A 144,179-nucleotide genomic window follows, 5' to 3' on the forward strand; every position below is an offset into this window, starting at 1 on the left:
GAAATCATTCTGTAACTTCAATCTTCCTTGCTCCTCTTTCTGCTATCAACTTCTGGGATCAGAAAACATATGATATTTGGTTTGTTCTCTATATTTGTCATTCCTAAGAGCTATCTTTTTTTTTTTTTTTGTGATTATCACAGAGCACTGCACTTACATTTTCATTAAAATACTCATAACTGCACTATCTCTTTCCTGCCTGGTACTAGCTAGTTCAGAACTCTTCATCACATGTATAGAGCTAAGAATCTTTTTTTCATCTGTGTCGCTGTACCTTTCTCTACAGCGAATTTAATCTGCCATTTTATCACTCCATGTTGCAAGACCTTTCTTCTTTGCAGAAAGTTTTCTCTTTTTTCTCTGCACAACTTATTGCCATCAGCAAATGTTGCCACCTCCCTCTCTACGCTCTTTCCTAGACTGATGGCACTGAATAACATGTGTCCTCATGCAGATCTCAGTGGAATTTGCCAGGTGAAAATTCTACACTGAGAAAACTGAACATTTGTTCCTACCTTCTTTTTCCTGTCTTTTCAACTGTTACTAATATATGTGAAGACCTTTCCTTTTATCCTGTGGCAGTTTGGCTTCTCTAAGTATTTTGGAGGGATTTTGAACACCTTCTAAAGTCAATCTCAATTAGATCACCTTTGTCAAACATACAACCGTGATTCCTTCAGGGAACTACAGCAGAATCATGAGACATGACTGTTTTCTGCAGAAGCTACACTAGCTCTTCCCAAACACATTTTATTTATCTATGGCTTCCTTCTCCCTGTAGAGACATCAGACTCACCAGTCAGGAGTTTTCCACATCTTGTACAAAGTCCTTTTAAAACTAGTAATGCATTTGCCACCTTCTCTGATACAGAGGCATTTCTCGGTGATAGTTTATATTACACAAGTTCAGCACTACCAAAACCAGAGTTCTCTCACTCTTATCTGTATCACTCTTATATCAACTTTTCCAGAATGTCGAAGCAACCTCTGCTTTGATCCCCCAAGGAATGCCTAGAATCTACATTAGCAACAATTTCTCATTAGGAGCTTTTAATTTTGCTTGTTAGTTTCATTCTTTCAGATCTTAAATGAAGAAGCCCTTCTATACCAAGAGGGCCAGCTGAACAAAATTTTATCCTGTACACAGCAGGTGCATGACAAAGAAAACCATCAACCTTTTCATTGTTCATTGAAATCTTGACCACAGATAAATTGGATTACTTGAATTGGGTTATATTTTGGTTAAATTGGCAGTTAAAGTCAATTTTAGAAGCATATCTAAGGTAATGTCTTCCATTCACAGAGCAAAATACCCACAGAAGAACATTGATATACATAATATATAAGTTAGGAACTGGATTAAATTAAACTAATTTGACTGAGAGTATAAAAACTGCATGAACATACTTTAAGTTACAGCATTGTTCTCATAGATTCAAATAGCAGTTGTACTAGCCCAGTCTATTTACATAATATTATAATTTGAAGGAATTTCCTGTAGGGATTTTAATGAATAATTGTATAAAGTACTATGGAAAATTGTATCTTAGTTATTAAAAACCATATAAAGTCTGTTCCTATAAATGGTATAGGAACTAGAATTAACTGTGCTGTGACATTGCTTTCATCTTTTTTCAAATTAATTGGCTTTTTGTATAGCCCAAATATTCAATATTCAATACTTTTTATGATTCATGGATTATAATGAAGATAAGTCATAACAGGGGACTACACAAGCCAGACTAATCACACTTTAATATCTAACTTAGAGGTTTAACATTTGACAGGTACCTTCCTAACTAACCATGCCTTCAAAATTCAAGACCCAATGAAGAAAAAGTAAACTGACTTTTCACAGGGCAGAGGTGCTAAACTACCTTCCTTTAAAAGAGTAAATTGGTTCTGACAGCATCCTATTTAATTAGGAGTTTTGTGAAATGGACCAAAACAAAACTTGGATATAAACATATTTACTTTGCTAGAATCAAAAGAGAAACATTTTTTATCTCTTCTGCTAATTTGCATAAAATTTATTTCATTCTTTAAAAACGCAAGAAATTCATTACTTGGGGAAAAAGAAGAAAGAAAATTGCTCACCCCTTTCAAGTTGCCATTTGTTGTCAGTTTCCTAAACTCTAAATCCAAGGCCTTTTCCATTGAACACAATCTTCTCAGGAAGCAAAAAGGAAGACAGATGTCAAAACAAATCTTGCAGAATGGTTCACAACGCTATCCAAGTGCAAACATCAATGCTATGTAGAAGACCTTCACAATGATCTCAGTGTTCCCTGTATTTCCACAAACTACTGCATCAGAGGTGCTCATTCTTCTATCCATTCCCCCAAGCATCATGGTTCTCTAGGAGAGGCTTTCCTGAGCTGTCAGTTCACATCCTTGGGATAGTCCCTCACTTTGCAGTTTTGCAATAATTTAGTGCCCCTGCACCACATCTTACATAATCCTAGCACTGATGACAAATTTAAAATTTTAATATATAATATTGATCACACTTCCCCTCTCATCACCCAGTCCTGACTTGGCTTACCTTAGCACTGGCTGATACAATGTTAATGTGTGATCTGCTCCATTTGAAAACTAAATGGAACAACATAAACAAACCAAGATCTTCCAGTCAGTCCTTACACTTTGCCTACAGAAGAAGAAATACGTAATTCCTGCTTCCTTGATCATGGCACTATGGATGAAATCTACTATGAACTACCAGAGGCAAATTCAACAGGTTTCTGTTGATAGAGGCTGAGCAATGGGCACCTGATGATAAACATCTCCTCTGTAAATTCAGTAGAAGTCAGCCCACAACTCCCGTTAATTTTGTTAGGATCAGCTAGGGACAAGTTTTTCCCAGCTCCAATGGTTAGCACAATAATGACAGTTCATCCAAAAGAAAATTAGTTCTCCCTATAGGCAGGACGTCTTGGTCTGAAGAGCTTCTATTAAACCCCAGGTGGAGTGTAAACAGCTCTCCTAAGTTATAAAACACAAGGAAGGATTGCAGTAGATTCTTAACCTTTTGTTTTCACCTGGGAGGAGCACTTGTGGGAGAGGAGGTATCCATCTGCTCTGGTAACACCCTCCACATTCCAGCAGCATAAAATATTAAAGCTACTCAGTATCAGGCAGCATAGAGCTCGCCTAATTTAACACCTGGTATAAAAAGCATCAAGCTGTCATTAGAAATGGGAAATACACTGGAAAAGAATTCAAGGACAAAAGAATACAGACCCATGTCTAATAGACCAGCAACATCCCAATTAGAGAGTCAATTGCTACTATCTTTCTATTTCATTGGAGTTTTAACACAAACCAGAGTCATTAGTAACCCCCATTTACACTGTCCAGAGTAACCCCTACTCAGAGTGCTAAACATTTGGACTCACATTTACCTGTCTAACAATTGTCATTTCTGAAATTTCTAATTTAAGTTTGACAAAAATGAAATGGAACCTTTTGTGAAAAGTCCTTTTCAAGCAGGGATGTTATCAGCTGTACAGAAAAAAATCTGGAAAAGAATACAAGGAAGAGGAAGCAACCAGGGACTAATCATGAATCTAAGACTAAAGGAAATTGGGTAATGCAGGTAACAGAATACAAATATACTGAGTGTTTTACTGCAGCAAAGAGAAGGGCAGCCAAAATGCAGAATGAATTAGAGCAGTCAAATCAGTTAAGAGAAAATTGGATGGGTTATAACAAATCATGAAAAGAATAAAACTGGAGACAACGAAGGACTTTTAATAAATGAGGAGGCTGCAGAAATTAATGAGGCACATCAAATCGTTGAGATATTGCACTGCTTTATAAAAACGTGCCTTCCGTGAGGCAAGTAGAGAACAGAACTGACAAGTCATCAAGTGGTAGAGGTATGCAATACATTGTGCTGACTGGAGGTAAGAGGGGACTTTTAAACATGACCATATGTACCTAAAGATTTCTGGACTTCAGAGAGAGGTATTCCTTTTTCAAGACATGCGTGCCATAAGAGGTATGAAGCAATGGGAGAAAAGAAAGGCAAATTTGGTACCACTTTAACAAATACAAAAAAATTTCTTGTGATTATTGTCAGTAAATTCAGCTCCAATTATGGGCCAAATAATGGAATAAAATCATTTCTTCTGCAGCAGGTAAGTGGCCATGTTCTAGAAACATCATAGCTTACAAATTGTACCAAATCATCATTTTAAAACATACCTTAAAAAAAAAAAAATCAGCAGAGGGCAGGGGACAATAGGAAACTGAATTTTTGAAAATTATTTAATGGAATCTTTTGGGGATCCAATTCATGTATGCATGATAGTATTGTGTTACATCACCAGAAAACCACAATCCAAACAAGGGAAACAAAACAACTAATGGCCACACTCATTAGGGATTTGCCTGAACTGTTTCACCTTTTGAAAGTCAATCAATGAAAACAAATAAAGAGTATTTATAAAGCTTGTGTTTATGGAAGTGAGGAGGTGTATCAGTAAATGCAAGCATTATAGCTATACTTACATATTTTCCTAATTATAGGAAGAATAACCTGACTTATTCCCAACAAATGTGACATATTTTACATGTCTTGCCATTAATGACTTGGCAGGGAAGTAAAACAGCATAGCAATTAAAATTGCCAGAAGAAAATAAATTGGGAAATATTGCAAATACCAGAAAGAACAAAATAAAAAGGCAGAAGACAAAGAGCTCAGAGGCTGGAGAAAAAAACTGAAAAATGATAAAATAAAATTTAAACTATCTTTCAGAACTCAAATTTTTCACAGCCAGATCATGGCAGAAGTGTTGCTGAGAAAAATAAAGAGGTGGGTAGCAGTTATTAAAGATGTTTCTTCATCAATCCTTCTGTCATCCCTTGCCCTAACTCCGCTGTTCAGAATCCCTCCCATCTGGCAGAATCCCTGTATTTCGTACCTAGCCCCCATATTCTGTGTCAGTTGACATGCCTGCCCTGGCCTTGCTCTGCCAATCTACACTAGAAGGCTGAAATTCAAGTTAGAAGGCAGAGGGTATAACAATATCCCCTCTTCTTGTCATTGACTGACACGATCTCAGTCAAATTGCATCCTGTGGACTTTGTCACCTTTGCAACAGGACTGAGGGCTAGTAAAAGAAGAAGGCTTTCAGAGAGGGTTTTGAGAATTAATTGCTGCATGTAGGAGACTTAAACCCAGTGTTGCCAGTACAAAAGCCAGAGAAGTGTAACCTTTTGCCCAGTCAGTACATGCAACCGTGCTTTCAGCGTGGTGATTCTTGTTTGGATTTAGCTGCCTGCTCAGCCATTGTCTCTAACATGCACTATTTGAGTCTCCTTATTTATTCATCAATGTTCAGGGAGAAGACTAAAGCCAGCACAGTTAGAATATGACCTTTTTGTTTCAGTTCATATAAATAATGTCATGGGATCGTATTTCTATTCTCCCTGATGTGAATAGTTGCATGAACTACACAAAAATAGAAGCTTTCAAAACTTTTGTGGTCACAAATACAGCATCTCCCCTAAGTGGCTGAACAGCAAAATGGGCAATTCAAACTCTAAATAGCAAGAAAATATGAATATGACCTATTTACTCAATGGAAAGGATATTAGTAGTACTTGTAATCCTCATTGATACTGACAGGAAATGCAACATTTCTTTTATACTTCCTCCACATCTTCAAGAAAAGGAGAAAAAAATCATTTTACCCTAGTACTGAAGGGAACCGCTCCTGTCTCGAGCTCTTATTTTACCCAGACTGATCAAAATACTTTGGGGGTATTTATGCAAGAATTATCTCTGCTTCACAGATGGAGTATGTGAAACAGATTCTGGTTGCTTGTTTAACAGCTTTACATCAAAGAAATGTCGGAACTCTAATTCTGTCTGTATAATTCTCTGCTGCATGATCTTGACAAAGTCGGATCTAACTTTGAAGCTGGTCCTGCTTTGAATGGGAGGCTGGACAAAATGACCTCCAGACATCTCCTCCAATCTAGTGGTTGCTCTATGATTCTTGTTTCCTTTGCATCTTTCAATTTTCCAGCCTGGACATACAAATCACTATGCAGACTTCAAACCCCACATATTGGTAGGCTCTGCACAGAGCCTGTGCTTAATCAGGAACATAGTAGGACACAGAGTTTTAAATAGCAAAATCCACTCCTTAGCATTCAAGCATCATAGTATCTGTGGAATGACGATTGAGTATCATTAGAAGTTTTAATTAAGTGCTAGCACATAGCCCATCATCTTTCTCCACAGCACAGAACACCCAGCTGTTCTCCATTAGAATTAAGCACCCAAATGTAAATAAGGGTAGTTTATTTGTAAAGAACAAGGTATGTGCAGCAATAAAGGTCACAAATCTAGTTTTAAAATACCAGTTTCATTAAAGAACTCTAAGTTTCTCCACTAGTACTGAAAGGGTGAGATCTCTCTCGTGCCGCAGGTTTTTTTGCATGTCTGTCAGCATTCTGTCAAAATGGTTTGGTTTCTCTACTCTGGGAAAACGATGTGAGAGCATAGAAAATATTAGCTGAGAAGCAGCATAGAATGGATATATTTTAAAGCAAAGAGGCAGATGACATTGTAGTAGAGCTCTTAACCAAAAGAGCTGAAAAAAGAGATTAATACCTTGTTAGGTGACCAGAAGCATTATATAAATTCAAAAATAAAATAACTTTTAATTCAGCTAATACTTTGCAAGTCAGTATACCAGGTGGCTGATACCAGTATCTTTTTTTGATACCACATTGCTCTGAGTAAGTGGGCTTTACTCCAGCTCTGCAAAATTATGACTTTTTTTCTTCAATTACTCTGAGCAGTTACTTTACAAGTCTTCTGGTTTTTGTCGATGTAGCTGTGTTTTTGTAACTATCTCATTTGCCTTTTAACAAGGACAACTCATCTTCTGATTTGTCTGATGCCAGGGGTTTTGCTGACCGTGTTCAAGCTTCAACATTCTTGTTGTGTTCCTGCTTTCTCTGTAATGTTTGTAAGAGTTTCTTAAAACCTTGCAACTACAAGCTCTTAAAGAGTTATTCCAATTATTTTAACTTTCTTCCAAAATCCTTTTCAGAAAATTTAATGTAAATTGTCATTTTTGCATGTCAACTTGTACATGCTGAACCACAACACAACTACAGTACTGTTACCTAAGCAGCGGAGTGATTTCTTCAATTGTTTTAGTTCTTTGCTTATTTTTAACCTTCTATTTCAGTACTGCTTGTTTCTTCCAGATTTGTTTTCTCTTAGAAGTCCAACAAACTATTTATCCACAACAGCAAACCACAAAACCCACTTTTGTTGAGATGAATAAGTAGTCTGGGATCTGTGAAGTATTTCCTCATTTACAGCTAAAAATTAATTACATGTCTTTTAATTTACAACCTTTTTGACTTGGGTGCACTTGATTAAACAGTTACCATCACCTACAACCTTCCCTTCTACAAAAAATCTTTTCCCCCATAAAAATCAAGAAAAGAAAACCTATAAAACTACTCCAATGACACAGCTCAGAGTCTGCCGTAGTTGATTAATTCACCAGCAAACACAATACCACAGATAGTAGTTCAGGTAGGGAACGGAGGGAGCTAAAGAGCTGACAGGAAAATTAACTTCTTTCAGAGACAAAGACACATGGAGAAGGGTCAGCTTTAAGCAGCAGAGGTAAAACTGACAGAACCTGTCAGAACCTCTGTATTTTTTAATAATAAAGAACCAAACACAAGCTCTGTTTCCTTTGGCACACAGAGATGTTTCTCCAGCAAATACCTCTTGCTCCTTAGCAGAAACAGCTACCTTGTATCACAGCCTCTAGGGCCTCATTCAAAAGAGGTGAGGTATTTTTTTTTCAATACTTATTTTCCCTTTCTTTTCCATCAGTGAAAAAGCATCCTAAGGCGCAGTAGCCTGTAAGGGTGAGTCTGCATTTTTGCTAGCTTCAGAGAAAGGTAGAAAGATTTTGTATTTTTTCTTTAAACTGGACTTTAGAACTGCTTTTTTACCCTTCATTTGTATTATTTTCCTGTTGATCCGCTGCCATTGTAAATAATTCACAATACATAAAAGTGTAAAGATGAAAGTGGTCTGGGGAAAAGGGAAATACAAGTTCAAGGTCTAAGAGCCTCACCATAGCATTTCTGTACTAATTCCCTGTTTTAAAGCGAAGATAAGATGCCCTTTCTCCCTTCCTTCTTCTTTCTGGCCTGCTTTAAAGGTAAACTCTTTGGGTAATAGACATTTATATATATATATATATATATATATACACACATTCAATCTAGTAGAAGATGTTCCTGCTCATTGCAGAGGGGGTTGGTTGGGTGACTGGATGACCTTTAAAGGCCTCTTCCAACCCAAACTGTTCTATGATTTTATGATATGTTTGGATATCAATTCTTACAGCTCAGCTAGAGCCAGCACACTTGTGCAATAGCAATAAGGCAACAAGAAGTCACCCAAGGCCTTCCAAATGTTATTTTTCTGAATTGCACAAAGAGATAGATCTAGATTAAACAAGTTTAATGTGTAGTGTTGATGTCTCCATCATCAAATAGCCTTTCCCTTTTTTTTTTTACCATCAGAGATGTAGACAACACTAAAAACCTATTTATTTTCAGTACATAACAGCACATAGACAGAGATATGGCTAGCTAGACCCAATTTGTGAGTTACAAAATTCTTTAGTCATGCATGAGCTCTTCTAGCTCTTCTTCCTAGCCCTCAGTCAAGAAATGTCCAATAATTTGCTGGGAAGCAGCTTAATCCACTGTAGGACTGAAGAAAAGCAGGACAGCAATAGGTCACACAGCACTCCTCAGCAACAGAGACACAAAGATACAGCAGTCAAGCAATCTGTTCTAAAAGGAATCTTTCAGGCAAAAGTGCGGGGTTGTTTGCTTGTTCTGTTTTACTGGGGGCGGGGGGGTGTTGTTTGTTGGGTTTTTTTCCTAATAGACAAAGAACTGTAGTCCAGAAAATATTATTTAAATTTCCCTTTTCATCGCTGTTAAATGTCATAGGTAGAAAACATATTCCTTAACTTAAGAAAAGAGATGAAAAACGGAGAAAAAACTAAGCTGCATAATAGGATACAAACACAATTAGCTAAAAAAAAACTGATGCATTTGGAAATTATGTTCTTTTCACATTTACTCCTTTCTTATAATAATATCAAAATTTTCCTTCTACAAATATTAACATGCAAAGATATAAAACTCTTATTTCTAAAATAAAGAAGCAAAAATTCTCCACATCCTCGAATTACCCACAAGATGGCAGAATAATCTGACCAAACCCTCTATCGGTACAGCCAGTCTTCCCCTGACTACAAACACAGCTCTCAGACGATGTTTTTTCCTCATATGCAGACAAAACCATCACTATTCAGCAAATAGCTGAGCAGTATTTAACCCATGTATCTTTTACAAAGATAGATGTTGCAAAGTTGGTGCCAACTTTTTTCCCCACATTTAAAAATCTTCCAGAGGGGAGAAAGGATAAAATAAAAGCAATATCAAACCAAGTAAAAAAAAAAAAAAAAAAAAAAAAAAAAATCAAGATTATCACCTTTTATCTGCTACGGTTTTCACATAACAAATACTTCACAAACCAAATATGAATCCTCCCTCTATTCTCCCTTTTTAATCCACAGCATTTCCATGTAATAGATGTTCCCAGGACAAAGAATACTGGCCTATGATTTCAGAGGTCACTAAGTCTCAGAGAATTACCTGCTCTCCAGTAAATGAGCAGCAGGGTGGCGAAAGTTCCTCCATGTGCACAGCAAAGTTGTTTTGTTGCCATTCAAAACAAAAGTGTCAGTGGGACACAAAACTGTCCAATTAAAATAGAACTAAAATTTTAAAAATCAAACTAGAAATATTTCCACAGTATGATAACAGCAGACTCTCAAGACTAATTTGCCAGGAGAGGATCAGACAACAGAACAGATGGAATATCTGCTGAAATATGTAGCTTTGCACATCAATCAAGTCTATACCATCCCAGCTGGTGTAAACCCCGCTCATATTGGACCACAAGCCTGTCTATTAATGGCTGAAACACTGAAATAGGACAGTTACTGCACTTGCATTTGGACTTTGAATGAACTATAGTCTTAAATGCTTTTTTACGCCTGCATGTCTTGCTATATTTGAATGCTTCTTACATAAGAATAGAACTGCAAACTAGCACAATTTAAACTACTTTGGCATATGTCCTCGTTAAGCAGCTTATTAGCCTAATTCCCTGTTATCTGCTAACTACTCGTTTCCAGGTGTTACAGTTTGCTGTTCTATAAAGTAGGACACACACAGACACTACATGTGTGTGTGTAGATATAAGATATAGATAAATAAAATTTTGATTTTTTTATAAAGACCTGTAATCACATTTCCTAAGAGGTCTCTACAAGAAAAGAGTAGAAGTTCCTAGAAGGACTTTTTCCATAGATTTTTCTCACCATAAGAATTCACCACTGGCTCCTTCACTCAATAACCTAGATGTAGTGACTTACATCACTGAGGGAAAAAGACATAGAACATAGAATGGTTTTTGTTTTCCCTGTACTTCAGTCATTTAGGTTTTTGTCTGTACATGGCAGGAGAACAATACAGGAGTGACTAAAGAACTTTCTAATTCTGGAAAAAAATCAAAATAAAACCCCAAATATTTAATGGTAAGGAAAAAGCCCTTCCCAGGACACTTCATTTCAACTCTTGTGTTTGTCAGTACTATTAATGTTCCTGTTCTGCAAATGCATGGGTCAGGCTTTTCAGCTGATGAATTACCATTTGCAGGCACACCCCTTCCAGACAAATTCTTGGGATTGTAACCTCTCTGAGTTTAGCACAAAGTCCTTTCAGTGTACTTGCAGCACTTAATCCATTGTCATTATGGAAAGAAACAAGGAAGAGCTAAAACTGAGTACTGTGGGAATGGTTTGCTTCTCCTTACTGCTGCAGAACCAAAGGGGTTTATTGCATTTAAAATCTCCCATCTCTGAGATTTGAGGAAGTTCATAATGAAAACACCTTAAATTCTCCAAGAAGGCTTCATTTCCAATTAAACCCTAGCATCTAACTTTCCTTCAAGGGAATAAAAAGTTTCAAAATTATTACTTTTGTCAAATTCAGGCTCAGCAAATACTTTGAGAACTCTGGAACAGCCCAAGGTTACTTTGTGCCTATAGCCATAGCTGTTCTTTTGTCAGCAGTCAGCTTCTGCGCCCCTTCATCTGTGCCCCCCCTCTCCTGTGCCTCTCAGCTAGAAGTATAAATAAGAATTTTTCCTAATTGAGTCACAACTGACCTCGAAATTATTTTGCTTAAGGTTCTGCCTTCTCAAGAATAAGAGTTGGCTGCACTTGACAATCTCTATGCAAATGCTTTAATTCTATATTATTTCCAGCTCTTTACAAAGCAGCACAGACTACTACCCTGTCTGGAAGAAACATGACTGGTTTTGCAGCAAATTGTTCACTTTCTGTCACATGACTGGTTTTGCAGAAAATTGTTCCGTTTAAATCCCACACATGCGACCAGGACCTAAGACACTCACCAGATTTCCTCCACTTACCTCTCATGGTTTCCTTATTTATTGACAAATCAGATTCTTTTCTTTTTTCCAGACCGGTAAGGATCAGTGATCCTAAAGGAAACATTAAAATAAGAAGTCATAAGGCAGCAATAGTCTCAATCTAAGTCATCTGGAGAAAATTAACGTGATATTCACAACATTACCCCCAAAAATTAAGCCCCAAAGCAGCACTTCATTATTTTATTAAGACCAAAAGTTCAATCTGGCAAATTTCCCACACGACTTCGACCACGCTGGCTGTAGTAGTTGAGAGACATCATCCTGCTCCTAATGCAAATGGTTTTGCTGGCAGCAAGAAGTCAAATGTATAGATTTCTTGTCAGAAATACAAGGAGTAATAAAACATGCCAACTAAAGTATGAGTGATAGAACAGGAGAAGATTAAGGATTTTCACAAAACTGCATCTGATTTCCTCTCAAAAACTAAAGCAATGCTCTCATCAAATGAAAGCCAAGTGGCTGCTTTCTCTTTCCTGTACAGGAGCTGACCTTATTGACTGAACTTCATTTTGTACTGTGCTGATGAACAGACAGAAAAATTTTGCTGAAGTTAACTAAAACCTTTTCTGGTAATTAGGAACAAAACAGCAGCATGCCGTTCTCCAGTAAATCTGACAACACACACGCAAATATTCACACCATAATTACTAAAGAAGTCACACAAGCCTGCAAGGCCAGGATTGGGTTTGATCTCTCACCTCCAGAACAACATTTATCTTTAGATGCAAGAATTCTCTAAAGCACTGAGCTGAAATCGCGCTCTAGTGATGTGCACGGAGCATATATTAGCACAAAAAGAGTGAAAACATTCTAAGGGGCTACAACTCAGTCTCCCTCAGTAGCTGGCTAGGTGACAGAGAGATCTTTAAATAATGCTATAAAATTCTCATCAGCAATTTCTACAACCCTTTCTGATCATCTCCATCTCTGTATTTGTACAGAGGAGGCTTTGATGCTTTATAAAGTCTATCACTGGGAATATCACCATGGCCCAGGACTTCCACAGCCAAGCAGAAACAAGGGTAAGGCTAATATAAAGGCTTTGAAAGCAAGATATGCATCCACAGACATCACCATGTTCACCCTAAACATATCAACAGACCAGCAGTAATAGCTTGCTTACTTTTAAATAAATAAAATTTGATTATTCTGTAAAAGAATCGAAGTTACATCCAGCAATTGCTTATTCTGAAGGTCTCCCTGCACCATTTTTTAATTAAATATTGCACCTGATTGGTCTTCAGATGAAGAAGAAAGGCTACATTTACTGTTCTTGCAGCTTAGACAAAACTTCTGATCAACAGTTTATTACCCCCTTTCTTTTCTTCTGTTTCCCAGCGATGAGTTTCTACTCCATCTTGGAGTAGGAACTAATCTTTATATACATATATATATATATATGACTTTACACCTTTACTTCTACATGTCATTCCACTTCTCCTGTCTTCAAGGTATTTCTGTAAAGCATCACTGTTCTATACTGCATTAATTATGACTTTCAAAATCCTCAAGGGAGTTACAAGGTCCAGACGGAAAGTAAACCTAAGGAGTAAAATTCCTATATTCTTCTAGGTATTGAAATTCACAGATCCAGTGTAAAGTCAGGAGGCCTTTTTTACACCTAATGTTTTTCTTCGAGGCAGTTCCTCATTCTGCCTCTACCTCCCACAAGCAACCATCACCTATTTTACTCTCTGTATCACAAGGCTTCTAAATCTCCTGCTTTTCTCTTGCTAATACGCCACTCTGATCTTAACTTTGATTAACATAATTAACTGCTTAAGTAATTTTTCTTAGAGCAAAATTGCTTTTAAATGGTGCTAATACATTGCTGATTTTTGGATGTGAAAGAGGTTTGTGGGCTTGAAAGCCTGTCTTTTTGCTGACAGCTGTGCTAACTGCTTTGATGTAAAATGGCACCTCAACTTTTCTTGCATCTTGGTCATATTATCAAAAGATGTCATTTGTACACTGTCCTCCTGTTTTACGAAAAGTCATTCCTTGGATGAAAAGGGCCCTGAAGCCAGTGAAGTCAACTGTGACACAGAAGAAAGCAAAGGGCAAAATTATTATTCATTTCATTCTCTGCAGTTGTTCTATTGCCTGCTGATGCTCTTGGTATATAGCTACACTGTACTATGGGTTTGCTCTCAAAGCAACCTAAATATGCTATCTTAACTTCCTGCTCTATGACATTTTTGGAGATGAGGCTTATTATTCTACCCAGAACATTTCCCGGATTCAGATTTCAAATATCAGATTCAAATAAGGGCAGCAGTCCCAGGTGGGTGAGAAAAAACCATACAGGAATAGGAGTGTAGATGAGAGAACTGTATGTAGTTGGCTTTGCTTCAGTAACCATCATATTGTAAAACTACATTTTTTAGAAATCCCTTTAGCAATTCATTTGTTTCAGAATAGGTACTGTTTCATTGTTGTTTTCATCTCTAGTTTATATCAGGTTTGGGGCATCAGTTTACTTCAGATACCTTTGCTGAAGTAGCTGTCTCAGAAAGCCCATTAATTTTTCATTTTTAATTATATTGGTAATTCTCTATAACAAATACCTGTTGGCAGTGATCTTTGAAAGATTTATTGGAATCTTCTCCTCATAAGTTATTTAACATCTGAAATAACATAATGCTTCAGTGGTTTTTTTAAGATCCTACATTTTTCCTATTTTTAACACTGGATGACTAATCATAATTTTAAGTAAGGTTTTGATACATTTGAGTCTTCCTTGGTACAGCAAATTGAAATAGAACATAATGTGAGGATCTTTCCTTCCCTCCATTTCTGTGTTTCAGGTTCAACATTGGTTTTATACAGCTTTCATTCATATGGTTTTTTATTACTTTCAGAACTCTTAAATAGATGTTCAGAAGTACTCTTTAAAGACAAATTTAAGGACGAAGGTATCCTTCGAGAAGTGTAAAAAGTCATTTAGCAAGTAACTGAATTCTGCATGGCATTTTCATCTAATCTATCAAAACAGGTGAATCATTCTGAAGCCTTCTGAAGACACACACAGACTTATCACAGATGCTGGACTCAGACATTTCCCTATGATACATTAAGTTGTAGAGAGATAATTCAATATTCAACAACCTTCAGACTCACATTCCCATTCATCAAGAAGTGTTAATGTAAGAATAACAGCTTCATAATAAGATTATGAAATCGTAGAATTATTTAAATTGGAAAAGACCCTTAAGATCATCCTGTCCAACTGCTAACCCAGCACTGCCCAGTCCATCACTAAACCATGTCCCCAAGCGCCACATCTGCACACCTTTTAAATACCTCCAGGGATGGTGATTGCACCATTTCCCTGGGCAGCCTCTTCAAAAGATTTACTACCCTTTCAGCGAATAACTTTTTCCTAATATCCAATCTAAACCTTTCCTGGTGCAACTTGAGGCCATTTCCTGTTGTCCTATCCATGGTTACTTGAGAGGAGGGACTGACCTTCACTTGGCTATAACTGAGAGGTCTCCTCTGAGCCTCCTTTTCTCCAGGCTAAACACCCCCAGCTCTCTCAGCTGCTCCTCACAGGACTCGTGCTCCCTCAGACCCTTCCCAGCTCCATTGCCCTTCTCTGGACACGCTCCAGCACCTCAATGTCTTTCTTGTAGTGAGGGGCCCAGAACTGGACACAGGATTTGGAGTGTGGCCTCACCAGTGCTGAGTACAGAGGGATGATCCCTGCCCTGGTCCTGCTGGCCACACTATTGCTGATCCAGGCCAGCTGCCATTGGCCTTCTTGGCCACCTGGGCACAGCTGGGTCACTAAGGACTGAGGATCTTTCTTATTGCACCTATGCTGATATATTTCTCTGCTACTTGATGAAGTTGGTTAAGCTTTTGGTTTCCCATTTTATGCGTTTATGAAGTAGGGCACAGAATCTCACAGGGATGCTGAGAGATTTTATTGTATGAATATTTTAAAAACATTTTAACATTCTTGGGTTGAAAAAAAAATCATTGCAAATAATAATTTAATTGCTTAAATACACAAATTTGGTATCCTTCGTGCTATAACCAAACATTTTCTTTGAATTATTCAAATAATATTTTCCAGATAATAAACTCCAAGTTTATGGTGGTTTTTTTTCTTTCTTTAGCAACATTATGTATTATTATTTTCAAGGTGGAATCAATGAGCTAAATGTAAAGCTCAGATACATAATTTTTTTCTAAAACCACCCGCTGAAAACTCTGATTCTGAACTGAATCTCACCTCTCAATCCTATTAAATGTTCTAAGTGTCTTGAATGTCACTGATTACAAACAGGAAGGTAAAGAGTTCAAGTAACAGAAGAAGAAAAGACATTCCATGGTAAAGTTTTTTTGGTTTCCTTTTAGGAATTTCTCACAGGGCTTGCTTGTTTTAAAACAACCAAACAAGCAACTAACTGAGCAACAAAACCACACAGGAACTCTTCTAGATGCAGTGAGAGATTTGAACCAAGAATTCATTATGCCTACCACAATAAAAGAGAAAGAAAAAAAGCAAAGCAAAGTCAGGTGAGTGAACTGATTAATTAGGTGGACATGAAAACTGGAAGCTCTTTTCTTTTCAAACAGGAAATGTATATTTATAGAATAAGAATATCACAAGAATGAATAATAATCACATTTTAATGGTGTCTGGAGATTTAGGTTAATAAGCAAGGTATAATTTATACCTGTAACCTTGCTTGCTGTTAAGTGAACTGCTAATTTGTCAACCCTATTTTGGAAGAAGACAATGGGAATGCGTAGCTCAGTTCCCTACAGGACTGCATATTAATCACATTAATTTTCTAAAGTGTAACAACAAATGTCCTTCAGCTGCATATGGGGTTGTTTTGGCATTATAGTCCTCATCTTGGAACGTCTTTCAAAACATCTGTTTGACAACAGAGAACTCTGTAGGGGAAACAAGGTGGCAAGGAAAAGGCAAAGCATAAACACCAATGGATGCACTGTGAACCCTTCTCAACAGGGGCTTACGGAGCTTATTAAAAATACACACAACATCTGAGGAGAAGCAAAAAAAAAAAGAGACCACAAGTTGAAGGACTATGTTTGAGGTTCCTTAGCAGTTACACATGCAGATCTAATCCCAGCCTCTCTGTAAATAGCCTCTTAGTACAGAAGTAGTTTTACAGACCAGAAGTCAGTTTCATGTTTATATGCTGTACAAAACACAGTTGCTCTACAGGCTTCAAAAAATCTCTGTAGCAGGAATTCCCTTTGAGGAGGAGAGAGAATCCCCTTTTAGCTTTACTTTACCAGAAGTTGTATAAAATTCCTTTCCCTCCATCCCTTCTCTAGCTAGAAAGTTCAGAAGTCAGAGCAAGCCCTGCACACGACCTATGCTACCACCCAGCCACAAAACTTCAAACTGGCAAAATGATAACCCTGGCACTGGATTCTCCAACCTATATTCAGTCACAGACACAGCCAATACATTAAATTCATATATATATTTGCATACTAGTCTGCATGAGCCCTCTACACACAGCTGAGCACTGTACTGTGGCAATATTTAACAGCTCGGAGAGACAAAAGGTGTGTATGAGGCAGGGGGATTAAATTTCCCATGGCTTTTGTGACCTGCTTCTGAGTAAACTCAAAAAGGTTAGTCCAAATAACCTTCAGCTGAGGTTTGAACTAAGAAATGTGACTTGTTCTGCATAGGCCAGACACACCCATGCAGAGTGGTACCATTTGGAAAAAATACAGCTTTGCAGCTGAGACCCATCCACTTTGGAGCAAAGTTACACACGTGAGTTTGAATTTCATCTGTGTAACTTTGCCTGTAATCAGAACTAGAAACTACATATCAAAGACAGTCTAAAAAGTTAGTCCATGCGGTTTTGTTGCTTTTAGGTCCTGGTTTCTAGGCAAGACCTGCGTGTCTAATCTTAGCAAGTGTATTTGCCCTGACTGTAACAAAATTCCCTCTCATTCAGTTCCCTTTGTTGATTTTACCACCAGAGGAGATAATACAGCTCCATAGTTTATCACTTCTTTTTGCCTGGGGAGGTTTTCAGGCATCACAGAAGTTGGCACTTCAATAAAGAGTTTCACTGATGTTTTCCATGTATCATCTTTAGAATACTGTAGCTAGATGTTTAATCTACTTTGTAAGACACCCAGTAATAATGGTGAGAAAGTGCTCAATTTTATTGGCATTTCAAAACATGAAAAGAGAAAAATAATAAATCCATCAAAAGTGTGGCAAAGGATATTGGACAGAAGAGCACAAAAAGTGGTCATCGGTAACAACGTAACACAACTGGCACTTCCCAATGCAAGAGACCTAAAAAAAGGGAAAACATGTACATAATTGTAAAAGCCTGTACAATTTTTTACATTCTCATCACACCAAGAAAAGAAAATTCGTCCTGTAATGGTTGAAAGTAAGTTGGCAGAAAGTTGAAATTGCATCCATTTCAGTGCATTTTTTGGCCATTTCTATGAAAAGTGAATTTGATTTGAGCAACCTCAGGAGCACTGAGAAGATCCCTGGGGAAGCCATGGAACGTGAGCTGCAGCATATTTAGGAGGTTTAGGCTGTGTGAATGGGGTTATTTGAGTCCCCAGAGAGAGATGGTGGCAAATACAAAAGGAAAATCATAGAATCACAGAATGATTTGGATTGGAAGGGACCTCAAAGACAATCTAGTTCCAACCCCCCTGCCTTTCACAGGACCAGGTTGCTCAAAGCCCTGTTCAACCTGGCCTAGAATACTTCCAGGGATGGGGCACCAGCAGCTTCTCTGGGCAACCTGTGCCACACCACCCTCACAGGGAAGAATTTCGTCCCAGTATCCAATCTACGCCTACTCTCAGTTTGAATCCATCACCCCATGTCCTATCACTACGTGCCCTTTAAAGCAGTTCTTCCAACAAACGACAGGGATGCTTACTCTTCTGCCCCACGGGATGTATTTTAGGCTGAGGGCCGTACATTTTTAGCGTTTTAACGCTGTGACTGAGCCCACGTAGTGCCCGGAGAGGGCTGGCGGGCAGCCTGAAGGACGCAGGGCCCTTGGACGGCCGCAAGAAGGGCAGCGCTACCCCTATGGGAAAACTGCTCCTCCAAACTGCCTTTTCCTAGAAGAACCCCTTCCCCTTCCCCTTCCCGCTCCCCGCCCGGGGCCGCCGCTCCCACCCTTCCCACGGCCGCTCCCACCCCCGCGCCGGACGCGATCCGAGCTGGCACCGCCCCCGCGCCCGCCCGGCCCGGCAGCAGCCCCGCCCGCTCCCGCTCCGCTGCGCTCCACGGCCGGGGCCGCCAGCGCCGCTCCCGCCGGATCCGCTGAGGCTGCTTCCCTGCCGAGCCGGGGGCAGCGGCGCCTGGCCCGCCGGGGAGCCGGGAGGCTGCGCCGCTCCCCGCGCAGAGTGGCGGTGCTGGTGCCTCCGGTGCGGGAGCAGACCGGAGCTGGCGGAATAGGCGCTCCGGCCCCGCCGCTGCTGCCCAGCGGAGCCAGAAGGGAAGAGGCTGAGCAGGGCACCCGCGCATTGTGCGAGCCCGCATGGGCACAGCGCGGGGGCGCGGCCGCGGGGCTCCTCCGAGCCTCTCGCTTGGCCCCTGGCATCGTCCGTAGTCGGGGGGAGCCGCGCTCGGGCATGGGGGATGCTTTTGTGCGCGGCCGCGGGCGCAGCAGCGGGTAGCGGCGGCTCCGGCGGGGCCGGGGCTGCGCTGGCGGGCCAGGTCGGGCTCCGCGCTCAGCCGCAGCCCTCCCGGCGAGAGCTGCCGGGCGCGATGCTCAATTAGGCGGCCCGAGCCATTGCGAGCGCGGCGGGCAGGCGTAGCAGCCCGTAGCGGAGCTGGGAGGGCGGGCAGGGGGCTCCCCATGGCGAGCAGCCGGAGCATCGAGCTGGAGCACTTCGAGGAGCGGGACAAGCGGCAGCAGCGCTCCGGGCCGCGGCGTGGAGGCTCCGGGTCCGGCGGCGGAGCGGGGCCGCGGGGCAATGGGCTGGTGCCCAGCCCGGCGCACAGCGCCCACTGCAGCCTCTACCGCACCCGCACCCTGCAGGCGCTCAGCTCCGAGAAGAAGGCGCGCAAAGCCCGCTTCTACCGCAACGGGGACAGGTACTTCAAGGGCTTGGTGTACGCCATCTCCCCCGACCGCTTCCGTTCCTTCGACGCCCTCCTGGTGGAGCTCACCCGGTCCCTGTCGGACAACGTGAACCTGCCCCAGGGGGTCCGCACCATCTACACCATCGATGGCAGCAAGAAGCTCACCAGCCTGGACGAGCTGGTGGAAGGTGAGGGGGGGATGTCAAAGTCCGGCTGGAGGTGGTCATGGGACCTGGCGGGTTGCGCTGGGGTGAGCTTCCCAGTCGCTACCCGGATCAAAGCGGAGGGGTCGCCTTGCTGAAAACTGGCGGCCACAGAGCCCATGAGGGCAAGTGGCCGGGGTTGCCCGCTGCTGTGAGGGGCGGTAGGGCCTCGTTTCCCCAGTGGGGACCATCCACTTCTCCCGTCACCCCGTCTGCTGCCGTCTGCATGCGCTGGGCTTGATTCCAATGGTAGTTAAGCAGCAGGTGCTCTTTTCATCTGCAAGAACTGTAAAGTTCTTGGTTACCTTCCCTTCCTAAGAGAGGGAAATGCTGTAATTAAGTTCTCGAAGTATCATTGTGGCCTCACAGTGGCTTCACCCTTCAGAGAGGAAGCCCCTGTGCTGTGAAAAAAGGGTATCTATGTCCTACCACTTATTAAAACTAATAGGTGTAAAGTCTTGATTTCAGCTGTGATCAGAGTCCATGTTAAAAGAGGGACTTATCTACCTTGTCTGACTTTCTAAAGCATGTTATAGAATCAGATGTATTTCAGAGTTGTTCCTAAGTAGCTTTTCATGATGGGACTTAGCTGTTAAGGTTATGTAGACCTTGCAAATCTGAACAGAGCAGCACTTGACTGTCTCAAAATGGGGCCAGAAGTACTGTTTTGTGAATGAAACGTATCCCTGTTGTTTGTGGGGAGTGATAATTATCGGAATGAGGAGCAGAAGCAGAATTCCCCATTCTTTTCATGTGATTTCTTAAAATACAGTTTAAGCTCATCATTGCCTGCTTTCCAAGTGCACAGGTTGTGTTGTGCACACTGCGAGGTTTGTAATGAATTTGCACTTGATGGTTGTCCTCAGGTATTTAATACATCAGCCACTGCAGTCTTCAACCCTGTGGCTCTGTGTGCCAGGTGTAGCTGGTTTGCATTCATGAAGAAAGATTTGTAGGCCTTCCAATGCCTCCTGCTTCCTCAGCTTTTAGCTGCCTATCCTTTGGTTTGGAAGCTTTCCTTTTCAAAGCAGTGCTGAATTGCATCTGGAGAATTTGATGAGAAAGGGAACCTGAAGATGTTTATCTAATCCACCAGTAAGGGTACTGGGAGTTAGGGACCAGTTGCTCCACAACATGGAAGAGAAATGGGAGGGGTACAGCATTTGCTGTGCCAGGTGGGTCTCCCTCAAAAAAGGTATGCATGGAAGGGCACCTTCCTGATAGTAACGTAGTGCTGAGGACTTTCGTGATCTACTGTAAGGCTGTTCTACAGTGAAAACAGAGGAGATATAAAATCGTTGTGGAGTGAAATGCTGACCCTGTGGTGATAAATGATGTAAAAAAACTTCTTCATTATTTGGTGATTAATTTAGAGACACCTTAAAAAAATACGGTATGCTGAAGCGGTGACAGAAGGGAAAGGAGGTGAAAGTAGCAATAACGTGGGGTGACTTTCAAAATGTTGCAGCAGGAATGATATTAAGCTTTTATGACTTAAAACAAAGACAGAATTACCTGCTGAACAGCAGTTTATACTCTTACAACTATAAATTTATAACTGAAAGCAAAATTTACTCTTTGTCTCTTCAATACTCATTGAAAGTGTAACCTTTGTTGTGGCTCTTCACTGGAGGAATAAAGCAAAATAAATGTCACAATCGAAATGCCACTTCCGTGCTTCTTCAATTAAATGAAAGGGGGGAAAAAAGAGTTCCAATTATGTAGTTGTCTATCCATGACCAATACAACTCTCAGGAATCTTAAGAAAATCCTATAACATCATAATTGGATTAGTATGTTCTCCAGTTAGCATGCTAAAAACTTCACCAGTGTAAGACTAATCACCACACAGAGAAAAGAAAGTATATATAGGAAGGAAAGGACAGCAAACAAGTAGTGAGTCTATCATTCCTTGAAATTATTTCAGTTTTTTGCCAGCTGCTTTGTTCTTGAGGTGCTGGAAGAAATTTGGTTTGGGTTCATTGTCTTTATTTCTTGTGGTTACAGCACAGCAAGCTTGCATTTCTGGTCTCGAGTAAATAGACCAACATAGGTGTTGACCTAAAGCTTGAACTGCAGAAGCACCAGAAGTAGTTTTGCATGGCGTTTTGCTGTATTGGTTTTTAATATTTTCAGAAAAGAAAATAAAACTAAAGAGCTGTAGTGCACGCCAGCCACAGGCTGAGCACCAGACAGGCCATGGCTGCGTGATGCAATACCGAGCTCACTGGTCTCTTGGCATGTTCCCAGTGTTTCTGAACTGGGACATGGAGTCACAGCAGTTCAGGTTCAGTAGTGGCAGATCTCTGCAGTGAGCAGAAGGGGAGTGCTCAGCAAACCTTGCCAAACCAAGATCTGCATTAAATCTCCCTCAGCTTCAGCCTGTGTGTGTAGCTCTTGGACAGTGACGTGTCCCAGTGCAGGAAAGCTCTTTAAGGCTTATTTCCCATTTATCAGGTTAGTATCTGTCTGGGATATAAAAGCTGGCAACATCTGTATTGTTACAAGCTGAATTGAGTCACTGATAAATGGTTTTTTGAGTTTGGCTGTGTTTGGCTATCTGTTTTACTGTTTGCCATTTTAAGAGAAAAAGCGCTAATGCATAGACATACTGAGGATATCAAATACTGCTGTTATGGGTTGAGCCAGTTAAAAATTGGACCAGAGCATGTTTATTAGTCAAAAATAGAAGCTCCCTTTTAAGCATATTGCTTTTCTTAACTGGATATGACAATCAAAAAAGCATGCTCTGCTGGACCAGCCTGAGGCAAATATAATTTATATTCTCAGCCCCTGTAGATTAGGAAACAATATGGCTCGTGAATTTGACAGTTTTCACTGTTTTCTTAGAATGGGAGGAGGGAAGAATTTCATTGTCTGCTCCTGATCTGTTTGAGCAGGCAGATCCAGAGAGGAGGTGGGGGCTGGGATTATTATGACTTTCTTATAGTTTTCTTTCTTTCAGCTTTACTGTCAGACATAACACTACTTTTTACTTTAGAATAGGAGATGCCATGTGTAATTTTATATTTGCCATTCAATATCAAAAAGGGAATAGTAGATTAATTTTTATTTTCTCCGGAGTTAGCTATTTAAGTGTTTGTCTATTTCCTTCAGTGTCCCTTACAAATGCAGGTTTCCTAAAATATGACACCATGGTAGCAGAACTGTGCAGATCTTTAGTCCTGAGCTATGTGTTTTATGTGGATGTTGGTCATGCTCTGTCTCAGTATCCTTTGCTTTCATTGTCTTGTTAATGAAGGACATGGAGAATCCCGATTGTAAAAGTCTGCTGCAAAGTTGGGAGTTATTGTTGGATTTTGGGAGAGGAAACCAAGTGTAGACTTTATTCCTGAAACGAGAAATTACATTGATTTTGCATCTAATGGGAATCCTTCTAGTTCCCTAGAAAAATGGCTGAGAGTCTTTGTTCTTTCAACAACAATGCTTAATTAATACAGTCCTTTATAAAATATCAGTAGTTTTGTCTGCATGGTTGTGCACACGATCAACAGGCATCTGTAGGGAAGTCACTGGGCAGGAGGTGGGAAGGGTCGGGGCAGGGCAGTCCTTGTGCATGGCCAGGACACATAGCACAGGGCAATATCTCATTTACAGAAATGAGCTTTGCCTCATTAATACAGAATAAGAGAATGTGTTTTGTAATGAGATGTTCAAAAATCCAAGTTTTTTCTGCCTTAGACCATTGTTGTTACTGCATATTACATTTTAATCCTGCCTAAAGTACCTGTGATTTTAGTTGATGTGCACTGTTGTATTAGGTCAAGAATATCTTTTCTCTTGTCAGGGCAAGCAGATGGTAACACCAAGTAGGCAGTTTGTATTTTTGCTTGTTTCAAAAGGTATGATTACTCTCCTGTGCTAAAGCCAGAAGCTGTAATGCTTTAAAAAAAAGAGGCAAACATAGCAAGCTGAACAAAAAACAGTAAAAAAGAAGGATGAAAGAAGGATTAAAAAACACTGAAAGCATATTCTTCCAAATATGTGTTCAAATCACTGTAGTGACACAGTTCTGGAGCAATGGGGTGTGGACATGAAATGTGGATGTAATTCTTAGTTAATTTCTTATCCAAGTGAAATAAAATAGTTCTACCACCATCCATCTCCTAGTTTCAGGGATGGGGGAATTGTAATTTACCTGAAAAGGGTTATTTACTTCCTGTGGAGAAGGCACGTGGTGTTAGGTGTGTTTGATACCAGGTGGCATTGATTGTCTTCTTAGAGCTTTTACCCTGCCAGAGCAGGAGGTTGAATTTCCAGAGGTCTCTTCCAACCCCAGCTGTTCTGTGTTTCTGTGAAAGCCTGTAGGAAGCTGTTATCTGCACCTCTTCTTGTCTAAATAAAGTCAAAATAGAACTAGTAGCAGTTAGTCATCTGCTAAAATCCTGGTTGTCATCCCGGGTTTTAAAAAGTGCATGGGGAACTCTAAGTGCTGTAGATGAGGAAAGATCGTGACGTATACAGGGTTATTAAAGGTGATATGAAAGTGAATTGTAAGAAACTAATGAGGAGGGAAGTTGCTCAAAGTAAGGAAGGAAAGAGAATATGAAATAACCCAATCCTTCATAAAAGGGGTAGTTTTATTTTTAGATCAGTCATATATGCTGTAAATATGCTGTTCTGGAAATCTCCTTGGCTTTGTGTGTGCAGAACATGGAAAGGGCACTCTGCTGTGTTTCCTAAAGTTAGAAAGAAGGTCAGTAGCCCTAATGACTACCTTGCTGTACTAAGTAATCAGCTTTTGGTACCTTCAAAGCTAAAGAGTTGCACCCAAAGACGCTGAGGAACATAAGGTGAATAGGTGAAATCTATCTAGATACCTGCCCTGTCCTATGGGATTCACAGGGGAACACATGCTTAAAAAGTATGTAAACAGTTTTCCTTCTCTAGGGATGTTTTTGCCTGTCAGCTGTATCATTCTCTGTTCTGCAGAGTGCCATTTAAAAAGTGATGCTTTATGTGACTTTCAGGAGATAGTGGTTATTAACCTTGCAAAATACCAAGCCAGAAAACCTTATTCAGATACTTTTGTTTCAAATATCACTACTGAGGGTTTTTGAGTGTTGCACACTTAATTCCTTTTTTTGCTCACTATGTGGCATATCCACAGTTGGTTTCTAACCTAAAGCTAGGTAAAACTAAATATCTGTAAGTATTTCATTAGTAGTCTCTATTTTTAAGGACAAAAAGTCTGAATGCTTTTAGGCTATTTTTTAATGCTTAGCAGTGAGGTTTGGCTCACAAAACTTGTGCTGTAAAGAACTCCAAAAGGTCAGGCCGCTGTGTTCTCTCAAAACTGCACGTATCACACTTATGATACAAAAGGGCAGGGTGCATCCTACATTTTATTAGTGGCTAATATTGCATGGCTGAATTTAGAATAGTTCATGTAGAGGTAAAAAAAATAATCGGGGTTGAAAGAGACCTTTGAGATCATCCAGTCCAGCCACCTACCCAGTACTGCCACTGTAACCTCTAAACCATTTCACCATATCACCAGATCCAGATACTTCTTAAACACCTGCAGGATGGTGACTCCCCCACCTCCCTGAGGAACCTTTTCCAGTGCCTGACCACCCTAGCAGTGAAAAGTTTTTTTCTCATACCTCATCTGAATGTCCCCTGTCTCACCTTAAGGCCATTTCTTCTTACTGCAGGCATGGCAGAAGAGACCGACCCCACCTCCTTCCAACCTCCGTTCAGGGAGTTGCAGAGAGCCACGAGGTCCCCCCTGAGGCTACTCTTCTCCAGACTAAACAAACCCAGCTCCCTCAGCCATTCCTCATAAGACATGTTTCCTAGACCCTTCATGAGCCTTGTTTCCCTTCTCTGGACATGCTGGAGCTCCTCACTGTCCTTTTTAAATTGAGGGGCCTGGAACTGGACACAGCACTCGAGGCGTGGCCTCACCAGTGCTGCGTACAGGGGAACAACCATTGCCCTGGTCCTGCTGGCTGATACAGGCCAGGATACCATTGGCCTTCTTGGCCACATGGGCACACTTTGGCTCCTGCTCAGCTGCTGTCAGCCAGCACCCCCAGGTGTCCCTTTCTGTCCCAGGCCACTCCTCACCCAGCCTGTATCGTTGCGCGGCTCAGGTGCAGAACCCCACACTTCACCTTATGGAGCCTCCTACAGTTGTGTCCTCAGCCCAGATCGAGTCTGTCCAAGTCTCCAGCAGAGCCTTCCATCCCTAGAGCACATCAACACTTCCACCCAACTCGGTGTCTTCTGCACAGTTACTGAGGGTGCACTCGATCCCCATATCCAGATCATCCATAAGATGTTAAACAGGACCGGCCCAGAGCTGAGCCCTGGGGAACACCATTAGCGACCAGCTGCCAACTGGGTGTATCTCCATTCACCACAGCTCTCTGGGCCCAGCCATCCAGCCCGATTTTTACCCATTGAAGGGTCCCCCACCCAAGCTGCAAGCCGCCAGTTTTTCGAGGAGGATGCTGTGGCAGATGGTGTCAAACACTTTACTGAAGTCTAGACAGACCCTAGATAGACACATCCACAGCCTTCCCCTCATCTACTAAGTGTACACCCTACTCTCCTTATCCAGGCATTTTTATCTGGAAGGGCACATTTCCTGAGGGCTGGTGTTGAAGAAATAGATGGCAAAAGAAAAACTTTGTGGATGAGTTTGTAAGTAAGCAAACCAGTATTTAGGCAGCTGATGACCTATGGCTATTTGTCGGTCAGATTGACCAGTGTAGTCTTGTTTTCTCTTTTATCCATTCTCTGTGTTCATTATCTGTATTTTCCTCTTCTGAGGGAATGGCAAGCGTTGTGTTTAAACTGTTGGCTGTCTTGAACTGGAATCCTTTTACATTGCACTTAAGCCATATACACACCACACATGCAGTTCTTGCTTCGTGGATAGTGCATCTGGTTATTAATTCAGTGCAGCTAAATTATTTAGAGGTAGGCAATGGTTCCTTGTCAACAGGCAGTGTTTCATGTCTTCTGGCTGACTTTCTACTGTTAATAAGACTTGGAAAATCAGAAGTAGACTTACACCATTTGCTGGTTATATTGTGACCCAAAATATCAGCAGAGGTTTCTCCTTTAAAGCAAGCATATGCCCCATTTGAGGAGTTTTTGGTGGCAGCAGGATTTCTTCATGGAAGAGCTGGCACTTTTAGTTTGTTCTGGGTACTGTAATGAATCATGGGATGGATGACACATATGCTCTGTTGAAATTATGCTGTGAACTTATAAGGAGGTTTCAGACTTCTGCCAAAACTGCTCTGCAGCCTGGTTGAGCTTTCTGCTGTAGAATAGTTTGGCTGGGCTCAAGAGTCCCAGATGTCACCTACACCTGGGATTGTTGCATTTTTTTCTGCATTTAAATAAAAATAAGAAAGCATTAATAGATCTTTCTACTTCAGTAGCCTATAGTGTGCTTCTTTACCTGCAAATCTCAGTGTAATATTAGTGACTAAATTCAGGCTCTGGTCTGAAACCTGGGGAGATGATTCGTGTTAATGTTGATGCTGTCAGCTGAAGATACGGTATTTACTTTCCATAGTGTAACTGCTATGACTGTGCTAGTTAAAGCTAGTATGCATTAACTTGAAAATCTTTCAAGATTATAAATGGAAAGTGAGCCTTCAAACCATAAAATTGACCATATTGAAGTCAGCTGTGTAAATATTTGAAGTATTGTTTATGCCTCTTTTTGGAGTTGTGTCAACTTTCTAGGGCTGGTAGATGTACAAATGCAAAAAGAAAAAAAAAGCTACAGTCTGATCAAAATGCCACTAAAGTCTCAGAAAAGATTTCCTTTGTATTTGGGATGATATGTTTTTAGGTTAAACAAATGAAAAATCTCATTCAAGGCAGTCAGTGAAACAGTCAAATTTATTTACGTTCGTGATTTTTAACTATAAAGGTATCTGTTACTTTGTGAACAACGTTTGAAATCAATTTGATCGGTTCAACCCCTCTAGACGCCCTCAAAAATCAAGTATTGTGTGTTATATTTTACAAATATTCATTTTCTGGAAGATTGTGGAGATTATCAGAAGTGTGTACTTATACATGAATTAATCCCAAGCAGATTTAAAATCAGGTCATACATGAAAGCTGTGAGCAAATATGGTATATGATATTACATTTTCAGGTTCTTACCTACAAAAAATCAATGTAAAAAAGAGATAATACTTCTACAAATGACTTGATGTTTCTTCCAAATAGACATACATAAGTGCGTTTTCTACTTTGGAGGATGGCTAAAATAATTTAAACAATAGCACACCTTTATTAATGCTTGCTTATCAAGGGATGGTGTTTTCTCAGGCATGCTTTTAAAATACACTATTCTATAACTTTATAAGTGTGATTTAAGTTACCCCTGCCATTTTTTTCTTTACATATTTTCATCTGTTAAGTAGTCAATTGTATACCCCATTAAACAAATAATAACTCGTTCCTAGAAAACCATTCTTTATCCAGAGAGCAGCAATTGGCTTCCTCATTATGTTGTTTATTGGGCTTTTTCGTATTTTGCAAGTTTTTAAAGAGAACTTAGGAACTGTGGGTGAAGTCCTGTCTGTGGTAAAATGATTAGAAATTTAAGTAATAATTTCAAAACTTCATCCTTTGTCTTTAAGTCATGAAACAAGCAAATCTCTCAGTGAATGTGTTTTCTCACTTACAGCCCTTGCTCTAGTCTTGCCATATGTGCCTGCCTTGCAGGTGCAGTAGTAAAATCTGTTTTCCATGTGAAACTTGTGTTACTTACTTAACTTTATTTATATGTCTGGTATATGAAAGCAGGCATGGACTTTAAAACACTTACTAAACAATCTGTAATATACTAAATTCTCAAGTAATTAGACTTTCCTGTATCTGCCAACTGTAGGAAAATTTCCATTCATTTTGGCAGGTTTTATCTTTTTTTTTTTTTAGCTGAAATAGTTTGTGCTTCAGTTTAAATCTTGGCTAAATGCAGCTGAAACAAATAATTTGAAATTCTTTCTTATAAGTTATTACATTGTTTTAACTTGAAAGCACTTCCTGGGTTTTGTTGCTGTGGCCTCTGCTTAAAGGAAAAGAAGTAACAAGAAGAAATATGCATTGCAACCCTTTGAGATAATCAAGAAATTATTTTATTTATGCATCAAGCAAGGGAACCAGTAGGAGACAGAAAGTTTTACACTGCTATTTTAAAGAAATATAGATCCTTTTGGATTCATATTGACTGAAAATTTTATAGAAGTACAGTTTCTGCTGTCCTATAGGGTACTGTAGTACAGCAGGGACAGATAATGGGTCACACTCCATGACAGTACAAAAAAGATGCTCTCTTTATGAATATGAGTCTGTAAAAGACAAAGCCAGCATGCCTGTTGAAACTCTTCTGTGATAAATCCTTGAGCAAAGGGACCTTTTGTCCTCTACCTTTACTTTATGTAAAGCAATTAACTTACTTCAAATTTGAGACTCTGTTTCTGAGTAGCTTTAATTTTTATTTATTTTTTTAAACTTTTTAAATTTAAATTTCAGCCCTGAGATTTAATTTTGAATTACCTTGTGTGCATTTGTTGGGGTTTTTTAAATGGTCTAGAAAGTGCATGGGTTTTGAGTTGAAAAGGGTAATTCTGAACATGCTCTATGATGGTGAATTTTGAAGTATTTTGCAGAATTTATTTAAAACTCTTTTGCACACAGCTAACTCCTAAGTGTTTGTGCTGGTTTTGGCTCGGATAGAGTTAATTTTCTTCATGGTAGCTGGTATGGGCTATGTTTTGTGTTTATTTTTGAAACAGTGTTGATAACAGGGGGATGTTTCTGTTACTGCTGAGCAGGGCTCACACAGAGCCAAGGCCTTTTTGGCTTCTCACACCATCCCACCAGTGAGTGGGCTGGGGGAAAATAAAGTTGGGAGGGGACACAGCTGGGACAGCTGACCTCAACTGGCCCAAGTGATATTTCAGAGCATATGACATCATGATCAGCTTATAAATCTGGGGGAAGAAAAAGGAAGAGACGGAATGTTCAGAGTTACAGTGTGTGGCTTCCCAAGTCACCATGACCATGATGGAGCCTGGCTTTCCTGGAGGTGGCTGAACACCTGCCTTGGGAAATGGTGAATGAATTCCTTGTTTGGCTTTGCACCTGTGGCTTTTGCTTTCCCTATTAAACTGTCTCTATCTCAGTCCATGAGTTGTATTTTACCCTTCTGATTTTGGCTCTTCTGTCCCACCGAGTGGAGGGTGCAGATGGCTCTGGGGTGCTTAGTCTGGAGTTACACCCTGCTAGGTTCTACGTCATGCAGGAAGGTAATTGGAGAGGGGAGAATAACAAAATTATCAGCAGGTGTAATTAGTAAGCCTACTGGAATGAATTAGAGCTACCAGCTTCTTGAGGCACTTCTCATTTGGCAGCACTGGGTTTAGAGACAGGCTTACTGGCAATTGTTCAGAAAACAAGCATAGTCCTTTGAATCTAGTGCTAGAGGATGTAGAGGGTGAAGCCTTTGCTTTCTATTGTAGCTGAGCTGCTGCAACAAAACTTGAATATCTCATGCCATTTTGCAATAACAAGATAGAAGAGGAAAACAGCTGTTGAAAGAGATGTGCACATCTTTAGAATCATAGGATATCTTAGTTTGAAAGGGACTTTCTGAAGTCATCTCCTTCAACATCTTGCTCAGGTTTGATAAAATCAGATTGCTTGGAGATTTGCTACAATTTAGCATGTAGTTCTGGGGCAGCACAAGCTTCTAGACTGCCACACTCCTTACAAAGCTGTGTGGAATTTGGGGTTCTTTTTCTCCTGCCTGTAAATTAGTGCTAGTGTGCAGCATGCAGCTCTTTTTCAAGGAGTTTATGGGCTGAAAACACCTCCTTTCTCTTAGCTAATTTTTTTGGAGAAACACAATAGTTTTGTCTATAGCAGTTTTTGTGCACCACTTGATCTGCGAATATGAGGAGTAGTGAGGGGGATGAGTGAAGAGGAAGAGAACAGGCAAGGCAGTGGCATCCACAGAATCTCACCCCAGTTTCCTAGTATCTGAGTGGAATACAGTCTCAGTGATGATTGTGGAGGCAGAACTGGCTGCCAGAATTTCGCAAACAAAATTGTTGTTAACTTGGCTTAATTATAATCTGTGTTCTTTCAAATACAGCAAGTAGAGTTTCAAGAAGGTCTAAATACAAGATAAATTACAAAGCAGTGTAATTGGTATTGGAAAAGAAACAAGAAAGTCTTTCAGCTCACAGTAATTCTTCAGGGCTTTGAAAGTAGTTTAGTATCTTGCTTTTAGAACAAGCTCTGCAACTTCTAAGATAAATCAGCTCTCCAATCTAGAGCTTGGAAAGTAAAAGTGTTGTTTAAAAGTTTTCTAGAATGTACCTAAATGTAGGCATACATTTTGTAACTCTTACAATTCTGTCCCCTAGATGAATGTTTACTCTTTATTCATCTTGCTGTGCGTGTAAGAGGTGACTTTGGTTTGTTTCACCAGTGACTTCGCGTAGCTTTAATCTTAGAACAGGTTAAGCTTTTTAAGATATAGATAGCTCTTCTGTCTGGAGCAATGGTGTATTCTGTCAGTTTGGAATGCTTACCTTTCATCCTTCTGGCAATACTTTGCCCTTCCAAGAATGTCTTGGGATGTCATCTTGTGACACCCCAAGGATGTGGGTTACACAAATAACCCAGAGTTAAAGATGTCCTTGGTTATGATTTACGTCTTGAGTATTACTGTCAAGTGTCAAAAGAGTTGTCATAAGCAGCAAGCAGTCGTCCTTTTTTTTTTTCTTTAAAAAAACAAAACCAAACACCCCCCCCCAAAACAAACAAACAAACAACCAGCTTTGAATTAGGAAAGAATAGTGTAGATGTCCTATTATACTCCCACATGAATGCATTTCAAATGTGTGTCATTGGTAGAAAGTCAGTAACTCCTGTTAGATTAATGTGCCTTTCAGGGTAAGGGTCTTGAGGTGCTTAAATTTAATTCTGTTAAAACTTGCTGTTGTAAAATAATTAAGCATAGACCTGGGTGTATGTATCTTGAAGTATATGATTGAGGGATAAATAGGGAAGGACCTGGATATTTGCTGTAGGAGAATGCTCTTGTCGTGTTGTGAGCTCAAGTAATTTAAGCACTTGCAAAATGACTCAAAATCCAAAAGACGTCTGAAATGTCTTGAACCTCCTCATTAGTCCCTACTGCTTTTTATTTTGTTTCTAAACCAGAGGTCTTTTGAAACCTGTTGAAAGCACTGTATGAGAGTATTGTTTGGGCGGAAAGCTCTGATAATTTACAGTCCTCCTTGTTGAGCTACAGGTAAATCACTCCCAAAATATTTGTCTTTCTTGTTTTGTTTAATTTATAAATTGATGAAGTAGCTGCAAACCCCCTCAAACTGTGAACGTGTCCTCTTCTTTTCAGGTGAAAGCTATGTGTGTGCATCCAATGAACCATATCGCAAAGTTGATTACACCAAGAACGTGAACCCGAACTGGTGTGTGAACATAAGGACTGGGTCCAGTCGGTCCTTGACGTCTTTGACATCCACAAGGAGCGAAGTGAAGGAGAGTAAAGATTTCATTAAACCCAAGTTAGTGACTGTTATTAGGAGTGGAGTAAAGCCACGGAAAGCTGTGAGAATTCTGCTGAACAAGAAGACTGCTCATTCCTTCGAACAGGTCTTGAATGACATCACCGAAGCCATTAAATTAGACTCGGGTGTAGTCAAGAGACTTTGTACACTGGATGGGAAGCAGGTAGGAGAATAAACTGCTGTGGCCATCTAATAATCTAAGATGCTCTGTTTTCATTAATTGAATTCTTGTTACTGTATATGCTTTAATCTGCTTCCAAATAATGACAGTTAAAACCCACCAACTTTAAAAAAGCTTCGTTAAAATATTAATACACACCACAAAATTAGAATTGTATATCATGTAAAATAAGTGGATCTTTACATTCAAGTAAAAAAAAATATTTTTATGCCAGCTTTTTTGCATTGCCCAAAAATGTGCCTGTTGATTAAGTAATACAGTTTATTTGAAACATTTGAACTTATTAAGATATCTATGTGTTTTCAGAAGCAGGGTCCTGTTTTCAGACTACCACATAGTGGCTTAGTGGTATAGGAAAAATATTGATGTCTTCTTCCATTGCACTTCAACAGATTGCTATTTCCAGTGGTAGTAACTGACATGAGCTGAGGTCAAGAATTTTATCTGAAATGAATAATTCTGGGAGGGTGGTCACATCTCCGCAACTAGTTTTTTTTTGCTTTTAGTTTTCATCTCTGCAAGAACACAGCCAGGGTTAATGATGTGGTATGTGTGTGTTCTTGGACAGAAATACAAAGGAGTGGCCCGCAGGACTGGACCAGTTTAAAGTGCCAGGAATACACTTGCTGTTGATCAGTCACATTAATGACTCAGCCCTTCATAGAACAGGACTTTGATACCTGATACTTTTATTTGACACTGCTGTGGAAGTCTGACAGCATTGTGACTTTGGTAATAGAGCAGCACAGGCTGCAGATTAGATCACATTGGTATCAGGTACCTGGACTCTTGTACTGTTGACTCAACATTGGTATCCTTGCTCATTCAACAGGTACTTCTGTACACCTGCATACCTATACATCTGCATGAACTAATTGTAGAAGTTTCAGTTGTGTTCAGAGATGTGGGCATTTTTATTGTCAAGCTTTTTATAATGTTTAGTGCCTGAAAAACACTTTTTCATGGTGCAAGCTGCTAACAAATGTATTGCAGAAAAAAATGCACTGAGATTGCCTTGATATGAGATCCATCTCTGGTTATGTTCGGTGTGCTTGGATACACTTCTTAGAGGGAAATATGTGAAAAGAACAACTTCTGTGTTTTGATGAAAATATAGCAAGGCAAAGGCATCGCTGAAACTCTTGATTTTCAGTGTTTGGTGGCAGCACGACGATGTGCTCTTTAGTTCTTCTAATAGGTTTGATTTTTAAAGGAGATTTGTTAATGCTACTTCTTAACAGAGAATCCTTCCTAGGAACATCCAAAATGTGTTTGTTATGTTTAATTTAAATCATAATAAAAGAGCTTTGAGGATATTTATTATGCAGTAATTAGTCTCTTCTGCCCATGAAGTGTTCTGTCACTGTCTCAGATGATTTTAGTCTTCTCAAGCAAATAGAGAGTCAGTAAGGGAAACTGCAAAAGCTGGGATTGTCATTTCACATTCACCTCTTCTTGCGTTGTTAAAATAGCAGAAGCCCACTGATCTGCATTGATATGGAAGATGCAGTAGTGCACCAGGGATCAATAAAAGTAGTTACTATTAAATATCACATATGTTGCTTGTGTGTTACTGTCACCCACGGTGGATGATGACTGTCTTCAGCCCATGGTGAGGATGACCAATCATTGGTAATGCTCCAAAATACAAGTTTTATTTGATGCAGTACCTCCTCCTCCCCTTCTGTGGTAAAGGCAGTCATTGAACTTGGACTGCAGCTGTAGGAGTGTTCTCAGGCAGGATTGAGAAATCCCTCATTCTGACTGTGAACAGTCTGCAGAGAGCTGCTCCATGCAGCTGCCTCTCTGTGTAAACTGTTCCAGCAGTAGTAGTGCATAAATGTGGAGGCCTCCCTTCCACTGGGAAGAAAAGGCCTTGTGCTTTTCCACAGACTTTGGGAAGGAGCCTTTGTTGCACAACCACAGTGTGACTGTGTTTTAGGAGGTTGTGAGATGGAGTGCCCCAAAGAGAAGACCTATGACTTTAAACACCCTGACAAAAAGAAAAGCCTTCTATTGCTTATCTAGGAGGATGGAGAGTTCTTGTTGTGTTTTGGTTTTTGTTTATTTCTCTTTCCCCGAAGTGAAGGGCTGACCCCAGTTTGAGGCAGTAGGGTCTTTTTAAATTTGTTTGTTCATTGCCAGTATACGTAGAGGTTGGTGCTGAAGGGCTTTTTGGGGTTTGGCACATAAAGAGTTGCTTTGCTGCCAGCTACCAATTGGTGGAAATTTCTGAGCCTATTTTCTCTAATGTAGTAATTGCTTATTCTTCTAAATCTGCAAGGGAGGCAGATCTTTTATGTTCGTTGTAGTGTTGGCACAGCTTGAAAGGCAACTATTAAAAAAAGGCATTTTGTAAATGGGTATGTTCCTATAAATGTAGCTCTTGTGTTTCTCATGGTTCTAATTTTTTTCCTTGCTCCTTCGTATTTTTATCTCTGTGGAAATACATATTTTTTGATTTTTTTTTTTTTTTTCCTGAGTGAACAGGCTTAGGTTGTATTTTCTGTTTAATATGAAATTGGGGCTGAAATTCAGATGTTTAAAACATGCATGTATAAAATTTGTATCCTTTGATTAGGGAATGCATTGTTCTGTTAACTTGTGGTGTGATTTTTTTTATTCCAGTAGAACCATTTAATGTGTAGGAAGAAATTATGATAATTTCATAAGTGAAATTATGATCTTTCTGATTAGTGATCTTTCTGATTAGTAGAACAGAAAGGATGTCCTCAAAAGAGTTTTTATTTACTCTCCTGACTTAATTAATCTTGTCTGTAGCAACGTCTTGATGATAATACAGAGAACACCACCTGAGTTGGGTATTTTCCTTGATTATTGTGTGTGAAGAAAGATAAGTATCAGGGATTTAATTGTAAAATTTTATAATGTTTGCAAGGTTTCCTTTTATCTTCAGTTTCAATAGGAATGCTGTAACGTAACATGTTCATGCTTTGTAGCCTGAAGTACAGATTTATTTTTAACTATATTGATACTGGGCTTAATTCTAATTTTTAAGCTATTGAGCAGCCAACTTTTTTTTACTTCCCGAGACTGTTGAGATGATTTTTAAGTGAGGAAAAATATTTCTGTAAAAGTAACTAGGCCATAACTTTGCAGTGCAAGCTTCTGCTTTTTCAGTCTTTGTGCTTCTGACATTGAGGTTTGCCTAATATATTTGCTTGACCAAAGTGTTTTCCTTACTTGGCTGCATTTTCCTGGAATCTGTCACTGTCCTACTGTGAAGCAAGGACAGTCAGACTGAAACTTCTCCAGTTGGGAAGTTAACCCTTTGTTATCTCTGAAGAGAATGGAGGGTTTCTTTCTTGCTAAACAAGCTTCAAGCTTCAGTCACTGTGAAGTGTGGGGTAGCAACTGCATGGTGAGTTGCGGGGAGAAATTTCCTGTGAGGAGCTCACAAAAAGCCATGTGGAACTCTGACACTTGTGTTATTTGACACACAAAAGAAAATTAAATCTTCACACTTGCTAAGCTTGCAGTTTGTGGCAGTTTCATGGATTAATATCCATAACAGGATTGAAAAGGTGGGTGAGCTACCTTTTCTATACTCTGTTCCCAAAATAGTGATAATGCAGCAAAAATTAGCCTTTTTTGAAGGTCCTTTTTGATGGGCCACAGGTGGCTACCTCTGAAACCAAAAGTTTCCCCAATTTTCTGTTAATGAAGTTTATTAATTAAGTGCTTGTTAAAAGTAAATAGGTAACTGAAGAAAACAGTTACTACATGTGGATGTATTTACACTCATCGTGCTCTCTTCTCAGTGATTTTTTTATTCTCTAGTGACAGATTCAAAAACCTTTGTAAAGAAGACAGCTCTTGGAAACTGAATCTTGTATTTGCTTTCCTGTTAACATGCCTATCACAGAGGGCAGTAACCAAAACAAGGGATGAGCAGGAGAGATTTTGTTTATCACAGTGACAGATTTTCCCATATTCTTGATTCTTTTGGCACATAGGCTTTTGTCATTCAGATCTCAAAAGTTTCCATTAATATAATATTTTTGCTACAATCTTAATCTCAGTAGAGATCTGGCTTCAGTACTGAGAGAAGTTTTAGAATGTATGAATTTCATTTTTCTTGGTTTTTCTGTTTTGTTGGCAAAGCCGTACTTGTATGAGATGATTTTTTAAAAAATAATTTTATTGCAGTTAAGTACTTTTTGGGAAATATTTCCCTTTAGATCAATTCTCTCCTACTTTAGGAGGAGGTTCCTTAAGTCTAGTGCCTGGGCTCTAGAAGTGTACTTTTTTGTGTCTGACATTTAATTGTACTGTTACATCGCTGATATCTCATTACATGGTGAGAAACAACTGTGATAGAAACTTGTTTCAGTGTTAGCAGGCATGATTTGTAGTTGAAAGCTACCAAAGTAAATCACGTTTTTATCTTGCATCTCAGGCTTTAACGTAGTACGGGTGCTGTACAAATGTATTGGAAATGGCACAGGTTTGAATTTCTGCTACAAGCAATTTTTGCAGGAACAGAAATCTCCAGCTTTGGTGGTTTTTTTTTTTTTTTTTTTGCAGTTCTAGTTCTGCTGAAATTTAAGATAACATTCTAAGCTGAAATGTTGCATTAATCTGCAAGTATGAGGGGAAGAAATCCTTAAGCCCTGGCATAGCTCACAACTCTTTTAAAGGCTTATATATTGTTACAGAGGAATGTCAGTGGCAGCAGCAGAGAGCAATTCTCTGCATTGCAGATCCCAAAGAAAGAATTTATGGGCAAGGAGTCTTTCCTCAGCTAGCTTCGGGATTTTGGATAGTAATGATAGTCCCTGAATTCATCTTAAAGGCTGAGGGTCACAAGGGGTAGAGTCAACTCTTAGAACACAGTTTACAATTTGCCAAAGTGCAGCAGAGTGGTTGGGGATTTGACACTGGGGATATGATTGCCAGTAGAGCTATGGAAAGAGTAGATATGTTGGATAGAAAGGCTTTTCAGAATTCATGGCTCATATCCACAAGAAAAAGCATACAAATCTGCCTATTTTGTGGGGAATTACGCAAGTGGTAGTTATGTGTATTCTGGGATGGGGGGGATATACAGTTTTTACACTGGCTTATGAAAGCTCAGTAGAGTGTGTGCAGCATCATATGAGGGAATGGGAGCAGGACCAGCAGAGACCTCTTGATGCAGCAGTGGGATATCACTGCAATGTAAGAGTGACATATCAGCTGGAAAGAGGCATTGATACTGTTGGCTTGGAGATTTTTCTTTTGTTTGGAGTTTTTGTAGTTGACATGAGTCTGCAAATTATTACTGTGTGAGAAACAGTGAACGGTGTTGTGGAGATGAACCCAGAAGCTGTATTTAGATTTTCTTTAAAGAGAAAGAATAGAACTTCCAAAAGAGAGATCTTCCAAGAGAGTAGGAAGTTAAATCAGGAAATATACACACACTACAGAGGAGGAAAGCTCGTACTAGATGTCAAGAACAATTCTTCTCATTCAGTGGATCAACTTGAGACAAAATCTCTGTGGCAGAGCTAAAGATTACTTTCCAGGGCATAGGAAAACCCTGAAAAACAGTATAGATGAGTCCTGGATGAGTCTAATGATCTTACATTACAGCTGATGCTCATTAGATGAGATGTGGGTCCCTAAGGTTGAGATAAATAAACTTAACTCTCAGACTTACAGGGCAAAAAAATTATGGAGTTGTGAATAACTTTCTGATGGTTGGCTGGATTATATCCCTTTGTTTGAGTAAATATGTAGCAGTGGAATACCTGTATCACCTGGAAGTTGGAAAATTTCATGTTTGGTACAGTCACTTTTATGTGTGTTACAGACCAGAAGGGCACTGGCACAGCACCTGTCTGTTCGGGGAGCCTGCTGGTTTGGGTTGAGCTCTGAACACAGAATGCTTTAACTGAGTGCATGAAGTGGGATTTTGGGATGGTTTGGGGGCTGTTTTGTTGTTTTTTGGGGTTGTTTTTAACAATACATAATTATGAGTCAGTGACTTGACTGGGGAGAGAGACAAGGGGAAGAAAATAGTGGCTACTTCTTTGTATCTGAAATAAGGGGGGTTTTTTTATGCTGTCTTTTCTCATCAGTCAGCTAGGGAAGCATGGCCCAGAAAAAATGCACTACTCACCGAATGCACAGTTGGAATATTGTTGTTCTGAGTGGTTATTGATGACTCACTGCCAAACCGGAATTTCATATTGGGTAGGGGTCAATGAATGTGCATCTGTACGAGCCTCTGGAAATGACCTGGAAGGTGGAATGGAGGATATGCTTAATAAATACAGATGAGCTGGAGGAAACCTGGACAACAGAAGATTAGAAACTTGACAAACTACAGACAAAGCAGGTTGAGTAATCTTATACTCACTGGTTATTAACAATGCAGATAGGAAATGACAAGTAGCTCTGGATGAAGTGGTAAAGGATCACAGCTGAAGATGTGAAGATGAATTCATGGTGTCACTCGTGGTGTATAGGGAGGGAAAGCCAACATCCTTGTGGAAGTTGCAGTCAATCATCTTGTTTTTGATGTAGGTGTCAGGTGCCCACTTTGCTCTGTCCTGTTCAATGCAGTGATGCCAGCTAGAGACAGCTTTATTATGGAAAATCCAGAAAGGAGTAAAAATATGTAAGAAAGCATGTTCTATACAGAAAGATTGAAGGAAGTGGGATAGCTGAGACTATAGAAAGATAATCAGCAAGTTTTTTGCATGGACGAACAAAAAAATCCAACAAAATTATAGCAAAAGAACATTTTTTCTGTGTTTTCCCTATGTATAGAAAAAGGAATAATAGGCTTACAGTCAAGATCAGATCCTGTGGAATTCGCTGGTAGATAGTTACTGTAAAAGTAAGAATAATGAAGAGGTGATTTTTTTTAATTATTATTTTCAGCAGATAACTGGAGTCCAACAGTCTAAAGTTTCTGAAAACTGATTGGGTTTGAGTGTTTCAGTAGCTAAAGGTGATCTACCACTTTGGAAGAGCTATTAAGCTGGAGATAAAAATCTGAATGCCTGTTAGTGTGCATGTGTACACACCTGGAACCCACTTAATTCAAACAGCAGGGGTTACAGTTAAAGTACATTTTATCCTAGTGCTCGCAAACCTCTCCTAATGTTCAATGTGAAATGTGATTTAAGGGAAGGTGGGCTTGTGCTGGAGGCTGGAATTGTTTCAGAGAACAGCTCTAGTCAGTGTGGAATACAAACCTTGCAAGTCTTACTGAAAACAAAAGAATTAAAGTGACTTTAATCTTCAGGAAGTCTGTACGGCAGGAAATGAATTCATCCATGGACACCGCTACATGGTATTTTTGGTCAGACTTCCAATCGGTGTGCTCGGAGCTGGGAGCTATGGTTATTTATTGCTAGAAGGAAGGAGGAAATAGCATGCTCGAGTAGAGGAGATAATTTTGGCCTCTGCTCATGGACCTAGAAATATTCTCATCTGTAGTTATATATAGAAGCAAGTATTTGTCTGAAACCAACCTGAAATTAACCCTGCCCTGTCACAGTTGCAGCAATCGGAAAAATACTCCAAATATGAAAATACAGAAATCTTTTCCCAGGTACTTATTTGTCATGGAACACTTTCCAAAGCATTTTCATTACATGCAGTGGTGCAAAGTACATAGGCAGATAATGTGGGGTATATGATTTAGCCTGGAGAGTATTTACAAAGTTGCCAGAGGATTGCGTTACAGTCCAGTTATAATTTTAAGGAAGGAAAAATGCAAAATGGTAAGGATTTTGTTTCAAAGCATCAAAATCGTGATGCTGAAGGTGCTACAGAAAAAGGGTTTAAAAACAAACAGAGGCTTGAATGTCTAGGGAGTCCTCTCAGAAGAGTGTGTGAAACTTGAAGTGAACAATAATGCTGAGGAAGCTCTTCAGCTTTGTTGCATATGCAAGAAATAAAGGTCATGCCATGTGAAACAGCCACAGTCTAGCACTGGAAAACTTGTCTCTCTGGAACAAAGGTCTTTAGAATTTGTCACAGCGGGGGAACCCCTGTGTCTTACTCTTGCTTTCTGGAGATCAATAACCCAGAATATAGTACAGATAGAATAGAGAACGTATCTCTTTCCTTCCCACAGGGATGCATAATTCTGGCTGTGGGACTGTGGTGTAACGTTACTGGGAATGCGATAGCTGGTGTCCAATGGGTGTGAATTTAATCTTTTTCAGCGAGGTACAGTTTAGAGATGTGATCAGTAATACCCATTGCCATCAGACTAGCAGGTTGGTGAAATGTGATGTTAAAATAATAGAGTATTTCTAAAAATGAACATAAAATCATAGCCTGGTGTGAAGTCAGCACTTTTAAATTAGAGGATGGCAACTGAAAAAATTGCTGATATTTCAGCTAACAGCAAGCATGTGTGTCCTGTTAAAAGTGACATCCAACTTGCTGAAGTCTTTGTGGATCTATGGAGAGGATAAATCCTACTGGGATTTCAGTTTTTTTCTGCACACACCAAGAGCTGACAGCACTTAATAAAAATGACATGCTGCGCAGTGTGGGAAACAATCAGTGCAGAAGTAGTGGTGTCACCAGTGGTAGCGTTGTATCTTTGTTGATGTATGATTACAATAATTTCAGTGATGGGTTACAGAAATGGTGTGTGTAGCTCTTGGAATAAAGGAGCGGTATGCAATCATTGTCTGCCATCTGCCATGCTAAAGATTGGGTCACATGACTTGGAGACTAAACCTTGGGAATTTGTTATGTCCCGCTGAGCCTGCCCATTAACAGATAATTAGTCTGGTAAAAATCTTTTGAATTTATTCTGCAGCTGTCATATGCCAGATTAGGATTTGTGTCACAGGTTCCTCATTGCTTTGAGATCTTGGAAATTTTTTTTTCCTGTAATTAAATTACCCTGTGTTCCTTCAGTAAACAGTTCTTACACTATAACATTTTAACATGCAAATTTTCTTTAAGAATCCTGTTACATCTTACAGTGTAAAGCTGTTTACCAACCGTGTATGAAAGGGTTTCAAGCCTGAATTTTCTCTGTTCCTGTTCATAACAGAGGCTGTAAGCAGACTTTCCAGTTTCAGGATTTGCCCTTCAGGTTGTCAGGTTGATGGATCTGTAGCTGCTTCTTGGTTGGCTGTAATCAGATAGGGCTTCTTAAGTCTACTGAAGCACAACTAAAATCTTAAAATACGAACTTCTATATTTGTACCAGTTGCTAAGAAAAATGATGTTCTGTTCCATACTAAATTAATGGCAGGAAACATGAAACAGTTTGTTGGAGAGAGGAAAGGAATATTTGTCTTTAATGTTTAAAATATTGCTAGCTGATTAATTTGCAGTGAACCTTTAAACAAAGAAACCTGAAGATTCAGAAGGAAAAGCAATATTGAAGTAATAGCAGCACAAGCCAACTCTTAAAAGCAAAGAGCTTCCCAGCACTTAAAAGGAACAGTGACCCTGTTTATGGCTTGCAGATTGAAAGCTTTGCTTAGGAGGGAGTGATAACTCAGTGTTTACAGTGTAGGCAGGAAAAGTCAGTGTTCTTGTAGCACTTGTTCACTGAGCCAACAATCTTCTTTTTCTGTTGTGCAAATATGCAATCTATGCCATGTTCTTAAATATTTATTTTGTTCATATTTATTTGGTGTTTTATTTACTGATACATGGCGCAAGATACCTCTGTGTTTATGAAAAGAAACCAAAATATTTCAGAGGAAAGCAAAAAAGGATAGAACATAGCTTGTAAACTTAGTGGGAAGTTGGATTTTTGGCTAGTAGATTTGGCTTTTCTTGGTTTTCCCCATCTTATTTTGAACTTTCAACTCAATTAGTACTTACTTAGGAAGTTATGGATAAAATTTCTGGAAAATAGACCAGTTAGCTAAGAAAAGTAACGATGATTATGCCATAAAGAGTACCAAAAGAGCCAGAATCCTCTTTGTAAGTGATTTCTGAAGGTGCCATTTCCTTGCATGTAGAAACTTGGTGTTCCTGTTTTAAAGAAATCAAGGGTCTGGTTGATTTAACCAGGATAAAATTGATCAAGAGAGAATCAAGCATGAGAGATTCCTTATTCTCCCTGTATTTTGCAAAGGACCCAAAAATACACACACTTAGAATATGCCCATGTGGCTCTGCAGGCAGACACCTGGAGATGTCTTGGAAGTTGGAAAGTGTTCTGGCTTGATTTGCAAAGAGAACACGCTGGTGTAATGAACATCTGACTCAAAAAAACCCCCCTCTCTGCAAACAAAATCCATATACCACAATTGGCTTTGTACGAGCATTGGAGTAAAACATGGCACAGTGAGATTTCCTGGTAGACAACTCTTCTGGCCACTTCTCTTTGTGGCTGGTGTTTTTGCCTCGAAGGGAAAAGTATTCTCTCCACTTCCCTGGAGCTGGCAGGGTTAAGCAGGGAAATCTGTCTTCTGCAGGTACCCATGCAGGATCTGTTGCATCATTTTTTCACACTAATCTGTTGTATTAGAGCATGTTTGTAATATTTAATACATACTTGCAAATTTTAGAATATATTACTTTATATTTTTTCTTAAAGCAAAAATGCAGCAAAATGGATATTCTAAGCTCATGAAATCTAAGAGGGATGATGAACAAATGATGAAATCTCATTCACAAAGCTCCATATTTTGTTCTCCTTCACTTTCATACACAAACAATACAATTTCCCAGAGTTTTAGTATCAGAGTGATGTTATTACCTGCAGTCCTTGAAGTCTGTCACCTCATTAAGAGCACACTCCTAGTTCAAGCACTAATCTTCCTTTACCCAACAGGGATTTGCTCTTGCTTTTGGACTGACATAGGTAACAGGATGTGTGAAAACCTCCTCATTGTCTTCTGTCACAAGTTATATCGAGAAGCCCAGGAGAGAGGTTGCAGTCCAAGGTGCAAAAGTGTTTTTTTCTCAAAAAAAGGTCTTTAAGGTCTGAGAGGGCTTTGAATACTCTTGGAACTAGTAATTATTATTCAGATTTTCTTGGATTTGGCGCATGAATATGTTTTCCTTTCTTACAGCACACTTTACCTTTTGCACATTGTTTTTTCCTATCTTCTACTTCTCAAACATTTGACTTTTAAAAAATGTATTTATGATGCTTACATCTTATTAACTTCCTCCCATCTATATGTCACTGAATATTAAAGTTTTAGAGCAGTACTGTAGTTAGTGGGAGAATGATGATGTTTGATATTACTTCTAAAGAATAGACACTCCTCTGCAATTTCCAAAGTAATTCTCATGGCTTGCTCACATTTTGGCAATAATTAGTTGGAGATGAAAGTTTCTATTCTTTGAGCTTCTATTTTGGAACTTCATTTTTTTATCTTCATTTAAGGCCTATATAATGAAGTATGAATGACACCACACATATCATAATGGAAATGAGAAGGACTTACCAGGTATTTTGTTTGTTTCAGTACAAATCAAAACACCTGAACAGGAAGTTATCAGAAGTAGTGAGAGACTATGTACCTCTAAAAATGACTAGGAGTTTAGCACCTTTTATTAGTTTTATCTGAGGCTTTCTGAAGCCTCTGCCACAATCCTTTTGTAAGAAATAAGATATATATGGAGCTTCTGGATATAAACACCTAGCAAACCTTATTAAATATGGGAGAAGGGTATGCCTGAAAACTCAGCCTGATTGATGCTTAAGCAAAAAGCACATCTAGTTTTAAAGCTGTTGAAATATGATTAGTCACATGGAGTTTATAAGGCCAGATCACAACACTTAAACCTCCTTTCTTCATCTCTTGGGAGGCAGATGCAAGCCTAGAAGTTTCTAAACACTTTTCTGAAACTGAAAATATCAGTTTATGCATATTGCTTAAATAAGGATTCTTAACTAAGCAATAAAAGCAGCTTTCATTGCATTAGCTCTCTCAGCAGGGTCTTCACTTGGTGGCTGGGAGTGGAGGGCATAGTTTCTTTATCAAGAGCCTCCCTGAGGAGTGGAAATGGAATAGTTCATGGTACTATCCTATGGAGAATGTTGCTGTCCTGTAGAAAATAGTTTGTACATACTCTTCTGGTTACACGAGATAAGTTATAAAAAAGAAGTAAACAAAGGAAAATGAGATGCATACCTGCTGTGGCTGTTCTCCAGTGCTTGGACACAAATGCTCCATGCACACTGAGGTATGTTTTTCTGGACAATGGAAAGGCTATGAGAATAGGTCTCTGGGTATTTCTTCTGAATACAAATCCCCAGTGTTTCACCCTTCTCAAGTTTGCAGCTTGTGTCTGAAATTACTTCCAAATCTTTTCATGTGGTTTTTGGTTTGGTATTTTTTTTTCCCTTCATCTGTAGCTGAGTTTATTAGTGAAATTCTTTTGGAATCACAGGTGCATTAGAGGCAAAATACTCCTGTCTTCTGGACTGTTTGGCTGATAGTTGGAAATGGAGCTATATTTTACATGTAAACTTCTCCTTTTTCCAAAATTTTTCCGAAATTGTAGTCCCTGTGTTTCTTCCTTCTCTTCAAAGCCAATGAAAACTGATACAGATTTCCTAGCAATGTGTTGTGAAAATTATCATTGCTCTGAACAAAAATTCATTGGTGCTGTAAATGTTGGGGAAGGATAAAGGAAAAGTTGGGTTTTCACGTGCAGACCCCACTGTGAATCCTTGTTAGTAGACTGATTAAGAATTGCAACACTTTCTCATTTGTATGATGGAAAAAAAAACTTCATTAAGTTCAAAACTGACTGGGGACTGAACTAAAAAAACCTTGTTAGGTGTGGCATGAGGAATAAATATTAATACCTCTTTTGTAAATTGACTTTGTTAGGGATGAGTCTGAAGTTAGAGGCTCTTCTTGAACTCATTTATTTCTCAGTGCTTTATATATTCATATATAATTCGTCTCAAAATGTTTTAGATGATTCATGTTCCTTCATACCATGAGTCACTTTCAGTCTGACTAGCACACTAAAAAAATTTTATTTTTAGCTAAGGGTTAGATATTTTTCATATGACACCTGAATGTTTGTGTAAACTGTCCTCAGATGACAGGGAAGAAGTTATAACTTTGTCTTGTTCTACAGAGCTACTTTTTTTAATTGTCATTTGCTATAATAGAGAGTGCAGGTTTTCTGTAAAGTGGAAGATTAGCAAAGTAACTCTTATTCTAATAGTGTATTAACAGGTTTCAGTGAGAAAAGTAGCATTCTTTACCATCTATACATATATATACACATACCTATATTATATATGCTTGAGGGTTTGTATTTTGTTAAATACTGAAATAAATTGTTTTCAGAAATTGTATCCTCAAAACAACAATTTTTTTTTTTAAAAAATAAAGTCTATTTGAAACAATTTGTTCACTTTTAATATTCTGCTAGACTAGATTCTTTGGTTAAATCTGTCTGAAAGTTCTTGGAATTTAGTATTGGGTTATATAACCTAATATTGGTATTAGGTTATACTTCAGATTTGTGAACTTATGAACATTTCCAACTATGTTAAAAATTAAATTCTCAGGTCAGAACTAGGCAAGGTGTTAGTTGTACATACAAGTTGAGGGATAAATTTACCTGCTTCAGCACTCACTCTCTTTTCCATCTTTCCAACTTAAAAGGATTGAGTGTCCATAGCTTTTATTCATTTATTTATTATATTTGGTGTAGATGCTTTTTTGTTTTCCTGCTGATAATATAAACTTTCTACTGAAAGATAATGGTAACATTTAACAAATTCTCAAATTGGATCACTGTACCCATAACTGCATGTTCTCTGTAGTATAAGAAGTATGTTGTGACTTTATTCAGAGGGATAGTATAAAGTATAGAGGTTTTTATAAATAATTTTCACAGAGAATTTTCACTTGCCTTTCCCCCTCCCTCTCTTGCAATCTTTCCTCCAATGTAGAATGAATTGTAGTAAAAAGTGGATTTTGTAAGCCAGTGGTATCAATACAGTTTTGGGGGGGTTTTATTGCTTCAACAAAGTATAGGGTCATTTTAAAATCTTTTATGGGCAAATCTGTTGGAAAGCCACTGGGAACTTTTGGCTGTGGCTGTAGTAAGTTATTTCAAACATTGTATTGGAAAAATAAGTAGTCTTGCAATTTGATGAAAAATATTTCTTGGGTTTTAGTTGATGAAATGTTGATGCCTCAGACCACTCAAATTAGGTAAAAATAATCTCAGTATACAGAAAGGTAGTTATGTCAAATGAAGACTTTTTTTAAATTGAACTCAGTTCAGTGGGTTAAAGTTTTACTTGCCCTTAGCCCAGTTTGTCCCAAGCTTCATAGTAGTAAAGGATGAGCAATTGTGCTTCTCAGGAATGATGGAGATTGGAGGGATCATCAAGAAGTAAATGAAATGCACTTTTGCAGTGTTTCTTTAAAAGAATGTCACCAGACAGTTTTAGAAAAAGCTGATGCAGCATCTGCCACTCCATGGTGGCAGACAATAAATCCCCATAGAGGATTTCTGCACTCATTTGGATATAAGGGGTTTACAGTGACACAATAAATATGGCCTTTACTTTGGTCTACTTAACTGAAGTAGACTGAAGTAAAAGTCTTAATTTTAAAATATTTTATTCTTAAAATATCAATAAAATTTGGCAATTTTGACAAAACAAGTCACTATTTACTGTGAAATCTGAGTTGGCAGATGATTGCAATAACTTCTAAAGTGCATGACCAAGAGGGTGGCACAGTTACAGACTGAGGGTAGATACATTTGCATATAGCTTATGAGGCATATCAAAATTCATATGGTTTACTTTTTTAACTTCTATACTTGTTAAAAAGCATAGAATACTTTCTAATTATAAAAATGTTTTAAACTTGTGCTCCTCCCATTCTTAATATGAGCTTAGAGGGAGATGAAACATGTGCCTGTTTTAAATAGTGTTATTTTTGTAGTTCTTATACTCCTAAATTTTGCTGCTTTTCTATTCTTGTTGAGTCTTACTGCTTTTTTTCTTCCCAGCATAGGCTTCTCACAGTAGTAACTTGCTGAGGCACAGGGCAGTACTTGAACACTTCTGGGGGCTGTGTGTAAACTTAAATTTGAGTTGACAGCACTTAATTAAACATGAAGCATATGATGAGTAACCGTGTGCAAGGGGAGATTGCACTTCTGTTGTGGGTTGTTTTATAAGTGGTTTTCATTTTTTAAGCCTGCTGGTTTTCGAGTTATCCAAAGTATTACAAATAAGTCAACCAAATCAGAGAAAGGAATCTTCCCAGGAGGACTAAGAACTTTGAATGAACTTGATTTTTGTACTACAGGCAATTCATGCTGTATCTTTTACAACATTCTCCAGATTCTCTCAGGAATATCCATACTGATAAATACTGAGTTGAGAAAACTCAGCATGAGTTCAGAGAATCTACTGCTCACTTACAGCTCTGAGCTGTTGTGCTTTGTTTGATCTAGGTCTTAAATGCAATAAAGGAATTATAAAAATGAGTTTTAGACTTTAATGCAGCTCTGCAGAAAGCTGCATTCAGTCCTTGCAGGATGCTTGAGTTCCTCTGTGTTTAGTAATAGTCCTCCCTCTTTTAAAAGCACCATTATGTGACTGCCATCTATTTTAATGTAAATATTTGTGTATAAATTTCAAAATTTTTTTTTTTTTTTTTTTTACTAGTAAGTAAAGAGTTTTGTAACAAAAAATAATGCTATAGCCTTCTTTCCACAAAAGAAAAGCCTGTCAGGGAAACATCTATGGAATACTTAGATGCAGGATGAACCATGGGTTCCTGGAGCTGCAGTTAACTTTTCCATATGGTGTTCTAAGCAGCAGTTTCAACATGGTGTTCACTGAAAACAGATGGTTTCCAAAAACTGAGTAGGAATAGAAAAGTAATCACTGATAATTTAAAATTCCCTTCTTGGGGGTCTGTATCTCCACTAGAAATATTTTTTTGGGAGACTCGGGAAAAGGAGGAAAAATATTCCACTGATTCAGTATATGCTTTCTAGAAAACCTTTTAGCATTATGCCCTTATTTTGGGAATAAATGAGCCATATTGCTTATTATGCCTCAGACTTTCCACTTGCAACTGGATTGAAAAAGACTGTTGTTAATGTCAAATGGATGACTTGTAGCAATAAAAATGATTTCTTTAAGCATTTTTTTAAGGCAGCTACTAAGACTGGTTGTTGTTTGGGGAAGGCTTTGCAGGTCAGGCAGGTGCTGCCAGCACACCTTAATGCACTGTACAGAGTGCTCTGTAATGCCAGTCCTTTTTAATAAACTACTGGAGAAAATGTCACAGTAGAATAAAATCAGTAAGTATGGTTGGATGTGCTGAACACAGACAAAAAATCAAAGCTCTCTCAGAGTGAATCTGCTGAAAGTCGCTAGGCTTGGGTTCTGATTTTGAACACTGAATCACTTGATCACTGACAGGGCCCCAAGGAGGTCTGCTTGGCACACAGAGTGAAACTCTACCCAGAGCTAGTAAAAACAACATATGTTCCCAGAAGCTGCTTAGGAAGCTCCTTAAGCACTGGGGAATATCTACAAGAGCCTTAGACCTTGAGAGTAGAAATAAGAACACCAATAACCTCAATAATGAAGGTGTAGTCACTACAGCTCTTACTCCTGCTTTAGCAATAGTGGCTAAATGGATTAGGGCTAATACTGCTGTAAACAAGTGTAGGAGTGGTTAAATTCTAACCAGGATTCCAGTATGGACAGAAATTCTCCTGACTGAAGGAATTTGTAAGAGCAGGTAGTGTAAAGGGAATCTTTTAGTATAACTGATTGAATGGTGATGTTCTGACACATTTAACAACCCGCTTTAGCCTTTTATGGTCTATATTATCTCAAGGCTGGTGATATTCCAGCATTTGAAGAGACTATCAGAAATCATGCCTAAGGAAGCATTTTCTGCTCTTGGAGAGTATGATTCTTGTGATCTAAAGAGAATGGCAAGAGATCAGGTGTTTCTGACACAAGGCTCCTGCAATGTATTAATAAAACGAGATTTTTCTTTTAAATCAGCTCATTCAGGATCAGACAACTAACTTTGTATTAAGCCATATGTGTAATGGAAGGGGGGAAAAAAGACACAGATCCCTATAGGTGCTGAAATGATGATGCTTCTCCAGCCATTGCGTACTTTATGCAGCCCAAACCAATAAAGTCTTGACCTGACTGCTGCAAACTGGAGGAATGGGGTTGATACCATGTTGCTGTACGTGTGGGCACAAGTGTGTGACAAGGACAACCTGTGCAGTGTTTGCTTCAAAGCCTGTGCAGTTGTGAGCAGGTTCAGTACCTGCTGCTGATGTCCTACTGAGCAGTAGCTGGCTGCATGGAGTTGTGTTCTTGAGATACTGAAAGGCTGCCCTTATTCCTTTTATTCTGCTGTGTTGCAAGCAGACTCTGGTGCACTGTGTGCATTTCTGTGCCACTGCAAACTCAGGTGCAGGCTATGGAAGGGGCCGTGCTACAGACCTCCCTTCTGGATGGAGTATTCTTGTTACAGAATAAATTTTAAAACTATTTGAATACCCCTTTAGGCTCTTTATGTAATAATCTTGTGTGTGCTTAGTCTTAGTGAGGACATTGCTTTTTAGGAAAACAAGGAGGGAATTTGGAATTTTTTTTTCTGTTTTGCAAATTAATCCTGATGATGGTAATGAAAAAACCCTGTAATCCAAATATTTGTGAGTTACTTGCATAGGTATTTCCATCAGCTGTAAGAATAGGTACATTTTGAGCCAGATTGAACATCTTGATACCACTCTCTTTAAACTGCAATATGCAGCAAAAGCATGAGTGCTGCAGCATGGATTTGACCACATTGAGCTGGACCTTGATTAATTCCACTTGTTGGGAGCTATGATGGAAACAGAATTAAAGCTGCTAGAAGGATGCTGCAGCTACAGTAGCAGTTCACCTGCTGGGGCTGTATTTGCTACTCCTAAGGTGCCCCAGACTGATTTAGGACCAGGAACACAGGGAGCACCCTCTGTATCATTGAAGATGATCTCCCTGTCACTAGCTGTGTAGCATTACAGCCCTCATCTGTTCCCAGTTTTGTTGTAAACTGGAATATAGTTTGCATTTTTATCTATATTTACGGTTTAAGTAATGTTTCTGAAACTCCTCTTTCATCAAAATTGAAAACAGCTTTGATAGATATATAAAGATGCTAAAGAAAACTAGTTAAAAAGTAAAAAAACCCACAGAATGGTGAAGCAGTGGCACTAGCAGGCACAAAACTATTTCATAACTGCTCTTGCTGATATGGAAATGTAATTTTTTTTCTCATTAATCATGTGTATAACTTTTGCTTCCACTTCGATAGCCTGGTCTTAGTTTTTAGCTTGAAGCAAATGAGGTTTTGCTTGCTGTTTGTGTTTGTTTATTTAACCAGAAATGGGTGATTACTGATTTCCAGACTAGCTAGCTTTGTACACAATATGACTTGGAATGTGAAGAGATCCTACTGCTGCATTTGCTGGTTTTCTGACTGTGAAAAAAATATAATCAATGCAGTGAAAATAATGAGGTCTGATACATGAGGTGTTTAGACAAAGTATGATGAAATGCTTCATGAATTGGTTATTTAACATAAAAACCCAAAAAACCCACCAAAACCTGAAATTAACAGAAGTACCCCAATTCACATTTCTTACTGTATTTAAATGGACTTTCATTTAATGCTTCTTAAGTGCTTTTTCTATAGAGGAAAAAGAGTTAATCAAAAAAGCAGCCCTCAAATAAAAAAATGCATTCAGTGAACTTCGACTTTATTATTTGAAAAGCAGAAACTTGGGAGACTGTCAGTTTTGGAAAAAATAGCTTTCGCCAAACCACTGAAAAGTTTTGATCAGCCAGAATCTCGATATTGTACAAATCCGAATTTTGCATTGGGCCTCCCATTATGTAAATTGGCTTTGTGAGTCAAAGAGGTTTGTATTACAAGGAATAAATATACAGTTCTATGTAAATTCAAGGAATATTTGCTCTTCAATGAGTGGCAGGAGTTTGGAAGAAAGTATGGATTCAAGTAGTGCCAGATATAAGTGGAAGAAAGTGGAAAATTCTTTAAGGGTGCCAGCATTGCTTTCTGAGCAGAGCCTTCAGTATTCAGTTTCACTGTTACTGATGTTATGGTTTTATGATTGTGTTTGCTTCAATCTACACTTCATAGTTCAGTGTCTTACAGAGGAGGAAGCCTGGAATATATTTTTAAAGTTTCTTATTAAAAAAGAAAAATGGTTTGGAAATGGGTCTTCAGTAACAATCTATGATGTATTATTCCTGGTCTCTGAAAATTTGTTTCCAGATAGGATTAATGATTTCTGAAGCTAATTAATTCAAAATGGGGTGAACTTCCTCATGCATTTCAAAAGCACCTATGATGTGATTGATACAGAGGTCCATAAAACATGATAATGCTACCAGATGCTTCCAGTGTTCAGCAGCATTCCTCATGTTCTGGCTCAGCAGAAACAGTCACCCAGACTACTTTAGAAGTTTTTAATATTTAGTAGCCTATTGCTGAGTTATGGCCCTCTAAGCATCTTCACCTTCTGATCTACTCACACTTTACCTAAAAAAAACCCAGCACTGAGTCAGTATTTAACTCAGAAAAGTACTGAGCCACCTAAATCCTCTGCCCAACTCACCAAAGTTGAGTTCCAATCTGCTAATAGCAGTATAGCAATGAAAGTATTGTGTTGTGATTTTAAAACAAGCCTCAGCAGATGCCATAAAAGTCAACTGGCTGATAAATGGGGTTTAGCCCCTCTTTTCTGTGCTCTTAAGTGGTCTGGGGAATTCAGCAGGGGTTTAGTTCTGTGTTTCTGGGGTGAGGGGGCATCCATTTTGCTTTTTTTCCTGAAATTGTGGATATTTGTTCAAAGGAAGAACTGAAATTTCCAGATCTGAAGGAAGAAGCTTGTGTGGCATTTTGTTGGGTTTTGTTTCATGGAAAAACTGATGGAGGCTCCTTTTCTTCTGGTCTGACAGTATTGATGCATCTGTCCTTTTGTCAGTACCTAAAGTGCATTTGTAATACATTTGCTGTCTGAACATGAAATCAAACATGTTTCTATGTCTTCAAATATGTTTTACATCTGTTTATCAGCTTATTAAAGCAATTCAGAAGCAGCAGCAGATTTGGAAGTAATATTGGTCGAAGTTAGGAGCGAATGAGATTGAATTGGATCTGTGAAAGCCAGATAAAAAGTAGTTTCTATTTCCTGTGTTACAGTAATTTTTCTCACATTTCTGAGCTTCTCATCCTTCTATTAATCAGTTATATCCTCATTTTTCTTACTTGGTGCCCCTAGCCCAGCATAGCTGTTCCAGTTTTTGCATGCAAGTACAACAGACCTCAATAATTCATGACAGGCAAAGCAGAGAAAGCATGGAAGTTAATTTGCTGAGCACAAAATACCCTCACAGTTTATAAGGATGTATTTTTACACAGAATTTCTGTCTTTTCATCTGTGAAATGTCATTGTTTGAAATGGTGCATAGAGAGAACATCCATAAGGTCAATTTCTTTTCTGCATTTCCACTTTGTAGTTAAATGAGGAGGATACTTCAAGAATCAAATAACTTCAACAGCTGTGTGTGCTGTTTAGCTGTATGGCAAGCTGTTAGCATTGCCAAGCCTGTAAGGTAATATTACAAAAATAGAACTATAAGTTTATTTAGAAGTACAGTTGTTGTTGTGCTGAAACAAATAGAACACTAATTAAATGAAGCGTCTTAAGGGCTAAAAAAATGTTAAATGATCAAAACTTAAAATACACGTGAAAAGCATCCTTCTTATCTCTAAGGAGCTCAGTGGATTCTATCAAGGCTTCTTGTTATGTGAAGTAGTATCTATGAAGGGAACAGAACTGAGAGAGAGACCTGAGTTTATAGGGTACCTAAAGCTTTTCCCCCTCCTATTCGGTGCTATGAAAAGCAGCTTTGAATGACTGCAAGGTTGAAACCCTGACACAGGAACTCGGACAACCATAGATTTTTATGTCTCTACGTAACAATATTAAATTCCAGTGAGTCATGCATTGCATCTAATATTTTGTGCCTTAGAATTACTTAATTTGATTTTTTAATAGAATTTGAACAGAAAACTGACTTTAGGAGCTCCTGCACGAACAATTCAAGCCATAGGAAAAAACAGAATCACAGAATTATCAGTTGAATGGACCTTTAAATGTCATCTAATCCAACCCCTCTGCAATAAGCAGGGACATCTTCAACTAGATCAGGTTGCTCAAAGCCCCATCCAACTTTACCTTGAATTTTTTCCAGGGATAGGACTCCCACAACCTCACTGGACAACCTATTCCAGTGTAAAACTATAAATCTCTCATTTAAAGCTTAAAGAGTCATGAAAAATTATTTGTACCTGTCATCAAAGGATGTTTCCAGATTTATGCCTTTTCTTTTATTCTTTCTGCACTGGTCACAAACTGAGTTTGAATTTCTTATTTGTCTGTGGAAAAATAGTTCTCATTTAAAGTGCTGCTGCTTTTGTAATGTCTCCAGGAAATTGTCTGCCCATGAACACTGGAAATTTAGGATTGCAATAGATTGCTGATGCATACTGCAGAAACTCTTCTGATCTAAAAAACCAAAAATACCCAAAAGTACATTGGATATTTGCCCGTATAATTTTGGGGTTTAAGTTCTCCACAGCATGTGGATGCCATGTTTTTCAAGTAGGATGATAAGCCAAAGGCACTGATTTCTATAATAGCGCAAAAGAGGTGATTTTATGGAGGAAAAAAGAAAGGTATAACTTAAATTTTAACTGTATTTGTATTGTGGAACAGGGTGTCATTAAATCAGTAAGATTTGATTGAATTGGATGAATCAGACATCTGTCCTTATATGTACCCTTTTTTCTTTTAATGTTCTTTCATAATACAAGTAGCTTTTATTTTTAGCCTAGCTGCTCCGTGGTAAGATGGAAGGTTAGCTGTGTGAAGTCAGGTGCTATTTTTGGCTCTGTATTAGGCTTCCCAGTTATGCCACTTAAAGAGAGAATCTGTTACGCTGACTTGTGAGCTGGTGTGCACTTACAGGCAAAGATACCCTTGTCTTGTAACTGGAAATCCTCTTGTTTGTTTGTTTGTCTCTTCAGACAAACTGGATTATGTACACAATCATGAGCTGCACTTGCTAATTTTCTGTTGCCAATTTCCACTTACTCCATGCTTGGTAAGGCTGTTCTTTCTTTGTATAACTCATGAAATTGAGAAGCATGGCATTAGATTTCACTGTTTAATAAACTGGAGTTATGGACTCTTGTTGAAGTGGTGGATAATGCTGAGGGAAGGGTTGCTCAGGGGTGTTTTGTTTTATAGAGACAGGTGAGTTGTACAGAGTGATTCAAAGTGATTCAATTTCCAGAATTTTAGTCCTTTCAACTGTTATTTTCTGATATTTAGATAGCTGCACATAATCAGTACAATAATTGAAATGCCATTTTGCAGACAGATCAGTTTTGCCCTTGGGAAAAACTGGTGAACAGAACTTGCCAGAAAGTCCTACTGCACTGGAAGTCTTTAAGAAATAGATTTATGTAGGAATTCACTTAACTTATGCATATTCCTACAGCTTACTTTTCTTCTTGTCATTTCCACTGCAGTGAGGATGATCTATTTGAATCACGCACAAATGCAATCTTCTGTTTCCACGTGTTCATTTTCCAAATTAAAATTTTGAGATGTTAAAAAAAATAGGCAAAAATCTTGAAATTGAGATTAAAAACTAAAATGTGAGATGCGCTCTATTGTCATCTGTCCCCAACAGCTGTAGAGCTGTGTGAGTTGTGGTGACCTGACTAGTCTGTTTATTCAGTATTTCTGCATTGTCATACTGTAACAGGCGTTTCCTGGGCTTTCTGCCAGACTTTTTCTGTTTACAAGGCAGCAGGCAAGGATTTAACATTTCTGTTTCCTTTCTTACTCCTTAGATTCCCTGTGGGATGGAAGGGTTTGTCTTCTCCTTTTTTCACTGCTGTTCCTCATCATGGAGTATCAGTGGAAAGAGGTTCATTTTCTAATGGTGACTAATTATGTGACACAGCCACTGATTAAGTAGACATTTAGGAAGCTGGCCTAGAAGAATTGCTCTCATTATGGTCTTTGTTTCAATTTTTTTCCTCTTTTTTCTGTTTTCTTAAATAGGTTAACGAGCTCCCTTTATCCAAGGCAGGCCAATTCAACATTTACAAATTATTAGAAACAGAAAATTTAGTTTTTCTCTCACTGCTTAGTGAATTTATTAAACTTGAAGGACAAGACAAAGGATGCAAGATGCCAAACCTCAAGTGGTAAATTGGACAATGTCTTGTGGAAGCTCTGACCTAGAAATCAGATTTATTTCATAGTTTATTGCAGTGTCCAGCAGAGCTGAGGAGGCCCTCAGACCTTTCCCAAGCTGTGGTTGTGCATAGCTTTATAAATGTGAATAATTTCCTTGACTGTAGTGGGACTGCTGGCAAGTTTAAAATTAACCAACAGCATGGGTTTAAAAGGGACTTTGTAGAGTAAGACCAAAAAAACAAGTGAACTACTTGAATTAATTATAGAGAAGAAGGATCGTCAACATGCTCTTTAATATCTGAGGTAATTTTGTTGGTTGACACGTGCAGTCACATAACAGAAGATCAGGTAATGAATTTTATATTTTACAACACAGTTGATACTTTTGCATCCTTTCTCTGTGATCTGATCTGTTACCGTATTTCACGTTTCCCTTGCAGACAAAATAGTTGTGCATTTGAGCCTCGGAAATTAAGAGGCATTTGGCCTAATTCCAATTATTTTCAGAGAACAAAGGAGGGGGTTTTTTGCTCCTTGTCTGCTAATGACCTCCTGGAAGTTGACTGTTGGGGAGGTTATTGTGATGCCTTGCATTGCCCCCATAGCTACAGCTGGTAGGAAAGATGCGGGTGTCTAGAGTCTTACCAAGCTCACGGCTTTATGTCCTCAGACTTCAGGATTCCCCAGCCTACCCTAAAGCTGTTCTGGGCAGATTTGCCCAGTCTCAGTAGCATTTGAGCTCTGTAAAGCCTTAAGCCAGAGGTTAGCAGCTTGCTTACCCTTCTCTTGGTGTTGTGTAATTTTGTAGACATTGGGAATTCCCAGAGAGATTCTGTAGTAGAGCTGTCACAGAGGAAAGACACAAACTGGTGAGGAACAGAAGCTTTTGCAAGTGTCAAGTGCTTCTTCCTTACACCAGCAGGAATCTTACCAGTTTGACCTGATTTTCCAGGTTTACTACGGATCTGATATAGCAGTGGGTCTTGTTGCTGTTCTTGTGTACAGTATGGGCTTCTGGCCGTTGAACAGTTTCCTTTTTTTGCCTGCTTCCAACTTGCTTAGCATACTTGCCTTTGACACTTTGTCATTTCTGTGAAGTGAATAGGTTGTTAATTAAAAAAAAGAATACTGGCAATTATGGTATTTTTTTAAAGGGCATGTCAGGGACTCATTGGTTTGACTTTTCTTGCTATTTCTCCTTCCTTGGGTATATTCTAGCTACCCATCTGGCTGTTCCCTCACTGAAGACATGTCAGGAAACATGACTCGGGATAACCAGGCAAAATAGCTGCTGAAAGCTCGTACTGAACTTCTTGTGTGCTTCTTGGTTCAATCATGAAGGGCACTGATGGATTAGTAAAAAGTAAGGAATATTGGTTAAATATCCCCCCCTTTCAAGTTATTTTGAGAAGGAGCAGAAACCAAGGGGAATTTCCAAGATAAAAAATCCTTTGTGAAAATCATGATACTCAGTAGGGAAGGGTGGGAATGCCCTTTTCACCTTCCTTTTTGAGTTCCTGAGGCTGCCCAGAGGAAACTCCCTTTTGAAAGTTAAGCCTGCTCCTGTGGGTGACGGAGCTGAAATGGGAGACAGACAACTGACCTGTTTCTGCAGGAGTGCTTTCCTTGCATTTTGCACCATAGGGTACGCATAAACCCTGGAAATGTAAGACTGGCAGCTTCAGGAAACACAGCGAGAATTTTAATAAGGCTGAATGGCAGTGGAGAGGAAGTGGCAGTGCTAAAAGTATTTCAAAAGGGGAAACAAAAGTGATGATTGCAAATATGACCTGACTGGCAAAATAGACAAATATTTGACTTTTGCTTACTCAGAAAAAAAGTTGATGTAAGGGGCAAAGGGCAGAACTGCCAGGGCAGCATGGTTGTAATCTGTCCCAGTCAAAGGAACAGCATTTCCCACAAGAAATGTGGAGACCCCTCACACTTAAGGCAATAGCAGGGAGGTTGCATCCAAATTTGTCATGCTGACATTTAAAAAATTATTCACATTCTCTTTTAGCAATTCATGGGAAAAAAAACCCGCTGTAGTCCTTGAAGAATTTCAGCTTCAAATGCCTGTCTCAGCTGCTGAGCTGAAAACGTATTCAAAAATCCAGCTGTTGCTGTGCATGCCAGTTTTCCTAGTTTTCCTTTTCCCTCGTATGTGATGTGCTTCCTTTTAAAAATATTTACACCATATCCTGTTTTCTTGAAGTCAGTAGATACAAATATTTCTTCCATTGTTAAAACAAATACAAATAATCTCTCCTATCTTTTCCAGTTTTGATGTTTTAGATCCATTTTCAGCTGCTGCTGAGAATTTGTCATCTGGACAAGCTTTCCCCAGATGGAGGGTGTGGCTCTTCAGGCTTAAACTGTGCAGTCCTGTAGCTGATTACTTAAATGGAATCAGACACACTAAATTAAGCCAAACTATTTGTCTTTATAGCCCTTCCTCCACATTTAGAATGAAGCACATTTGTAGAGCTGGAATAAATACAGTTTATCCAGCAAGCTACTGGCTGGGGGCTGTTGATATATGATCACAGAACTCTGTTTAGCGCTAAAGATTTCAGGGAATTTGAATTTCCAGGAATTTTTCAAGTGTTTATAAAACCTTCCTGGCTCCAGTCTCTTTTTTTTTTTTTTTTTTTTAAGTGTTTTTCTTCTGGAGATTGAAGGGAAAATATTTTCTGGATAAAGGTTTATTTATTTATTTCAATTTTTTTCTATTGTGTCTTCATCATAAAGGACAACCAATAAATACATGATGAATTCTGTTTATAAAAGATTGATCATTATTCATGTTTTTTCTGAAGGGGAATGTATCTTCTGTTTGTTAGATGAGGTGGGAGTAGAGATTGATGTAAATCACATTTCAAGGCATGTGTGGTGGTAAGGGAAAAGGGATTTCCATATGGATGACAATTTGTATGTTCTAATCCAGTGGCTTGATCTGACTGAAGAAGTATTTCTTTGAATAGAGCAAACTTCTTTGGTTTTAAATATTTGTCAGAAACATAAGCCTATTTTGGCAGGTAAATATGATGGGTGTATGTGACATTAAAGCACTGCACTAGTAGACAGCAGTGGATCAGGAATTTGATTTTTCAAATAGATATGTTTTTCTCCCTTCCTTTTCAACACCCCATGTTTGTGGGTTTTTCCTGCATTTAAACCACTTTTTTTGTGCTTTTAGCTGTGTGATTTTGCAGCACTTTGACCGAAAATTGTCTTGCAAACTATTATTAGTCATGACACTTCTGTAATAACATAGTGCATGTTTAGTCATATGTGCCTCTCTTAAGAGAGGTCTTTGTGTTTGTCAAAAAACTTCATCCAGTGTCTCAAGATTTCATTCCTTCAGTTGGGGTCTTTTTTGAGACCATCAGGAAGCAGGGATGCCCAGAGTGGTTTGCACATCGTCTCAGAAAGCTGTGGTGAGAATGCAAGTGAAAGGATTCTGAGGAAAGGACTGAGTACAAATCCAATCCAGTCTTACTCACACATTCTCCACTCTGCTGTGTGTAGAGATGTATTTTGAAAAAAAGGAGTGGAGCGAGACAACCTGAGCAGCTTTGAGTTGTCAGAGGAGCACCAGTAAGTCATTTCTTGTTTTAAAGGAAGGGATAGCAGTGGACTTACAAGGTCACAGGCAATGTTTGTCTGGGAAAGGATTGTTGTATTTAAAAAGAAATGGAGTTTAATATATTTTAAACATGTTAATTGAAATGTGCAAAGTCAACAGAAAAGTTCTTTAGCACTAAGTGCAACAAAACAAAGAGTGGGTAAGACAATGTAGATGGATAGTGGAAAGAGAAGCAGCATTGTTGTACCTAATTTTGATCCCTAACTTTCTGGAATACATGACAGGCTATTCATATGCACAAATTCCACTGCTAATGAAATGTAAAAAAAAAAAAAAAAGCTTTTCAAAATTTTTTGTTTAGAAATTTTTAACTGATTGAATCCTGATTAAAGTAATAAAAACCCCCTCCTATGACCTAAGTTCAGATATTCTTCGGAGTGGAATTGTGCGATTTGCAAGTTAGACCATGGTGGATTTGCAGCATTCAAAATCACATGCAAACAAGTTAATAGTTTCAACTTAATAATTTTTTGAACACTAAGTGAGCAAAAAGCTTTTATCATTAATTGCTGTGTATACATTAATTCTGTAGGAGATGAAGACTTCATTTTAACATCAGTTTGCACCTTGAGAGATGCTCCCTTGACTTCATTACGATAAAAGCCTAGAAAAAGAAAACTATTAGGTTGTACTTTTAGAAAAATGCATTTCCATGAATTTAGTTTTACAAATGCTTTCCTCATCTCATAATGTGGAGTGATTTGGGATTGGTAAATTCTAGCAGATCTTTATTCTTTGTGGCATACACTTGTTCAATATTTTTTTTCATTCTTGTGTATTTTATGTGTAGCCAGTCTGGATTATTTGTGGGGAGAAGGAGCACTTTGTGTATTCCCTGCTGGAATACGGCGAGCATCTGAGAAAAGCTTTCTCATAGATGTGTTTATCTGGCTTTCAGTTATAATTATATTTAACACCTTTTACAGTAAGGTGAATACCTTTTACAGTAATCTGTCCTGGTGTGTGACTGACAGGTGGGAGTCACACAGGTCAGGCACACGGTGTGTGAGCAGACAGAGGCTGGCATTAGCCTGAACTCCAACATAAAGGTGCTGTGACTCCACCTCCAGCAGCTTATCTGATCACTGGCACTCAGGATTATCCCTGTGTATTTTGCCTGGGGAAGCTCTATATACATGAACGTGTGAGGAAGCATACATGGGAATTATACTTTAAAATTCTTTATTCATTCCCATTCCTAGTAGCCGTTTTCAGCAGATTTTCAGGAGCATTTCTAAGGGTGCTGCTGTCATCTTTTGTGCACAGATCTGAGCCTGACTTTTTAGAATTGCTCTGCAGACAACAAAGGGATGCTGCTGCTTGCAGTTATATCCCTCTGTTTCCCAGACTCTGACATAAAATCTATCATTCCTTCCTCCCTTACTCTCAGCTTAGACATTAGACTGGATGGGTTAGGGGGTGAGGTGAGGTGAGGCTTTCCATCAGAACAGAAATATTAATTTTAGGCACTGCTAAACCACAGCATTTAACTCCAACCTGCTCAAAACAGTGCTGCAAGGCCATCAGGAGCAGTGGTGGGTAGGCAGAGCTTGTGGAAATGGCTCCCAGGTTTAGGGGCTTTGGGTGTGAACTCACACTTCTGCCCATGTCCCGCCAGTGCTGCTGGGATGAGTGTTCTAGAAGCTTTCTCACAGCTTTTCCTGTTGGCTTGGTTGCTGGATTCCGGAAATCTGTGGAAACGATGATGAGTCCTCTTGGTTATTAAGCAGAGAGGAATAAATCCCAAGTTAGCAAAACTTCTCTTAAATCTGTGCAGCCTTTTGAGTTCAATTTTTGGCGCCTCTTTCGATTACCTAAAAGCAGCGGTTTCAGGCAGAGCTGAAAATGTCTCTCATCAATGAGAGCAAGCCGTCCTTGCAGCAGTGAGGTGACAATAACAGGGTTTTGGTGCTGGCTGTGGCCCTTTGGCTGCGTAACACAGTGACACAAATGCTGGATGCTGCGAGCGGCGCCGCGCTGAGGATCCGGCTGCTCTCCTGGGGGAGCTGCCATGGCAACTGCGCTGCTGCTGGGGAATGCCCTGCGCCGGAGTTCCTGCGGAGAGCTCGGGGTCGTTGGTATTCCGAGTGGCTCTGGAATATTGCAGGCACCAGAGAGCCCTTCCTGTACTTCTACCAATGTTTACTATTGTCACAGTGGGGGAATTATGCAAATGGTATTGAATGATTCTAACTTTTACTATTTATTTTACTTTTACATTTGGGCATGCAATGTTAAAAAAAAGGGAAACAACTGTACATTAAAATGTTAATCTGTTTATATCTAAAAAAGATAGCTTGCTACCTGCAAACACTTGTTTCCCTCACAAGGGAATTACAATGACCTCAGTGGAATTTCTTGTTGTGGCTTTTTGGTTTTAACTGTTTTTAAAGCAGACACTTGCTCCCTCACAAGGTGATTTTTATTGATTTTTGAGAATGGAGGGGTTTTTTTCAAGGTCTTTGGTTTTGTGTTTTTAAAGAATGTCTAAAACATCTTTTCTTTCTGATACCCCTATCCTTCTTGACATACATTATTTGGATAACATCATTGTCCAAGTTGCATCGTTACTCGGATAATTAAGAACCGACAACTGCAAAGAGCATGGAAGGGACTCTATTTCTTTATTTTCTTGGATAAGAAATACCCGTTCATAGAAAGGGGAATTATATCATTATTTTTTTAATGGGACATTAAAACATGCAAATTAAATGCCTCAGAACATAAAAAAACCAATTTGCAAATGCAATCACTTTAACTCAACAGATCTTCCCACAAGCAATTTATGTATTCTTAATACAAGAAGCTTTGATATTTGAATAGTGTTTTCAGATGTTCCTGTCAAAGCAATGTGTGTGTAGTTGTAGGCAAAAGTCATCAGCATGCTTATGTAACTATAAGCAAAAATACAGGTGTTAAATGTAAGAGGAGTTTTTGGAGGTTAGGGGCAGACATATTTTACATTCATGGCCCTGATGTTTCCTGCACTGCTCGAGAGCTGAAGTACTGACGAACGGGAGTGCTTGTGTCATTACAAAAGAACATTATGGTATCACTGTGAGAAGGTAAAGACAAACTTACTAATTGTTGCTGACTAACTCAAGATTTAGGTTTGAAAGTACTGCATTTGTTTATTTTGCTGTCCAGGTAACATGCTTGCAGGACTTCTTTGGAGATGATGACGTCTTCATCGCGTGTGGGCCGGAGAAGTACCGGTATGCTCAGGATGACTTCGTGTTGGATCACAGTGGTAAGACTGACATCCTGAACCCACTGAAATAGGAAATTCTCCATCCCATACCCATGTTCAACCCTCAAGAATTGTGTGATTCAGGAAAATATACACAGGATGACATTTTCCTGTAGATAAGAAAGTTTTCTCAAACCATCATCTGGCTTCTGTAAGCCTGTTAAAATGCACCAACAAACCTGATCCAATTTCCTGCAAAACAAACTCTGTCTCTAAAGTTACATGGAAAACAGAATTGAATTATGAAAGGTACAGTCACAGAGCTAATGAATCTAAAATCTGTTAAAGATGTTCACTTTTGGCATCTGTGACTGTAAGATAATTTCCATATTTCTTTCTTCATGAGATTTTTGAAAAATCCATGCTCATTTCCAGTCTTGAATTGTCCTGCCAGACAATTCACACACTCCAGTCTTGTCTGCTATAGACCAAGTGTTGGCCTTGTAGCTATTTTGAGGTTGTAGGGGATGCTGGGTAGGGAAGGAGGTGAGACAAACTGGGACTTTGTGCCCCTGCTGTCTGCCTTGGACAGATCATGAACTGAACTTATTTATGAAATTTGGTTTTCTAAAAAAAAAAAAAAAATTTGTAATATAAGTTCAAGGAAAAAGCAATCCTCTACCAGAGAGTTTTGGAATTGTCTTGGAATATCAAATCATAGATATGTTTTTACCTCCATGTTCATGGAATTGTAGAATGGGTTGGGTTAGAAGGGACCTTTACAGGGACCATCTACTCCAGCCCCTTGGCAAGGAGCAGGGACATCTTCCAAAAAAAAAGTTCAGGTTGCTCAGAGCCCCATTGAGCCTGACCTTGAATGTTTCCTGGGGTAGGACATCTACCACCTCTCTGGGCACCCTATCTAGTGTTTCACCACTTGCACAGTAAAAAATGGCTTCCTTATATTTAGTCTGAATCTACACTTTTTTTTAGTTTAAAACCATTCCTCTTGTTCTATCACTACAGGTCCTACTAGACGTGTTTTTTTCTCTTTATTGTTTGAGCTGAGGAATACCCTGTTTTTCTTTTATGAAAAAAAGTTAATCTCTGGTAAAGAAAACTTGCCCTGGCAAGAATAATCAGATTATTCCAGAGGAGCTTCCAGTTGTGAATGAAGGATTTTTATTTTTTTTTAATAAAAGCAAAAGCACCTGCTGTTCTTGTAATTTTTCCACACGCCATAATTACATTACAGAATGCTCAGTTGCAGCAAGAAGTACAGGTGTATATCTCTCCACTGGCCTATACATTTGGATGGATGGAGGATTCAACTGGCTCCCATTCTGGTGTTCTTGCCAGGGTGCTGTGTTTCCAGAACTGCTGCATTATGTTGAGTCAGTTAGTGTGGGGGTGGCAAAAAGGGTGTTTTTTAACATAGTTAACAGCTAAAAAATTACGTGATTCTTATGAAGGAGTGGAAGAGCATGGTTGTATTTACTCACAATGCAAATCCCAGTCTGGGCATAATCCTAATTTCCCTAGCAGGTTTTAAGGCTGTAAATTTCCTTTTCCCATTACACAAGGCACAGACTAGTTGAGCTCATTTCCTTGCCTTTATCTCTTTCTTCCCTTTATCTCTTCAGCTTTGGTGGTCCCTGCTTCTTCTAATAACTCTGGGGGTCTTAATGGAGAAAAGCAGGTTATGTACGTGACTGGTAGGGCATGCAGCTCAGCTTACTTTTTCTGTGATGGCATGGCATCCTAATGATGACGTTGGCATCAGGGACAAAATAAGGAGAGAAATTTATGATCCCATTCGGAGCGATTTGCTAGCGATGCTAACCATGGGAATTAAAATGTGTCCAAAATGTCAGTGCATGTGTGCTCATTGATTCCTTTCCCATTGAGGTTGTTATGTAATGATATACAGCTGATGGTAAATGACAGCAATCTATTGTTTCAGCCTTGTGGAAACAACGATGTTCTCACCTGTTCAAAAATTGGTCACAGCATCAGTTTCTTGAAAAAGAAGGGAAATAGTGCTGGCTGTGCAGCTGTCCTGTATGAAAGTGCCATTACAGCAAGAGTCTTGGCATCAGCATGTGTACAGACTTGAATTATAGTAATAATCCAGCCTCAAGATATGAAGAAATATCATCTACAGAATGTCACATACAGTATTGAGTAGCTCAAACAGGTTTTTATGGTGAGCAGGTTAGAGTTGTGAGATGCTCTTACAAAATCTGTTTAACTCAGCTGGGCAAAGATGTTTAGAAACTGCTGGTCATTTCCCGGATAATAAACAGCCACAGTGGTGTGTGGAGGGAGCCTGTGCATTGAACTGTTGCCAAAACCCTTGACAGAGAGTTTGCTTGCTTTGTAGAATGTCGTGTTATGAAGTCTTATTCCCGCTCCTCTGCCATGAGGCACACTGCGTCCAAAAGTCCAGGACCTTCACGTCGGAGCAAATCCCCTGCCTCAGGTACTACTGCTAGGAAAGAGCTGAACACATCAAATACACAAAAATTATTTGGTTTTTTTTTAGTGGGGTGAAAAAACTTGTTGCTCTCTCTGTAATACAAGTGTTTCCAGGGGGAAAAAAAACCCTTTTTTGCACTTTGTCTCAGAGATTTAATACTAATCTAAAATAAATTTGCCTTTTTTTTTTTTTTTTTTTAAATCCTGGGAAGAAGCATGGTTTCTATTTTTTAATTACAGGCACAAATAATTTCAGCTTATGAACATTGGAGTGATTTTTGCTAATTGTGCACTTGGGATTTGTTTTTAGCATGGCACTTGATTTTCCTGAAGACTATTAACGACAGGGTGGTTAGATGTGGTTAAATTCGTGTTCATTGAACTAGACTATACCCTTAAATTTTGAATTTGAAAGGTTTCTCTTGTACAAGCCAAATATTGTCAGAAGTACAGGACTTTGCTGGTTCAAGTAATTTTAGGAGATGTACTGTAGTGTTATTGCCCATTAACAGAATTTTTCTTCTTGTACTTCTTATAATTTCAAAGGTGCTCACACTGTGATTTTGCCACCAGTTTGGCTGAACACCATATGTTCCAACCATTGAGTCTTTTATGTAAATAGAGGGAGAAGCTTGGGGGTTTTTCAGTTTTTAACCTCTGCATTTTATTTCTAAATACTTCTTTTTCCCCTGAAATCAAACTATTGAATATGTAAACATATGATGCTCTTTTTTGAATGTAACTATAAATGTAAGCTTCTGTGTGTATTCAAAACTGTGACATGTTCCATATTCTCATTTTCACATTTGTTTTGCTTAATCGATGCTAGTTAAAGTCATTTTATCTTTGGGTTCTTTCAAAGTGGAATATTAATAATCTGTTTATAAAGGTTGAATATTTAACTGAAAAGGTTCAAAGAAGGATTGCAGAAAAATGTATCATAAAGGGCAAGTTTTGCAACTGATCTACATTTCATGCAATTCTGTTACCTCCAATGAGATCATGTAGAATATCTATCAGCAGTGAATTTTATGCAAAGTATTTAGATATCAGTGCTGCCATTTCCATACTTATTTCTACTTACATCCCCTTTGGTTTGGTTAATTTGAAAAATGTATGCAAAGTGTCTGGTATTTATCCTTCTATTTACTTGCCTTTTTTTTTTTTTTCCATGTAGTCTTTTCTTTTATTTACCCTTCTTCCTTCCATGCATGTTCAGAGCTGTTTATTAACTTCTTTCCTCAATGTCTTTTTCCTTTGTGTCAAATATATGAGTACAGTAAAGAGGGGTGGCCACTCCAGTGCTCATTCTTCAGCAAAATCCCCAGGTGAGCCATTACCATCATGGCTATATATCACTAGTGTGTCTCCTCCCTCTCCATTTACCTGTATTTTTGGTGCTGTATTTGTGAATATTTTCAAGCTTGAAACACACATTTTGCATTCGATGAAACAGAGACATAATGGGTGTTGGGGTTTTTTTTGTTGAGGTAGATCATTTCAATGAAATAATGCTTTTTAGTTCTTGGACATCTGCTAATGGTGTCAAAGTTACATTTTTAAAGATACAATTTGACTACAAGTAGAGCAGCATTCTGAGGAGCAATACATTTGTATGCTTATTCTAAAGCATATTATAATAGAAAATTTCAACCAGCAAAAAAAGAATTTCTGGGAATTACTGAAAAAAGCAGTGCAAAACCATGTCATAGGTTTTAATTTTATGTGCAATTTCATATTTTTCTTTGTTTTCTTGTAATATTTCAGCCTAAGTTCTAAAAAAAATGAGGAATCTCTTTGAACCTTCAGTTCAAAGTCAAAGTATCTGTGAAACAAGTAACACACAAATTGATTAACAAATAAATTGAGTCTTTGGGTCATATTAGAAGTTAACAGTTTAGAAGCTATTCATGGATTTTTCAGTTTTAAACATTCCAGTGCACCAAACATGTAGCCTAACGTGTACTGCTTCAGAATGACAGAAAAGTTTGGGGTTTTTTTCTGTGTATTCAGACTGGTATGCATGTGGAAAGAGACCTCAAAAGCATGTATGCCTAGAAAATAGATTAAAAAGGTAAGTTTGGCATACCCAAGGAATATTCAGCAAATCAATAGCAGTGGACAGGTTTGTGCTTTTTGAGTTTTTTGAGTGAGAGAAAAAATTGCTGCTGTCTGAAATAGCAGTGTCATGGTTCAACCTCAGCCAGCAACTGAGCACCACACAGGCACTTCCTGACTTCTCTGCTGCAGCAGGAAGAAGGAAGTGAATTGGAAGGGTGAAAGCGAGAAAATTCCTGGGTTGAGATGCGAGTGGTTTAATAATTGAAGCAATAATATAATAGCAACAATGATGCTGCAGTGAAAATAACAAAGAGAGAGATAAAACCCAAGAAAAACAAATGATGTGAATGACCTGCTGACTGATGCTGTCTTGTCCCTGAAAAATGTGACACTGAGCAGTGTCCCCTCTGCCAACATTCCCTCTCGTTTCACTGCTGAGCATGACACTGCATGGGTGGCAATATTTCTTGGATCAGCTGCAGTCAGCTGTCCTGGCTGTGTCCCCTCCCAGCTCCCTGTGCCCCCAGCCCCCTCATGAGGGGCAGGAAGGCCTCGATGCTGTGCAGGCCCTGCTCAGCAATAACAGAAACATCCCTGTGTTAGCAGCACTTCCCAGCACAAATCCAAGACGTAGCCCTGTGCTAGCTGCTGTGAGGAAAATTAATTCCACCCCAGCCAGAACCAGCACAAGCAGTTGGCTGACTCCCTATGGATGCAAAATTTTTACATCTAGGCAGGGCCAGCTCCAGCTTTTGCTGTTGTTGCAGTTGCTTAGCAGCTCATGTGATCTCTGAAGGCACTGGCAAAGAGATCTGCAGACAGCTCTTTTCAGAAGGATCCTCAGCAGAATGAACCGTGTGTCCTAGAATCATAGAAGGAAAAAGTTTGGAAGGACCGCTGGGTGTCATTCAGTCACGCCCCTGGCTCAGAACACCACCCTTGTCCACCAAGAATAGCTAAGATATTAGCAAAGAGCTACAGTGCAGTCAGTGTAGGCTGGGCTCTTCTTCCTTATACAGTTTTGGGAGGGAAGAACATTATGTTCACCAGCCAGTTTCACTGGGACACTTTGGTGGTTCTGTCAATGCTTAAAGAGGATGGTAGTGGCTTAGAGACAGATAAGAGTTCCTTACAGTGGTCATGTTCAGGAAGCAGTGACTTTTCTGTGAGCTGTATAAAAGAATCTTTGAACAAACAAAAATTTTTTCCTCCTGTGGTAATGGTTTGTCATTTGGAAGCAAACTCTTCTACCGAATTATCTCATTTCTGGTCATGCAAGAAGCAGAAAAGAGTAAGATAGCAGTTGCTAGCTCTTGCCATTGTCATACCTGCAAATTCTCTATAAAACAAGGATGCATTGATAAGCTGGGTTATCCAAAACAAATTGCTGAAGTCTACAGGAGGGTAGTATACTTTTAGATACTTTCCACATCTCAAAAAAACCCGCCTTAAAATCACTTATTGTTCTTACAGGCAAACATCGTTAAAATCAAGATGAAAATATCCTAAGTATACTGAGTACTTCTAAAAGAAAAAACTAAGGTCTTGGTCCTGTAACAGAACTGGAAATATAAATCCAAGTTATCAGAGTTCGAGATAGACTTCCTGTGTAGCTAAACACTAATTAGTTGTATCTCAACATCATACCCCAGAGAAGGAGATCTTTGTGAAAAATGGGGATTTGTGGACGTTGCAGTGCAGTCAGCCTGGCCTACTGTCAGATGGGCTGCCCAGGTTGTAAAAATAGTCCTTGGAAGGCATCTCCCACACTCAGATAATATTAGTGTGCTGGGTCAATGGACACTTGTAAAATAAATCCAATAGTTTAAGAAGTGATGCATAACCCATGGCAGACCTGAATATGTAAAGAAATTGTGCAGGTGTATCTGTTATTTAATTTGAAGTTAAGCTTCTGTTTATCAGAGTTTTTTTTTCTTTCTGAAAAAATAATTCATCACCATAAATCAGCTCTGAAGCATTTTCAGCTCTTAAATTCCTGCCTAGTATTTTTCTCTCCCACAAAAAAATGAGGTTCAGCTAGAAAGAAATGATGTCTCATCATATAACATTGCATCATATGTGTGTCTGATGGACAGTGTGCTATTCTCTCTGCATAATGAAATTCATCAGTGTGTTCTTTTCAGAAAAATAAAAGGACTGACCTAAGTTATATTTAATACACCAGAGATAACAGATGTTGTATGAGGCCTGTCCAAAAATCTGGACTTAAAATGAATGAACTCTTTAAGTCAAGAGGGAGGGTATTGTATGTTTTCACAGACACTTGTACTTACTGCAAGCTCAGAAGTAACCTAGTAGCTTTTCTCTTGGTGAGGTTTCTTTCCCTAAATCAATATTTTTCTGAGCTACTGCGAATGTTCTCTGTCATGCAAACAGTTAATTCTTCTTGTCTGTTTTTCTTAGGGAAAAACAAACAAACTCGTGTTCTGTGAAACATTCTGCCTAGAAAGTAAGGCATTGATCCAAACTGAAGAGGAGGAGGGTCAAATATCCTTAGAAACTTCTTCTTTCTTTCTGTAATTTTTTTGTGTGATATCACAATTTATTATGCAATTTTTAAAGGCTGTGGCTTTTTTTTTTTTTCTTTGTTTGTTTCTGTGCCCAAAACTCTTGCCCTGGTAAAGGACAGAATGGACCTTTTTAATCTCTGGAATGACAATGCAGTATTTGTATGTCTTCTTGATCCCATATCCAGCCACATGAATTTTCAGGGTGCAATTTTGTGACATGCAAATGTATCATTTATTCCTAAATGCTGAGGAGTCTGTTATGGTCTTTGTTAGCAGACTTCAGTGATAACTTTCGATTTTTTTTCATCTCTTTTTCCATTTGTTCACTTCTATTGCTTTGGCCAGTTAATGGAACCCCAAGCAGTCAGTTATCCACCCCAAAATCTACAAAGTCCTCCAGTTCTTCACCAACAAGTCCTGGCAGCTTTCGTGGACTTAAGGTAAGTACAGGAACTGTAAACCCCCTAAGTTCCATTATTCATTGACTGTATGACACTGGAGCTGAAGGAAAAATAAAAAATGAAAAGCTATAATTTTGGAGGGTAGCCTTGCTGGTATGATTTTTGCTCATAGGAAGTGGAGAATAGATCTGAAGTAAGATATTTCTGTTTTGTCTGGGTTGAACACTCAGCTTCGGAAAGGCAGAGTGTGGTGCTGGCTTGAATATGCCACTTTGTCCTCCAAATTTTCCATTGTTTTTTGGATGGCAGAAATCCTCCAAGCAATTTATATTCCTTCAGCCTATATAAACGTAGCACTGTCTTTTCAATACCTTATAGTCTTGTAGCATTGCCCAAGTTTCATCTAAAGCAGGCTTATTTCTCCTTGGCACACAGTTTCACCCCTCAATCCAGTCTCTTGCCTGAAAGTGTTTGAGGGCTCCCTTTGGGAGCAGCCTGATGTCTGGCAGATTTTTCTGTGTTGCACCAAGAGATTTCTCTTCCTCTCCCGCTTCAAAACTGGCTGCATTTGCAGTTCTTGGAGGCTGCTCTGTGCCTTTTGCTCAGTGAAATAAAAGGAACAGTCTGGAGCACAGTGGAGCATCTCATTGCTGCATTTGTGCAGCTGTCCTTACAAGGAGAATTTTCTTATGGAATCATCAATTGCAGCCTTTCTGGAAGCAGACTGGATGGTTTGCACTGATTATTCTGATCAAGTAATAGCTCCTATTGGTGAACACAGCATTTGTGAAGAGGCTGCATAATTCTGTGGAAAACTGTTTTCTCCGTTAAGAGACTGGCTAAAGGACGTGATTTGAATAGTGCTCAGATTTGGGTTTTGACATGCTAATTGTTATCAAGTCTTGTTTTGCAAGGAGTATGGCACTGGTTTCTGCCAGACTGCTGTGATAATTCTGACAAAGGATTTTGATACATTTAATTTATTTGTTTCATTTAGTTGTTTAATTGTTCGGTTTTTTATCAATTTTGAATTATATCTGTAGCTGTTTGGTTAATAATTTTTAAGAGCTGTAATAGTTCTGACACAGAAAATTAGAACTCTGTGTCTCAAAAATCTCTCTGGACAGCTCCTCTATGGAGTTTACAGTAGAGGACACCAGAATCACTGGGCTTGATGCTCTCAGCTGGTCTGCACTATATTTAACGAATGCTCTTTTGTCTTTCTTTAATGAAATTACAAGTTTAGAAACGAGATCATTTGCCTTGGTTTTTTCCACCGCTGCTCTGTCTGCTTTTAGCTGATTAAAGCTCCATTAAAGGCAGAGAGAATTCTGATAGCAACAAGCAATTCTCACCAAAGTGGACACGTCCCCTTTCCCATTCACTTTCACTCAAGTAGGCTGCTGTACTTTTTCAATTTGGAGTTTAGTTGGTGCTGGAGATCAATGGGTTTTCGTGTCAAATAATTCACCCCCATATGACCAAAGAAAACGGCAAAACCAAATTAAGCGTCTCAGACCTGGTGTGCTATGGAGGTGTAGTGAGTACCTCTTGTTTTATTCCATTAGGATGCATCTGTTTAGCAGGATTGTCCCAGCTGTGCTCCTGAGACTAAAGATAGGGAAAGTTATCTGGTGAATCCAAGGGGGAATTCTGAAAGGATCAAGTGTGCTGTTCGGTTACACCTGTTTCTCGATTATGTGGTAGTAGTAAGGACTGGTTTGGGGTAGCAAAAAGCCACTAACAGGGGAGGCATGGTTTTATGCAAAACCAGATTCTTTTAAGAAACCACTATTTTATACCTTTTTGTAGAATTGGGGTTTTTTTGGTTAGTCTGATGAGAAGAACAGGGAAAGCAGGGAACAATTTTATTATTTGGAGATTATGGTTTTTCCTTATTGTTTTCTAGTTCTTTGTTGCTAAGACTGCATTGCTGCACAGACAAGCAGTCTGGCTTCCTGCACTTATATAAAGAAGGTGTCATGACTACAGCTGAATGAAAATTTAGATATAAATACCATGTCAGTGATGGAATAAGGTGTATTTTAGAGTTTTCTGTGTTTGAGAGTTCAATATTTTGAGTGATTTATTGTGTACAAATCATGTATGTTTGTTTTTGTAGAGGGTGAAACAGCAGGACTTAATATAATGGTTTTGTATAACCTTGAAGCAGCAAAAAGGGAACAAATCAGGGTTGATGTTTCTATTTCCTGTAAAGAGCAGAGCATCAGAGTAGCTGCAGTTGAACTGGACTTAAAAAACTTTTGTTTAAAAAGCCAGAGCAAAGTAAAATATTTTGCTATAGATTAGAACCTGGCTAACCTTTTTGTAGTTTGACAGTCAATGTAGAGCACAAGTGATAGTGCTAGTCATCAAGGCAGCCAACTTGCAAAAATACTGATTGCAGCAGCAATTTCTTCTCAGTCTCAGACACTGAGTCATATATTCTCTGAATGCCACTATTCCTTTGAAGAGACATCTCTTCATTCCCCAAGGATTCCTTCTGCTTCACAACACTTTGTTAGGAGTGGTGTGTTCAGGCACAGGAGATTCCTCTCAGGAAACATTCCTTGTGAACAGTTTTTCTTTAGAGGAAAGGGCCTTCTTTCTGTCCTTTTTAGCTCTTCCAACCAGAGTGCCTTTGTGCTATTAATTGTTCAATACATGCAGTAAGTCCAGCATCCCAGGCTTGCAGAAGTGTTTTAAATAGTGGACTCAGAGGTTATATTGAAGTAAGGAATTAATGCTATGTCTTAATAATAGTAAACACGACAGAATTTCCCCACAAACCCAAATAAAAGCCTTCATTCCAGTAAATGACAAATATGGATACTATGCACCCAACACACTATATATTCTTATTCAGACTATTTATTTTTAATGTCCCAATATTAATCTGTAAGTAAGCATTTCACTTAGCAGAGGGTTTGTTTCAAGGTCAAGGTTTATTTATAAAAGTTAACAAGTATGGGCATGAAGTATATGACTACTCTGTACAGTGTTCTCATGTGATCAAATGTGCTGAGTTTCTTATTTTTCTGTTAAATTCCCATGGAGATAAAATCTAGTGCATGAGTTAATAATAATGGTAATGGTGCATTTGGTGGCATGGGACAGCTGACCAAGAGGAGTCCTTTTGCTGTTCTGTAGGCAGTGGAAAGGTTTAACATTTTTCTTTGGTTCTCAGTGTGCATTTCTATGCAATGCTGTTAGGGGTGATTTGACTCTTAGCTCTTTCAGTACATCTGTTATTCTGCACACATTGTACCATAAAAATTGTCCAGAGACTAGATTAAATTTGGAAATTGGTGTAACTTTGGAAAGTGGTGTCATTACTTCCTTATGCTGACTTGGATTGCCTTGTTGTCTCCTCCTAAAATTAGGGACCACAAAGCCATGCAATCTTTTTAAAAAGAAGATAAAATCATACAAATAAAGAGGCTTTACAGTTGAAGCCTTTGGTAGACTCACAATTATGCTAAATAGCTTTGTGTTTGAATTTGTCTGGGTATTACTTTTGCAATTGATGGACCAAATGACCAAAGTGAAAAGGCATTAGAACCTGATCCAACAAATAACTCTAAGTACTTGCTTAACTTTCAGCCATTGAGTAGTCCCTTTTACTTCAATGAGGATGTCAATGTACTTAAACATGTGCTTAAGTGATTTGAAGGATTAGTGCCTATCTTCATCAAGGTTTTTAATCTCTTCAGTGTTGTACATGTGAGCTTTGTGTGTAGTTTTATATAAAGATTATTTACACGTGATTATCCAGCCCAGGGGCTGTAGCAGTTCATAGAGGGATTCTTTAACTGATGCATTTGGTGAATTTGCAATTCATGTTTCAGGATCGCTTAAAAAAATACTAAGTTCCTGTGTTACACATTATGTTACTATTAAACATTACAATAATAAATACTTACAACATCTCTATGAGATACTGATTATATAAATAATATTTATGTTCAGAATGTCTTTCAACCCCTTCTTACTACAGCCTTTCAGGATGAATTACAATGACATAATCAAAGTGTCCCCAGATTTCAGAGAATACTTCTGCAAACAGTTAATTCACAGTTTCACTAAAAATACTCATACTCTACAGTTAGATTCATCACCATCCCAGGTAGCTGCCAAGGAGTTAGGTATTTCCTTCAATATGAAAAAAATCCCTAAATGTTTCTGCAAAGATTAGTGTCATGGGCAATCTGATACTGAGAGCAAAGGTTTGCCAACCAAGGTACCATTCCACTGCAAAAGAATATGGGTTTCTATTTGTGGATCTTTCCTCACACTCTAATGGCATAAAAAATAAAATCCCACCAGCTGTGGAGTTGTGGCAGAACTAGGGTTAAACCTGCCATTTCAGATTCTGATCTAACACCTCAGCCACAATGGCAGCATTAATTTTATTTTATTTTTGTATTCATTTTAGCTTTTTTTTCCTGTTAATGTTTGCTTCTTTCTTGCGGTAAGAAGGAATGTGCCCAGTCATGCTCTGCCCTGATTACAAGACTGGAGGAAGTTGGAAGTGTGGGCTAGATGTTCCCATGTATTGTCACTCTCTGAAAACCTAAAATAGATTACTAATATTTTAGGCTGATGACTAATACTTGGCCATGGTCTCTTCTGTTCTCTCTGCTTCTTATTTCTTCATGCTTAAAGAAAATGTGACTGACTGGTTAAGAGACTGACTCATGATTTTGTACAAATGTCATTTAACCCAAATGTCCTTGTTTCTAATCCTTGTTAAACAGACAGATAACTCAGAAAGACAGCAGCATTAATATAACCTGGGTTTAAGTTATTAGCAAGGAGCAGAGTAGTAGCTGCCTGCTTGCTGTTTGATGCTACTTCTGTGCCAAATGCTGGTAAACTTCATTGTTTCAGGGGCTCTACAAAATTAAATTGTACAGCTTCTAGTTACTGTACCTTTAGCTGATTTGGCAGCTCAGCTGCCACTAGAAACTTAAGCATTCATTAGCATTTCATGAGCCTTTAGACAATATCCCTATCTGTCAGTTCAGTTCTTTTCCTGACAATAGTGTTAATGATTTAAAATATTCAGCAGTGTAACCACACAATGTCAGCTAAAACGCAAAATGCTGCATTTGCATTCCTGGTGTCCTGCAAAGCCATTTCAACAGACACCGAGCTTAAGGCAGAGAAGCATTTTAATCCTTCCTGTGGTGAGTGCTGAAAACTACCATAATAGCCCATGAAGACAACAAGATCTGGAACTTCACAGAACAGCAAGAAACGTTACGCAGAGGAGGGGGAATGATGTCAAATGTATTTTAATTTCATGCAGCATCCCTAGACATAACTGTAGTAGGAGAGCTTATAGGAGTGGTGCACAGAACACATCCAGTATATTTTACTATTTATGGCATTCATTCCTATGCCTCCATCCCTGTCCAGAATAAAAACCTACCATTCTTTATGTCCCTGGGCAGTATGGCAGGATGACTTTAAGTAGCATCATAAAGATTCAGATCCAGTACCAATTAAGGTGTTAGTGCAGGAAAATCAGTTTTCTTCAGCTGTCTTGCTTCAAAATCCTTTAGATATTTGGTTTTTTACAGTGTCACAGTTACTAAAACTGCATCTGTCTGGATGCATATTAGACATCTAACTTGAAATGCTTGTAGGTGTCTTAAATCTCCACATCTATAATAACCTGAAATATAGCCCGGTAGATTGCTAAATAAATCTGATTATCATAGATGTACCTGGCCATCTACTCCAAAATGGTAGGTGCAGCTGAAAGGAACTTTCTTTGCTGTTTACTGAAATCTGTTCAACTGCTTATCTAAATAGCAATATTGGGGCTGAATCTTAAATTGGTACAAGTGACAATGAGGCATTATGATGGTGATGAACTGTGAGAAAGCAAGAATGAAAAAGAGATGGGAGTAGAAAAGTAAACTGACTCTGTATAGATGTTTATAGTGGGTTTTTTTTAAACTTTGCTGCTTTTTTGTATGGCTCTTTCTTGTGATTACCATGAGAAATTAGAAGTTGTTGTGTACTTCCACAGATCTCCCCACATGGTGGATCTTCTTCCAACGTGAATGGTGTACCTGAATCACTCCGTTGCCAGAGTCCTGAAGGTAGGACACCAATAATTGCTGACAATCCTTGCCAAAATTTTGCTGTAGGTGACACTTGGTTTAGCGCTTTCAGATGGCTTCTGATGACTCCAAATCATTTTCTGTTTGGAAATATTTGTTGCCTTTTTGGAAAAACTTATATTGGAAAAATTGTCAGTGTGTTTTATATATCAAGGCTGTAAAGTTAGGAAATAAATTTGGTTAATAGTTTTTTGTCCAGGGGTAGCGTATTTCTGGACCTTGCTCTTCAATAGTCACTGTTAGGGATTTGACTGATTTCGAACATGGGCTCCATTACCACCAGAAATGTGTTTGTGGCTGGATTGAAAGAGGAACCCTCCTCAGGAGAGCTCATTGTGCTTCAGGAAGAACCACTGACCTTTCAACTGACATTAGCTAAACTTAACCTTTCATTCCTCATCTCTTTAAAGAAATGTCAATTATTTTAAAATATTTTTAAATTTCATGTTGGAGTTATGTTTTTTATTCAAAAATACTGAAATAAGCGTCTTTCAAAATTACTTGCATTTTGGATGTTTTAGCAGCACCTATAAGAACTTGAAGGAATTCAGCAAATAAAATTTTTGGGTCTTTTATATGCATTGTAGATGAATCCTATTTGCATTTTTGCTTTGACTTTCCAAAAAGAAAAAAAAAGGTCAAAAAAGTAATTTGAGTTCAGAAAATTTTAGATTAAGAACTTCTAACTGCATTCATTACTTTTAGAATATGCCTATACAAAAATGATGTAGGAAGAGACTTATTTGTGTGTTCAAAGGTCAAATAACTTTGGGTTCATCTTGTTCTTCTTTACACTTGCGATAAAACCAAGGGAATTGCAGTGAAGAAAACAGCTTACTTTTAAGTTTTGTTTTGCATCTGTGACTGTTTTGTATCTGTGGAGCCCATTGGGGATATATTGCATCCTGCTGATACTTCTCTTCAGCTTGCATTATGGACGTTTTTTTTTTTTTTTTGCAGGCTTGAATGGAAACAAGTTCTCAGGGTCATCTACCATTCTTGAGAAGTACAAAGTGGGGAAGGTGATTGGTGATGGCAATTTTGCTGTTGTAAAGGAGTGTGTGGAACGGTGAGCAAGGAAACTGTTCACTCCTGCTGTTTATTGTACTGGATAAAGCCCTGTGCATTAACATAATTTCCTAGACAAATGTAATGAGATGAAAGCGAAGAGCAGTTGCAAAAATATGCACACACTTCAGGAGAAATAGGCACAGCAAAACATGCTTCCTATGTTTTCTTCTAGCAAAGGGATATGAGAGCAGCAGAGAACCATGGCTTTTTATCCCTCAAACTAAAGGAGGCATCACCTTCTCATGGTGCCTCTTAAGGAAACCCCTCAGCTCTTCAAGAAGTCTCTCACACTACAGATGGTTGTGGATGACAGGAAATTGTACGTGGCATCTAAACAGAGTTTGAGCGACCCCCCTTCTGCCTCAGCAATTCTGCTGCTGTGGTGTCCTCACTGCCTGTTGCTGGCATGATTTTTCACAGCTTTCAGCATTCTGTGGGTAGAGTACTCTTAAAGACATGCAGTTGTTGGCTATCAGCCTGTGCTGCTGGCTCCCTTGGGCTTGCTGCTTCTGTTTTGTGGTGTAGTGAGCAGCCAGACACTTTTCAAATGAACCCTTCAGTATGCCAGAGCCTGAAATGTCCTTGTGCCTGGTGCCCCATGGGGTAGTCAGGATACCCCTGCAGACCCATGCAGTGCTGCTGCTCTTCCTCTGTGAGCTTTGTGTCACACTTTGCTGCCAGTGCAAACATAACAGATGATTTGACTGTCACTTTCTCAGTGTATTTTTTTTAGAACCACCTTCTGCTATCTTCATCAACCTGAGAGTTATGTCAGTTTCTTAAATATTATGGGGAATCTCTAACTTGTACTCAAATACTAGGAAAACTCAGCAAATGACTGTGAAAAACATAAATGTTAGAGAAACATTCTATTATTTGATCCTGATCTGCGGATTTTAGTTAAATTGAAAGAAAGATAATTCTGAATGGAACTGAGAGCTGAGGTTAGATTAACAGGTCTGTAGTTCCCTGGGTCTTCCCTCATGCCCTTGGAAATGCAGTGTCAGCACATGGAAGGCCACTGCTCCCACCCTTGCAGTCCTCTGCCTCAGAGGAGACTGGGCAGCCCAACATCTATCAGTAGCACTAAAGACTGAGGCAAACAAAAAAAGCATTCTGTGCCTCTGCTTTATCTTAATCTCTGTTAGTCGGGTGACAGTCTTCAGCAAGTTCTAATGTTTTCTTTAGCGCTCCCTTTGCTCTTGACATACCTTAAAAAGCTTTGTCATGTGAATCAACACTGGCCAGTTCCAGCTCTAATGGGGCTTTGGCCTTTCCTGTCTTCTCCCTGCATGCACAAACCTCAGCTCTGTAATCTTGCCGCAAAGCCCCACCTTTCTTCCAAAGATACTCTTGAGCACCACAAGGAGTTCCCTGCTCAGCCAAGCTGGTTTTCTGCCACTTAATGTTTGGAAAAATTGATATCTCCCACAAGAACAAGGGCTACTGATCCAGTAACTTCTCATCATTACCCACAGAGAAATTCATCAGTGCTTACATCCCAACCAGGTGATGCAGTAGTAGATGCCCTCTACACCATCTCCTGCGTTTTCCACTGCCCTTATCCTCACCCAGAGGCTTTCATGAAAGATAGCAGATTAAAAACACAAGATAACATATTTATTTTCAGAAATATCATCTGTGCATTTTGGAAATCACTTAAGTCCCACTGGAAATGGGACAAGGGCTCCTAAATCACTGAATGTCATCTGTGCTTTTTGGAATGAGGAAACTGGACCAGAAAAACAACCCTCCAATTATAAAAATTTTTAAAAGGCACAGTTAATCTTCAATATCTAGTTTTTTATGTGATCAAATCTTTAGTGGAACATGATTAAATTAATTTTAGTAAAATAAGTATACAACAACAGTTGCTAATAAAATGATGAAAGAGGAAATGCCAACCGTAAATGCTTCTCTTTTAATTCCTATTAATTATACGTAATTTCTAACAGTGTTATGCTAAGAAGCCTTAGCTGTGGAGCCAGGATCCTATTACACAGCTACCAGCTGTGATGTTCTACAAAAAGAATAAGGTGGTCTTTTTTGTGCCTGGGTGTCTGTATGTAAAGACATGAGTCAGCAGATGGGCACTGACAGCTCGAGAGAAGAACCCCAGAGACCTGTCAGACAGTGCTGGTGTATGATGTGCAGTGATATTAGCACACAAATGGCGTGCATTATATCCACCTTTCTTTCTTGGGTGCTGTGGTAGAGGTAATTTCCAAGAGGGATTGGAAGTTGTTGGATGAATTGGCTTTGTGAGTGTTAACTCCTCTTGCTCCCAGCACGAGTGCTGAATGTTTGCTAAGGGGGTGTTGCTGGTTAATTGTTTGCAGGCTTTCTGATATAATTTGTGGTGTAAGGTACAAATTGTGATTTTTGATTTCCACACTGTATTCGTAGCAGATCTTATATCAGGTCTGTAACATGAGAGGGTGGCATTTCACAGATACCATTTAGATAAGGGCTTCTATCTAAGGACCAGATCAGGTTGTAACTATGACAACCTCGCCGATACAGCTGCACTTCCAGGGCAGAGATTCTTGCCTGCATTTTTTCAATAATGCATAAATGGAATGTTATGTGTTAATTCCGTTCTTTTTTCTGTAAGGTGCTGGTTTTGACCAGTTGTATCTAACGCCAAAAGCACAGTGAAAATCACCCTGGAAGTTTAAAAACATACCTGACTTTTGCTTTTGTATCTACATCCTGTTTTCCAGTGCTTTTCTGATGCACACTGGAGTCTATAGGCACAATACAAAATAGCAGCAACTTGGTCTTACAGCATTTTCATGGGATTTTTAATTCATCACTAATATAAGTTGTAGTTTCTTCTTTGTTTAAAAAAAATTACATTGTGTTTCTTTTTTTTCCTCTCATTTTCCCCCCTTCTGGAGAAATGGAGATTTTTATTGCTTAAAGGGATGAAAGACAAACAAGAGCTCCTTTCTGTGAGAGTATTTGCTGAAAACAGTAATCCTTTTTTATTTTGTATATGACCCACCCTGTTAAATGTCATGGGACTTTAGATGACTGCTGTAGAATTCCACAAAATACTGAAAGAAAAAATAATATACCAAAGCTTAAAATCAGCACCTAATAAATTCTACAGGATTTTTAACTAGCTGTAATGAACTATGGGATTTTAACTCTGTTGAATCCTGTTGAATTTCTCTACTAGGGTATCAATCTTCACACATGTATGTGTGTGATTTTATCTTCAAAGCCCAACAACTGAACACAGCTAAGTGGAAGGCTGAAGGCAAATTTTGCATGTTGCCTTAAAGAAGTGGCAGAGTTGTGCCAGGTCACAAAGAAGAAATTGCAGCTGGATCCTGGGATTAATACACCAAGGGAGCTGGGCTGTGGTAGTCAGGGAAACAGCAGGAACAAATGCTGCTGAGGAAACAAAAACAAAACCCAGGTCTGCTCTGTGAATTTTCCGTCAGCAACCTCCATGGGCCACAGCACGGTGTTATGATGGTGTATTCACAGAAAATGCCACAATTTTTCTAATTAATGGCTTTTGTGCTTTACTTGCTTAGATCCACAGGAAAGGAGTTTGCCCTGAAGATCATAGACAAGGCCAAGTGCTGTGGGAAGGTAGTGTACAACAATTTGCATGTGTACAGAAGCAGCACTAGCAGCTGCTCATTAGTCATAAATGGTGGGTGTGTTTGGGTTTTCTGACTATTTTCAGAGTATCTCTTTAACAAGATGATAATGTATCCAAGAAGCAAATAATAAAAGCAGTGAGTGTTAGTCTACTAAATAATAGAGAAAAACCAAACTAATTGTTGTCTATTTTATTGGACTGACAAAAAAAAATGCTAATATGCGTCCAAAATATATTGGATGATTTTGATGTGTAAAATGTGAGTGAGGAAATTTGCAGCTATATGTTTATTTATGTAATACTCATCCCACTCTGCCTCTTATTTTTCTCTTTTTATGGCTGAATGTGCTCCTTTTATAAGCAGAACATGGGTTTGAAAATAAATTTTCACAACCATTTCTTTATGTAGTATCACCTTCCTGTAATAACAAAGATCTCTTGTGTTCCAAAAACTTTCTTTTTAATTCAAACTTTAAACAAAAAAGTCAAAAAATTGTCTCTTCAGCAGAACAGCATCTCATAATGAAAACAAATATCTGAGAGTATCAGACCTCTTCTTTCCCTTCATGCTTCCTGAGAATAGATATTTTTAAAAAGGGAGAAAAACTGCCTACTCTCTTTGTGTAGTAAGGAGCTGTGTGATGCTGTGATGACTTCTATTAGTAGAGGTCTTCAGACAGAATCGTTTTATCTGTGCAGATTTTAAACCATGTATTAGGTGCTAGGAGATGAGGGTTTCATTTTACCTTGTATTCTTCAGGTTTATTTAGAAAACTTGGAAAAGAGTCATAAAAATGTGCAGCCACAAGAAAAAGTGCTAGGATTGCCTTTCTGAGATTAAAATGTTGCAATTTCTTCAGCTGTGGAAAGGGCGACCCAGTGTGTTTCGCTGCAAACAAAATTTTTGGATGATGTGTACAGCTTGCAACTTTAGATGGTTTTCATTACTTGTCTGAGTTAGCTGCTTAGGCATCATGAATTGGAATGGTCTAGAGACAGATAATGTATTTTACACAGTAGAGTTTAGAGGAATTTTCTATTTACCATTCTCCTTGCTTTAAAACATACATTAAAAAAATATCAACCCTATGGATGCATAGTTGCCTGTTTTAAAAGGACCTGTATCTGCACAGCTGGAGACTGTTGGGAAGATGTTTATACGTCTTAGGGGAGTGGCAGACCCATCCTGAAAGAATTCCAACAAAGGAAATAATTAAATTTTGTTGCAGTGTATTCCTTCCTCACTCCAGCCCACCAGAAAACCACCCATCCAGCCAAATTCAGATGATTTAAGCGTTGCTCACTGCTCCTTGATCTTGGATGTTTGAAAATTCAAATCCAATTGACTGTTTTCCACAAGTGGCTTAAATGCTACTTACATAATAATGTCTCTGTAAATAAATCATGTTAATGTAGACTGAAGCATACATTGCACTATCCAGGAGAACACCATAACGAGTTTTGGACTTATTATTTTTTTACATGGCAAAACGTAGCAAGACAATGGGTTGGTTGGAAATAACTAACTACATATAACTCAGCATTTTTTGAGGGCAGATTTTTAAACAGTAGCTGAACAATATTTTGGAGCCTTTTAAAACAATATTGTTTAAGTATTACTTATGCCTGAGCCTTATTTAAAGCAGTTAACAATTTAGTCAAGTGAAACAAAGAAAGCACAGATAAAGCCATTGTGCCTTAGTTGTAATTAATGGGTGTAATAAATTGAATATGTTAGCTGTACTTTAGGTTGAAAAAAGCTAAAGATTCTAGTTTTTGCTTGGACTCTCAATGTTAGTTTTGAATTTCCAGGCTTCCATCCCTAAGGCTTAGTATGCTGTGGCTATTCATGTCTGTCTGGTGATGAGATTCAGCATTGTGTTTAACAGAATTGCTTCCTGTTTGTCTGTTTTGTTTTTTCTCCAGAGCACTTTGCTTGGAGCAGGCATATGTTTGTTCAGAGTGACAATTGCTGCTCTTTCAAAGTGAATTTGAAAGGTGTGATGTTTAACCCGTGTGTGCCGCACCATTCTCTCACCAAATGAGATGCACGTGTGGCATGTGGGTTCTGAGCTATGTAGCCACAGAAAGCTTTGGCAAAACCACAATGCATCTGTAAATAACCCTGGAAAAAGAAGGTGAAGTGATGTAAGATCTCCAGTCACTGACTACGCACAGTGGATCACGTCTCCCCCTAATGCTCTGCTCACAAATGCATGAAGTGCATGCTCCTTATCAGTGCATTTGACATGGATAAGTTCCCAGTCCAGTGACATGATTTGTTACCTGCCAGGGTGGAAGGATACCCGTGTTTGATGCAAGCATTGTTGCTTATTTTGCAGAGAACCTAAATACAATATCTGTATTCCAATATTTATAAAGGAAAACTAAAATCATTCTTCACATAAAAGGGACACATAATTTTTTTTTTGCTCTCCAGTGTTAAAATGTTCTAGAAAACAAGACATTTGAAACTAATTTGCTCTCAAAAGCCATAACTTCCTCAGAAGCACAGGGAAGGGGAAATTAAACTCAGTCTGTGTGCTGTTAAGCTGTTGGAGTCACAACAATTTAACTGAACTATTACACATTTTGCAGATTGTAAACCTTGAACAGACATATAAAATGAACCAAAATCCATAACCAAAGCACTCAGAATATTTTTTTTCTTTAATATATTCTACAAATTTTTAAAAAATAAAGTCCTTGGATATAAATCCTAGGTAATTTGTCCTTGAGTAACCTACACTAAATGAGAGGTGAAGGCTGGAGGGGATCAAGAACATGTTAACTATTGATGAGGGGTGACAGGTTGCAAAGATCCAGCTTGGGGGCAGAAAGGTTCTGAACTTAATTTCACCTCATAATACCCACATAAGAATATAACCTGCATTTTCTGAACTGCTGTCATGTTCTGGGGTCTTTTTCGGAGATGCCCCATTCATTACATGTGTGAATTATATTTTAAATTAAATGTGGTCAGTGATGAAATACAAGTTAAGACCTAGCAACTGAGAATAACCACCTGCTATATAAATTAATCAGCAAAAAGGGTGGTCACTGATCAAGTGATAGGAAAAGTGAATTGGCAAGTTCCTGTTTCAGATAAACTTCCATCCTCTTCTGAACAGGAGCACCTGATTGAAAATGAAGTGTCTATTCTGCGCCGAGTGAAGCATCCAAACATCATCATGCTCATAGAGGAGATGGACACCCCCACAGAGCTCTACCTGGTGATGGAGCTGGTCAAGGTAGGGCTCAGGGGGCTTTATTTGTCTTTTCTGAGTTCTCTGTGTTGGTGTGAAGTCTGAGCAGTATCTAGGAACACTAAGATCTTGAGAGACATAATCATACAGGGTTTCAGTGGTAAACTGCATTTTTAAATCATAAAAATACACCCTTCAAGCAATTATATTAATGGGATTTCTCTCTCTTCAGCTGTAATTTGACTATTAACATAAGATTTGAAGTAATTTTACAATGTGTACAGTCTAGACAGAAGTGGATAGTGGGTTTTTTTTGTCATGCCTACAATATGCAGGGGTGATAGTGATAAGCGTTTACTAACAGAACACCTGCATTTATTCCACTATTCTCATTATTTAATAATTTGATTTAAAGAAATGAGCTCTCTGTAATTAATTTATTGAATAGATAAGACAAATAGTTTAAACTCAAGCGATTTTTATCCTGGAAAACCAAAATTCAAAAGATCTCACCTGTTTTGCTTATATCAAACAGATATAAATCACCAGAGAACAGATGCTGCTGTTGTACACGTACAGAGAAAACACAAATACTCATTTTGCTGTCGCCTTGTGAGCCAGATACACGAGTAGCATCAAGTTCTAGTCATGCATTCTCTTGTCTGAGTTCTGAACATGCACAGCAACACTGCACATCAGCTTGACTGAAATGTCAGATACAAATAACATACAGCAGAAGCAGCACTGCTCATTTTTTGAGCAGCACTTTTTATTTCTGACTGAAGAACTGTTACGGATTCAGGAGTCCCCTTTAGAATGGTTGCCAGACTGGGAAACCTCTACAGAAAGTGTGTAGTTGTTGAATTCATAATTTGTGTAGCCTACTCATCTTTCCTCCTTTCTAGAAGTTATTTTTATATCCCATAGGCTTTTTGGGGTTTCAAGACAGTATTTTTAATGTTTTAATTCACCACCATCTTGGCCTGTATTTCCTGAATTGCTGCTTTTCTTCGGTGTGCATGGAAATGCTTGGAATGCCACCCACAGCTCAGACAGATCACTCCTACAGATGTATCCAGATGTATCTACAGATGTATCCATCATGGAGACACCCACATGAAATTTGTTGCAATGACTGAAAATGCCGCATCAGTAACTCACTCACACGTTGTTGTGTATTCCCAGAGGAATAGGGCATCTGTAAACAGAGCCTGACACATTCAGAAATCAGCTGGAGGTTCTGTACTTTGATGTATCTCAATCAGTGGATTCTTTTATGTTGGAATGGGCTTATCTTTTTTGTCCTTTTATCTTTTTTGTCCTCTTCAGATATGTTTATTTGGTATTTCTTGCAATATCTGCAGAAATTTGAATTTGCTGAATATTTGTTAGTTTTGTTTTTGTTTCTGTTTTTTTTTTATTATTATTGGGCTAATTTATTTTAGACTTTACTCAAAATCAGGGCTGGTTTTCACTATGATAAAGGTATTATACTGATAAGATGAAGGAAAGGGAAGCTGTATGCCCCTACCTGTAGGTAATATGAGTGGTCAAAGTAGGAGGATCAATAGAAAAAAAAAAATCCGTGATTTGCCCAAGCTTAGGCACCAGAAGCCTGGCGTACAGTTAAGACCCAAGTCCCAGTCTAGTATCTTGACAAGATGACAAGATCATCTTTCTGCAAAATAATTTTTTTTGCTATTTAACAGGAATTAGAGCATGTCTTTTGTGAAGGAAGATTTTACATGTTTGTTTAGCTTGTGGGTTTTTTAAATTAAATACCATCTTAATTATTTTTTAAACAGTGATCTTTTTCCTTTCCATTACGTAGGGAGGAGACCTATTTGATGCCATTACTTCATCTACAAAATACACAGAGAGAGATGGGAGTGCCATGGTCTACAATTTAGCCAGTGCTCTCAAATATCTTCATGGTCTCAACATTGTGCACAGAGACATCAAGCCAGAAAATCTTCTGGTACGTCCCATTTATTTTCCAGTATTTTCCCTTACTTTGTTCTCATTAATGCAAATGCTTGTGTATAAATGTCAAGGAGCACAGCAGAGAACAGCAGGCATATTAATTTAGAGTGAGTATGTGTGAAGTAAATCTTTTGCCATGGTATAGCAATCACCTTAATGCAGGAGAGCTGCGGCTCAAGCCTGTCCTTAGACCTATCTTTATTTACATTTTGATTGGCTGATTTTTGGATAAGCAGGAGTATTCTCTCACAAAACAATGAATTTTAAAGCTATGTCAATGAATTATTTATCAGTTTGCAAGTGGGAGAAAGGTGGGCTGAGTGCCATTTCTTCCATTTCTTTGAACAATCCTATGGTTACCATCTGAAGCCAGTGGTTTTTTCCTTTCACTGTCATAGTAGGATCATCTTTCTGATGATTTACCAGTGTTCTGGCTGGGAATTAAACCTGTACATAGCTTTATTCTTTTCCTAGGCAACTGACTGCTTTTTCTTTCGGCAGAGACGTAAAATAACTGTGCTGAAAAGAATTCCCATGAAGTCTGCTTTGGGAACTACTTATGGCCCAGTCCACAGAGGGCGTTGTTCCCATTCTGTGCACAGAATGGGATCAGCACGTGCTGTCCCCCTTATATGCAGAGGTTACACTTGTTCATTACATATTGGATATTAAGTGTTATGCACTGCATGAACAGGGCCATAATCTCCCCTGCTTGAGGCATTTCTTAAAGTCTTTTGTGGTGTTTTGTCAGTCCTATTTAATGAGTTTGCATCGAGAGCAGGAGTCATGGCTTATTTTGAACTATTACAAGGACAGGGCTACAAGCTGAAAATATTTCCTAATTAACAGACAATTCTCTCTCCAGTAATTCCACTGACAGTGTTTAGCAATTTAAATAAACCCTCAAATAAATTAGATTGTTTAGCAAAAAGTAAGGGGGAGAGGCTTCTCCTGGAAAATGTAGTCACAGCAACATGGCACTTGGGAGAGAAAATGAAGGTGGAAGTCTCACATATTATTAGTGCATCTCCAAACACAGACAGTCCAAAGAAATTTTAAGTTCTCATTAGTGATTGAATCAGTTATAAATAGGCACAAATGCCCTTTCTGCCTAGAAAGCCTAAAGAGATTACTCAACAGATGCAAATCTTACTCACTGTGATTGACAGCGGCAGAATGTTGAGATAACATCCTGGTATTGAATGCAAATGCAAATAATTCCTATCAACTGCTACCTGTTATTATAAGTAGTTAGGATTTTTGCACAGGGTCATCCAGCCTGTCTGGATGGGAATTACATTCCCTTTGGTAGTCATGCATTTAAAAAATGCAAACCCTAAGAGTAATAGCTGATATGAGGGTGTTTAAAAAGGAGAACAAGTGTTTCCATTACTGATATGAATTACACAGGGGAATGAAGAAAGATATTGCAGTGCTCAGTTGTTTGAGGAAGGCAAATAAATTCAGCCATTCTGGAGATTATGGGGTGCTCCATTCCAGAAACTAGATGCCTTTGAAATCATGTTAATATGAACATTTTACTTTAAGAGTGAAAGAGATGAATTTATTAGGAGGATGTTTCCTTTGTGTTGGTCTGGTGTGATTTACTCCTGCTATCATGCTTGTATACCACTTTTCTTTCTATCGAAATTCAGCTTCTTTCATCAATAAAATGACTCAGTGCTAGGCTCAGTGCGAGGTTATTTATGGGCCTTTTGGTAAGGTGCAGTTGGTCTGCACAGAAACCTAAACTGAACTTGCTCAGACCAAGCACAGGGAAGACATTTGCTGATGAAAGACCGAGTATGCTGACTAGATTTATGCTAAGTTAACAAGATGTTAAACAAATCTGATTGTAGCTGCCAGTCCCATTTTAAACTCTAGGTCCCTGTCAAATGAAAGTGGAGTATTATATTTTACTGAATATATTTATTTAAAACTTCTCAACATTCAAGGATTGGCTTTTCTTTTCCCCCTCTAGTTGCTCAAGGCTATGTCATGGTCTGACCTACATAGCTGGCAGACAGCTCCATTGAACACTTGCTCCAGCTGCAATCAATGGGAATAGCACTTTTCTTTCCCTCCAGGGCTGTGGAAATTCCTTTTTCCCATCTTCTTGGCGTGGCGATGATGATTTCCTGAAGAAATTAGAGGATATAAAAATGTAGATGTTCTTGTCCTCATTCTGTGTTAATTTCCCTGATTCTAGGTCTGTGAATATTCGGATGGAACCAAGTCTTTGAAGCTTGGAGACTTCGGACTGGCGACAGTGGTCGAAGGCCCTTTGTACACTGTCTGTGGGACACCCACCTATGTGGCTCCAGAAATCATTGCAGAGACAGGGTGAGCATGACACGGGCCTTGTAACTACTCATTTTTGGCAGGCAGCTCCTGACTGTTGTTAAGATCTCAATGCTCCAATGGGCTGGCCTTCCATTGTTTGTAACCAAACCATCTGTGGGCACCACTCCCAGTTCGTCCAAGAGGCCAGTAGCCTTGTTCTCCCTGCTCCCAGAATTCACCTTTGCCTCCTCTCCCACCTCCCCAGGACCAGCTCTGGTGCAGCTCTGGTCCATTTGTTTGTGCTCCCTGCCTAACCTCAGCATCCAGAGCCCATTGTACCACCTGTGACAGCTGCTTGGGGAAGAACAGACAGGCAAAACACAGTGTTTGCATTAGAAATGGAATAATTTATATTGGAAGAGGCTCCAGAGGTCACCTGTTCTCTGGGCAGCTCTAATTAGATCACATTGATTCAAGTGACCCTGTTTGGGTGACACATCCTCTTTGATAATAATTGAACAAGCCCATTATTCTGTATTTAACAGGTCATTGTGTAAATACAAAAAAAAGTTGTGTAAAATGGTAGGTTTTCACAAATGGTAGATTTTCACAAGTCCTCTCTCCTTTTACACCTACTAGAGCTCCATTCCATGCTCTAGCTGACTCTTGCCATGGCTGTGAACACTCTGAATTTCCTGATGGGGGGAGGTTTTGTTGTGTTGTTCCACTCCTTGTTCAGTGCATTTGTCGCATTGAGAAACATTTCACAGCTGCAGTGAGCTCCGGTGTCAAAGGGCACCTCATCTGTGTGTTTGAGATTTTGACAAACTGAATCCATTGAATAGGGGAAAAGACCTCTTTCTGACCTCCAGTGTGTTTTAATTTCTGTGCTTTAAAAGAAAAGGGCAGTTCTTTTTCCCTGTGTTACTCACTGGAGAGGCTAGAGAATTGGTGTGTCTAGTTGCTTAGCAACACATGATAACCTTAGAGATAGTTACTTCACTGTAGGGATTGAGAAGGCACATCCTTGTCTTTTATCATTAATAATTCTGGATTGGGAAACCTGGATACTGACTTGGATTTGAGTATATTCAGAAGACCCTGGAGAGCCTTGAGGCTTATGGTTGAGGAAAAAAAAAATAAATTATAGAATCATGGTTTCCTAAAGACTGTAACGGTGTGAAGAAAAAGATGCTCAGTTATAAAATACATTACCACATCAGCAGCAGGTAACTCAGCACAGATTCTCACATAATCCTGTCAGTGTCACTTATTTTTGATTGGAATGACTTTTTGTTGTTAATTCAGCACAAGTAACACAGCCTTGTTTTCTCAGGTATGGCCTAAAGGTGGATATTTGGGCTGCAGGTGTGATCACCTACATCCTGTTATGTGGATTCCCACCTTTTCGCAGGTGAGTGGCAAAGGGAAAACCAGCAAAACCAATCAAGTTCCTTCAGAGCAAGTCTGACCTTTCTCCCTGAAGGAGGCATCATCCCTGGAGGAGGAAAAAAGGTGGATTAGATGGACACGTTTTCCTCACAGTTTTGTTCATTTCTTTAAGCGGTTTTCACTCGTCCCTCATTTTAGTTTTTGGGATCAATTTATTCATTTATTTTTCTAGGGGGGCAGCTGCTTTGGTGCCATGCGGGGGGTGTGAGGGCAGAGCCGCTTTTCCTTTTGTCTCCACGCGCATCGCAGCTCCGCCATCCACGGGCACGCGCTGCCCTCTGCCGTTGGCGTCGGGACGCGGCAGCTCCCGGAGAGCGGGGGAAAAGGCTGGGCGGTGGTAAACCAGGAGAGGGGGAAAATGTCCTTATCCTGCCTTTTTAACCTTGTTCGTCCTTTTGAGAAGCGTCAAACGAGAGGTGGGGTTTGCAAACATCACTTTTGGTACTCACGGTCACGCCGTGTATGAGTTCTTCTGCAAATCAAATGGTTTCTTTTTTTTGCCAGAGAATGAGAAGGAATTGGCACATTTTAATAGGGAATTCTCCTCCTAACATATAAATTACTAATGCAGGGCCTGTTTGTTCATTTTTATAACAAATACTTAGGTTTTAACTAAATCATCAGACTGAACGAAAATATTTTGCAAAGAATTACAATATAAATATTATTGATGGAAAAACATTAGTTCACGTATTTGGGTTTTTCATGTTGTTAGTTCATGTTTAAAGCTGAAAATCTGTTTTGAAAGATAATTAGACAAGCAAATGGATTCTTTGATTAGAGTTTGGGGGTAGGGCACAGAGAATGTCTATATCATGCTACTAGAACCAGGTCATAACTGAGGTTAATAGATATTTATTTCCAACCCACCTTGAGCTAAATTGTTCTTTACAGAAATAGGTTGAGTGGATGTTCACTCTGACTATGGCCAGTTGAAAGAAGTTGAAAAACAAAAATCCCATTCCCATTAATCTGTGAATACTCATGATACTAGGTTTTGGATACAGAAGTGCTTATCCTTTCCTTTTCAGCAGCCTGCCAGTACTGACTACATTAAATGTATCCTGTGTTTTCCATATGTCCTTCTTGGATTTTGAAAGTTCTTCTGTTTTGATAGTTTCAAAGATGAGGCTCATTTCACTACACTTCTTCCCTCTACCACGTGTTTTCTGTAGCAGGTCCTTTAGAACTGGGCTGGCAAGTGACCGACTTTTCAATCCCCTTTCCTGTTCCCCTTTCCTGTGTGCTAACTACGCAGTCCCTATTCCAGTGGAAAAGTTACCTCAGTGTGTTGGCTTTTCTGTTGTCATCACTTCTGACAGAGTAGCTATGACAGCTCAGAAGAGCTCTCACTGTGTAAACTTGCAAATTACTCATTTCTAGTAATTATCAACACAATTTCTGTTCTATCCCCAAATCAAGTTAAAATTCCCATGACAAATTGGCTTCCATCTCAGGGTGTTTTTTGTTACTGCTGTTTTACAGTGAAAACAACCTTCAGGAAGACCTCTTTGATCAGATACTTGTTGGGAAGCTGGAATTTCCCTCTCCCTACTGGGATAACATCACTGATTCAGCAAAGGTACTGATATTTTTTCCAACCTGAAACAGCATTTCTGACAAGCCCCCGTGCAGCCTGTGCTCACTTGGGAAGGCAGCCTGGAAGATCCAGAGCAGCCTCTTCCCCAGTGCCCCAGCTGCTGTGCCTTTTTAGTTGGTTTAGCTGAACAGTGCTTGATGAAAGCTCAGGTGTTTCAGGCTGTCATGTTCTGTCTGAGCAAGGGTAGCAAAATGCCAACTCCATTCAGGGAACACCACATAATACTCAGTTCACTTCATGATGCACTTCACAGCATGTTCAGTGCTTCAGCTGCAAAATAAATGTGTCTCTGAATTTTTCCCTCCTATCACTCTTTAAAAAAGAAAAATTATTGCTCTGTGGACTGGACGCAGTTGGCATTTCTTCCTATTTTTTTGAGGCATTTATGAGAGCTTTTCAAGAGGTGCAGCCATTGCTAATTGCCATTGCCAGCAATTCTTGTGTGGTCATTGCAGTTTTGTTTAAAATGATTATGCCTGTAGGACAAAGGTTCCAAGTTGTAAGCCCCACTTCTCAGGTTAATTCACTAAAGTGCTCTGAATAATATCTGAGGACTCACTAGCAAGTGGAGATGGTTTGTTTATCCAGCCAATGAGAAGTTGAATTTTTTATGTATTTTTCTGCATTTCCCAATGGATGTTTATCCATTTCCCAAGCCCCAGTCACCTCACACATTTCCAGACATGCATTCTGAACAAACAAAGTCCTCAGGCTTGGGATCTCTCATTTCAGATTTCCACAGACTAAATAACTTGGCTGGTTGGGAAACCTCTCAGTTAGGTATGTTATTATCTGCCTGAAGAAGCCATTTCCCAAAAGTGAAGCAATGGACAGTCTCCTTGAAATAATCTTGATGAGAGTATGAAGACTGATAATTTGGAGGCTATAAAAGATTTTTTTTTGGGGGGGTGAGGGTGGAGAGAGGGCTTGGCTCAGTGTCTTTTATTCTTCTGGAGCAACACAGAAGAGAAGTTTTCAAATAATTTCATAGTTTCTTGCCTTTCAGATGCAGATTCTTGTCTCTGATTTGTGTTTTTTATGTAATGTTACTGTGTGCATGTGCACTGACCAGAGAGGATCTCATCTCTCCCAGGTCTGTGTTTGTTCTGGTCATCAGAATGAATATATAGAGAACAAAGTGGAATATTAGAGCTGATTTTTTTAACATTTCTTTTTCATTTGGTTTCAAAAGGCTCAGTGCAACATGAGTACAATGAGGAGGTTGATCTGAAATATGCTGCCTGGCAGACTCTTAATCCTAAAGAGCAAATATTTTGTTCCATTCACGTCACACTGGTATCACTGGTTCTGGTATCAGCTGGGGTTGCACTATACTTGGCACAACAGTATTTTCAGTTTCAATATCCTTTCCCACTCTTCTTTTTCTTTCTTTTTCAATGAAGGAGTTAATTAGCCTGATGCTACATGTGAATGCTGAAGCCCGGTACACAGCAGCACAGATCCTAAGCCATCCCTGGGTGTCAGTAAGTAAATCACATTTCACTTGTCTCTAATTTGACATTAAACCTGTAAATCTAACCATTAACTTGTAGTGTTCAGAAGCAGCAGTACAATTAGCAAATGTAACACCTAATTTACCATAGACACTAAGCTGATGCCTGTCAAGTCCTCCATCTCTTCAGGCAGCAGCAAAGGGGAACACCAAAGTGCATTGCTTATTGATTTAAAATCAATTAATTATTAATAAGTACTAGGTTTACATGGACACAGTCAATGCTTATTTTCAGGCATGTTTTAAAAGACAGACTGAATATGATCTGTGGAGTTCCCTGACACAAGAGAAGACAACTATTAACAAGTGTATCTATGGATAACAGCTCCTCTAAAACATATTTATGGTACTTTATAACACTTCCAGACTTAGGACATGATGGGCCATTTAAAGTGGTGATTTGAAAGAAATCCAAGTGACAAGTTGGCTTTTTATTCTCAACACTATTTCAAGCATGTTATTTTTAACTTGCTTGAATCAAACCTGCAGCTTATAATTGTGGGACAAATCAATGCATTAGAAGTGCCACATGTCATTTTAAGTAATAGAAGGTCATTCATAAACGAGTGAGTGATTGCTCTGTTCCCTTCCTCTGCAATTATATGTAGCAGAGTGTTGAAGTGCCTATCTGAATATTTACTATGCATTAAAAAGCAGAAAGTACCTGATGATGATGAAGAAAAACTTGGTTTTTTTCCTAACTGGAATACTGTGTTCCTTCTTCTACAGGATGATGCTTCCCAGGAGAATAATATGCAAGCTGAAGTAACAGGTAAACTGAAGCAGCACTTTAATAACACCCTACCCAAGCAAAATAACACATCTGCTGGGGTTTCTGTCATCATGGTAAGAGAAATGAACATTTTTATACATTGATAGTATACTTTGCATATTTTCCTAACAGTGCTCTATGAGCATGTGTGGTGCAAGAATAGCAAACCCAAAACTAGAATAGTCTCTAATTCTAGTCTTTATTGCTGGATAATGTGGATTGTCTTATCATTGCTTGAGAGCAACCAAGTCTATCACAGTGTGCCACCTGAGATAAAAACCAGCTTTCAAACAGAAACCTGTGAATACTAAGTTAGGTGTATGTTAAAATGAAGTTTATTAACAATTTGAAATCTTTCTTTATAAAAACTGTGATTTTTTTTTTTTTTTTTTAAATCATACAGCCCACTTCGTTAGTTAAGTAGGCTTTTCCTCTGTGCGTGACCAAGTATTGTTTGATCTTGAGCACACTGTTGTTCAACACTACGTGTGCCAGGAACCCAGGCTCCATTTCAGAAACTTCTTTCTTTCTGATCTCACTGTGGCCCGTCCTTGTCTGATGCAAGGATAGACACTGCACACCGAGAGTATCTTCAGTAACTTAAAGAAAATAACATAACAGGGATTTCCACCCTCACCCTCCCATTATTATTAATCACTCTCAAAGCCCAGCCCACTTATGTTAACAAAGAATTGTTTTAATCATCTGAGAGTCAGTAAATTGAAATAAAATGTTTCTGCCTATGTCTATGTCTTTGTAAATACATTTATGTGAGTTAAATAGGCAAACAATTTAAATGTAGGGAAAGCGATAACATAGAAATAAGTCGGAAAGTGGATTTCAGGTTCATGCTCTTGTCTACATTTCATTTGACAGTTTGACTTGACAGTTTGAGAGGGACTTCAGAGCTTCATTCTTTATACTGTTGAGACTATGGATAAGCCTGAAGCTGAAAACTGGTATAAAATGCACTATATGTAATAAGAGCAATTTTAATTCTAACTCTCAGCCCCTCTCCAACTTGCATGCCACTTAAGCCTGTCTCAGATCTCTGACACAGCATAGCTTCTGGCTTCTTATTGGCGTGGGTTTTTTCTGTTAGCTACTGACACTCCTTCAGCCAGGAAAGTTCACCTCATTTTACCTTTTCCTGCTTTATTTCCTTATAACAGGTATGGAAGGATATAAATACCTAATTATTTATTGCTGAATGCAGCTCTCAGTTAATGCTGAAAGGAAAAGTCAAACCTTGTTCAAAACACTGTGATCTAATAAGGGTTAAGCCCCCGATTTGTTATTCTTGCCCTGGTTTATCTTGAGCTTTGAAATTTAGTTACCTTTGTGTTCAGAAGTTCTTCACTTGCTCCAGCAGTCATTGCTTACCAACATTCAGCTTCAGACAAGCACACTTTGTAACTCTCATGTATTGCAGTGCATTGCTCTCTCAGTCCACCTGCACATTCAGTGGAGCCCCCTTTAGCATCACCTCATTCCAACACTGTCACCCAGCCCATGCAGATAATACCATCCTGTGGCAGATAAGTAAAACTGCACATTCCCAGTTCAGTGTCCTTGCACAGGAGGCTCCTGCTGCCCCCAAAAGCATGTTGCTCTTAATTCATAACTGATTTTTTTTTTCAATTAAAAAAATGTTCTGTAAATCTAAATTTGTTGCAATTGTGTTAGTTCTGCTTAAAGTAAGTCTAGTTTCTGTCCCTTGCTTCCTTCCTTTTTCCTCCTTTCCCAATGCCTGCATTGCTTCCCTCTGAGTAGGTCCAAGGCAATGGTACGTACTAACTGCGATGCTTTGTTCTGCTGCACAAAAAATACATAGTCTCCATTTGTAACAAGAAAGGAGAAATAACTAAGCCAGTCTGAAGTGGAAAAAGCTGTACAGCCACATTAAACCAGCAAAGGAATATCTTTTAAGCACTTAAGGTGTTCTGTCTTGAATGATACATATCTAAAATAGGCAAAGCAAATGCCAATACACCAATTATTTACTTCCTCAGACACGTCTTGGTGTATTCTCCTGGAGGTAATTTTGTGCATGTGTATATCTTACTGTATCTAAAAACAGCTAGAAAAAGATGAGAACCCTTTGAAGACAGATGCAAAGAACAAAACCACTGAATTAAACACTGTTTCTATTTTAAAAAAAAATTCCACTTGTCACTCCCTTTATGGTATCAAAGAGCTAGTCAGGAGCTAATCAGTCCTAAATTAATAAAAAACATTCTCGCTTAACAACAGTAAAATTAAAGAAGAAAACTCTAAACTGCATTATGTAAGAATGTATTGCTGCTATGAGGACAGCACAGGAAAAAATCACTGTCAGCATGAACTGAAAGCATGTCCTTCCCCCTTTAAATAACTTTACCTGCCACTGAAATAGCAAAAACCCCTGTATTTACAACTCTTTTTCCAGCAAGCAAAAAAAGGAAATGCAATGGTGTCTTGGTTAAAAGAGTTTTAGACCATCACTAATCTCAAAAGCCCAGACCCTGTTCAGCTGCTCCTGTCCTTGCATGCTCCCTTTGCAGTGTTGATTGGCAGTAGCAGAGAACTCAGTTGTGGACTATGGAATTTTCTCCTTGTACCTCTATGCAGGTAGGCGTGATGTAATTTGAGTTAAAAAAACAAAACACCAAAAAAAGAAGAGGTAAGTACCTTATTTCTGCTGTCCTTGATGACTTTGATGCAATAAAGCACATCTAAAAAAAAAATGAACCATGCAAAATTTAACTTGTGTCAGAAAATTATTTCGGTATTAGATACTTCAGTGAATAGTGTACTAGTCAAACTCCACTAAAAACACACAGAAATTTTCACATTAGTAAAGCAAGTCCAATCAAAAAAATAAATTGCCCTGGAAAAGGCAGAGCACCTGATCTTTACAATTAGCATTTATCCTGTAGAGGGCATGGAAATTGTTGTCTTCAGCAGATGTACCACATACTCCAGATAAGCCACCTACTGCACTATGGAATTCTCAGTTCTCATTCCAACCTGTCGCTCCCTTCTCCTGTAAACTAATTTTTAAGTATAGAATTCAGAAATTATGCTTTTCTGCCAACATGAGAGGTCATTTGCCTACTCTCAACACTAAGCAGAAAAACAGGCCCTTTTCTTGAAGACAGAAAAAAGCTTTGGGTTTCCATCTCTCACTGTCTGCCGTGGCTCCCCTTCTGTACTGTGTGGTTTGTTACAGGAAATGTATCACTGAGTTCTCAGTAAGCATCATCTGATTCCTTGTGTGAGCAAAAACACAGGTACATAAATTTTGCTAATAGTTACTATGACAAGTTCTTTCTCTATCACAACCACTCATACCATCTTTTTTTCCACATCAGACTTGCAAGACAAAAATTTTAAACCTGCAATGGCAAGCATACATCTGGAAGATAAGTCTGCCTTACATTTTCTAAAATCAGCATCACAAAAATTATACCATTCATTATATAAAAGATTTCTGATGTTATTTCTCCTTTTTTTTCCTGGCTGTAATGCATGCACTTTGTCTTGTAGATTGTTTTAACCCTTAAGTTAAGACAGGGCTGTATGTAAGTGCTGTTTCATGTTTTGCCTTGGGTTTGTTTTGTTTTGTTTGTAGAACACAGCTCTAGATAAAGAGAGTCAGATTTTCTGCAGCAAGCGCTGTCAGGACTCTGGTAGAGCTGGAATGGAGAAAATGTCTGCAATTGCTGCTGCAGCTGCTGATCCTCGTGTGGCTGGGTCTGAGCCCCTCCTCCCTGCTGCTCCTGAGCCACTCCGGTCCCCCACACTGCCTTCTCCTGAGCTTGCTGGGGATCAGCCTGGTGCGTAGGACTGGGGAACACAAATCCAACTGAAGCTCCCCACACTCTGGCCACAGTTTTCTTCATTTCCCATGACTGTTTTCAGTTTGTGTGCACCTCTTGTGGTGAGCCCCAGCCAGGTCTGATCCTCTCCCTCACAGCAGGTGAGCAAACCACATCTTGGGAACAGCAGTAGGGGAAAGACTCTGGCAATGCTAGGTGGTTTTTTAAGTTCTTTGTGTTAATTATTAACTCCATTTCACACAGCCTTGGGCTCTAAATAGACTAACTTATGGTGTAGCTAACCATATTTTTGTATGAGCAGTGAGGTGGGGAACAGGTACCTGGCCTCGCCTCCACCAGCAGGCCCCATTCTGTTCTTCCGATGGGAATTCTCAGAAAAGTGGGAGAGGCAGTCAAGGGAAGAAAACTTCTATTTGCCTTCTATTCCAATGCCTCTATTTTTAGCCAAGTTTCTACTGAACTTGAAGAGGCAAATTTTCATGAAGAATTTTTTTAGTGGACTAACTGTAAAATATCATGAGACAAACATTTGGAGATAGAGAGGGAAGGATGGTTGTTCTCCATCAAGTTTGTTATCTGACTTGCAGGCAGGGTAGTGTTTAGATAATATGAATTTAAATAAAGTAACTTGGGATGTAAACATGAGCAGTGGACATATATTTGTTACAAAGACTGGAGTGAAGGAAGCCTTTTTGCTTTAGCCATTTTCTGTCCCATCCACACCTTTCTCCAGGGTCAGACTACCTGTTAGATAAAATAAAATTACTTTGGGCCTGTGAAGGGAAAGCCTGCTGCATGTTTTCTAAGCTATGATGAACTGAGCAGCTCCTAATTCTAGGACAAGCTGATAGAGGAGCTGCCATCACTAGCCATCAGAGGTTTGTCAGTGCTATCTCTCCCTATTCACCTGGTGCAGGCACTGGAAACCAGGATTGGGAAGCAGCTCTCCTTAATCTGCAGTCACAAAATAGACGAGGTTTTATCTTTCCCATAATGCTTAGTTCAATAGAGTATGTATTCGGCTTAATCCTTTTTCTTTGCTCGTTCTTATGAATTGGTCATAGCTCATTTTTTCTCTTAGCTATACTTTCTACTAGAATTGTAAAAGAAAGACCTGCAATAAACTTTCTTCATTAAAAAAAAAACCAAAACACAAAATGTTATTCATTTCTTTGGGAGCTCAGTTATTTTGCCAGTGAAACTGTTGTCTTATTCCCTCTGGAGAGACTGAACAATTAGATGCCTACCAAAACAATTTAATAGAATTAATTTGCGGGACTCCCATAAACTGCATTGTTTTGAAGTTCATTGATTCCTATGAAAGACATGAATAAACATGGTTGCTTTACCTTTTGAAGAACATTTAAAGATCAGAAAGTGCAAACTGATGGTAGCTGAAAGATGTGCAACATCTTGGCAAAAAAAATATTAAAGGTAGGAAACCATGGCATGTAGTAAACTATGATAAAAAGGTTGGGCCACAACCAATCCTTGTTAATTAACTTTGTTGTGGGTTCCCTGGAGTAAGTTCAATATACTTGAAGAGTATGGGAATAGCCTTTGTGTAAAATAACTTGTATTTTGGTACAGTGCAGAAATACGAAGCTTACTCAGAAGGGAAACTGGTGAGAGTCTGTAGCTGGCTGCCTGTGTGGTTGGTGATTTCTGCAACAAGTCTCAGACTCAGCCAAAGAAAGGATGTGGAATTTCAGGTGGAGCAGGCTAACCAGCCTCCACAGCAAAGACAGGGAGCCCCTAAAAGAGCTGAACTGAGAGACCAGCAGAGAGGGAACATCAAACAAATAATGAATACTGGGTTAAGTTTCTGGTTTTGCATCTGTAACAGAGAGGATCATCACTTGCCTGGTCAGCTGCCAGTTCTAAGCAATTGCCTTTTCTCATGGAAGAAGAAAGTGAAGACAAATACCCTGACTTCGTGTCCTTAAGCTCATGATTTACCAACATCTAAACATGTTTAGACAAGACAAAGCAGAGGCAGGTGCCAAAATGCCTATTTAAAAATAGTGCTGCCAGCTGGGAAAGATGATCATATGGCCAGAAATCAGATAAAAACACAGCTGAGAAAGTCCTCAACTCTTTGTGTGACCTTGGCAAAATTCTAGCACTACTCCATGCCTTAAAATAGCTCCACGTAAGTTCAGTCTGTGCATAGGTGCAGGAGGTATCACACTTTAACATAAAAATAAAGACCTGCTGGTTAACACTAAAACATTTAATGAAGGTTCCTAAGTATCACATGTGGTTTCTTACCTGCTGCACTTTCATTTAGTCCTTCTCTTATTGCAGAGCCACCAGCTGCTGCTGGGGAGAAGGCAAAAATAGTTCTGGTTCACAATTTCTTTCCTGTTACAAAGGGAAAGAAACCGTTACAGAAACTGTAAACAAGTTACACATTTCTCAACGAGGACTGTTACAAACACTCCACAGTGACAGCTCTACTGCTACCATGCCTACATTTTAAAAAATGAGTTACTAAAAAACCCAATCTTTTTAATCATCCTTGGTCTTTTTAGGTCCTTTGAAGGTGGGTACTTGTCACAGTAGCCCAGTGGAGCCATTCCTGCAGTTCTAGATTTAAAATCCCCAGGACTGAATCCTCTCCTACTGTAAATCAGCACATTACATCCACTGGATTCCCATCAATATTTACCCTTACAGACCATTGCCCCCATTCTGGAACATCAAAAATTATTTAAAATAATTGTCAAAATATATTAATAAAGATGATGTTTAATGATGATGTTACTTCCATCAAGTATTGACTCATTCTCAGCTAATTAAGAATATTTACACAGGTCAGTAAATCTCATTTAATCCTGGTTTTCATATCTTTCTTCCTCCCAGTAGACACTGGTCTATTTATTACAGCTTGATAGCATAGATCTACTGATTCCTTCACTTTTATATAAATACGTATTTATCAATCAATCATCTTTGGTTCTATCAGTTTTTAAATGGGAAATTATATTTCAGATTTACTCATTCTTTCTCTCAAGCTACATCCAAACAGCAATTGGAAATGCACAAAACCAGCAACCTACCCAAAATGCTCATTCAGTAAAAGTGATGGTTTTAAGATGACAAAAAAGACAAGCAAATTAAACCCTCCTACTTGCAGTCAGCTTCCATGTCTAATGAACAGAAATAGGTATTTAGTTGAGCTTTTCTGTCAGGCGAATCCTCTTGAGCAGGATTTTTGTTTCCTTTTTAAACTAAACTAGCATTATGAAAAAAAAATACCAGGGCAGGGACTGGTAGCAGCCATCCACTAGAAGGCTCTTGCTTCTGTTCTTGAATTTTTTTTTTTTCCAAAGAGAATTTGAATTTTAAGTGCTTTTGTTTCCTTTGGAAACAGGAAGCCAAGAGTGCAGGTTGCAGAAAAGCACAGCTTCACCGGGAAGTATCATCAACTGTTCCCTTATCCCCAAAATAACAGGGGAGATAATTGCCAAATAACAGAAAATACTGAAGTCTAAAGCATTTAAATGCTGAATGTCTAAACACTTGCAGCTACAGAGGCTTGAAAAAGCATCCCTTGCACACAGGATAAGCAAGGCAAAAAGCAAAATGGGAGAGCAATGTATGAACTCCTATCTCTGTTACTGGATATTGCTATCACTGAATGCACCTAAGTCTCACCACACAACCAGACTGAGCTGTGCCTACAACATTTTGCAGCTCACAGCTCGCATAGCAGGAAGAAAAATACTAGAACAACTTGAAGAAAGAAAAAAATAATAAATTATCACATCTCAAACTTTGTCCATTTAGCAACAGCAAGTACCACATTTTGGGAACCTCTTTTTGTCTATTCCCACACAAATGCAGCATCATTTCCAAAGCACACATCATGCTGTCTTTAATTAGCTGACACTATGATGCAGTCCCAGGGGCAAAGTTGTGTGCAATTTCAGATTTTACTAAATACATCTCTTGGTTTCAAGACTATGTTTTCCAGTAATGTCTCAATTAATTTACAAAAAAAAAAAAAAAAAAAAAAAAGAAGTAGTTTTATTTCCTACAATATATGAATAGTTGTGAAATATTTTACATTCATTTTATAACAATATGCTTCTTGATAATAAGTCTCAACTAAAAGTAAGCTATTTACAGGTACAAGTTACAATTTATTCTTTCAAACTTTGTATGTTTTAACACGTTTTTATCTCACGACACTGGTTGTATTTGAATTGAGGAGCTTTACGTTAAACATAGTTGAATTTCAGTATATCTAAGCAAAATCTGAAACCATTTCCTACACTTTCTTTTTGTCCAGAGCTTTTAAAGAGCAACTTTAAATTACAAAGCATCATTTACTGTAATAGCTTACTAAAAATCTTAGGTTGGTTCTGCATAAACTATTTTGGATTTCATATAATATTGTAGCATATGCTAAATCCACACACGTGACTCATTTCAAGTGTTTCATCCTAACACTGTATGGGAGAGGTCTCACTGGTTTAGAGCAGCACTCTCAGAATGGCTCATCTCTGGTTCTATTTAACAAGGCTAAAGCCAGTTTCTCAAGAACAATATAGTGATCTGTTATTCCCTTCAAATTACTTCTGGGAGAAAGAGGGAAAAAAAATTATGCCATACCACAAGCACACTGAAATCTCTATGAATATGAAATCTAGGACATAAAGTGGAAAAACTACAATCTAGACAGTCACTTTATCTAGGCCATTCTTATTCAATACATCAAACAGCAATCATGTCCTGACTGCAATAAAATTCACTTCCCATTACCTTGGTATCAGTTCAGCTCCTTGGGATGTTTATCAGGAACAAAGCGCTGCAGATAGGTGGAGGACTACCAAGAGGATGTCAGGACCAGAAACAATAACAGAGACATGCACAGCTTGCCTTCAGGTGTAGAGACTTTATGATAACAGCACAATACAGCCAAGAACTGCAGAAATATTTTCAAGTCTCACAGCATTCATTTACCTCTGCCTGCAGTGGCACCACAACACAAACTTCCTTCAGAGAAACTCCCACTCTGACCCCCACATCTCCTCTTCCAGATCCTACAGCATTTCTATCAGCAATTTGCGGATAGAAAATAGAAGGGGTTTCAAGCTATGCTTGCCAAGTACTTCTGCACAACCCAACCAAGCAGCACTACTACAGAGAACTTCCCATAACTACATCTGGCAGCAGCTCTGTTTGAACTTACCAGAGCAGAAGAAAGGCCAGACTGTCACATAAAGAAATGCTCTTCATAAACGCTCCCTCTGCATAAATGCATTTGAGGAGAGGGGTCTGTCCCTCTCTTCCAGAACATTCTGCCATTAACAGCCAAATGAGGCCCAGCTGCAGGTTAATGCCTGGCATCTGCTGATTAAACAGGGTTCAGGTGATCCATGTGACACAGGTGCTGTCCTGCAGAGAGTAACAAGTACCTGAGTAGTTAGAAATTTAAGCCTGTTTTCCATCTCATCACAAACAGCGTGAGGTGGACTACTTCAGCCAAAGCTGAGATCACAAGTGCACACCCAGGCCCCCAGGCTGGTGTCAAAGGTATTTGGGTTTACCTGTGGAAGGAGGGGATGTCCCACACACCAGAGCAATCCAGAACAGGGGTGTCTTTGCAAGCCTGCTCACGAAGGAGAAGGTGAAGATGTCCTTTCCCACAAACTGCTGCAGCACTCCAGTGGCAGAACACCACACTGCAGCAACTGCTGCTTCCCAAGACGGGCTCGATGCAACTCAGGACAGCACACACAGGTACAGCTGTGCTTCCAGTTTGGGAAAGCACCTCCTGATCCAATAGAGCCCTTTCTAAAACAAGCAATCTAACAATCAACTCCCCGGGAAACATTTAGGCTCCAAGATCAGGAACTAATATTTCTATCATTAATTGTTTCCTCATAAAGAGAAGACTTTCAGAATTTCCATTTGGCAAAACACACCTTTGGTTGGTTATTTGGATTTTTTCCCTCCACCCAGCCTAGGAAACCCACCCTGGTTTGAGACAAACACAAATTGCAGTTCAAGATTATTCCAATTTCCCCTCAAACTCTGCTGATACCAGGCTGTGAATGTTGTTGAACTTAAGGAAGTGTGAAGTACAAGTTCTGAAGTACAAGTAACAAATGTGCAGTACACATAGCTCAGTACACCAGGCACTTCCCACAGACATGACCCACTACAGTCTTTGCTTAATCCCATCATCCTTGTGCTACACAAAACATGAAAATGTAACTACTGATACACCACAACCACCTCAGTATGAAAATGCAGAAAGCACAGGACACCGTTTCATACACACCAAGTACATGAAATGCATCAGCCATGGTAATTCTGTCCTCTGTTGGGAATATACCCTGAATCACAAGAACCCAGTACTCCACTGAAGGTGTCAATTACAAATGTAATTTTATTTCATTTCTTCACTCAAACTGAATTTTGTCATTCCAAATCTTTACTGAAAGAGAGAGTAGTTAAATGCTTAGAAAAACCAGGAACTGCTCTAGTAGGCAGCTAAAGAAATGTATGTATCAATACAGATATGGAATGTAAATTTCAACTCAGAGATCACAACATACAAAGAAGATTTTTATGCAATACAGACTTACAAAACAGTAACAGTTCTTTTCACAAATATTTTCACAGAGTTCTGCACAGCAATCTTGTAGAAAAGTAGATTTGTGCAACACCAAAATAGCTTATTGTTCCTTAGTATAAATTATTTGTCATTTCCTAAAAGAAAGAGGTAATTTAATATGACTGGGCAGGATCTGACTGGATTTGGTGGTAGCAAAATACGAAAGACATTGTTGCTATAGGCAGAAAAGGCATATGGCATGTGCTATAGTATTGCAGGGGCATGTTCTGATGAAAAAGAAAGAAAAAGTGGCCTGCAAATCTTGTGCTTCTGCTGCTGGATGGGGGCTGTGCACCAGCAAGCACCTGCTGCCTCCCTGCTTCCACAGTCAACCAGCAGAAATGTGCTTTGGAACTTGCCCCTTCTAAAATCACCTGCCTCTGTGGGCTTCTGATCTGAAGCCTTCAAAATTAGCCTTTCTTATTTGGAGGAACAATCCACATTTTGGTGTGCTTTGAAGGAGATGCCAGGTAGAAACTAAAAAGGATTCACACTTGATGTAACACAAACTCCATTCCCGATTTCTCTTGTAACTGCACGAAACATACAACTAAAAAAGAACTAATTGTCTAGGCCTAGAAACATGCTTGAAGAGTAACATTGATGGAAATGATTTGCAAAGTTTAAAATTACATTAACCATAATTTATATATTACCCCTTGATTCCCAGAAACTTCGGTGCTGATGTAGTACAATCATTTGGAAAAGTACGAGACAAAGTGTGGTGCAGATAGCACAGATTAAAATTCCCCCAATACCATAATTAATTTCCATTATGTTAAAATCATATATTCCTCAAGGTTATAGATAAAGCTTCAGATGGAAAATCTGTTTCTTCATAATATAGCTAGAATGTGAGTTTTAACCATCTTTACTTTAGGTTTTGTTTACAGACAAGGATCAAAATAGACTTCTCATTGTGACTAAAAATATAGATTTTTTAACTACAGAACCCAGCAGCTGGTTTTCTGCTTCTTTGCCCTTCCCCCAAAAAAGTCAAGCGAGGTCTACAAAAATAGCAATTAACTTTAAAAAATAGGTTGCTTCTTCCAGCAAATTTAAGTTACATTCAGATGTAATAGAACTATTTATAAGGAGCCATGGGGTGGCTCGACCAAGGGAGGCAGTGCTGTGTGCAGCTCCCTCCTGGCCACAGCTGCTCCTGTCAGTGCTCATCCCAGCCTCTGGGAAGGTCAGTACCTGGTTTGGTACTCGTGGTGCCAGCGATTGAAATCATTGTAGAAAACCACGATGCTCCCGGACGCCATTCCAGTCATTATACACCTGAGGGAAGCAGATTTACCAATCAGAAAACATGCAAAACAATGTGCAGCACTTTGTGTGGGCAGCCTGAAGCCAGAGCTGAGAGTTGGACAACAGAACTGTTCACCAGCATCCCTGTCCTGCAAGGCCACTTGGGATTCCCCCAGGACTATTTCTTGGCTGGTTTTTGGGGGGTATTGGAGCAGGATGAAGCCCTGGTGTCGCAGCAAAGTGAAGGAAGTCCAGGAGAAGTGTTCATTTCAGTTTCAACTCCCCCAGCACATCTACATGAAGGAATTGGGTGTGGGCACTGGCCTTCAGTTGGAAATACTAAAACTGAAGGCTTTGACTGTTTTGGAAGCTCCTGAAAGCAATCCCTGGGCTTTCCCACTGAGACACTCATTCTGAATTCCTTACACTTGGCCAGCTACTAGAGAGCATTTAGATATGTTTGAAAAGCCATGACCCTGACACAGCACACAATCAAGAGTTTCTATATTATCTTCTCTACGGTCTCATTAAATTATTACAAAAATCAGAACTATAAAGATGTATTAAATCCTGGCATTTTGGGGAAAAAAAAGCCTGAGAATTAAAAAATTCAAAGAAAAAAGCTGCAATATTGTCTTCAAAACAAATACTGAGATCATCAAAACATTGCATTTTGATAGAATCACAGAATATCATGTCAAGAGCACCATTCTGATTGTTTTTCTACTGGGTTAAAATATCTTTTTCCACACTCTCAAACACATAACATTCATGCATACCAAATAAATAACTCTGATTAATTACCTGCAGTTAATCAGTAATTACGCAGTAAAATACCCGAGTAGCTCTCTTCCTTGTCTCCAAAACCAAAGGTTCTTAACTTGAGCACATGGATAGATTTCTGTATGTTCATATTAAATTTCAGTTCATTAACACGTCATTAATTGCAGTTCAAAGATTGTCTAAATGCAAAATTTCCGAGATCTAAGATTCAACAGCTGTAACTCCAGGTTTTGAAATATATTTAACAGCAAGGGCTTTTTTTTAATGGAAAACTGCTTCATCAAAAATGCCAATAATCTCTCGTGATGCTTATCAAGAAGCTGTTCAGTGTTTCATTGAAGTCCACAGGTTTTACTGGTTTGGATTTTTTAAAGTTCATTTTGTGTAAGTTTTAGAAACATAGATAAAAATTTTAAAACATTCAGTATGGACTTCAGCAAGTGGAAGGCTAAGAGCCTCAGCAACATGCTTTACTGCACAAATCTCTATGGGATTTAGGAGACAAATCTGCTTGAAAAGTACACAGGAACACCACTTAGTATACACACCACAGCAAATAAAATCCTAGCCTGAAAGGTAAAGGTGTACAGATGAAATGGGAAACATCCATCCTATAAACAAACCATGTTTTTGTGATAAAAGCACTGAAGCATTTTCAAGCACAGTTGCATTGGAAAGTGTGATATGAAACTGCAGTAAAGATTTTAACTGGTCACCTTCAGTAGGAGAAGTCTTCAAAAAGGGTCATGCTGTATGTGGATAAAATAATTTTCCTAGAACTGAGAATGACTCTTTGCTTCAGCAAATATATAGATGTATGGAGGGAATCTTGTTGTGCAACTATTCCAACTGTTCTATTTTTAACATGAAGGTCTGGAATTAGGAATGTGATTTGTCTTGGAAGTGAAAGAAGAGAGATGAAAGTACACATGTAACCTTCCACCTCCCTGTGACCCACACTATACATTGGTGCAGACCAATAACTCAGCCTATCTTGAAAGACTGCCAAAGTAAGATTTCTTGGATCTCTCTTCATTCCCTAAAGAGCTGAAATCCTGAAAAAGATTATCTGCCCTAAATATGACATGTTAAAAAAAAAAAAATTATGCAAGCAGAATTCTCAAGATAATCACCAGTATCTGTGATCCACAATCAGAAATCACAATCAGAAGAACAACAAAAATGCAATTTAATTGTAAATATATATTCCCCAAAACTCTCATCCAGACCAGACTTTGCTCTCACCTTTGGTCATAGGACAGGGCCATGGATCGGATTCCAGCATCACAGCCTGGGTAAGCAAAGAGCTGCTTGAGGTCCCACACCTGCCAGACCATGACAACTCCGTTGTCTCCACCTGTGAGCAGATACTGTCCATCCCGACTCAGCTGAATGGCCTAGGGGCAAATCACAGGGAGATTTGTCAGATAAATGTGTGCTGCTCTTAATTCCCCACTTTTCCTTTCAGTAAAAGGTTTCATATTGACAGCTGAATGCCCAGGGAGACTTTGATATCAACACAAGCTTTTGGGAAGCAACATTATTGTTGTGTTATTTTACCCAGCAAGGGAATTAATGCTGTTATGCACAAATCTCCAATACATTAGATCTCACTAGTTAAGTCTCACCTGACCTGTGATTTATTCCATGTTCCAAAGATCCAATATGAGGTCAGCTGAAGAAATTTACTCTTCTAATTAGCTAGATTTAAAAGATGCACAGTACTGGCGTTAAAATACAGCACCTGACATTCCCCCAAGGGTCTTTAATACTAGCCTAGCAGAAGCTGAATGTTGACAGGAACTGAACTGTCATACAAATCACTAAAATTAATTTAGACCAGCACTTTTAGATTCCTGCACTGGATTAATAAAATAATGATCCACCTCTCTTAACAGAGACTATTTCCTTTCACCATCCATCCTGAAACTGCCTGTGAAAAATTCACTGGCATATACCCTTTTGTATGCATGATGGGGACTGATGGCAAATCTGTACTTGATATCTTTATTTGGGAACCAGGTCATGAAGAAAGATGGGATATCATTGGTTTTCAGAGTCAAGACTTTCAAACAAGAATCTCCAATCTATTGTGGTATTTCTTGTGTGCTATTGGAAAAAAAATCAAGATACATACTAAATATCCGGAAGAGTAATTTTCCTTCTTTACCTGATGACTATACCAGATGATACTATCAGATACCAAATGGACAGGATACACTAGAAATCTTTCTTAAAAGAGGGATTTCCCCAGTTTAAAGCCAAAATGGGGCTTAAGAGAACTGAACTTGAAATTTTAGTAGAGTAAGTGCTAATTTATGGGGGGGGAGAGACCATAATCTACCTAGCCCAGTGGTGTACTCCCAACAGTGGCAGCAGGAGATGCTGCCAGCCCGGTCAGCACACAGCCCCTTCCCCCTGTGCACCACAGCACCCAAAATCACTGGATTATAGAAAGATCAGAAAGTTCACCTGTTCCTTTTAGTATCTATTTATGGAAATGCTGCCCATGAATTTTCTTAATCTGTTTTTCAGCCTGCTGATGATGCCTTCTGAGGGGGGCAAGAATTGGCAGAAGTTTAGCACAGGTTTATTACCTGTTTTGAGGTGATCCTAATCAGTTCCAGCAAGTACCTCATAGGTCTCATATTGTGGGGTTTCCTAAGTAAGAGTTCTCCATTCATCTCAGCCATCGCCTTCATCACTCTGTAAACCTTCAGCATTCCCCACCTCAAAAAGCATTGAATGAAGCTCATTCCCAACACCAACCCTTCGGAGACTCCATGACTGACTGTTCTCACAGCAATAATATCTTTTCCATGCGGGTCTCAGTAATTACTACTACAGAAACTCGGAGGCGGATAAAAACTTCTGAAAAGAGGATCCTGGCCTGCTGCTTTACAGAAAAGAAATGTAAGCAGTAGAGAATACCAGGCCCTGATTTTACAGCCTCATCCTCCAAATGTCCAGGAAAATGGAAAGGTTTGCAGTGTTTTCCAAAGAAACAAAACCAAAAAGTTCAATGGATTCTGTCATGTGGAATGACATCAGCATGAGCCACCAGCAAGATCAAGACCTTTGAAACTGCATTTTCGACCGTGATTAATAATCCCAGTAAGCCCAAACCTTTTCCTATGCTCTCTTTCTGTTTCCAGGTGCCTCTTCTCTGCTCTCTTTCTGACTTTTGCTCCCCAGCTTGACTTCTGTTTTTCCTTCTCTGCTCTGTACTTTTATATTTCTCCATGATACTCAGCACAGGAGCAGCCCGTCCTTGGTTCTATTCTTGATTCTGCTCCTCTTTCTCCTCTGCCTCCTCATCAGTTCTTCCCTTTCCTTGTCCTGGGTCACACCATCACATTTCTTGCCATGGCTCTTTTGTGCACCTCTTGTGAGGGATGATTGGTTGCAGGGAAAAACTGCATCCACGGCCTACAGATGTTCAGTACAGAATGTGGATGCTAAGCATTATCTACAAATGTATTTAACTTAACATTTGTGAATCAGCTAAATTTGGGCAGCCTTTCAACAAAATACACACCCTTCACATCAGGATTAACTTGTGATAAATTTCAGCTGGCCCAACTTCTCAATAGAATGATGTAAGCATGGAGAATGTTCAGGGCAGTGGCTCTTAAATTCCAAACACACACGGTTCTACAGACAGACTCATTCTCTTTGACTAAAACATTGTCACTGGAAGGCAAGGAAATTGCCTCAGGATGATAGTCTACAAGCAAAATTCCAGCTCAAAGATTTAAATTTAGGAAACAGTAGAAAGAACTGAAGACGGGATTTTGCAAACATCTCTCTCTGCTGAAGTCTGCAATTACTTCGGCACTTGCAGTCTCTGCTTATACAGGTTTGCAAATATGCAAAACGTTTTACATACCTCAGGCAAAGGAAGTTGGGGGCTTTTCTTAACATAGAGAATTTATAGTGCACGCACCACAAAAAAAAAATCAGAGAAACTAAAACACAAAGACATTACGTTCATGCAACACTGAAGTGTTTATACAGACTGCTGACAAGCCTAGAAACCAAAATATACAGTGTGTGCAAGATACTGCTTTGTGAGCAGCAGTAACTGAAGTCAGACATATTGCACATCTGTATTTTTTGTATTGCTGCACTCTATTACTGTGATGCCAAATACATCCTGTAAGAATTATACGATGTGCGACACTTAGATTAAGATAGAGCTTCTATATTATGTTATAAATTTTGAGTGTTTACTGCAACAACTCCCAAGGAGTCAGAATGGATCACACTGCTGGAATTTTATTTCATACAATAACTTTAAAAGGAGTGTAATTGAAACACAAACATATACTGTAAACAAAATGTAACACTGAGCAAAAAAAAGATTATAAACCTATTTCAGTCGTGTTTTGAATTATGACAAGACATACATGTAAATTTAGATACAATAAAGCAGAACATATGGAGTTTTTCCAACCATATCTAAGTATGGAAAACAGAATACTACCCAAGGTTAGAATTGAGTATTGTGAGTTGAAGCTTCTCCGTCTCCCCCCCAAAAATAAATGTTCCAACCATTAATTGCTTCTGTGATTGTTACTATCAGAAACATGCTAAGAACCTTGAAAGCACAGACATAAGGAGCTTGAAAACTCTAATTTAGAGGCTGTCTTAGAAGAGTAGAGCAAGACAGGGGCCGAAAACAAACTGATAAGGCTGAAAATTATCTAGAACTAGCATGCACTGAGTGGATGATCACGAGATCTAACTAACCACACAAGTATTAAAGAGATTATTCATTAGAAGCAAAAATCAATATGGGGTGGTTTTCTTCTCTATAGCAATAGTAGCCTCCTAAGGGTATTTCCAAATTGCAATGAAGACCGTGACAAATAATTATTTGCTACACTTATAAAATTCAGCTGATGAAAATCCATTAACCTTATGGTCATGGTTCACTTGAATTTTATACTTGAGGCTTTTACTGAAGAAATGCTATATTAAAAGGCAAATTAAAGCCATTAATCTTTAACTCTTCCACTACCTGCAACATGCAGTAGGTTTTGTGATCTTTTGATTAAATAAAGTACAGGCTTTGAACCCTTACTAATACCTGTGCAATTTTACTGTCATTGGCTTGTCATGAAGACAAGATGTTGATTTATTTAATTTTTATTGTTTATAAATAAATTTCTCAGCCACTTGCCTATATATATATTAAGGGATGAGGGAATGAATGAAGGGATGAAGGAATGAATGGAAGAAAAAGGTGACCCTATCAACATTTCAGTATCATGATATGCCCTTCAAGATTTAACAAATGAAAGGATGCTTTTACTCCCAAGTACTCCAGCTGGTAAGAGGATCACATGAATCAATTTTACTGTTCTGCTTTTCCCCAGCGTAGTTTATCTGCAATTCTGCTAGGTATGAAACTGAAACAACCCTGCAACTAATCTTTCTCACAACATGAGCTTCAATCTCTCAAATAATCCCCAAAGTGCACAATTTCAGCAATGTTCTAAAAGCCCCATTTCTGACTTGGAAAGTCTCACAACTTTGCACAAATCCCTTTTAACGTTTCAGGTTTTTGAAAGGCAGTGCTTTGTAAAAAGGCAGAGCTGACACTGTGACAGCCCTGGCTTACAGCAGCAGGAGTCTTGTGGGCACTTCCACATTTCAAAACAGACTCAGGAAAGGAAAATAAATTGGTTCCTCTGGGTGAAACAGCATACAGTCTTTGTTTAGGGTAAAATAACTTTACTGCTCAGAACAAGCACACTATTTAAAGTTATTCATTAAGATATCTAAACACTACATGGTAGATGTGCTGCAATATGCCTAAGCTCCACTGAGCAATACAGTATTTAAAACAAAAGCAGGTGGAAGGCATTGATTGGACCCTGAATTTCCCCAGAGGATCTGTATTTTTTCTGGCTGTTTTCTAGCACAAGAATACGGGAAAGAAAATCAGAATGTTGATCCAAACATCATTATCGAAAACTGCTGGTTTTGCCAATAACGTCCTGAAATACCGGCCCATAATGACACAGGAAAACCAAGACTGTTACACTACAGATTCCACACTTATGACCTTTTTCCTTCCCTTTTCTATCCTCCCCAAGCAAAAGCCAACAAGGAGAGTTTGTCAGCACAGCCCATGGGTAGGTGCTATTCATTTTAAATGCCCCACTTTAATCATGCAGTTGCCACTCTCCTTCAGAGATGATGTAGTGCAGAAGCACTGGCAGAGACGCTGTAGGTTGTTTAAGTGTAAAGCTCAGCTGGGACCACTGGGAGAGAAAGAAAACAAAACAAAACAAAATAAACCCCAAACCCCTCCACAAACGTAATTCTGGCCCACAGAGAGCAGAACTTCCTTTGCCTCCAGCAACATTCCTAAAGCTGTGGGTACTGACTGAAACACTACAGAAATTGTTTTAGCCGGCAAGGGATTTCTAGATATTTTACAGATTTGCTGGCCTAGCTGACAACATAATCACAACTGAAAGTGACAGATTATCAACATTATTAATGTAAAAAGAGAAAACACTGTGATATCGTTTTGCTTTATGGAAAGAACTCTGGGATGAAGGGTAGGCTGAAAATCTCAGAAGTATTTGTACAAGGACAGGCAAAGGTACAATTTCAGGAAATTGATGCAAAAATCTACATTAATTTGGAAAAATGTCAGGGGACAGAAATATACACATTCCTACTTCACTTCCCCAGCCTCAAACCTGCACTTGTGGCTGCCACAGAACACAGAGATCAAATGCCCCCTAACCCCTGCAGACTGCACTCTCACTATGGAAAAGAGACCTACACAGAGAGTTATTTCTGCATATGCCACCACCCGCACAGCTGACATTTTGAATGGATGACATAAGGATACTAAAGTAGCAGAGCACAGTACATAAGAGTTTTAAAAGGTTTTAAGTGGAATATCCTTAACTGTATCAGAAACTTCAGTGCTAATGAAGCAGTCACTGTTCCATACAAATTAAGAAGTGGAAATAACGAAGATCAAAATTCTTTCAAATACATTAACACATTCTTCCATCTTTAGTATGGAAAGAAGTGCTCACAACTTTGCACAAGAGCTGAAAGAATGCCAGTAATTCTGTAAAACGAACATGACGGCAGAGAGGGATTTTCTTCCTGACACATGTAATCCAAATAAAGGAAAAACTTCTGAGAGCTTTCAACTCAGGAGAACATTGGAAATCCCAGCAGCTGAGTTCCTGGGGTCTTCCATCAGATTATTAAAGTCAGCTTGGAGGTGTGGCACTGCAATACAGCTGGCAGCTTCTGTTCTGTTTCATAGATACTATTACACAGGAACTGTCAAGAGACCTTCATTTTGTATTATAAAATAATTTTCATAAAGCCATAAGCTTAAAATGCCTCCTGCATAGTTTTGGACTTGCTCCACATCTCTTGCAGCTGAAGATGTGGAACTTTCCTGCCTGCTTAGCAAATGCCAAAGGCCTAAAGGAGTTGAAGTACAGACATATCCCTGTAAAATTCATGGAGCTCAGCACAACACATGCTATCTGAACCGAGATGCAGGAATGCAGTCAGAGATGCCAAAAGAAAGGGAAAGCTTACAAAGCAGCATGTCCACTGACCTCCTGCCTTCAGACTCAAAAGTACAGATGCAGCTCAGCCTCTCCTGGTCAGCAATTGGTGATATTTGTATTCTCCGCCTCAAGGAAATGCCTACACAGCATTCCTTTATGAGAAGAGTTATTTTACAGTTAAAACTGTAAAAGACCCCTCCTGATGTTATTAAGAGTACATGGTGCCCTTAAATTTTTTCAGAATGCTGCTATGCTAATGGTTTAATATCACACAGTTATGGTCTGGCTATAGAAAGAGTCTCCACACAGCTCCAACATTCACAGGTTTTCCCCATGGAACTGATAGCACACATTTGAGGACACTCACCCTTATCTTGTCATCTGTTTCCATAGTGGCTTGCAGTCTCCCATTCACACTGAACACACAGAAGAGGCCGTTTTCATAATATATGACACAGTGGCCTTCTCTGGAAGCTTGAATAAGTTTTGGTCTCAGGCAGCTTTCGGGACCTTGTAATCTTTCAGGACCTTCTAATGTCCTCAGTAGATCTCCATTCATAGAATGTACAAGACATGGTCCTTCTAGTGAGACAGAACAGGATCTCAGGTTATTGATTTACATGCTCAATTAAAGACATATACCAAATAATAAGTCATGACTTCTACTTAAATAATCACTATTATAATACATTATAGTGGTTTTTACTATGTTTAGGTGGATTGCCTATGACTTTAGGGGAGCCAGAGAGTCAGATGAACATCTTATCCCTTAAAAGCTTTGCATTAAGGTATTTTAGAGCACCTATCATAACCAGTTAAAGACCTAACAGATTGCCTTTTGTGGATTTTCTTTAAAGCTGGAAGTAGTTACTTTTGAGAGTTAATTTTTAGGAGTTAATTTTGAGATTAGTTAATTTTGAGTAATTAAACATAATGAACCTTAAAAAGAGATTTTCCCAACACAGACAGAGCTAAGAGTAATGAATATACACGTAGGTATTCTAAAAGTGTATGTTCTCATATTAAGATTTTAAGCCATACATGACCCACTAAGTATTTGCTTTTTTAACATATTTTGACAAATATCTGCCTTGTACATAAGCCACATGAGTTCACATGCATAAAACAGAAATGCACAGAGGTACAGATCATGAGTACACCCAACTCTGAAGAAGTGTCTCTGAGTGGCTTCTTTAGAAACACTATGGCAGAAAGATACTAATTCCAAGAAATTTACGGTTTAAAAATAATTGTGGACAATTAAGCAAATAAGAAACATATAAAGAGTATCCACAGAATCAACATCATTCTTTATAATTTGCCTGCCAAAAGGAGGTCTTTGAGAACACAAACGGGGCATATTAGAGGTTTTGCAGCCAAGCTCAAAGAGCTTGAACAGAACTACCAGTAGTTTATACATACCCTTCATTAAACTAACAATCCAGCACATTCTCCTACAACTAATTTTTGCTTCCCTTTTTTGAGAAGTTATGGATAACAGCCACTCTTCACCATCCTGGCCCTCAAAGGTTGTATCCAACTATACTATATGCAATTACACACCAGATAAACAAACAGAAATAGCAATCAGGAGGGAAACTGATGTGGTTGCCTCTTCTTATGAATGTCTGAACAATCCTCAGTTTTAACGTGTTTAAAAAGAGGTTTCAAATTCCATACCAACTAAAAAAAAGGTTAGAAATAAAACCACCATTAAGTTCATAAATTCTGCCACCTGAGACTATATTCCTTTTGGCATTAGGAGTATAGCTTCATGAAGAGAAAGAAATGACAAGAGCTACCTTACCTTTTGAACCACTTATTACCAGGCCAAGCTCAGCACAAATGGCAGCACAGGTGATCTCATAGTCATGTCCTGTCAGAACAGCTCGAGGAGTTGCAAAATCGCCTTCAATGAAAAAACAATAAAAGCAATCTTTGGTTACTGTCTATTCCCAAAAATCACTGCTTTCCATCACTGAAGCACCTTCTGTTTCCTTGCTCTTTGAGTTCATGTTGCTTACAAATCACTTCAACGCTCCTGTTTGCATAGTATACTGCACTACCTGTGCAGTACAGCAGCAGCACTCTGCCTGCACATTTACTAACACACAGTAACAGGAAAGTCAGGCGTGCATTAAAGCCAACCAGTTGGTTTCCCCTCCCTCTGTCTCTCCCTCTATTTATATTTTGTGGAGGGAGAGATTTAAGACAATTACTACCCTTTCCTGTAACAGCCACTAGTAAATGCAAGTATCACTACAGTAAGTACCAAGAGAAGACACCAACAGTGCCCAAAGATGAAGGAAAACATTCAGTGACTGATTTTATTTTGACCTAATAACAGTGATGAAACCTCAGCCTGAGGTCCAGTTCTTTGGAAGATGTAGAGCTTGGACCACAGTCAGTATGAATTTCTGAAGAATTTGCAAAAAAATCCCACTCAAACCCAACATTAATGCTCCTATTAAACATTTCCCTGCAACAGGAACTAGTTTTTTGGGGGGGTTTTGAGAGTCTCTTTATAATCAAATATATATGGATACAATAAAAAAGAAAAATTGTACAACTGGCACATTTAAAGGAAAAAACATTATTCTCCAGGTCAAGGCAGAGAAAGGGTAAGCAAATGCTATAAAGCTCTTTAAATCTTTTTATACCTTTACTAACAGGTTATTCACTGCCCTCTTCAAGAGTGCTAGCATTTCACAAAAATCACAAAGTTATTTTTGTATTACCATATAATTAGCTCATTCATAGCATTCCACAAAGGATTTAAACTCTAAGGGATGTTTCTTGGGCAATGCTGTCATGTAGCTTTCAAAAGGTTTAGATGAGTTTTTAAGCAGCAGGGAATAATTTCACTTCACAATAAATGATGATATGTGAGATACCAACAAGGCAGTAACGCAATGATAAAATCAACCTTTTTCCACTTGAAAAAGAGGAAATGGTTTTGCAAAGACACAGAGTAATAATGGGACCTATTGACTCCATCAGTCACTAAGTTAGCATCAATCAAATTACATTTGAGGTTGTAACTTTTTAAAAGATAAACCCAGCATTATGTCATTAATCTGTCCATGTAGAGCAGTGCCAGCAATACTGGTACTGAGTGTTATTACAAAACATGGAGCTATATTTATAGTTTCTCGGACCCTACGTATGTATACTGAGAGACTTCTCTGGAAAAGAGGTGTAAGATCTGGGCTTGCATAAATATATTTACTCAGACCATTTATACCACTTCCCAAAACATCTGTGCAGCTGCCACATTCCAATGGCTTTTAGGTAAGGTCATAATCTATGACAAGGTCTCAAGTCAAGAATTTTGACCTTTCAAAATTTGATTTATTCTGCAGTTACTATTATAATTTATAATTTATATTAATACAAAAATTTGAAAAGTAAATAAATCAATTTCTTCTTAGATATAGACATGATATATGTGTGTGCATACATGTACACACCCAGGCATGTATGTTGCCAGCATTTTAAATGTGAACATGCATTGGAGCAACTTGCTGAATTTGTCTTAATCTCTTAAGAAATAGCCATTAAAAGCTGTGACTTTTGTTTCATATATTGTTTGAAAACACACTCTCAAGCCCAGGAAGTACGGCAGCTGGTTCGGGAGCAAAGGAAAAACTCCCAACAAATTAGAAGCATAAGGGTGGATTTAATAACCTCTAGGTACTTTTCAGGTGGCTGATTCTGTGAATTTTGCTCACAAACCTTTCAGAGCAAAGTTGCTCTATTGAACTTTGCTCCCCTAAACATGGGCCAGGCACCTCAGAAGATTCATAAATGACCATTATGTAGCCAAGCCACAAACCTGCAGTTTTGGGGGAAAATGTAACAGCAACCATAACAGTCATATACTATCCAGTAACAATTTAATGTTGCCAACCCAATTCTTTCTCCCTGTCATTCCCAAGCCCTAAAAGGAGGCAGCTTTGTGCATGTAAGGTCTTGTTAGTTTGTTTGCTTTTAAATGAGCTGCCTGTATTAACAAAATTTTAGAATTCTGGTTTTATTGCTTTCTTCTGCTTTTAGAAATTGCATTAACACATACTTGCATAGATCAGCAAGGAATTTATCTAATTATACACCTCACATTAACGAAACTTTTGAAATCAGAGTTTTAAATATACAACATTGCAGGAGGTAATGAATGAAAGATATTGGAGTTAGAAGCACTTATGAGAAGCAATGCCTGAATGAATTATTAGGAGGTGCAGATAAAATCATGAGAGTAAACTTATTGCTTACATCATCTACATTAGTATAGGCTTTAAGTGTATAAGGCTGTCAGCAACTACATCCATTAAATGTAGGAGATAATATTCTTAAATCAAGAAGTAGAAACTGAGAATATGTATTTATCACAGTTCACAGAAAATAAAATTACCCTAAGTAACACTCAGTCTTTTCAGAATTCGGACTTGACTTCAAACATAACAGAGTATAAATCGACAGGTGGAAGGATAAGTGTTTCATAGATTGTATCAACTGTTTCCTAAATTATTTTTGAAATAAACACTTAAACAAAAACAACAACAACAACACAACCCAAACAAACAAAAAAAGAAGAAATCTGAGTAGTATCTTTAATGAACTTAGGATTTGAATAGATACTGTAAAAGAGGAGTCCTGTGAAAAGTCAGGCTGACTCCTTTGATAAGAATGTCAAGTATTTCGGGGTTTCCAAGCCTCTGATTTCCAAAATAATGGGGTCAACTTAAAAGCTGGTCATAGAGCAGAACAGATTTCTTTAAAAGCTTTTAAACTGTTATTGCTTCAAAAGATTGTCATGGTTTTCAATAATGCAAAGAGAAAATTTTATTTTGTTGCTGGTTTAAGGGGCACCACTTCAAACTTTTCTAAATTGTTTTAGGAGAACAGACTTTCAGACCCTTTTGAAAAGCTGGGGAAGTGACTTCAAAGGGAAGAGAGTCTTTGTCTGCTAAGCAGGTTTACGACCACTGATGCAAACCCTAAGTAAGGGCTGAAAAGAATACTCAGAGAATCTTTATGGAGATCCTTAAGGAAGATGAACAAGTCAAATGAAATTAAAGATAGTTCAAATCCTAGCACTAATAACCAGGACACAATAGTTTTACAGATGTCCTTTTCTCAGCATAGGATATAGTGATATCCTCAGACTATCCCATCACTGGATTGCTGCTTGGAGCTGAATGCTGTAGGATTCTTAAGGCCACATTCACATTGCTACAAATGCCATCAATGATTTATTTTAGTCACAGGAGGCACACATAAAGTTATTTTCTTTCCAGTAATGGACAGAATACTTTACCTTTGCAGCAACCATTCAAATTATTTCAAAAGAACTCACCTACATTCCAATAAATAATTTCTGCAAAGCTGTTTTCCCAGAGAAAATAACATAAAATATCACTCTTACTTAAGTGACTTAAGTACATTTTAAATCATAAAATTCGAGCTTCAGAAGATAAAAGAAGAGCACATGATGATATGTCAGCCTGTGGTGATATATCAGTGAAAAAATGTTAGGCTTTTGGAAACTACGTTTAAAAAGGAACAGTGGGATTACGGCAAAGTCAAAACTTTCTTCCAGTTTAATGACATCCAGAAGAAGAAATGCCTTGCTGGAGGGAACACGATATTGGTTTGTATTGCTGGGTCTCTCTGCTATTTTTTTCAGCTTTGGTGATGTTACAATACAAAGCAGGATCATGACATTTTAAATCCATCAGCAAATTCCCGAAATGGCCGCTTTCTTTAGTTTCAGCACAAAGCTGTAAAAGCTGAGCCAAACACAAGAACTCATTTGAAGAAAAATATCTTCCTAGAAAGGAATCAAACTAGAGATTACCTAAAAAACTTACCTCACAATTAAATACGAGATATTCTTCCTACTATTTATGGGTGAGATGATATTATGCAACACATTAAAATATAGAATATTTGACTGTGCTCCTTTTTATGCTTTATACTGAGCAGACAGTTAATTATTGTAAGTCACGGAGACCTAAACAGCAATTTCTAAATTATTCTATTATTACAGAGGCTGTGGGGCACTTTTTAGTGACAAATTAATTATGTGATTTTTATGTCAATATAAAATCCAAATTAAATGAAGCATCAGTTAATTTATCTTTTTACCTATTTCTTGCAAAAGTAAGTGATTGAGTGCTTTCTCAGAATGATACATCAACAAAACCAAACTATACACATAAGACAGGCCTTCTAAAATTCATTTTTAAAATTTCCCAATTTGGAAGTTGCTTTTATGATTAAAAATTGAGGAAAACAATAAAAGGTTTGACATAGATGTGAGAAGTACAGATGTATGTACAGAATACAGGACATCTGGACAAAAATGCTCTCAGCAAAATGTAAGTAAATCAAGAAAACTAATTTGCTGCTAAGCTCCTATGTTGATTATATAGCAGGTTTCAGAGTTTAATTGCATCAAAGTGATAACTGTCAAAAGTCTGCACATTAACATTATTTACAGATCACATAATTGGCCAAATTATAAGAATCCCATTTCACTGGCACAAAAAGTTATCTGATGGATGAGAGATCTTACTCAAGTGATACCACACAATTATTGAAGTATTCCTAGAGCTTCAGTCTGAAATATCTTTTCTTTGTAAATAAGCATTTTTATGTAACAATATAATACTTTCATATTATATAGGAACTTTATTGTTGTCTGGTTCTTCACATGACACTCCATCAGCATTTCCTCTTAATTCCTTCAAACTACTTCCCATCTGTTCAGACTTATTTTACCACAAAAAGTACAACCTTATGCCAGGATGCAAGTTTTGGTTTTGTAAAGAAACACTTCAACCCTGTATTTTCTGAAAAAGGAACAACATCTTTGAACAATGTATCATTCTATCCTGAAGCAAAATCTAAACACGCAAAGCCCAGGAGATGCTACAGTTTGTTCAGTAAGGAAAAAATATATTAGATTTATCTTGTAGGATTCATTTCAGTAAATATAACACAGGAGGGCTTACTGTACTTCCCTCAGCATCACTGTGCAACAAGTGACCAATATTTATTCAGTACTAATGAGAGATTTTTCATATATGCTGTGTCACAAAAACTACATTTCCAAAGCAAACACAATAAAGAAAAAGATTTAACAGGCTTTCATAAGCTGGGTATTACAATTCAGACTTTAAAAGTCAACAATCCCCAGTCTCTTAATTCCTACACCATGTGCAACACAAAACTTTCTGGAACAAGTTCTCTCTTAGTAGGGGTTCATCTGCTGCAAGTCCTGGAAGTCATTCAGCAGGACTCCTCCCACTGAACCCAGGCCTTTTTGAAGCCCCTGAAAAGTATCTGCAGGTGAATATTCAGGGTCAGTGTACACTAATATTTTAATATTTGCACCATCCCGACTTCATAAACTGCTACTTAAATGGCAGCTTTGAAGTTTTAGAACACTGTCATTTTTGTCTGATAATGTTCTAAAACTGGTTTATGAAGGGGCTTTTTTTGTTTATACTAAAAAAATAATCTATTGTCTTCATATTTGTCTCTTTTGGTTTATAGTTACCATTACCTAGTTCAAGAAGAAAAGACAACAAACCTAAACACAAAAGGAAAAAAAAAACAATCAAGCAATTACTTCAGTCAGAAATAGCAGCTACTGAGGAACTGTTGTAAGATAAACTAAGATAACTACATTTAGTTGAAACCTATACAGTAGTTCATAACTTGGGCAAAATATAATCTGGGATGAGAGGTTTCCTATAATAATTCCACTCAGTTCGGCAGTTTTTTTATGATCTTTTTATTTCCCCCTATTAAAATACATCAAAATAATTTATTTTAAAGTCTGTGCTTTAGCTATTCGATTACTTTTGTAAAGGTAATTTCAAACCAATACTACCACCACTAGTCTATGGTACTAGAGAGATGCTTACCACCTTTACTCACCAATGTAATTGGGAGCGCTGACGGCATACATCAAGTTCAGAGAATATATAAATTAGCTGTCTTTTTACAAGTAACTCTTTAAACCAGATACTTTCTCAATGAGGCAGGCCATAACTCCAGTATCTCCATGTTGCTAGTGCTAGTACTAGAATTTCGATCCAGAAACACTTACCAAATAATTTCTTACTCAAGTCAGGATTATTGTATTGATCAAGCAATTTTTGTAACATTTACGCCGGTGGTCTTATTCTAGACTATTTATTTAAATGATTTTATCTTCTGCAATATTCTATTCTGTCCTACATGCTAACAGACTTTGAACAGAATGGTGATTTTTTCTCAGCAACCAACCAAGGTAAATAAATGTGATGTATTATCAGTACATCATCCCACAACTCTGCATATGGTGCACATTAAGGTCGTATTCATTTACCATCTGAATATAATTCCTTTTACCACATCAACTAATAGTTACAAGTCCTAAATATAGCTGTTTTTCCTGGAACTCAAAGGTCTGTGTTGCATCATGAAGTACCAAATATCTTTATCCTGCTGGAGAATACCATGCATTGAATTTTGGTAACACCTGAAGCTGGATACTGCCAAAAAAGCAGCATCCAAACTCCTTCTCTGTTTCCAGTCTCAAAATACATACAGCCTTGATTGCCTCAAAACTTGCTCTACAATGCTTCTTTGAATTACTTACTGATTGACAAATCCTGAAACACAATCTCTTATTCAGCTGAAAACAAGGATAGTACAGATGGTGCACTTAACACTGTAGGACATACTTTTAGCCAAAACAAATACTTATGGCACACAAATTTACATGCTCATCACTACCAAAGCCACTATGACTATTTAGCTGCTTTCCAAACTATCTGTGAATGCTATTGCAAGTTCTTTACAGTGAAGGCTTGTCCTCATAGGTATCATCTATGACACAATTTTTGGCATTCTATAAACACAAAATTATCTGGCTTGTGCAGCATCATTGCAGATTTCCAGATACACCAGAATTCACCCACCTGTTACTCCTCATCTTTTTTCCAGTTTAAATATGTGGAAGGTAGAATGATCATTTGTATGTGATTTACAGAGTACTTGGAGGCCTCCATACAATGAGGCCTCAAACCCTTTGAGGTATCAATGTGTTACAGCTGAAAGAAGAAAGGACAGTGACCTTTTGTGGCTGCAGAACTTAAGGCTCTGCTCTAGATTCACACAGATTGCCCCAGTCCTTGTTACCTGCGAAGCTACAGGGAACTGTGGGACCACTTACAGCATCAGTAACTGCTCTGTCCACTAAGCTTTCATGAGGCTTTCAAGGCTAACATCAAATAATGCAATAAATGTTAGGTAAAAGAACATTCAGTGTTCCTTCAAACATGTTATGGATACTTTTCCAAGCCTTGTGGATCTTCTCTGTGACAAACTTTTTACTGAATTGCACTTGCAACACAAATAGAAAAATGTAATATTGCACTTGTTAAAGTCCTTTAAAGTAAGAAGAAAAAAAGTACTCCATTTCTTTTTACAGACCCACTTAACAAAACACTTCTGACCTATTTCTGTTTCAGTTCATAAGCTGAACTTGAATTCACATTGTATTTTCTCATTACAATTCCAATAAAATGATAAAAAATATACTACAAATGAATTTTTAAATTTCTTTTCCCCCACAAACGTGAATAGATATTTTTAATATTTTACTAGATAGTGCTTAGGATCCAGTTCCGAGATCAGCTTCAACTGGATGCCAGCAGATGGCGCTGAAGGACTCTGGCTTTCCATACAACATTGTGCTGTCCTGCCATTTTTGAGAAACAAAGAATATTTGTTACATCTGCAGTAAAACAATGTTAAAATAATACTGAATTATTTACTGGCTGGTTTTTTTTTTAAGAAGGGCTCACACAATAATGTATAAAATGCGTGCAGGGGTAAAAAAATAAAAGTGCTACTAAGCACCTAAAGGAGCATGTGCAGACTGTCCTAAAACTCAGTGCTGGAGCAACACTCTTTTTCTTACCAGGCTGACTTCAGTGAACTATTGCCTTTATAGCTGCAGCAATTTCAAACATATTTCAATATTTTGAGGCTCTGCAAATTTTTTAGCTACTCTGGTAGACAGAAAGGAACAATAACAGGAGAATTTCCATCACTAACCTGATCAGTGATTTATGGACATTTTGATACTCCTGCTACCTGCCACGGTAAATGCAAAAGGGAACACTAACAGGTAAGCTTTTTACAACTACTTCCCAACTCATTTTTTTAAGAGAAGCTGCTGTTAAGCAAATTACTTTTAATTTTAAAAAATAATAATTAGAATCCTAAATGAATATTTATGCTATAAGCGTTCTTTGGAAATGTGGACCCTCATCTTCTCTATTACCATTGCTTTTGAAACAAATTTTGAAAATAAAGCCCTGATCATGCAGACCTGGGAACCAAGATGTAGGTTAATTCAAGATGAGGATGAGGGAAGAAGGCAAAGAGAGGTTTTTTTGGCAACAGAGTTAACAGCAGACACATGACCTGCTTGAAATCAGTGTGACTGCTCACTGTGTGCAGAGAGAAGCATCTATGCAAATCCTCACAGAATTCAACTTTACAGGTTTAGTGTGTCTGACTACAAAGAAATTATTACTCATGCCATTATTCTTCAATCAACCAAGACAAAGATGCTCATCAGATATAATTTCACAGTTTTAATTGCTTGCATTATCCACTTTAATAATTGATTATGAAGTTCTCACAAAAAGTTTAGATTTTCCAACTGAAAAACACCTGTAGCAGTTGATGAAATACAGACATTTTAACTTTTACTATGATTACCAATGCAATTAAAACTAATGATTTCTCTAGTCTCAAGATCATAGCTTTAATGTTAATATAATTTATAATAATTTTATAATGTATATATGCCATACATATTATACATATATATTTAATAATAATAATGTTAATTTATAAAAATCTTGCAGGTATTCGAATATTTATTTAGGAATTCTAGCTAAGTAAAAATCAAAGAAAAATGCAGTTTCTTTTAAAAGTAGCTTGGATAGTGGCAAGACTGTTCTTCAGAAAGACAAAAAATGTGATTAAATTTTGAATCGTTTGGGAGATTTCATATTTTATAAATTGAAAAGATTGTGCATTTTAAAAATTTGCATCTGAGGGAGATATTCTACACATTTTCAATAGCAAAACTGTTCAGTGAATCCTCCCAAGTAAATCTTAGTTAAATACAGTAATTGTATTTTTATGTATGAAATCAGGTGCTTACATTCACACAAGTCCTGCTACACAGCTACACTACTAAACCCATTTATCTCCCACACTTCAGAATAGCTGAATATAGTACCCTCTAAAAAATATAAAGCTATGCAATGAAAGCACCCCCATAGTCCTCATGATGCAAATGTGATACATACAGAGAGTAACATTTTCTAGTTTTATGGGCTAACATAAAACAGGTAATATAATTTGTTTTATTCACATATGTGTGGAAGATCAATGCAATAACTCAGAAGAGAGCCCATTAGTATTAGCAGTAGTGATACTGTTATACACAGACTGTATATTTCATAGCACTGAATATTTTTATCAGTCAAGCCTTAATTTCCTTAAGTAAATCAAATTTCTAATTAAAAATATTTTGGTTTTTTTCAAAAGATGAAAACCAAAACATAATTGTGGACACATATGTAGATATTTGAAAGCAACAGAACCATCTCTTCATATGCCATGAATAAAAAGCAAGAATAGCAGAAAAACACTATCTTCCACTGGACTACAAAAATGCCTACTATTTTTTAAGCACAAACCATTTTAGAAGAATAAACAATATTAAGACAATTAAATTCACCACTGTAAACCTCCCCTTCAAGAAAGTACATCCAAACAAAATAGCTACAGTGAAAAACCAAAAACCTTGAAGACGTAAATCTACATTCACTAATATGATTGGCCTCTACCTGGTCCATGTAGGTGAGGGATTATTAAGGAAGATTGGAGAAGATAGGATATTCCAACTACAGAGTCATTTGTTGGTAAAGGAATACCACAAGTATGTGTGTAGAAAGCAATTTGGAGACAATTTTTAATGTATAACAGCTAGAGATGACCTTCTAGATATGATTATAACCAACATAGCAAAACAAATTAAAAAACCACAGTGCTGAAAGGAATTTACATGACAGTGGCAAAGATATGAGAATGTTCAATATGCTTTATAAGGGAGAGATCAAGGACAAAGTAATTCCTGAAGTATTTTGAGAAAACAGGTTTCAATAGATAAAGAATATCCTTCTGTAAGATCTCATGGGCCATAAAGTCTACAGAAAACAAAGGAAAAGGTAATAAAGATACTAGTGAAAGCTGCTCCAGTACAGCACAGGGATGAGACCAACAAGATCCCAGCTGGCACAACTCAGAGTTCTCCAGTGACTCTAACACAGGAAAGTCAGGCAGAAAGATGAAAATAAATGAGTTATTTCTGAAGCAGTGTAAGCAACAAGGTATGAGCAGAGACAAACCCAGGAGAGCCACAGATAGATGAGATGTAACTAACAAGGACAAACACAAAAATATGACAAGTTCTCTCAAGAAGCTGCTCTGTTATTAAGAGCTAGCAATACCAGTAGATGATGCCTCACAAAGTACTTCAGGAAAAGATCAATTGCAGTCAGACATTAAACCCAAGTAAAAGCAGCAATGAAAACTGTTGTCTCAACTAGAGAATACCTGAATGAGGTAAATGTTTGGCACTCAATTGGCCTGATAATAGCAATACTGTGACAATGAAACTATGTAATCCCAGAGCTATAACTATTGCTCTGTGGATATTGGGTGGGGTTCTGCAAGGTTAAAAAAGTCTTGTGTTGTTTAAGAAGAAGGAAAAAGAAAAATTAGAGAATAGTCTGCTTAATGCCAACAAACAGAAAAAATACTGGCAGAACATTTATATCTTTATATATACACATACAATTTCCTACAAGAAAACAAGGACATGAGTGACAGCTGATTTGGATTTTTTCTGAACAAATCATGTCAACTATTTTTTCTTGCTATGGCAAAGTAACAGGACATGTTCAGGGAGACATCACATATCCTTACTTTAGTAAGAACGGTAGCACTGTTCCACATGAGCAATTTCTTAAGGAAAATAGGGAACCACACATTCAGAAGATACTATTATACACTGGAAAGCTATATTCAGAAAGCTATTCATTCTCAAAATGGTAACTGTATTGATGAGCATTCCTGAATCCATACTAGCTAACACTTGCTTTAATGACCAATTTAATAGAATAAGACTGCAAAGTATATTTGCAGATATGAGTTGCTGCAAGGCTGCTGGAGGACAGGATGAGAATTCAAAGTAAGTTTGACACATTGGAGAAACAGTCTAAAAAAAGAATACACTTCAGAAAGTTTCAAGACAAGATTCCACAGCTACACTACACAGAGAAGGAGATACAAATGAGTAGATTCTTCAGGAAACACTGACATTCATATTGGCTCATACCCTTAAAAGAATTGTCAGTGTCACAGTGTTTTGAAAGAAACAGATATTCCCTGGGGATGTGAGAAGTACTGGTCTGTAAAACATGTTGTTTTCTACTTATTACTGGAAAGGCTTCAGCTGCATTCCCGGGTCTACTTTGAGGAAAACAGTCAACTGGGGAGGAACAAACAAAAAAAAATCAGAGGTCTGGAAAAACATGACTTACGGCAAAAAACAAAGAATTGAGTTATTAAAGTTGGAGGCAAAGAATTGGAGGTCATGGCAATCCAAATAACTGGAAGTGGTTGCAAGAAGGAAATAATCTGTTCTCTACACAAAGTAAAAATAGATAAAAGATGATAGAATGCAATTGCTGCAAAAAGACCTGGATACTAGGCTGAATACTGGGAACAGACTGCTAAGGATGGGGCTTCTAAGGCCCAAAAATGTATTTGCTGAAGTTTTTAAGGAAAGATTGGACAAACATCAATGGAGAATGGTTTTGGCATAGTTAAGCCCTCAATGGGAAAAGAGAATAGATCAGGTGACCAAAGCTCCTGCCGGCCCTGTTTCCTATGGTTCTGTGATTACAAAGGAAAATGCAATCCCTCAACCGAGGAAATGTCCAAACACCAGGAGTTGCCACTTGAGCTTCAAAGCGAAAGTGGGATCTGAAAGTGATGCCCACCATTTGTATGCAAATGAGTTCTCTCATCTCTTTTCTCCAGCCATCACACAATTCCTCCTCCCAACCCCCACTTCTCATCTCCCCTCCACCTCCACCTCCTTAGGCTGGGCAAGGACAAAACACAGCATCTTTCCACAGCCCTCTCCCAGGAATCTCCACACATGCCACCACACAAGTCCTGGTGCATAATGTCACATCCCCAAGTGGTGCCCCTAAATATGCAGAAGCCAACTTTGTGTGACACAGATCACACATGGGCTCTAAGGAGTACGGAGGGGAGGGATACATCCTCTCCCTCCCACCTTCCCCAAGCCAGCCACATGCCAAGGAGAGAAAAGGAAAAGCCCTTGTGCTATGCAAAGTGACTTTACACCTCCACAGTACATGATGTTAATTAATGTGAAAGGAAAACACCTCAAGGCTATTCCAAAGGACACAACTACTTCAGGTCCTTAGCTCTGTTCTGAATTATTCCGAGGCTTGGTCAGAAATTGTCCCCAGAAACATTTCTGCACCAAAAAAAAGGCCTGTGCTCCAAAGAAGTACTGCCATGCTTTTACATTTTCAAAACCAATTAATTTAGAAAGAGAAAAACTCTACATTTGATCAAAGAGCATAATGAAATATTTTTTTGAATTTCAGGTTTTAATTTAAAAAAAAAAAACAAAACGTTGTAAGCTAAATGTAATCAAGCTGTTTCGTGAAGAATAAAATAGTTTCCAACAGATATGTCCCATGTAGAAATTTCATATCTCTGAGACCTCAATTTGTCAGATTTGGTTTACATTGATCAATGCATCTTACAGTTATTGGGAAGAAACTAGGATGGTGAGAGTGCATAGGTATAATTTCTTTAAAAAGTCAGCCACAAAGTTAAAAGTTAGCTTATGTAAATAATCAGTGTTTCAGTAACATTTTTCTTCTGTTAAACCGAAACCAGAGAATTTTTCAGTACAGTCAAGTTAGCCAGAAAATTTTCCTTGATAAAGAATATCAAGCCACTTATTTATCACGTGTGCCATAGGCCACCTGGCTTTCCAGCTAAACTATCATTGTAAAACATGAATATGCACAGCCAGAGTTCCAGAGCTCAGGGCTCTGAAAGTAATGAAATCAGACAAATGAACCTAAATAAAATGTAACTGGTGGAATAATGGGTACCTAATGGGATATTATTTAGGGTAGATGCTGGTGGATGTACATCAGAGGCAACAGGTACATGAGAGGAGGAAAGAAACACTCCCTGGTTTAAATTATTTTTCTTGAAATTACTCCAGCACCATGATACCATTAGATACATATTGCTGTGAAGTCATCTTAAGATGGATATTAGAGATTAATTAAATAGAGAAAAAATAGAAAGGAGATATCAACTTTGAGAGTATCTAAAATTCCAGTGACTAGTGATCATTGAAAGCATGACTGAATTATATTTTTAGGTAAAAAAAATTGTAAGCTTCGAACACAAAAAGACATTAGACCAGTTAAATATCAACATCCTGCAAGTGGATGGAAGTTACAGCTGCAGTAACAGGGCTCAGAACCCAACAAGTCTGCTGGTGCTTTCCATTTCTGACAAAATCAGAACTAAGCAGAAACAGCTCTTTTTATTTGTATTTTCAAAAAAATTTTTGACTGAACAGAGAAGCCTACAGACAGCTATTTCTGGGAAAAATTAAACACCCCAGATTACCATCTCTTTGAAGCTGGAACTGTCTATACCCATGTCTAAGACTACGTATAGTGCCATGAGATTCCAATTGATAACAAAGGTTTCCAGGCATGCTGTATCACAAAAAAAGCCCTACGTAAAGGCAATTGGTAAACACAGGAGCCATTGCAAGTCCCTAGAAGTCCAAGTTTAAAAGAACGGCAAGCACAGAGACTTACCAGGTAGCTACTGTTTGATTTTAAAGAGCAGCTAAAGTAGCCTAACTTTGAAAACTGCAAAATTTTAATTCCTTAGAAATCTGCATTAGAGAAGATGGTCAATAGATTGTAACAAAATCTACGTATTTCAGTCAAATACTAGGTACAGAACCACAGCAAGTGATCTATTAGGGTAATCAAGGATCCTATAGCCTTGAGGTCTTGCTCACAGAGCAGGCAAGCCTGGCAAATGTGGGACAAGTACAACTTCTCAGGGCAGGCCTAGGAATCTGCAAACTCTTTGGGGTTTCCAAGTTTACAAGGTCGGCAAAATTAACACAGTTTGCATTTTCTTTAAATTGTTAGATTGCAAAATATGTACGAAGTATTCACAGATATTTTTTCCCTCAAGCAACGCCATATTTATTTAAAGAAGCTCATAAAATTCTGCTAGCCACTTCCCAGAAAAACTGCCATCTCCTGAACAGGGCTGCTTGGAAGGATAATAGGGATAGTTTTCACACATCCTCTGCCTTAAGATTCTGCAACTGTGTGAACTGAACTGCATCTTGTTCAACTTTTGAATAGTTTTCACAGTCAACATCAAATAATTTGCAAGTTAAATTCCGATATTCGTTCTGATATTAATTAGTTGTGCTTCTTTAAAGTGGCTCACAGGATGCAATTTCAGCCAAGCCACCTCTGTGTTTCAAATTCAAGTAACTCCAGATGAGTAACAGATTAAATATGGAACACATAACTTTACCAAATTGATTAATTTGGAAGATATCAGGTATTGTTTCAATTACATAAAATTGTGTGCCAGCTGTAACTGCAAAATATGACAGCTCTAACACCACTTCTTGCTTTCCAGATGTCCATTTTGTCCTCTGCAGGGCAGTTTTTACTACTATTTAAACAGAGTCACAGAACACCTTAAATGAATGGAAGAAAACCTGAGAAATACTCTTCTTAAGGCAGAATATACTGCTTATCACTCCTTCCCTTCAAAGCATTTTATTTTTGGCTGAACAAGACCTCTGTTTGGCTACGATTTGCCCCCAGATTTATGCATATAGCTCTCACAGGTTGCCTTAAAAGCCCCTCATTCCTGTAAATGGTTTACTCCAGGCTTTTTTCCAACTGCATGTCTGCCTTTTTCTTTGCTTTGGGGATCAGAAATTAATTTTTTTGTGTATGGAATGAAACTGGCATAAACCAAGATCACTTTCTACCTTTCCTGTTACATAATACAGGGTTGTACAGTCATAGTGGTCCACCGTTTTTTATACAGTTAAAATAGAGAATCTTCATGAATAAAAGACAATATTCAGGAATTCCTGGGAAATGGTGCAAGATGGAAGAGAAGTGCAAGGTGTTTGGGTGGGGAGAGGTTACAACTGAATTAGGCTGGAGCAGGGTTACTCTGCCTTATTTATTTGGTTATATGGTATGAGCTCTGTTGCTTGCACTAAAACCAATTAGAATGACTGGTGTGTGAGAGCGAGGACTAGGCACATAGTACCCTACCTAAAATTTTATCCTATGAAGTGTTTGCTCAAGGCCATTTGAGACAACCTCCTTATAAACCAGGTTCTTCTGTTTTTTCTTACCTCTTGGGTTATCACCAATGATGTTGGTTTTGCCATTCCAGTACCAGAGCAGCAAGGTTGCATCCCGGGATCCTGAGAGGATGTAACAATTCCCTCCAATGTAGGACTCGGAACGAGCCACACAGGTTACAACATCCCAGTGGCCAAACACTACCTGCATCAGTTTACCTGTAACACAGCAAATCGATTCTTTTAAAACTACTCTTGTATTCTAAGAAAAATTAAATACATTATAAAGTACTTTAAAAATATTTTCTTTATCCAAAAAGAAGGTTCAAAATAGAACTACAGTGGGGAGTACTATTTTTTCTTTATTTATTTGGTGGAAACTTATTTAAAAGTGCAATAGTCCACACAATCCACACAAAAAAATACTTGCAGTCTCTCAATATTATACTTTATTCAAAAGTGTCACTGGATTTGCTGAAGCCCAGCAATTGCAGATCTTGAAGAAGCAGGGCAAGGGACACACACACTTTTCTCATGCACCTAACTAAAGCCCCTTCAGGTAACAGGGGCCAGGACAAATTCTGCACCCAATGACACAGGGAAGTGTGATGTGTGATGCCTCTAATGTGTGACCCTGGCTTTCTCAGCCCAAATGACCATGCACCCATTTGTGCTTTGGGCTGAATAAAGAATGAGGAGGAACAGAAGGGAAAAAGAGTGATGGGTGTGGAAGGCTTAATAAGACAGGCCAAAAAAAGAAACAGGAAATGCAGACTACTGCATTTCTAAATATAAATAAATAAAAATAAAATTAAATCAAGTGTTCTGAAAAGCGTTTAAAAAATAACAAGTAACACAGATCAGTGTTGGGACTCAAATTAAGCCCATTTTAATAAAATATTTTGGTGCATGAATTAAAAACTATTAGTCACTTAATATGGGTAATAGGGAACATTTCACAACCTGTTTTTACACAGCACAAAAGCACTGTATTTGTATTAAGACACTAAATAACAATTAATGGGAACAAAAGACTTAAGGGAGTGGTTCTGAAGAAAGAACAAAAATAGTGTTAACAGCCTGATTTATAACAAGATCAAAAGGTAAGTGCAATAAAGTGAAGAAAACCAGAAAAAACCCAAGAGATATGTACGAATATCTACCAAAAAAAGGAAATTACTGGAGTACATGAAGAAAAAATAAAATAACAAGATGCAATTTAAAGGAAACCTGTAGATCAGATTCAAAATAAAACACTGGCAAAACTTATTAGGCCTGCTCTAACATTGCAAGAGAAACTGTGAGATGAAGTGCTACCACATGAGCCATTTCTGACTGGACAGGGCAAACCCCTGGATGCACTCTTACTGTGCATACCTACTTTGTAGTGGAAGGGTAAGCAACTAAGGGGTCAAATAATGATGTGATATATTTTTCAGTTGTATTGACATAGGTGTTCAATTACCTGGGGTGATTTACACTTCTAGAACGCAAGTTTATGCTATAAACATCACTGAGTTATAGAGATTTCCCTCTCAGTTATTTCTGTGTTTATACATTCCGTTCTAGAAAACAAGCATTTTTCAAGGTTATTTCTGTAGTCTCACTGCCCTGTTAGTTTTATTTTGTTACTGTGCAGCTTAAGTTCAATGAACATCATCAAAACAAGAAATAAGATTTTGGTCTTTTATATTGCTAAGAAAAAAAAATACTAATTTTGTAAGAGTTCCTCAAACTTTCCTGTTTCCTTTAACATGAGTTGTCTTCTCTACACAGTAATATCCAACTTTACCATTTGCACTCAGATATCCCTTTTTGACAGAACAAATTTTCTAGTTAATGTTTTATTTGACAGCTGTGCTACAAATAATTAAAAGAAAAATAAGACTCAAGTCTGCAGTACTGAAGCTAAAACACTGTCTAGAAGTCATTCCACTGCTGGAGGAAGGTTTTATTGTGTTTCTGCTATATTGGCTGTGCTGAGAACCCATGATTTATGTTGAAAGTATTTCCTACTAAAAACAAACTCACTCAAGATCTGGTAGGAAAATGGTTCCTTTTTTTGTGCAAGTGCTAAAATATAATTGAATTCAACACTTGGGATCACTTGCCTGTATGCATTACTGATCACATCATCTTTTCCCCTTGATGTTCTGCTGATTTCAAAATATTTTCCTACTATATTCTCATTTCAATTTGAAGCAAAGTAAACTACATCTGAATTCACTTCATTTAAGCTAGAGTTGCTATACTGACCAATAGAAGAGACAAATCTGAAACTTTTCTGACAATGGTATTTTGGTTTATACCCTGATTAGCTATGGTAGTAACAAGGTGCCTGGTGAATCTGCCATGCACAGAGGAAATAACTTAAAGAGATATTTGCAGTTCAGATTGATACAGGACAAGGCTACCAAAACAATACAAGTTCCTTCCATAGGTGTAAAGTAAAATACATCCGTTGATATAATAATTTCTCTATTCATATAAATCAAGAATATACACTGAATATTTATTGCTGCTAGCTATCCTTTATGAAGATCTACTTTAAATTCACAGTTTTATGTAAATTTATTTTCATCAATAAGAAAATTAACCTAAGAAGGGTCTAACAAGATATCTGTATAATGAATCGTGGGCAGTCAATATGACGTAAATGGAACTTCTCCTTTATACTTAAGGCCTTAAAATTGTAAAAATGACAGAAATACTGAAGTATGCCATGAGATCTAAAGTCTTAACAGATTTTCATTAAAGACCATTTTGTTTTGTCAAACATTTTGGTTTGCCAAGTGTGAAAAACACTCTTAACTAATATATTTAAGAAACAATGACAAACATGTAGGATGCTCCCTAGGGATTAATAACCTACCGGAAAGCTTGATGGCACACACACATTAACCACACTGGGTCATTAATCCCAAAGAAGTACCTTGCAGTGAGGTCGCTATTTCCATTATAAGATAATGAAAGGGAAAAAAAAAAATAATACCTAGTTTTTCATGGGGTTCCACGGCTTTTAAATTCCTGTAGCTCCTACACTGAAAGATTCTTTTCTATTTAGCATGGCACATGCATGACTTCAATGGTTTGGACACACTCCTGCTGACAGACTAATTTAACTGCTGCCCATTATATCGATCAGTTTATGTTATATAAAAGAATTCAGTGGCTCCAAATCAATTCTTCGAGTATGGCATAGCTTTTAAAGGCTTTTATAAATATTCTTTCACCAGATTTCAAGACTTCTCTTCTTGTTCTATAGTACTTGCCTTTATTTCCTAAAAAACCCAGTTCTCTGGTGGTAAAAACCAACCAGAGTTAAATTCAAGTAAACACTTTAAGAGTAATTAACTCTCCTGGTATGCAAGGCTTCACACAAACTCTCACCTGTGAAAACTACAGTGCAAGAACAGGCATCCTTGTCCTATAAGTTTGAAGTAAAACTCAGTTTAAACAAGAGTTCCTTCTCTCACATTTGCCATCATTTCACAAAAATGATAGCACAAAATACAAGGCAGCAGTAGGTAAGGAAAGATTTGCCAAATATTAATAGGGGAATAAATACCCTCTCCCCTCCTCATTCTTTATTTGAAACAGTAGGCTGATTATGAACAGTAAAAAAATCTTTTAGGCTGCCTCCACATTTAAAAAATACATTACCTGAGTCAGTAGAATAAACACGGAAACTCTTGTCCCAGAAGCCACAGACCAAGATGTAACGATTGTCAGAGGTGATGACAAAACACTGGGAATGTACCTGAATGCTTTGGTCTAAAAGGTCAGTGATTTGCCTTCTGTGCATACCTGTATTGCTGGCTGAACAGAAAAACATACAAACCAAGACATTTTACCTTCCACATTCACAGAACAAAAATACAATTTAGAAACTTACATCCACACCAAATACATTTCTCACATCGGTTACTTGTTTTTTGTGGCAGGGACGCTTTCTTTCTGATTCTACTATGAAATACTCATGACACTTCTGGGAACAATGCTAATTCCTTGTAGTATATATTCTAAAATAGAAGAAAGCCTCTTTTTAAGTGAAATGCAGCTGAGAAATAAATGGAAGATTGCACATAGCCAACGGTACACAAAAATGTAATAAGATTCCTTCCCTACTTCTTCTAGTATAAGAAATTAAAAATTACAAAGCAAAGGAATGTAATGATAAGACAATACACAAACCACATAGTGGCTCAAATGTAGCACACAAAGGATCATGATTTTAAATTGTATATCAGTTGTACTTCATTGCAAGCACTGCCTTTTGAAAAAAAACAAAACAGTGAACATCAGTACTGTTTACATTTTTTAAGCATGGCACAAAAATTAACCAGCTTATCTCCACAATTAACTTTAGGGCTGGGAGAATATAACTGCCCTACTTTGATCACTTGATGTTTTGTTTCCTGAGATAATCTTTCATTGGGAACGCACAGAATGGACAGGAATCCATTAGTGACAACATATTTCATACTATATTTTGTTCTTATATGTTATGTCCCTGTCCGTATCTATCATGAAAATCCTACACTGTCAGAAAAACTTTCAGTGTGCTTTGTTCCTGAGGGAACCTGATTTCCATCGCAGGCAAGTAATTTCTCCTGGGTTTGTCTGCCAACTGCTTGGAGCACCATCATTTCCATCCAGGTGGTCTTCCAGACCTGCCTCTGTCCTGTTCCTGTGCTCTGCTTTACTCTTTGCTCTTTGGCTCCTTTCCATTCTCACAGACCAGCTATTTCCTAAGCCTTGGGTATATTCCATTTACTCTGTATCAAATACTTCATTTATTTATGCTTTTGCTATGTTTAAAATGTTGATACAGTCTTGTCCATATGGGTAGCAAATAATTTAGCAAGGTGTTGCCACTTGCTCGCTGCAGGTAACACAAATGTGGCATTCATTGCTCTTGGGGCCACTTAAAGAGTAACAACACCACATTATAAGTGAACATTCTGTATGACAAAACAGCAGCAAAAGAACCTCAAAAAACATACAGATCAACTAATTCAGTGGGGATAAGGCCTCCAAAATCTTCACCTCAAAAAGATCTAGGATATATGTCTTCTCAGACATTGCTGTTTTATGTCTTCCTGTGCACCAGCAGGAATCCCTCCTTACGACTAAGACAGCAACAAGATTCCTGCTATAACCATAAAGTGTAATTTTGTAGTCCTCTTAGGTGCCATTTCTAGGTAAATGTGTCTAGCCACAATTAAAAACCTCTAATATTACCTACATAATTACTTGCTTGCCCCCAATGATGCTGCTTAGCAATGACAAAGAAAGCCTTAAACCTTTTAAACCACGTCCAGTGTAATCACAAGGCTGATTTGAGATCTACTGTAAGAAGGGAATATTAAACCGTTTTTCAGAATGTGAACATTAATTTTAAAGGCCTTTGTACCAAAGAAAAGCCAAAGTGTTTTGTAAACTGAAGGCAAACCTGAAAATGGAATTTTAATTTTAAAATCATGAAAAAATAAAAAGGATAATAACAATTTTATTTCCTTCTACGTTTTACACAAGATGAAAAAAAAAAAGATCAGACAAGTTCAACGTGATTTGGGGTTTTTTGGTAATATTTATTTACACTTCTAAGATCTACTTGATAGCAGGTTTTAAAGCAGAACATACATTTCCTGCCCCAAACATTTTTTGGATAAAATCTATTTCAAGAAGGAAAGGAGAGTTACAGCACGTATCCTCCTCATAATAACTATTGCATTATTCAGATGAGGATTGATTTTAGATACTTTGGAAAAACACTTCAACTTTATCAGCTCTATAAAATGGTTTCATATGCTCCCACTGCTCCTGATTTAATTATCCTAGAGCTTACCCAGCAAAATGGCTACACAGGAAGAGTCTGCATCTACAGATGGAAACATCACAGTTCCTACTGGGATATGGACATTTGTTCTGAAATTAATTCTCACTGGCTGACAGACCCATCATTCTAACCTATCCAGGCAAGTTCGTTTTTGCTCTGATTTTTCCTTGCTCCTATAATCGGCCACACCACTTCTTTTTCAGTTAAACCACCCTGAAATAGCTGGTTTCAAACTAAGCTTGAAGTCTAACAGAATTGGTGGGCACCGAATCCTGTCTTCTTTGCTCCTGTCCTTCAACTAGTTTCTGTTTTGGTGTTAGGTACCTGAGTTTTTCTTTTCTCATTGTGTTTAAGGCTCCATTCGCCATGCTACAGACTCCAAGTATGCACTCCCCAAAGTTGGGCCTGTAATGAAAGAACTGACCAAACTCTAACCCTGCTAATAGAAAAATCAGCTCTATACGAACTGATAAACCTCCATAATAAAAAGTCATGAATTGAATCTATTACAATGAGTCATTAAATAAAGGAAAGACATTCCTCCACCCCTTTTCAATAAAAGAAAAACACATGCAAATTTAACTAGTAAAGCTGATCAAAAGATGCAATACCCTTGAAAAATGAATACTAATACCTCAACACTAAACTGGAGTGGGCAATATATTTCAACTTTGAAACTGCTTTGCAATTACGCATTAATCCCCTCAGCCTGAACAGCAGGTCTATGAAGAAAGGATTGATCTCCTTTAATGATGAAACCCTGGCACCACGGTTTTATTTTTCACAACACGGTGCAGTTAAGAACCCCACTGTTATTATGAAAATTTCCTCAGCAAAGGAGCTCCATCACATTACCAGTGCACCGATTCATCATAACGTGCCTCGCTCCTGCTCATCAACAAGTCTGAGTGATGAAAAGATCCAATATTATCCTGACAGTACTTCATGCACATTCTCAATCACACATTATTACAGCATCCATATTAATTTTCACTGACATGCGTCCTAGGCCTGTTCAAATTAGGCAAACCAACGAGGGGGAGTTGATGAAATACCAGCATAGCCACAGCTCATTGCATTCCAATTTGCATGCAAATGGTTTATCAGGAAAATTCCATTCCCAGCAACCAGCAAGTGAAAAACAACCGTAATCTACACTTCAGGGCCACCATACAGAGCTTAATGAATCGCAAAGAGAGAAGGAAGTGACAGACCTATGAGAGGATCGATTTCCACTGGCAGCTGGTAAGGCTGGTCTTGTACAGCACCTTGATGAGCTGGAATTCAGGAAAGAAGATTTTAAAACTTTGCATTTTTTTTAATACATGAAGCCACATATATTTTATAAATCACAGCTACGCCCTTTTTTTTTTAACTATTCAAGATTCTTCTGCATCAAGTGAATGAAAAAAAATAATTCCAGGTGCTTTCACAGGCTGCTTATTAAACATTTATTTTAGATTAGGGCTATTCTGAATGGATGCCATCAGCAGCAGCTCTGGTCCTGAGCCATAAGCTCTAGCAGATGCTTTACTGGCAACCTCTCCTGTCACAACAAAACAAAATTAAGTGGTAAAGAGGACTGAAAACAAAATGTGACAACCATCTGCTGACTGTAGCAAATACTATTTTCCTCTTTACTTTTTAAAGCACTGCTTTGAACAACTGAAGTACAAAGGACTTTTTTTTTAGAAGTTAGTTTATGACACAGAGAGGGAAATCTCGTAGTCGTCTCATAGTCAGCCAGTATTTAAGGATTCATCCATCACCAAAACCCATTTATTTGCAAGTTTGTATAGAAGTTAATATATTAATTCTGCCGACACACATTTCATCTGGGCACCTGGCATACCAGTAAAATGTTTAAGCACTGACTTCTCTTGCAGGGGTAAAAAGAAAGCCTTTTTATTCCACAGCTTCACTACAAAAAAACAAACAAACTCCTCCCCAATCCCTGCCAATAGCCAACAATACCTTCTTGGAAGGGATATATACTTACACCTATGATTTTTCTACATACCATCCACAGCTTAATATAAAAACTAGTGTCAGTACAAGGATTCCTTAAATAAGTGATTCATAAGTAAATTCAAAGTTCCACTGCAATGAAACACCAACACAGAACAACACATGAAATCTGCTTGAGGAAAAAGAGCATCCTGCTGGGTACCAGTGCCATTAGATGTCAGCAAAGCCACCAAATTCATATTCAAAGGCAGGAATGGGCTTTTTAATTACACATTAGTGACAACTGGTCACTTGGCAACTTAACTTTTTTATCATGATGCCTCATTAGCAAAGACAATGCTAAGCCCACAGCAGGGGATATGGAGAAGTAATGATACCTGCCCTCTCACCCTAGGAGATCCCATTTCGGTATAAAATTGTAAGTCAACAATAGCAAAGGCTGAGGAGTCCACACCCAGATATCTTAAGCATAGTACTCTATTAACAGCCAGCAACTGATGTGTGCTCTCACAGCAGTGGGGTGAGGTGATTTTTTCTTGGGTTTTTGTTGGTTGGCTTTTGTTTGTCTTGATCTGCGGGTTTTCCTGAATTCTTTGTACTGGCAAGACAAGTGTAAAATGCCTCTAAATGAAAAAATAGCAACTCAAAAGCACAGCTTACTGTTCTGCCTTTCAGAGGTGAGGGAAAACCCTGAAAAATCTGAAAGCTCTGTTCAACTCAAACCAGTTGAACACTCACCAAACTGGTTGCTTGCTCATGGATCATCAACCAGCAGAATTGTGTTGAAATCAAAATCAACTCCTACCACTTTTGAACATTTCCTTCTTCCCATGACTGTTGTTTGTTCACAAAGGCCATTTTTTAAAAGCCTTGAATATTATATGCCCAAGGTCACACATCCAAGGTATGAGAGGATACCGTCATCCTCCTTTCAAAGAAATCTTGGGAGCCCTGTAAATAGTTCTTCATCACAACTTATCTTAGGCAAGTCTCCCTTCCCCCCTTCTTTCCCATCCTGCTCTTGAAGCACTTCTTGGGCTGGTGAAATAATACATAGATGTTTCTATTTGAGGGGTAATTTGTAAGAATTAGTAAAAAAGTGTGGGAGTCATCTGGCTTTTTTCAAAAAGTAATCAGGGACCATGGGTCAAGATTTCTTAGCAGGAATTTCAACCATGTACGTATTTCTCTGGTGTATCTTCTATTTAAGTTATTTGAGTAGAAGGTCTTTTTTTCCCCCTTTCTTGAAAAGCCTTTGAACAAATATACTGCATTGCACTGAAATAACTTCCTTTGATGGCTTGGGCCTAAGACTGCCGTAGTCACGGAAAGGAGGATGGATGTCTTTAAGATTGGAGAATATTAGAATTAAAAGCAGAATTATATTCTCAACTACAGCACACTTTTAAAGGAAAATTAATTTTATTAGTTGCTATGGAAATGGCTATTTTGTTTTCCTTTCATACTGACAATACATAATCACCTAGTAATTTTGGGATGTTTAAGATAAGACTTCCCATATATTTTATTTCCTAATTCTCATTGGGTGCTTATAATAAACAAGAAAAAGATAGAAGAGAAGATTTCAGACAAGTTTTACATGCTTTAAAACTGCCTTTGGCATGATATGGTTCAGGCCCCCAACTGACTGAACAACAAATTTAAGAGGAAGAGTATGCCTTTGTCATGACCAAATAGTGATGGACGGTTTTGTCTCCTTCCATGGTGCCCAATGGCCTGGAAAGCAACATAGTGTTTTTACAAACATTTAGTGTGCTACACATCTTACTACAATAGCTCAAATTACCTTTCCAATGAGAAATTAAGCCCACGTGTGAAGAGCCTGCTGTGTCAATGAACCGGATTTGCTTTTTTCACTTTAAACCTACAACAGTTCGTCAGCAAATTTTGCTAAGACAAGAGAAGTGCTGCTGGATGTCAGGGGTTTCTCAGGCTTCTTGCTTTAATGTACTTACCAGGGAGGCTGTGCCACTTGTTCACAGCAAAGAGCCTGTTTGCAGTGACCGTGATCACAGCAGGAGTGGCCAGGCCGGGTTGGGTGTTGGCAGCCACGTGAGTGACCGGGGAGTTGGATGGAAACTTCAGGACCATGATAACGTCCTGCTGGGCCTGCTCTGTGAACATCAAGGGGCTCTGCAGGAGGAGATACTGTTGAGTGCACACGACAAGAACCCAAATACACAGGAAAAGAGAACACGGGGAGGAGAAGAGACAGGACAAGAGAAGGAAGATTGGATTAAAACACACAGCATCCAATAGAAGCTGCAGTAGAAAAGCAAATGCAGTAATAGTGGACAGGCTTATGGAAATAACCATTTTAGGCAGAAAACCCTTCATGTACCCTATTAATCTCAGGGCCCTGTTGAACACAGCATGTCTGTATACAGACTTTGCTTCAGATCACAGCAGATTAAACTATAAATTTGCAATCACCTATCTCTGCCAAAAGAATTCTCCTTCACATCTGCAGAGATAGTACGTCAAGGAAAGCAAGGCCAAACCAGGAGGGAAACACAAAAAAAGCGAGCAAAAGAAATTCTAGCTCCCAGAGATTGTCTCAAGTTGCATTAAATTGGCAGACTGTAATTCTTTACAAGCCAGATGAGAACATGAAAGCACATTAAAATAAACAGATACACACATACACTAGATATATGTTCTGTATATATTTCTGGTGCACAAAAATAAGATTTATGAATGCAAAGTAGAAGACTTCACTGCAAATGTGTTTCAAAGGACAAACATAATTAAATGCAGTTGTAAAGAATATAAAGTGGACGTGATTACAGACACTATCCTGCATTGTTTCCAGAAATGCTAAAGCGAGGGAATGAATCCAGACTCTCATTTTCAACATAATTTTTCAGGTTTTAGTTTTTGTAGTTGTAAGTTGAAAAGTTTATTAACTTTTAAACTAAGTTCTCTCAGAATACTGCAAATGTCAAAACAAAATATTGAAGACCTTAGATATGGATATCAAATGTAAGGAGAAAATGCAACACCTAATGGGTTTATGACTATGTGGTACATCTGAAAAAAAGGAGAACCCCATTGAAATGCAGAGATACAATCACCCTGGTCACCAGTAGCCACATTGCTCAAGTATTTCTAATTTTCTAATAACCAAATTAGAATACTAATGAAGTGTCCTTGGGCTGTTTTCCACCTGCAGTATTTCATTACATATATGTGTATGTAAGTGCATACATTTAATGTATATTTATACAGAACTAATAAAAAAATTAAATACATTTGCATTTTTATTATCACTCCTTTTTAAAAAGTTATTAAGAGTACTTAGAAAAACATATTGCACTATGAATTCCTATTTACAGTCTTTGCATAAAGGTGTAAATAAAAGCAACTAATAAGCTACCCAGACATCCTTCTGAGCAAGTGGCTAAAAGCCAATCAATATTATGAGTTAATCCTCCCTGGATGCTCATTCAATTAAAGGTGTCAGTAATGCCTCATCTGATGTGGCCTCAATTAAATCCAGCTATCTGATGGTTGAAAACACAAGGGGATACAGCAACAGCAGCAAAACCAGACAAATAGGCAGCCTTCATGTGACTGCTAATTACTACACCTGGTGTATATTATGGCTTGTGCACTTAACACAGCACGTGATAACTTCCAATTCAGCTGCATTCATGCACACACATGAAAACAAAACTCAGTAAATAATGCAACTAGAAATAATTCAAAACTATGACAGGAAAGATATCCTTATTGTATTTCAGCTCCAGGAATACTACTTTTAAAACCACTTAATACAGAGCTATTACGAAAACATGTATTAATATTAACAAAACCAGCAAGTGAAGAACTAAGGGGTTTTTTTTCCTGGGTGTACCCCAGCCCAAAAAACCACAGGAGTTAGAAACAGCTAACTTCGTAGATTTTAACTGATTCTGTTACATACTAAATCTTCACTAATTCAGCACCATAAAAAATATTATGATAAAACCACACAAACCGCTTCCCAGTATCAGATTTATTTATATAACAATGGCTCTGACTAACACATCAATAATCAACTTCTCGAGTTGCTCCTCTTCCTGAAACAAATCCATTTAAATTAGAGTGAGTGCTCAGTGCATGGCACCATGACAGACGGACACACATATGGCAAGGGGCTGCATGATGGGAGTATCTGGGCTCCCCAACATCCCTGTTAGCAGGGCTCTTCTGAAACACACACACTAGTCCCTGCCATGGTCTGTAGGCTGGGACCTGGCCATGGGACACAGGCAGCTGAGCAGCTCCCAGGTACACACGGGATGCATTTGAGAAAGGCCAGTAGCTCAGTTTATCAAGGAAGTTTACACTTCTCAGACTCCTGCATCACAAGGTTTGTAAGATACTTCGGAAACATTTCACGTTTCTGTGTAATCTTTTAAAACCTTCTGCACTTCAGATATGTTTTAAAACTAATACCCTTAGCCTGCTCAAGTAGGACATATTTTCTTCTTGTATATCCTGTAAGACATGTCTTTTTTTTTTCATATTGCAGTGTAAAATGTCCATCCTAACAATAAGGGAATGTAACCTTTTGAAAACCTTGGGAATTAGCAGACCATTTGCTCCACTTGTCAGAATATCACTTAACATCCTTAGTTCTGGACCTATGACAACACAAACGGTATTTCAAATCCACAGACTCCACACAACATGATATGAAAAGTAATCAGTAATAAAATAATTGTTTGTATAATAAAATTACATTAGACACAAGAGAGGTAAAAGGGAAAGCATGTTAATGCTCACTGCCTAAATTTTATCACCCTAGCTTTACTGCAAAACACATTTGGTCACATTCTTTGCTAT

At 38.4% G+C, this 144,179-nt stretch overlaps 2 protein-coding genes across 9 annotated transcripts in view; one reads left to right on the top strand and one right to left on the bottom strand.

The window, feature by feature from the left end:
- Positions 1 to 19,422: 19,422 nt before the first annotated feature.
- On the top strand, positions 19,423 to 98,870 carry DCLK2 (doublecortin like kinase 2). Of its 5 annotated transcripts, none has more exons than XR_004240373.1 (18): positions 19,448 to 19,862; positions 32,311 to 32,645; positions 62,740 to 62,842; positions 65,166 to 65,264; positions 66,541 to 66,588; positions 70,198 to 70,292; positions 76,294 to 76,366; positions 77,348 to 77,456; positions 81,007 to 81,064; positions 84,209 to 84,328; positions 86,115 to 86,261; positions 88,476 to 88,609; positions 89,886 to 89,963; positions 91,487 to 91,583; positions 93,005 to 93,085; positions 93,844 to 93,960; positions 94,763 to 94,845; positions 97,500 to 98,870. XR_004240373.1 is itself a non-coding variant. In XM_032110036.1 (18 exons), the coding sequence occupies exons 1-18, from the start codon at positions 19,448 to 19,450 to the stop codon at positions 97,514 to 97,516; spliced, it is 2,139 nt and encodes a 712-aa protein (XP_031965927.1). In that variant the 3' UTR covers positions 97,517 to 97,688. The 5 variants fall into 5 exon arrangements, 3 of the variants coding, with proteins under 3 accessions (XP_031965924.1, XP_031965927.1, XP_031965926.1); XM_032110036.1 differs by lacking the exon at positions 94,763 to 94,845 and adding an exon at positions 95,660 to 95,672 and having other exon boundaries at positions 97,500 to 97,688; XM_032110033.1 differs by lacking the exon at positions 94,763 to 94,845 and having other exon boundaries at positions 19,423 to 19,862.
- Positions 98,871 to 104,084: 5,214 nt separating this feature from the next.
- LRBA (LPS responsive beige-like anchor protein) overlaps positions 104,085 to 144,179 on the bottom strand; it is a 373,887-nt gene continuing 333,792 nt past the window's right edge. For 3 of the 4 annotated variants that reach the window (XM_032110029.1, XM_032110032.1, XM_032110030.1), the window contains 8 exons: positions 141,305 to 141,497; positions 138,575 to 138,637; positions 135,182 to 135,337; positions 131,570 to 131,737; positions 115,745 to 115,846; positions 114,305 to 114,519; positions 107,621 to 107,772; positions 104,085 to 105,622 (listed from right to left, as the gene is read on the bottom strand). In XM_032110029.1, coding sequence (XP_031965920.1) covers positions 105,532 to 105,622; positions 107,621 to 107,772; positions 114,305 to 114,519; positions 115,745 to 115,846; positions 131,570 to 131,737; positions 135,182 to 135,337; positions 138,575 to 138,637; positions 141,305 to 141,497 — 1,140 coding nt within the window. In that variant the 3' untranslated portion in view covers positions 104,085 to 105,531. The remainder of the gene's footprint in view (positions 105,623 to 107,620; positions 107,773 to 114,304; positions 114,520 to 115,744; positions 115,847 to 131,569; positions 131,738 to 135,181; positions 135,338 to 138,574; positions 138,638 to 141,304; positions 141,498 to 144,179) is intronic. The other variant, XM_032110031.1, reaches the window with a different exon arrangement.

This window comes from Corvus moneduloides, chromosome 5 (assembly GCF_009650955.1).
Source record: "Corvus moneduloides isolate bCorMon1 chromosome 5, bCorMon1.pri, whole genome shotgun sequence".
Lineage (NCBI taxonomy): Eukaryota > Metazoa > Chordata > Aves > Passeriformes > Corvidae > Corvus > Corvus moneduloides.

Bases quoted from the DNA above. Each gene is read 5' to 3' on its own strand.
- DCLK2 (XM_032110033.1), top strand. From the start codon at position 19,448: ATGGCGAGCAGCCGGAGCATCGAGCTGGAGCACTTCGAGGAGCGGGAC. The intron at 62,843-65,165 runs GTAAGACTGACA...CTTGCTTTGTAG, and splicing joins CTTCGTGTTGGATCACAGTG to AATGTCGTGTTATGAAGTCT. The intron at 91,584-93,004 runs GTACTGATATTT...TTTTCAATGAAG, and splicing joins ACATCACTGATTCAGCAAAG to GAGTTAATTAGCCTGATGCT.